This window comes from Oncorhynchus nerka, unplaced genomic scaffold, assembly GCF_034236695.1.
Source record: "Oncorhynchus nerka isolate Pitt River unplaced genomic scaffold, Oner_Uvic_2.0 unplaced_scaffold_1053, whole genome shotgun sequence".
Classification (NCBI taxonomy): Eukaryota; Metazoa; Chordata; class Actinopteri; order Salmoniformes; family Salmonidae; genus Oncorhynchus; species Oncorhynchus nerka.
In genome coordinates, this window is record NW_027040257.1 from 80,001 (window position 1) to 213,063 (window position 133,063).

At 41.2% G+C, this 133,063-nt stretch overlaps 1 protein-coding gene across 3 annotated transcripts; it reads right to left on the minus strand.

Moving 5' to 3' along the window:
• Positions 1-58,194: 58,194 nt before the first annotated feature.
• LOC135570183 (NACHT, LRR and PYD domains-containing protein 12-like) lies at positions 58,195-104,441 on the minus strand. 3 transcript variants are annotated; one of them, XM_065016283.1, is made up of 16 exons: positions 103,978-104,437; positions 100,973-101,071; positions 95,702-95,812; positions 88,262-88,378; positions 87,817-87,901; positions 87,465-87,687; positions 80,180-81,944; positions 76,837-77,010; positions 74,038-74,211; positions 70,095-70,268; positions 67,562-67,735; positions 65,132-65,305; positions 62,703-62,876; positions 59,596-59,769; positions 59,239-59,285; positions 58,195-58,795 (listed from the first exon to the last, which is right to left on the minus strand). In XM_065016283.1, exons 2-16 carry the CDS (start codon positions 101,053-101,055, stop codon positions 58,254-58,256), a joined length of 4,191 nt encoding a protein of 1,396 aa, XP_064872355.1. In that variant the 5' UTR covers positions 101,056-101,071; positions 103,978-104,437; the 3' UTR covers positions 58,195-58,253. The 3 variants fall into 3 exon arrangements, with proteins under 3 accessions (XP_064872355.1, XP_064872356.1, XP_064872357.1); XM_065016284.1 differs by lacking the exons at positions 58,195-58,795; positions 59,239-59,285; positions 59,596-59,769; positions 62,703-62,876 and having other exon boundaries at positions 65,253-65,469; positions 103,978-104,441; XM_065016285.1 differs by lacking the exons at positions 58,195-58,795; positions 59,239-59,285; positions 59,596-59,769; ... (1 more) ...; positions 65,132-65,305; positions 67,562-67,735 and adding an exon at positions 67,757-67,899 and having other exon boundaries at positions 103,978-104,440.
• Positions 104,442-133,063: the final 28,622 nt, after the last annotated feature.

Here is a 133,063-nt window from a genome sequence, read left to right on the forward strand (position 1 = left end):
CACACACACACACACACACGGAGGGAATGTTGAGTTTGTTTAATATTGTTTTAGGACTATGAAAATGGACAAAAGGATGAGCCTATGGATTATGAAAACAACAACAATAAATGGGAAAATGGGAGAGGAGAAATGACTAGAGACAGTGTTGTTTAACTCACTGACCATGACTCATGAGTTCTTCTTACCTTTGTTCAGTATACATATCTTCCTCTCTGAAGAATATAGGTACACCCATAGACTTGTCACTCTTCATGGACACACAGCTGGGAACAGGGGAGGCTGGTCTCTCCTGCTTGATTGGGCTTCAACACAACAGAGACAAACATTACATCTCTCATCTACTCTGAGCTCAGATGGGGAAACATAAGAAGAGTTTCATTCCAAAACGCGATATCTCACTTTTCGTAAATTTTCGTAAATGAGCTTTTATTGTTTAAAGAAATTAGGAAAGAGATTGGTGTGTTTTTTCACTATCTAATCACGGCATGGGGTTGTTCACTATCTAATCATGGGGTTGTTCACTATCTAATCATGGGGTTGTTCACTATCTAATCATGGGGTTGTTCACTATCTAACCATGCAATGGGGTTGTTCACTATCTAATCATGGGGTTGTTCACTATCTAATCATGGGGTTGTTCACCATAAAGATCATCAAGGACATCAACCACCCGAACCACTGCCTGTTCACCCCGCTATCATCCAGAAGGCGAGGTCAGTACAGGTGCATCAAAGCTGGGACCGAGAGACTGAAAAACAGCTTCTATCTCAAGGCCATCAGACTGTTAAACAGCAATCACTAACATTGAGTGGCTGCTGCCAACACACTGTCATTGACACTGACCCAACTCCAGCCACTTTAATAATGGGAATTGATGGGAGATGATGTAAATATATCACTAGCCACTTTAAACAATGCTACCTTATATAATGTTACTTACCCTACACTATTCATCTCATATGCATATGTATATACTGTACTCTAGATCATCGACTGCATTCTTATGTCACTAGCCACTTTAACTATGCCACTTTGTTTACTTTGTCTACATACTCATCTCATATGTATATACTGTACTCGATACCATCTACTGTATGCTGCTCTGTACCATCACTCATTCATATATCCTTATGTACATATTCCTTATCCCCTTACACTGTGTATAAGACAGTAGTTTTGGAATTGTTAGTTAGATTACTTGTTGGTTATCACTGCATTGTCGGAACTAGAAGCACAAGCATTTCGCTACACTCGCATTAACATCTGCTAACCATGTGTATGTGACAAATAAAATTTGATTTGATTTGATTATCTAATCATGGGGTTGTTCACTATCTAATCATGGGGTTGTTCACTATCTAATCATGGGGTTGTTCACTATCTAATCATGGGGTTGTTCACTATCTAATCATGGGGTTGTTCACTATCTAATCATGGCATGGGGTTGTTCACTATCTAATCATGGGGTTGTTCACTATCTAATCACGGCATGGGGTTGTTCACTATCTAATCATGGGGTTGTTCACTATCTAATCATGGGGTTGTTCACTATCTAATCATGGGGTTGTTCACTATCTAATCACGGCATGGGGTTGTTCACTATCTAATCATGGCATGGGGTTGTTCACTATCTAATCATGGTATGGGGTTGTTCACTATCTAATCATGGGCTTGTTCACTATCTAATCATGGGCTTGTTCACTATCTAATCATGGGGTTGTTCACTATCTAATCATGGGGTTGTTCACTATCTAATCATGGGGTTGTTCACTATCTAATCATTCGGTTGTTCACTATCTAATCATGGGGTTGTTCACTATCTAATCATGGGGTTGTTCACTATCTAATCATGGGGTTGTTCACTCTCTAATCATGGGGTTGTTCACTATCTAATCATGGGGTTGTTCACTATCTAATCATGGGGTTGTTCACTATCTAATCATGGCATGGGGTTTTTCACTATCTAATCATGGCATGGGGTTGTTCACTATCTAATCATGGGGTTGTTCACTATCTAATCATGGGGTTGTTCACTATCTAATCATGGGGTTGTTCACTATCTAATCATGGGGTTGTTCACTATCTAATCATGGTATGGGGTTGTTCACTATCTAATCATGGGGTTGTTCACTATCTAATCATGGGGTTGTTCACTATCTAATCATGGCATGGGGTTGTTCACTATCTAATCATGGGGTTGTTCACTATCTAATCACAGCATGGGGTTGTTCACTATCTAATCATGGGGTTGTTCACTATCTAATCATGGGGTTGTTCACTATCTAATCACGGCATGGGGTTGTTCACTATCTAATCATGGGGTTGTTCACTATCTAATCATGGGGTTGTTCACTATCTAATCATGGCATGGGGTTGTTCACTATCTAATCATGGGGTTGTTCACTATCTAATCACAGCATGGGGTTGTTCACTATCTAATCATGACATGGGGTTGTTCACTATCTAATCATGGGGTTGTTCACTATCTAATCACGGCATGGGGTTGTTCACTATCTAATCATGGCATGGGGTTGTTCATTATCTAATCATGGGGTTGTTCACTATCTAATCATGGGGTTGTTCACTATCTAATCACGGCATGGGGTTGTTCACAATCTAATCATGGGGTTGTTCACTATCTAATCATGGGGTTGTTCACTATCTAATCATGGCATGGGGTTGTTCACTATCTAATCATGGGGTTGTTCACTATCTAATCACAGCATGGGGTTGTTCACTATCTAATCATGACATGGGGTTGTTCACTATCTAATCATGGGGTTGTTCACTATCTAATCACTGCAAGGGGTTGTTCACTATCTAATCATGGCATGGGGTTGTTCATTATCTAATCATGGGGTTGTTCACTATCTAATCATGGGGTTGTTCACTATCTAATAACTGCATGGGGTTGTTCACTATCTAATCATGGGGTTGTTCACTATCTAATCATGGCATGGGGTTGTTCACTATCTAATCATGGGGTTGTTCACTCTCTAATCATGGGGTTGTTCACTATCTAATCATGGGGTTGTTCACTCTCTAATTATGGGGTTGTTCACTATCTAATCATGGGGTTGTTCACTATCTAATCATGGCATCGGGTTGTTCACTATCTAATCATGGGGTTGTTCACTATCTAATCATGGGGTTGTTCACTATCTAATCATGTGGTTGTTCACTATCTAATCATGGGGTTGTTCACTATCTAATCATGGGGTTGTTCACTATCTAATCATGGGGTTGTTCACTATCTAATCATGGGGTTGTTCACTATCTAATCACGGCATGGGGTTGTTCACTATCTAATCCTGGGGTTGTTCACTATCTAATCATGTCATGGGGTTGTTCACTATCTAATCATGGGGTTGTTCACTATCTAATCACGGGGTTGTTCACTATCTAATCATGGGGTTGTTCACTATCTAATCATGGGGTTGTTCACTATCTAATCATGGCATGGGGTTGTTCACTATCTAATCATGGCATGGGGTTGTTCATTATCTAATCATGGGGTTGTTCACTATCTAATCATGGCATGGGGTTGTTCACTATCTCATCACGGCATGGGGTTGTTCACTATCTAATCACGGGGTTGTTCACTATCTAATCATGGGGTTGTTCACTATCTAATCACGGGGTTGTTCACTATCTAATCATGGGGTTGTTCACTATCTAATCATGGGGTTGTTCACTATCTAATCATGGGGTTGTTCACTATCTAATCATGGGGTTGTTCACTATCTAATCATGGGGTTGTTCACTATCTAATCATGGGGTTGTTCACTATCTAATCACAGCATGGGGTTGTTCACTATCTAATCATGGGGTTGTTCACTATCTAATCATGGGGTTGTTCACTATCTAATCATGGCATGGGGTTGTTCACTATCTAATCATGGGATTGTTCACTATCTAATCATGGGGTTGTTCACTATCTAATCATGGGGTTGTTCACTATCTAATCATGGGGTTGTTCACTATCTAATCATGGGGTTGTTCACTATCTAATCATGGGGTTGTTCACTATCTAATCATGGGGTTGTTCACTATCTAATCATGGGATTGTTCACTATCTAATCATGGGGTTGTTCACTATCTAATCATGGGGTTGTTCACTATCTAATCATGGGGTTGTTCACTATCTAATCATGGGGTTGTTCACTATCTAATCATGGGGTTGTTCACTATCTAATCATGGGGTTGTTCACTATCTAATCATGGGGTGTTGTTCACTATCTAATCATGGGGTTGTTCAATGACAGACATGTATTTGTTTAAAATCTATCACTTGATGATATCAATTCAAAGAGAGAAATAATCATGTGGTTTTGCTGAAATATCTACCTCATTCATATTGAAATAGCTAAATATCTGTCTCATTCTCAAATGTGACCGGTCGGCTCAATTCGGTCTCATTTAGCAACATTTGAAATGTTGTTTCCAGATTGGATAAAAGTAGAGACTGAGGGCTAGATAATGGTATATCATACACTACAGTTGAGGAACAATGGGAAAGTAATTCTGCTTTGAACGTTGATAAACTTGTAACCTCACTTTTGAGAAAATGTCAGTTGAAAGTTTTGGTATCTACTGGAGAGCTCTTCTTTGTCTACAGGGCTGCTACTTTGGCAGATAATGTCACCCATCTAAATAAATAATTATATATATAATTACCTAATGTATGGTGTTTTTGGTTTGTCAGTTGCATTGTTTGTTATACTATACATTGTTATTTTATTGTTGTTAGTGGGAAAATTAACTAGAAAATGTTATATTTCGCAATTCTGAGTAATTACTACTTTAGTAAGGAATTACACATTATTCAGTACTACTTTAGTTACTACATAATTCCATTTCAGAAGATTAGTTGGTTTTCTCCCTGGATACACCACCACTCCCCCTCACAGGAAAACTCCTGTGTGCTTCTTTCTGTCCTTTTCCACACTGCTAACACAAGAGGAAGGACTGAAAAAGCATTTAACAGATTACTGTGAAGTAATATAATGATGATTCATGTTTATTATGATCTGTTTTTATGGTCATGTTTTGAATTATTGTTATACTTCATTACTATAATGATTATTAATAATCCTGAACATTAATTCAGTCACTTCTTGCTGAGAAAAACTTATTTTCCTTGTCATTGTCAAATTCATCAACCAGCATAGACCCACTCTGCCTTCTCACTAAAGTAGCCAACTCAGCCCCACTAAAAAGGTTGTGTCGTCAGCAGCGAGCATCCTTCCTTCTCTCGAAAGTGAGGGGCATGTTGAGATAAATGTTCTAACCGCGAGGGTTTCATGATGTAATTTATTGGCGGGCTGGAAAACACACTTTTGTCTTCTCTATTCCGAGGCTGTTTTGTACCAATATGAGATATTAAGTAAGAAAATAACAAATAAGTTACCTGCTAGGCTCATAATCTGAAGTAGCAACTGCGTCAGATCTACAAATCAATGAGCTATACCTGTCCATTTGTTTTCTAACTCAGTGAAACTGCGCATCTTTCACTCAATCCGATGTCTACCAACGAAGATTTCAATGCATATCATATTACCCAGCAGCCATTTAGAAACAAAATGTCAGAAAATGTATAATCTTCTTTTAAAAATGTATTCTGGCTGTTTAAATCGGACACATCTTGAAAAAGAGGACTGTAATGATAGTAATAATAATTTAATAAAGATATACCCATCTAAAATCTATTAACTGATAATAATAGTAATTTAATAAAGATATACTCATCTATAATCTATTAACTGATAATAATAGTAATTTAATAAAGATATACCCATCTATAATCTATTAACTGATAATAATAATAATTTAATAAAGATATACTCATCTATAATCTATTAACTGATAATAATAGTAATTTAATAAAGATATACCCATCTAAAATCTATTAACTGATAATAATAGTAATTTAATAAAGATATACCCATCTATAATCTATTAACTGATAATAATAATAATTTAATAAAGATATACTCATCTATAATCTATTAACTGATAATAATAATAATTTAATAAAGATATACTCATCTATAATCTATTAACTGATAATAATAGTAATAATAATTTAAGATATACCCATCTAAAATCTATTAACTGATAATAATAGTAATTTAATAAAGATATACCCATCTAAAATCTATTAACTGATAATAATAATAATAATAATTTAATAAAGATATACCCATCTAAAATCTATTAACTGGTCATCTGAGAAAAGTAATATTTAAGTTAACCATAAGCAACCATTTCTGATTAAAAAACAACTGTGAACATTTTGGAAATAAACTCATATAAATTATTTTAAAAAGTGTTATCTCACCTGTTAGCTTTGGTGTGATGTTCCCCAGAGAGACGCCTTTTAGAGGCAGGGACCCCCTCCTCTCTCTCCCCAGAGAGACTAATTTTAGAGGCAGGTCCATCTTCTCTCTCTCCCGAGAGACTAATTTTAGAGGCAGGTCCCTCTTCTCTCTCTCCAGAGAGGCTCATTTTAGAGGCAGGACCCCCCTCCTCTCTCTCCCCAGAGAGACTCATTTTAGAGCACTGACCCCTAAACAGAGATCCAGCATGTTGGTTGTGGTTAACACAGTGACAACTAAACAGAGATCCAACATGTTGGTTGTGGTTAACACAGAGACAACTAAACAGAGATCCAACATGTTGGTTGTGGTTAACACAGTGACAACTAAACAGAGATCCCACATGTTGGTTGTGGTTAACACAGTGACAACTAAACAGAGATCAACATGTTGGTTGTGGTTAACACAGTGACAACTAAACAGAGATCCAACATGTTGGTTGTGGTTAACACAGTGACAACTAAACAGAGATCCAACATGTTGGTTGTGGTTAACACAGTGACAACTAAACAGAGATCCAACATGTTGGTTGTGGTTAACACAGTGACAACTAAACAGAGATCCAACATGTTGGTTGTGGTTAACACAGTGACAACTAAACAGAGATCCAACATGTTGGTTGTGGTTAACACAGTGACAACTAAACAGAGATCCAACATGTTGGTTGTGGTTAACACAGTGACAACTAAACAGAGATCCAACATGTTGGTTGTGGTTAACACAGTGACAACTAAACAGAGATCCAACATGTTGGTTGTGGTTAACACAGTGACAACTAAACAGAGATCCAACATGTTGGTTGTGGTTAACACAGTGACAACTAAACAGAGATCCAACATGTTGGTTGTGGTTAACACAGTGACAACTAAACAGAGATCCAACATGTTGGTTGTGGTTAACACAGTGACAACTAAACAGAGATCCAACATGTTGGTTGTGGTTAACACAGTGACAACTAAACAGAGATACAACATGTTGGTTGTGGTTAATACAATAATTCTTGAATGTCAATTGTTATAATTGATTAATTATCTCTAATAAAACATTTAATAACAGACATATTAAAACAGTCAGGTTATTTAATGCATCACATGGACATGTAGTTGTGACTGATATTTGTAGTTGTGACATCTCATCTCCATGGTAACTGTCAACAATAATAATAATGTCTGTTAAGGATAATATAATAAGTCACTGTTTGTTAAGGTAGTTATAGACAGTACATCAACAATAATAATAATAATAATAATAATAATAATAATGGACAGTTGGTGAGGGCCATCTGGCCCATAGAGACTAAAGGACTATGCTGTGGCCCTCACCAACTGGCCATCTGGCCCATAGAGACTAAAGGACTGTGCTGTGGCCCTCACCAACTGGCCATCTGGCCCATAGAGACTAAAGGACTGTGCTGTGGCCCTCACCAACTGGCCACCTGGCCCATAGAGACTAAAGGACTATACTGTGGCCCTCACCAACTGGCCACCTGGCCCATAGAGACTAAAGGACTATGCTGTGGCCCTCACCAACTGGCCATCTGGCCCATAGAGACTAAAGGACTATCCTGTGGCCCTCACCAACTGTCCATCTGGCCCATAGAGACTCAAGGACTATGCTGTGGACCCTCACCAACTGGCCATCTGGCCCATAGATACTAAAGGACTATGCTGTGGCCCTCACCAACTGGCCATCTGGCCCATAGAGACTAAAGGACTATGCTGTGGCCCTCACCAACTGGCCATCTGGCCCATAGAGACTAAAGGACTATCCTGTGGCCCTCACCAACTGTCCATCTGGCCCATAGAGACTCAAGGACTATGCTGTGGACCTCACCAACTGGCCTTCTGGCCCATAGATACTAAAGGACTATGCTGTGGCCCTCACCAACTGGCCATCTGGCCCATAGAGACTAAAGGACTACGCTGTGGCCCTCACCAACTGGCCATCTGGCCCATAGAGACTAAAGGACTATGCTGTGGCTCTCACCAACTGGTCATCTGGCCCATAGAGACTAAATTACGATGATGTGGCCCTCACCAACTGACCACCTGGCCCTTAGAGACTAAAGGACTATGCTGTGGCCCTCACCAACTGACCACCTGGCCCATAGAGACTAAAGGACTATGCTGTGGCCCATAGAGACTAAAGGACTATGTTGTGGCCCTCACCAACTCGCCATCTGGTCCATAAAGACTAAAGGACTATACACTCTATGCTGCAAACCACATCAAGCCATCTCTGAACTATACACTAAATAACTGAACTTAACTGCATTAGCTCTCTGTTCATCTCTCTTAGATATATTTATACTGATATTGTAAATGTGGACATCTACTGTATATCAACTGTATAGCCACTGTACTGTTTATCGACTGTATAGCCACTGTACTGTTTATCGACTGTACTGTTTATCGACTGTACTGTTTATCGACTGTACTGTTTATCAACTGTTTATCAACTGTATATCAAATATATTTATACTGTACTGTATATCAACTGTATATCCACTGTACTGTATATCAACTCTATATCCACTGTACTGTATATCAACTGTATATCAACTGTATATCAAATATATTTACACTGTACTGTATATGTGTATATCCACTGTACTGTATATGTGTATATCCACTGTACTGTATATGTGTATATCCACTGTACTGTATATGTGTATATCCACTGTACTGTATATGTGTATATCCACTGTACTGTATATGTGTATATCCACTGTACTGTATATGTGTATATCCACTGTTCATTCTCTTATAGCTCTATGCTCACTACCTAGTTGTGTATATCCACTGTTCATTCTCTTATAGCTCTGTGCTCTCTATCTAGTTGTGTATATCCACTGTTCATTCTCTTATAGCTCTATGCTCACTATCTAGTTGTGTATATCCACTGTTCATTCTCTTATAGCTCTATGCTCACTATCTAGTTGTGTATATCCACTGTACTGTATATGTGTATATCCACTGTTCATTCTCTTAAAGCTCTATGCTCACTACCTAGTTGTGTATATCTACTGTACTGTATATCTGTATATCCACTGTTCATTCTCTTATAGCTCTATGCTCACTACCTAGTTGTGTATATCCACTGTTCATTCTCTTATAGCTCTATGCTCACTATCTAGTTGTGTATATCCACTGTTCATTCTCTTATAGCTCTATGCTCACTACCTAGTTGTGTATATCCACTGTTCATTCTCTTATATCTCTATGCTCACTACCTAGTTGTGTATATCCACTGTTCATTCTCTTATAGCTCTATGCTCACTATCTAGTTGTGTATATCCACTGTTCATTCTCTTATAGCTCTATGCTCACTACCTAGTTGTGTATATCTACTGTTCATTCTCTTATAGCTCTATGCTCACTACCTAGTTGTGTATATCTACTGTTCATTCTCTTATAGCTCTATGCTCACTCTGCCTAGTTGTGTATATCCACTGTTCATTGTCTTATAGCTCTATGGTCAGTCTACCTAGTTGTGTATATCCACTGTTCATTCTCTTATAGCTCTATGCTCACTACCTAGTTGTGTATATCCACTGTTCATTCTCTTATAGCTCTATGCTCACTATCTAGTTGTGTATATCCACTGTTCATTCTCTTATAGCTCTATGCTCACTACCTAGTTGTGTATATCCACTGTTCATTCTCTTATATCTCTATGCTCACTACCTAGTTGTGTATATCCACTGTTCATTCTCTTATAGCTCTATGCTCACTATCTAGTTGTGTATATCCACTGTTCATTCTCTTATAGCTCTATGCTCACTACCTAGTTGTGTATATCTACTGTTCATTCTCTTATAGCTCTATGCTCACTCTGCCTAGTTGTGTATATCCACTGTTCATTCTCTTATAGCTCTATGCTCACTTGTCATGTATTGTCATATTATGTCTTGTTCCTGTTCTTTCTCTTCACTTCGTCTCCCTCTGCTGGTCGTATTAGGTTACCTTCTCTTCCTTTCCTTCCCCCAGCTGTTCCTCATGTTCTTTAACTACCTCGTTCACCCTTTTCCCACCTGTTCCCTTTTTCCCTCTGATTAGGTCTCTATTTCTCTCTCTGTTCCTGCTTCTGTCTTTGTCAGATTCTCGTTTGAGTTTCTCATGCCAGAACCAAACTATCGTCTCGTTTGCTTCACCCTTGTCTCGTCCTGTCGGAATCTGCCTGTTCATCTGATGCTACGTGTGATCAGGTACCTCTGTCCTCTACAACCCGCGCCTACCCAGAGAGACCAGCAGTCTGTCGCCGCTAACCCTGCTATTCTCCTCAGCTGCTAAGAAGGGGACTCTAACCCAGCTATTCTCCTCTGCTGCTAAGAAGGGGACTCTAACCCTGCTATTCTCCTCAGCTGCTAAGAAGGGGACTCTAACCCAGCTATTCTCCTCTGCTGCTAAGAAGGGGACTCTAACCCTGCTATTCTCCTCTGCTGCTAAGAAGGGGACTCTAACCCAGCTATTCTCCTCTGCTGCTAAGAAGGGGACTCTAACCCAGCTGTTCTCCTCTGCTGCTAAGAAGGGGACTCTAACCCAGCTATTCTCCTCTGCTGCTAAGAAGGGGACTCTAACCCAGCTATTCTCCTCTGCTGCTAAGAAGGGGACTCTAACCCAGCTGTTCTCCTCTGCTGCTAAGAAGGGGACTCTAACCCAGCTATTCTCCTCTGCTGCTAAGAAGGGGACTCTAACCCAGCTATTCTCCTCTGCTGCTAAGAAGGGGACTCTAACCCAGCTATTCTCCTCTGCTGCTAAGAAGGGGACTCTAACCCTGCTGTTCTCCTCTGCTGCTAAGAAGGGGACTCTAACCCAGCTATTCTCCTCTGCTGCTAAGAAGGGGACTCTAACCCAGCTATTCTCCTCTGCTGCTAAGAAGGGGACTCTAACCCAGCTATTCTCCTCTGCTGCTAAGAAGGGGACTCTAACCCAGCTGTTCTCCTCTGCTGCTAAGAAGGGGCTCTAACCCAGCTGTTCTCCTCTGCTGCTAAGAAGGGGACTCTAACCCAGCTATTCTCCTCTGCTGCTAAGAAGGGACTCTAACCCAGCTGTTCTCCTCTGCTGCTAAGAAGGGACTCTAACCCAGCTATTCTCCTCTGCTGCTAAGAAGGGGACTCTAACCCAGCTATTCTCCTCTGCTGCTAAGAAGGGACTCTAACCCAATTCTCCTCTGCTGCTAAGAAGGGGACTCTCCCAGCTATTCTCCTCAGCTGCTAAGAAGGGGACTCTAACCCTGCTATTCTCCTCTGCTGCTAAGAAGGGACTCTAACCCTGCTATTCTCCTCTGCTGCTAAGAAGGGGACTCTAACCCAGCTATTCTCCTCTGCTGCTAAGAAGGGGACTCTAACCCAGCTGTTCTCCTCTGCTGCTAAGAAGGGGACTCTAACCCAGCTATTCTCCTCTGCTGCTAAGAAGGGGACTCTAACCCAGCTGTTCTCCTCTGCTGCTAAGAAGGGGACTCTAACCCAGCTGTTCTCCTCTGCTGCTAAGAAGGGACTCTAACCCAGCTGTTCTCCTCTGCTGCTAAGAAGGGGACTCTAACCCAGCTGTTCTCCTCTGCTGCTAAGAAGGGGACTCTAACCCAGCTATTCTCCTCTGCTGCTAAGAAGGGGACTCTTCTGTAAATATCAGAAGGACTTTATGATTCATTTGTCGCCCTCTCTGCGGGTTGTCTATTTTGCCATTATATACATCTGAAGAGGATCTATGTCTTCCCTGTGTTTTGACATTAAAGGACTCTGTTTTTGTTAAACCGCTTTTGGGTCCTCACTCACCTGCATAACACTGTCAGGGTACTGACACAGAACCCCTCCACTGGTGTCTATGGCTCAGTGCTAGTGAATGACACTCAACCTGTCTTTATCATAAGGGAGGTTTCTGAGTCAAAGGTGAACAAGGTGATTAGCTCACTAAAGAACTCTAAAGCCAAAGATGTGTTTGGGATGGACTCTACCTTTCTTAAAAACTACAAAGAGTCACTCATTGGCCCCATTACTAAGGTCACCAACACATCTATTGGTCTCGGTGTGTTTCCAAGGGTATGGAAGTCGGCCATAATAACGGCCATCTTTAAATCAGGCGACCCTCACGTGCACAACATCACTACCTAGTTGTGTATATCCACTGTTCATTCTCTTATAGCTCTATGCTCACTGCCTAGTTGTGTATATCCACTGTTCATTGTCTTATAGCTCTATGCTCACTACCTAGTTGTGTATATCCACTGTTCATTGTCTTATAGCTCTATGCTCACTACCTAGTTGTGTATATCCACTGTACTGTATATGTGTATATCCACTGTTCATTGTCTTATAGCTCTATGCTCACTGCCTAGTTGTGTATATCCACTGTTCATTGTCTTATAGCTCTATGCTCACTACCTAGTTGTGGATATCCACTGTTCATTGTCTTATAGCTCTATGCTCACTACCTAGTTGTGTATATCCACTGTTCATTGTCTTATAGCTCTATGCTCACTCTACCTAGTTGTGTATATCCACTGTTCATTCTCTTATAGCTCTATGCTCACTCTACCTAGTTGTGGATATCCACTGTACTGTATATCAACTGTATATCCACTGTACTGTATATCAACTGTATAGTCACTCTACTGTATATCAACTGTATAGCCACTGTACTGTATATGTGTATATCCACTGTTCATTCTCTTATATCTCTATGCTCACTACCTAGTTGTGTATATCCACTGTTCATTCTCTTATAGCTCTATGCTCACTACCTAGTTGTGTATATCCACTGTTCATTCTCTTATAGCTCTATGCTCACTACCTAGTTGTGTATATCCACTGTTCATTCTCTTAAAGCTCTATGCTCACTACCTAGTTGTGTATATCTACTGTACTGTATATCTGTATATCCACTGTTCATTCTCTTATAGCTCTATGCTCACTACCTAGTTGTGTATATCCACTGTTAATTCTCTTATAGCTCTATGCTCTCTATCTAGTTGTGTATATCCACTGTTCATTGTCTTATATCTCTATGCTCACTACCTAGTTGTGTATATCCACTGTTCATTGTCTTATATCTCTATGCTCACTACCTAGTTGTGTATATCCACTGTTCATTCTCTTATAGCTCTATGCTCACTATCTAGTTGTGTATAATGTTGTAGGGAAACTTAGTGTAAACTCTCCTGTCTGTATTATGTCTCTAAATGTTGTCTATCACTAACAGCACCATGTCACCATGTAAAGTTGTGTACAGATGTAAGATCTTCATTTGATCTCCCCACACTGCAGAATAACTTACTTTACAGGAAATGTAAAACTTGTAATGTATCTCTGAACTATCACTAGCAGCACCATATCAACTTGTAATGTATCTCTGAACTATCACTAGCAGCACCATATCAACTTGTAGTGTATCTCTGAACTATCACTAGCAGCACCATATCAACTTGTAGTGTATCTCTGAACTATCACTAGCAGCACCATATCAACTTGTAGTGTATCTCTGAACTATCACTAGCAGCACCATATCAACTTGTAGTGTATCTCTGAACTATCACTAGCAGCACCATATCAACTTGTAATGTATCTCTGAACTATAACTAGCAGCACCATATCAACTTGTAGTGTATCTCTGAACTATCACTAGCAGCACCATATCAACTTTCAAATCAAATCAAATTTTATTTGTCACATACACATGGTTAGCAGATGTTAATGCGAGTGTAGTGAAATGCTTGTGCTTCTAGTTCCGACAATGCAGTGATAACCAACAAGTAATCTAACTAACAATTCCAAAACTACTTTCTTATACACAGTGTAAGGGGATAAAGAATATGTACATAAGGATATATGAATGAGTGATGGTACAGAGCAGCATACAGTAGATGGTATCGGGTACAGTATATACATATGAGATGAGTATGTAGACAAGTAAACAAAGTAAACAAAGTGGCATAGTTAAAGTGGCTAGTGATACATGTATTACATAAGGATGCAGTCGATGATGTAGAGTACAGTATATACGTATGCATATGAGATGAATAATGTAGGGTAAGTAACATTATATAAGGTAGCATTGTTTAAAGTGGCTAGTGATATATTTACATCATTTCCCATCAATTCCCATTATTAAAGTGGCTGGAGTTGGGTCAGTGTCAATGACAGTGTGTTGGCAGCAGCCACTCAATGTTAGTGGTGGCTGTTTAACAGTCTGATGGCCTTGAGATAGAAGCTGTTTTCAGTCTCTCGGTCCCAGCTTTGATGCACCTGTACTGACCTCGCCTTCTGGATGATAGCGGGGTAAACAGGCAGTGGCTCGGGTGGTTGATGTCCTTGATGATCTTTATGGCCTTCCTGTAACATCGGGTGGTGTAGGTGTCCTGGAGGGCAGGTAGTTTGCCCCCGGTGATGCGTTGTGCAGACCTCACTACCCTCTGGAGAGCCTTACGGTTGAGGGCGGAGCAGTTGCCGTACCAGGCGGTGATACAGCCCGCCAGGATGCTCTCGATTGTGCATCTGTAGAAGTTTGTGAGTGCTTTTGGTGACAAGCCAAATTTCTTCAGCCTCCTGAGGTTGAAGGGCGCTGCTGCGCCTTCTTCACGACAGCTGTCAGTGTGAGTGGACCAATTCAGTTTGTCTGTGATGTGTATGCCGAGGAACTTAAAACTTGCTACCCTCTCCACTACTGTTCCATCGATGTGGATAGGGGTGTTCCCTCTGCTGTTTCCTGAAGTCCACAATCATCTCCTTAGTTTTGTTGACGTTGAGTGTGAGGTTATTCTCCTGACACCACACTCCGGGGCTCTCACCTCCTCCCTGTAGGCCGTCTCGTCGTTGTTGGTAATCAAGCCTACCACTGTTGTGTCGTCCGCAAACTTGATGATTGAGTTGGAGGCGTGCGTGGCCACGCAGTCGTGGGTGAACAGGGAGTACAGGAGAGGGCTCAGAACGCACCCTTGTGGGGCCCCGTGTTGAGGATCAGCGGGAGGAGATGTTGTTGCCTACCCTCACCACCTGGGGGCGGCCCGTCAGGAAGTCCAGTACCCAGTTGCACAGGGGGGGTCGAGACCCAGGGTCTCGAGCTTGATGACAGCTTGGAGGGTACTATGGTGTTGAATGCCGAGCTGTAGTCGATGAACAGCATTCTCACATAGGTATTCCTCTTGTCCAGGTGGGTTAGGGCAGTGTGCAGTGTGGTTGAGATTGCATCGTCTGTGGACCTATTTGGGCGGTAAGCAAATTGGGTGGGTCTAGGGTGTCAGGTACGGTGGAGGTGATATGGTCCTTGACTAGTCTCTCAAAGCACTTCATGATGACTGAAGTGAGTGATACGGGGCGGTAGTCGTTTAGCTCAGTTACCTTAGCTTTCTTGGGAACAGGAACAATGGTGGCCCTCTTGAAGCATGTGGGAACAGCAGACTGGTATAGGGATTGATTGAATATGTCCGTAAACACCCCGGCCAGCTGGTCTGCGCATGCTCTGAGGCGCGCTGGGGATGCCGTCTGGGCCTGCAGCCTTGCGAGGTTAACACGTTTAAATGTCTTACTCACCTCGGCTGCAGTGAAGGAGAGGCCGCATGTTTTCGTTGCAGGCCGTGTCAGTGGCACTGTATTGTCCTCAAAGCGGGCAAAAAAGTTATTTAGTCTGCCTGGGAGCAAGACATCCTGGTCCGTGACTGGGCTGGGTTTCTTCTTGTAGTCCGTGATTGACTGTAGACCCTGCCACATGCCTCTTGTGTCTGAGCCGTTGAATTGAGATTCTACTTTGTCTCTGTACTGACGCTTAGCTTGTTTAATAGCCTTGCGGAGGGAATAGCTGCACTGTTTGTAATCGGTCATGTTGCCAGACACCTTGCCCTGATTAAAAGCAGTGGTTAACGCTTTCAGTTCAGTATAAAAATGCTGCTATCAATCCACGGTTTCTGGTTAGGGAATGTTTTTATCGTTGCATGGGAACGACATCTTCAACGCGTTCTAATGAACTCGCCTGTGGTTTAATATTGTAGTGAATCAGCGTATTCGTCAATATTGTTATCTGACGTTAATACGAAACATGTCCCAGTCCACGTGATGGAAGCAGTCTTGGAGTGTGGAATCAGCTTGGTCGGACCAGCGTTGGACAGACCTCAGCGTGGGAGCCTCTTGTTTTAGTTTCTGCCTGTAGGCAGGGATCAACAAAATGGAGTAACGTGGTCAGCTTTTCCGAAAAGGGGGCAGGGCAGGGCCTTATATCGTCGCGGAAGTTAGTAACAGTATGATCAGGGTTTACCACCCCTGGTTAACTCAATCGATATGCTGATAAAAGTTTAAGTCTTGTTTTCAGATTAGCTTTGTTAAAATCCCCAGCTACAATGAATGCAGCCTCCCGGATAAATGGTTTCCAGTTTGCAGTTCAAATAAAGTTGTTCAGAGCCATATCGATGTGTCTGCTTGGGGGGATATATAGTGATTATAAATGAAGAGTATTCTCTTGGAAGATAATGTCGGTCTACATTTGATTGTGAGTATTCTAAATCAGGTGTTAACAGAAGGATTTAGGGTTCCCAGTATGTTTCTTTCATCACACCATGTCTCATTAGTCATGAGGCATACGCCCCCGCCTCTTCTTAACCCAGTAAGATGTTTGTTTCTGTGGGCGCGTGCGTGGATCAATAGGGTTAACTGCATCAGTATCAATAGCGTCTTCCCAGTAACAGTTTAAATAGTGTTAACCCAGTATCAGTATCAATAGTGTTAACCCAGTATCAGTATAAACAGTGTTAACCCAGTATCAGTATCAATAGGGTTAACCCAGTATCAGTATAAACAGTGTTAACCCAGTATCAGTATAAATAGTGTTAACCAGTATCAGTATCAATAGTGTTAACACGGTATCAGTATAAATAGTGTTAACCCAGTATCAGTATCAGTATAAACAGGGTAAACTCAGTATCAGTTTAAATAGTGTTAACCCAGTATCAGTATAAACAGTGTTAACCTAGTATAAATAATGTTAACCCAGTGTCAGTATAAATAGGGTTAACCCAGTATCAGTATAAATAGTGTTAACCCAGTATCAGTATAAATAGTGGTTAACCCAGTATCAGTATCAATAGTGTTAACCCAGTATCAGTATAAATAGGTTAACCCAGTTTAAACAGTGTTAACCCAGTATCAGTATAAATAGTGTTATCCCAGTATGAGTATAAATTGTTAACCCAGTTAAACAGTATTAACAGTATCAGTATAAATAGTGTTAACCCAGTATTAGTATCAATAGTGATGACCCAGTATCAGTATAAACAGGGTTAACCCAATATCAGTATCAGTATAAATAGTGTTAACCCAGAATCAGTATCAATAGTGTTAAAATCAGTATAACTAGTGTTAACCCAGTATCAGTATCAATAGTGTTAACCCAGTATCAATAAATAGTGTTAACCAAATCTTTTAAATAGTGTTAACCCAATATCAGTATCAATAGGGTAACCTCAGTATCAGTTTAAATAGTGTTAACCCAGTATCAGTATCAATAAAGGTTAACCCAGTATCAATATAAACAGTGTTAACCCAGTATCAGTATAAATCGCGTGTTAACCCAGTATCAGTATAAAGTGTTAACACCTGTATCAGTATAAATAGTGTTAACCCAGTATCAGTATAAATAGTGTTAACCCAGTATCAGTATAACCCAGTATCAGTATAAACAGTGTTAACCCAGTATCAGTATAAATAGTGTTAACCCAGTATCAGTATAAATAGTGTTAACCCAGTATCAGTATAAATAGTGTTAACCCAGTATCAGTATAAACAGTGTTAACCCAGTATCAGTATAAATCGTGTTAACCCAGTATCAGTATAAACAGTATATCAATAAATCGTTAACCGTGTTAACCCAGTATCAGTATAAATAGTGTTAACCCAGTATCAGTATAAATAGTGTAACCCAGTATCAGTATAAATAGTGTTAACGTTCAGGTTTCAACAGCTTGGGTTGTATTCATTAGTTTTACTCCACAGCCAACAGTTTTAAAATGTTGCATAAACAGTTTACTCAAATGCTGTACAACGTGACCTAAATGGATTCTGTTGCCAAACTTTTTGCTACGGTTTGCCACTAATGAATACACACAACCTGTTTTATAGGAAGTGTTATGTGTTGTTAGGCTTTCCACAATATGTATTTGTCTCTCTTTCACTGAGTGAAAAGAATAATAACAAGAAAAAACATGTGTTTGCTGCTTGTTGAGTTTTCTGAAGAAAATCCTATAGACCTATGATACAGTAGGAGATCACCCTGGTCTATAGACCTATGATACAGTAGGAGATCACCCTGGTCTATAGACCTATGATACAGTGGAGATCACCCTGGTCTATAGACCTATGATACAGTAGGAGATCACCCTGGTCTATAGACCTATGATACAGTAGGAGATCACTGGTCTATAGACCTATGATACAGTAGGAGATCACCCTGGTCTATAGACCTATGATACAGTAGGAGATCACCCTGGTCTATAGACCTATGATACAGTAGGAGATCACCCTGGTCTATAGACCTATGATACAGTAGGAGATCACCCTGGTCTATAGACCTATGATACAGTAGGAGATCACCCTGGTCTATAGACCTATGATACAGTAGGAGATCACCCTGGTCTATAGACCTATGATACAGTAGGAGATCACCCTGGTCTATAGACCTATGATACAGTAGGAGATCACCCTGGTCTATAGACCTATGATACAGTAGGAGATCACCCTGGTCTATAGACCTATGATACAGTAGGAGATCACCCTGGTCTATAGACCTATGATACAGTAGGAGATCACCCTGGTCTATAGACCTATGATACAGTAGGAGATCACCCTGGTCTATAGACCTATGATACAGTAGGAGATCACCCTGGTCTATAGACCTATGATACAGTAGGAGATCACCCTGGTCTATAGACCTATGATACAGTAGGAGATCACCCTGGTCTATAGACCTATGATACAGTAGGAGATCACCCTGGTCTATAGACCTATGATACAGTAGGAGATCACCCTGGTCTATAGACCTATGATACAGTAGGAGATCACCCTGGTCTATAGACCTATGATACAGTAGGAGATCACCCTGGTCTATAGACCTATGATACAGTAGGAGATCACCCTGGTCTATAGACCTATGATACAGTAGGAGATCACCCTGGTCTATAGACCTATGATACAGTAGGAGATCACCCTGGTCTATAGACCTATGATACAGTAGGAGATCACCCTGGTCTATAGACCTATGATACAGTAGGAGATCACCCTGGTCTATAGACCTATGATACAGTAGGAGATCACCCTGGTCTATAGACCTATGATACAGTAGGAGATCACCCTGGTCTATAGACCTATGATACAGTAGGAGATCACCCTGGTCTATAGACCTATGATACAGTAGGAGATCACCCTGGTCTATAGACCTATGATACAGTAGGAGATCACCCTGGTCTATAGACCTATGATACAGTAGGAGATCACCCTGGTCTATAGACCTATGATACAGTAGGAGATCACCCTGGTCTATAGACCTATGATACAGTAGGAGATCACCCTGGTCTATAGACCTATGATACAGTAGGAGATCACCCTGGTCTATAGACCTATGATACAGTAGGAGATCACCCTGGTCTATAGACCTATGATACAGTAGGAGATCACCCTGGTCTATAGACCTATGATACAGTAGGAGATCACCCTGGTCTATAGACCTATGATACAGTAGGAGATCACCCTGGTCTATAGACCTATGATACAGTAGGAGATCACCCTGGTCTATAGACCTATGATACAGTAGGAGATCACCCTGGTCTATAGACCTATGATACAGTAGGAGATCACCCTGGTCTATAGACCTATGATACAGTAGGAGATCACCCTGGTCTATAGACCTATGATACAGTAGGAGATCACCCTGGTCTATAGACCTATGATACAGTAGGAGATCACCCTGGTCTATAGACCTATGATACAGTAGGAGATCACCCTGGTCTATAGACCTATGATACAGTAGGAGATCACCCTGGTCTATAGACCTATGATACAGTAGGAGATCACCCTGGTCTATAGACCTATGATACAGTAGGAGATCACCCTGGTCTATAGACCTATGATACAGTAGGAGATCACCCTGGTCTATAGACCTATGATACAGTAGGAGATCACCCTGGTCTATAGACCTATGATACAGTAGGAGATCACCCTGGTCTATAGACCTATGATACAGTAGGAGATCACCCTGGTCTATAGACCTATGATACAGTAGGAGATCACCCTGGTCTATAGACCTATGATACAGTAGGAGATCACCCTGGTCTATAGACCTATGATACAGTAGGAGATCACCCTGGTCTATAGACCTATGATACAGTAGGAGATCACCCTGGTCTATAGACCTATGATACAGTAGGAGATCACCCTGGTCTATAGACCTATGATACAGTAGGAGATCACCCTGGTCTATAGACCTATGATACAGTAGGAGATCACCCTGGTCTATAGACCTATGATACAGTAGGAGATCACCCTGGTCTATAGACCTATGATACAGTAGGAGATCACCCTGGTCTATAGACCTATGATACAGTAGGAGATCACCCTGGTCTATAGACCTATGATACAGTAGGAGATCACCCTGGTCTATAGACCTATGATACAGTAGGAGATCACCCTGGTCTATAGACCTATGATACAGTAGGAGATCACCCTGGTCTATAGACCTATGATACAGTAGGAGATCACCCTGGTCTATAGACCTATGATACAGTAGGAGATCACCCTGGTCTATAGACCTATGATACAGTAGGAGATCACCCTGGTCTATAGACCTATGATACAGTAGGAGATCACCCTGGTCTATAGACCTATGATACAGTAGGAGATCACCCTGGTCTATAGACCTATGATACAGTAGGAGATCACCCTGGTCTATAGACCTATGATACAGTAGGAGATCACCCTGGTCTATAGACCTATGATACAGTAGGAGATCACCCTGGTCTATAGACCTATGATACAGTAGGAGATCACCCTGGTCTATAGACCTATGATACAGTAGGAGATCACCCTGGTCTATAGACCTATGATACAGTAGGAGATCACCCTGGTCTATAGACCTATGATACAGTAGGAGATCACCCTGGTCTATAGACCTATGATACAGTAGGAGATCACCCTGGTCTATAGACCTATGATACAGTAGGAGATCACCCTGGTCTATAGACCTATGATACAGTAGGAGATCACCCTGGTCTATAGACCTATGATACAGTAGGAGATCACCCTGGTCTATAGACCTATGATACAGTAGGAGATCACCCTGGTCTATAGACCTATGATACAGTAGGAGATCACCCTGGTCTATAGACCTATGATACAGTAGGAGATCACCCTGGTCTATAGACCTATGATACAGTAGGAGATCACCCTGGTCTATAGACCTATGATACAGTAGGAGATCACCCTGGTCTATAGACCTATGATACAGTAGGAGATCACCCTGGTCTATAGACCTATGATACAGTAGGAGATCACCCTGGTCTATAGACCTATGATACAGTAGGAGATCACCCTGGTCTATAGACCTATGATACAGTAGGAGATCACCCTGGTCTATAGACCTATGATACAGTAGGAGATCACCCTGGTCTATAGACCTATGATACAGTAGGAGATCACCCTGGTCTATAGACCTATGATACAGTAGGAGATCACCCTGGTCTATAGACCTATGATACAGTAGGAGATCACCCTGGTCTATAGACCTATGATACAGTAGGAGATCACCCTGGTCTATAGACCTATGATACAGTAGGAGATCACCCTGGTCTATAGACCTATGATACAGTAGGAGATCACCCTGGTCTATAGACCTATGATACAGTAGGAGATCACCCTGGTCTATAGACCTATGATACAGTAGGAGATCACCCTGGTCTATAGACCTATGATACAGTAGGAGATCACCCTGGTCTATAGACCTATGATACAGTAGGAGATCACCCTGGTCTATAGACCTATGATACAGTAGGAGATCACCCTGGTCTATAGACCTATGATACAGTAGGAGATCACCCTGGTCTATAGACCTATGATACAGTAGGAGATCACCCTGGTCTATAGACCTATGATACAGTAGGAGATCACCCTGGTCTATAGACCTATGATACAGTAGGAGATCACCCTGGTCTATAGACCTATGATACAGTAGGAGATCACCCTGGTCTATAGACCTATGATACAGTAGGAGATCACCCTGGTCTATAGACCTATGATACAGTAGGAGATCACCCTGGTCTATAGACCTATGATACAGTAGGAGATCACCCTGGTCTATAGACCTATGATACAGTAGGAGATCACCCTGGTCTATAGACCTATGATACAGTAGGAGATCACCCTGGTCTATAGACCTATGATACAGTAGGAGATCACCCTGGTCTATAGACCTATGATACAGTAGGAGATCACCCTGGTCTATAGACCTATGATACAGTAGGAGATCACCCTGGTCTATAGACCTATGATACAGTAGGAGATCACCCTGGTCTATAGACCTATGATACAGTAGGAGATCACCCTGGTCTATAGACCTATGATACAGTAGGAGATCACCCTGGTCTATAGACCTATGATACAGTAGGAGATCACCCTGGTCTATAGACCTATGATACAGTAGGAGATCACCCTGGTCTATAGACCTATGATACAGTAGGAGATCACCCTGGTCTATAGACCTATGATACAGTAGGAGATCACCCTGGTCTATAGACCTATGATACAGTAGGAGATCACCCTGGTCTATAGACCTATGATACAGTAGGAGATCACCCTGGTCTATAGACCTATGATACAGTAGGAGATCACCCTGGTCTATAGACCTATGATACAGTAGGAGATCACCCTGGTCTATAGACCTATGATACAGTAGGAGATCACCCTGGTCTATAGACCTATGATACAGTAGGAGATCACCCTGGTCTATAGACCTATGATACAGTAGGAGATCACCCTGGTCTATAGACCTATGATACAGTAGGAGATCACCCTGGTCTATAGACCTATGATACAGTAGGAGATCACCCTGGTCTATAGACCTATGATACAGTAGGAGATCACCCTGGTCTATAGACCTATGATACAGTAGGAGATCACCCTGGTCTATAGACCTATGATACAGTAGGAGATCACCCTGGTCTATAGACCTATGATACAGTAGGAGATCACCCTGGTCTATAGACCTATGATACAGTAGGAGATCACCCTGGTCTATAGACCTATGATACAGTAGGAGATCACCCTGGTCTATAGACCTATGATACAGTAGGAGATCACCCTGGTCTATAGACCTATGATACAGTAGGAGATCACCCTGGTCTATAGACCTATGATACAGTAGGAGATCCCCTGGTCCATAGACCTATGATACAGTAGGAGATCACCCTGGTCTATAGACCTATGATACAGTAGGAGATCACCCTGGTCTATAGACCTATGATACAGTAGGAGATCACCCTGGTCCATAGACCTATGATACAGTAGGAGATCACCCTGGTCTATAGACCTATGATACAGTAGGAGATCACCCTGGTCTATAGACCTATGATACAGTAGGAGATCACCCTGGTCCATAGACCTATGATCCAGTAGGAGATCACCCTGGTCTATAGACCTATGATACAGTAGGAGATCACCCTGGTCCATAGACCTATGATACAGTAGGAGATCACCCTGGTCCATAGACCTATGATACAGTAGGAGATCACCCTGGTCTATAGACCTATGATACAGTAGGAGATCACCCTGGTCCATAGACCTATGATCCAGTAGGAGATCACCCTGGTCTATAGACCTATGATACAGTAGGAGATGCCGAATGATAATTATTTTCCTGACACTGGTCATAGACCCATACAAGATTACTTTGAATATAGCCAAAGGGAGCGTGATAAGATCATTATTTCGGAGTCCCTTTTTGACATGCCGGGAGGTAATTCTGACCTCTCCAAAGAACTGTTACATTTATCTAAGTGCCAGACGAGAACGCATCTACATATAGTCACTCTTAGTGATTATGTGCGTCAAGGCATTATTCCACGGGGACTCAGGTGGCAAAAATAACCATCATTGGGACAGCCACAGATGATTACTGTGAGCGCTGGTGTGCCATCCTGAACAAATGGTCTATTGATTTAATGACATTAATTGTTGACCAGTTGAAGAAGGATTTTTATTGAAATGGATAACACGATTAAAGACAAACGCACAGCTCTACAAACAGCTGTTAATGATGATGGCATATTCAATGAACTGATGAAAACTAACCAATGAACTGGACTTTGGCTATATGCAATCAAATCAGTTTTCTTGATCTTCTGATCTTGTGTGAAGATAATGTTCTATACACTGATCTTTACAGGAAACCTACTGATCATAACAGTTTGTTGAGGGCTGATAGTTGTCACCCACTTCCCTTGAAAAAGAGTTTGCCCTACAGCCAATTCTGTCAAATCAAAAGAATTTGCAAAAAACAATCAGATTTCGACAGAAATATGGCTGAGACGCAAAGAAAGTTCAAGGAGAGGGGCTACAAGAATGATCAGATTAATATTGCCATTGAGAAAATTCTAAACAAAACATGACCTTTTTCAAGGTCAGTCTCGCAAAAAGACGCATTCTAACTACCCGCTATTCAAAGTGCTCTGAACAAATTAAGGGAATAGTTCACAAACATTGGCACATCCTAAAATCCGATGATAGTCTCGGTAATGTGTTTTTGGACCTTCCCTTGGTCGTATTCTCGAGGGGCAGAAATCTCAGAGACCAATTGGTAAACTCTGATTTACCACCCCAAGATATTACATTACATTTACATTTAAGTCATTTAGCAGACGCTCTTATCCAGAGCGACTTACAAATTGGTGCATTCACCTTATGACATCCAGTGGAACAGTAGTGCATCTAAATCTTTCCTGAACAACGTCTATTTGCGCCCCCTACTGGATGGAAATTACAAATGTAATGGCTGTGCTCAATGCAATGGCACTTATAAATGTAGATCCTTCAAACACCCACAAACAGGGAAATCGATCCCAATAAAAGGTGTTATTACGTGCTCCACTAAGGCAGTTATTTATCTTATAACTTGTCCTTGTGGTAAAAATGATGTAGGTAAAACAAAGCGCGAATTAAAAGTATGTATCTCAGAGCATCGTAGCACCATTAGGTGTAAAAACTTTACTTATCCAGTTGCGGCCCACTTCTTGGAGGCAGGCCACTCGATTTTGTCTCTGCGTTATATTGGCATCGAACATGTCACCCTCCCTAGGAGAGGGGGTGACCTTGATAATGTATTGTTAAAATGAGAGGCTGCCTGGATCTTTAATTTAAAGACCCTTGCGCCCTTCGGTCTCAACGTAGACTTTGACCTGAAGCCATTCTTGTGATTATTGTGACTTTGCCATTGTAATTGTTTGTAAACTTGTGTAGTCAAATTAATCTATGATCGTATGCTATCCATTTGTTCTTTGTATGCTGTTCTTTGTATGACATTTTAATATTTGATTATTAACCAATGATATTAGGCCACTCTTGGCCATGATTACAGACACCTGTGTCTTTTGACACTATATAAACGAGTCATCCCGCAGTGTTTGTGATTATACCCTGATGAAGACAGTTTGGCTGTCGAAACGTTGGTATTACATTTTTTTTTGCATCTGAGCACCTAGAGTGTGTGGCTCTCTTTCATTTTCAAGTTTCTATTCCGCTAGCCAGCACCTCGTCTGAATAGGTGTGCGTTTCTTTTTCTTCTAGACAGTAGGAGATCACCCTGGTCTATAGACCTATGATACAGTAGGAGATCACCCTGGTCCATACACCTATGATACAGTAGGAGATCACCCTGGTCTATAGACCTATGATACAGTAGGAGATCACCCTGGTCCATACACCTATGATACAGTAGGAGATCACCCTGGTCTATAGACCTATGATACAGTAGGAGATCACCCTGGTCCATACACCTATGATACAGTAGGAGATCACCCTGGTCTATAGGCCTATGATACAGTAGGAGATCACCCTGGTCTATAGGCCTATGATACAGTAGGAGATCACCCTGGTCTATAGACCTATGATACAGTAGGAGATCACCCTGGTCCATACACCTATGATACAGTAGGATATCACCCTGGTCCATACACCTATGATACAGTAGGAGATCACCCTGGTCTATAGACCTATGATACAGTAGGAGATCACCCTGGTCCATACACCTATTATACAGTAGGAGATCACCCTGGTCTATAGGCCTATGATACAGTAGGAGATCACCCTGGTCTATAGAAATATGATACAGTACACTCTTAGAATAAAGGGTTAACCTATGGGGACAGCCAAAAAAACCTTTCAGATTCTAGATAGTGTTGGAGTGATCACCCTGGGGCACAATATCATCAACTACCCCACGATCTAATTTATATCAAACATTTTACGGAGAGTAGGACTATTATAACACTGTCCACCAGAAATATCATCAACTATATGAATACACACAACAATATCATCAACTATATGAATACACATAACAATATCATCAACTATATTAATACTCATAACAATCGTCGTCTTACCTTTTATCTCTCAATAGAAACAGAGTCTGAATGATCATTCGGTCGTCGAAAGTTGCTTTTGTTTGCTCTGCTCATTTACATATCAGGTTCTGCCTGTTCTCTCTCCCTCCCTCTCTCTTAACAGCTCTTACAATGTGCTTTGGAATACATTCTACAACTGTCTGGAACTCTATTGGAGGGATGTGACATCATTATTCCACAAGAAATTCCATCATTTGGTGTTTTGTTGATGGTTGTGTTCAATTGTGTTGAGACCTGGTGACTGAGACGGCCATGGCATATTGTGTTGAGACCTGGTGACTGAGACGGCCATGGCATATTGTGTTGAGACCTGTTGACTGAGACGGCCATGGCATATTGTGTTGAGACCTGGTGACTGAGACATGGCATATTGTGTTGAGACCTGGTGACTGAGACATGGCATATTGTGTTGAGACCTGGTGACTGAGACATGGCATATTGTGAAACATCAGCAAGTTCAGCAGTCTTCATCACTGAAGCTCCTGCCAAATGTGCCCCAGCAAACACCAAACACTCTTCCCGAGCAGGGTCACAGTCTCTCCTGGTTGCTGCTCCTCACTCCCCAGGGGTAGCAGCTACAAGACCATGGTGCTTGCCTACGGAGCTGTGAGGGGAACGGCACCTCAGTACCTCCAGGCTCTGATCAGGCCTTACACCCAAACAAGGGCACTGCGTTCATCCACCTCTGGCCTGCTCGCCTCCCTACCACTGAGGAAGTACAGTTCCCGCTCAGCCCAGTCAAAACTGTTCGCTGCTCTGGCCCCCCAATGGTGGAACAAACTCCCTCACGACGCCAGGACAGCGGAGTCAATCACCACCTTCCGGAGACACCTGAAACCCCACCTCTTTAAGGAATACCTAGGATAGGATAAAGTAATCCTTCCCCCCCTTAAAAGACCTAGATGCACTATTGTAAAGTGGCTGTTCCACTGGATGTCATAAGGTGAAAGCACCAATTTGTAAGTCGCTCTGGATAAGAGCGTCTGCTAAATGACTTAAATGTAAATGTAATGTAATGTAAATGTAGGGGTAGCAGCTCCCCTCTCCCCAGGGGTAGCAGCTCCTCTCAGCTCCTCTCACCCCAGGGGTAGCAGCTCCTCTCTAACCAGGAGTAGCAGTTCCTCTCTCACCAGGGGTAGCAGCTCCTCTCTCCCAGGGGTAGCAGCTCCTCTCTCCCAGGGGTAGCAGCTCCTCTCTCCCCATGGATAGCAGCTCCTCTCTCCCCAGGGGTAGCAGCTCCTCTTTCCCCTAGGATTTGAAGACATTGGTGGCTTAGCCCATAGCCAGTAGGGGGGTCCGGGACGGAATTTCAACAGCTAAATCCATGAATACAACACCAGTGTTTTGTCAAAAACCCTCAACATCTTCAAACATGGACTCTGACCTGTCCAATGAGCCAAACTTTCTCTCTCCATCACATCCTATTCTTCTGTTGCTGTCTCTGTGTCTTGTCTGGTGTCTCTCTCCATCATATCATAGTCTGTTGCTGTCTCTGTGTCTTGTCTGGTGTATCGCTTTAGTTTTCAGATCCAAAAAGGTCAAGGGGATACTGTGGTAGCTTAATTTATTTTGGGCCTGTGTTGGGCTGTTGTGGTGTTGTGGTGACTTATTTTGGACCTGTGTTGGGCTGTTGTGGTGACTGTATTACTGCCACACCGGAGTCAAATTTCCCAAGACTTTTGAGTCATGGCTGTCCTCCCCTTCCCTCCCTTTCTGGCTGCCCTCCCCTTCCCTACCTTTCTGGCTGCCCTCCCCTTCCCTCCCTTTCTGGCTGCCCTCCCCTTCCCTCCCTTCCTGGCTGCTCTCCCCTTCCCTCCCTTTCTGGCTGCCCTCCCCCTTCCCTCCCTTTCTGGCTGCCCACCCTTCCCTCCCTTCCTGGCTGCCCTCCCCTTCCCTCCCTTCCTCGCTGCCCTCCCCCCTTCCCTCCCTTTCTGGCTGCCTTCCCCTTCCCTCCCTTTCTGGCTGCCCTCCCCTTCCCTCCCTTCCTGGCTGCCCTCCCCCTTCCCTCCCTTTCTGGCTGCCCTCCCCTTCCCTCCCTTCCTGGCTGCTCTCCCCTTCCCTCCCTTTCTGGCTGCCCTCCCCTTCCCTCCCTTTCTGGCTGCCCACCCTTACCTCCCTTCCTGGCTGCCCTCCCCTTCCCTCCCTTTCTGGCTGCCCTCCCCCTTCCCTCCCTTTCTGGCTGCCCTCCCCTTCCCTACCTTTCTGGCTGCCCTCCCCCTTCCCTCCCTTTCTGGCTGCCCTCCCCCTTCCCTCCCTTTCTGGCTGCCCTCCCCTTCCCTCCCTTCCTGGCTGCCTCCCCTTCCCTCCCTTTCTGGCTGCCCTCCCCCTTCCCTCCCTTTCTGGCTGCCCACCCTTCCCTCCCTTCCTGGCTGCCCTCCCCCTTCCCTCCCTTCCTCGCTGCCCTCCCCCTTCCCTCCCTTTCTGGCTGCCCTCCCCCTTCCCTCCCTTCCTGGCTGCCCTCCCCTTCCCTCCCTTTCTGGCTGCCCTCCCCTTCCCTCCCTTCCTGGCTGCTCTCCCCCTTCCCTCCCTTTCTGGCTGCCCTCCCCTTCCCTCCCTTTCTGGCTGCCCACCCTTACCTCCCTTCCTGGCTGCCCCCCCTTCCCTCCCTTCCTCGCTGCCCTCCCCTTCCCTCCCTTTCTGGCTGCCCTCCCCCTTCCCTCCCTTCCTGGCTGCCCTCCCCCTTCCCTCCCTTTCTGGCTGCCCTCCCCTTCCCTACCTTTCTGGCTGCCCTCCCCTTCCCTCCCTTTCTGGCTGCCCTCCCCTTCCCTCCCTTCCTGGCTGCTCTCCCCCTTCCCTCCCTTTCTGGCTGCCCTCCCCCTTCCCTCCCTTTCTGGCTGCCCACCCTTCCTCCCTTCCTGGCTGCCCTCCCCCTTCCCTCCCTTCCTCGCTGCCCTCCCCTTCCCTCCCTTTCTGACTGCCCTCCCCTTTCCCTCCCTTCCTGGCTGCCCTCCCCCTTCCCTCCCTTTCTGGCTGCCCTCCCCCTTCCCTCCCTTCCCTGCCCTCCCCCTTCCCTCCCTTTCTGGCCCTCCCCTTCCCTCCCTTTCCTGCCCTCCCCTTCCCTCCCTTTCTGGCTGCCCTCCCCCTTCCCTACCTTTCTGGCTGCCCTCCCCCTTCCCTCCCTTTCTGGCTGCCCTCCCCTTCCCTCCCTTCCTGGCTGCTCTCCCCTTCCCTCCCTTTCTGGCTGCCCTCCCCTTCCCTCCCTTTCTGGCTGCCCTCCCCTTCCCTCCCTTCCTGGCTGCTCTCCCCCTTCCCTCCCTTTCTGGCTGCCCTCCCCTTCCCTCCCTTTCTGGCTGCCCTCCTCCCTTCCTGGCTCTCCTCCCCCTTCCCTCCCTTCCTGGCTGCCCTCCCCCTTCCCTCCCTTTCTGGCTGCCCTCCCCTTCCCTCCCTTTCTGGCTGCCCTCCCCTTCCTCCCTTCCTGGCTGCCCTCCCCCCTTCCTCCCTTTCTGGCTGCCCTCCCCCTTCCCTCCCTTCCTGGCAGCCCTCCCCCTCCCCCCCCCTTCCCTTCTCATTTCAAGTTTGTTTATTATATACACATGATATACACTGTGTACAAAACATTAGGAAAACCAGTTTTTTCCATGACAGACTGACCAGGTGAATCCAGGTGAAAGCTATGATCCCTTATTGATGTCACCTAGGGCTGTGTGGGTCATGACATAGACTGACCAGGTGAATCCAGTTGAAAGCTATGATCCCTTATTGATGTTACCTACAGCAGTGTCGATCATGACATTTTGTCAGCCGGTCATTGTCATGCAGACTGACAGTCTCATGGTAATTGACCCTTAATCAACATCAACACATTAAGCATCTCCTGGATTCCACTCATATCCTACAAGCTGATACACAGACCTTTGTTTTACATTTTAAAAAGTCTAATAAATCCATGTAATAAATTCTACACCATCACAATAACTATATTATTGATTTTAGACAGGTGTAAAGAAACATGACATGAGGAAAATCTATTTCAGAAGAACACACTAAGAATCCAGGCTGTATCCCAACCGGCCGTGACTGGGAGTCCCATAGGGCAGTGCACAATTGGCCCAGCGTCGTCCAGGTTTGGCCGTGGGACGCCGTCATTGTAAATAAGAATGTGTTCTTAAAACTGACTTGCCTAGTTAAATAAAGGTTACAATTTTTTTAAGAGAAAAAAAAGAATTTGGGGATTAATTGGAAAGTTGAAATGTAAAAAAGATTCTAACAAGAACCTTTTCATCTTTAGAGTTGCTCTGGGAACCTTTAGTAATCAATGGGTTCATATTTTAACCTTCCTCATCATAAATGGTTCGTGGAGGAACTGGTGCCCTATTTGTATCAATAACTTCCGCATGACTACTACCACCCACATCCACATTCCATTCTGGAACGGTTCTGAACAGCTACTACCACCCACATCAACATTCCATTCCAGGACAGACTGGTAGCTACACAACAACACTTACTGGAAAACAACTACAGTTTCTCGAAATGTACACAACAAACTCCTGCTAAGTCGTAGTCCCTGTTCTGAATTCTTTAGGAAGAAGAATGTCAAGGAATGTTTGCTAGCTAACTGGCTAATTTCAGCTAGCTAATGTCAATTACCTCTGGTCAATGATTACATGTTGTAGCTAGCTAATGTCAATTACCTCTGGTTAATTATTACATGTTGTAGCTAGCTAACATCAATTACCTCTGGTCAATGATTACATGTTGTAGCTAGCTAATGTAAATTACCTCTGGTTAATTATTACATGTTGTAGCTAGCTAATGTCAATTGCCTCTGGTTAATTATTACATGTTGTAGCTAGCTAATGTCAATAACCTCTGGTTAATTATTACATGTTGTAGCTAGCTAACATCAATTACCTCTGGTTAATTATTACATGTTGTAGCTAGCTAATGTTTTGACCCCATTGGTTCCAAACCAGAGTTTAAACCAGCACTCAGTTTTTAGTCAGCTGTATGGGAACAGGACCCCCACCTGCTGAATGGGGACTGGACCCCCACCTGCTATATGGGGACAGGACCCCACCTGCTGTATGGGAACAGAACCCCCACCTGCTGTATGGGGACAGGACTCCACCTGCTGTATGGGGACAGGACTCCACCTGCTGTATGGGAACAGGACCCCCACCTGGTGTATGGGGACAGGACCCCCATCTGCTGTATGGGGACAGGACCCCCACATGGTGCATGGGGACAGAGACCCCCATCTGCTGTATGGGGACAGGACCCCCACCTGCTGTATGGGAACAAGACCCCCACCTGCTGTATGGGAACAGTACCCCCACATGGTGTATGGGAACAGAACCCCCACCTGCTGTAAGAGGACAGGACCCCCACATGGTGTATAGGAACAGGACCCCCACATGGTGTATGGGAACAGGACCCCCACCTGCTGTAAGAGGACAGGACCCCCACATGGTGTATGGGAACAGGACCCCCACCTGCTGTATGGGGACAGGACCTCCACATGGTGTATGGGAACAGGACACCCACCTGCTGTATGGGAACAGGACCCCCACATGGTGTATGGGAATAGGACCCCCACCTGCTGTGTGGGAACAGGACCCCCACCTGCTGTATGGGAACAGGACCCCCACCTGGTGTATGGGAACAGGACCCCCACCTGCTGTATGGGAACAGGACCCCCACATGGTGTATGGGAACAGGACCCCCACATGCTGTATGGGAACAGGACCCCCACATGGTGTATGGGAACAGGGACACTGTATACCGGTGTACGGCTAGCTAGCTACCGTTGTCACTCCAGCACCTTCTTCTGTTGGTTTATCGGTGGGGGCTGGTATCCAACGTTATTGTGAGCTGAGAAACCGGTACTGTGTTCAGTAAATTATTTGTGTCAATTTGTCAAGGTGAAGGTACTCAGTATTAAGTGAAATTACGTTCTGTGTAATATGTTCGCCCTGTGCAGTGCAGTCAAGATGAGCCTTCCAAGATGTCCACCATCAGCACAAAAGGTGTGTATACAGTCTTTCAATGATAAGACCCACTAGCTGCTGTAAGGGGACAGTCTTTCAATGATAAGACCCCCTAGCTGCTGTAAGGGGACAGTCTTTCAATGATAAGACCCCCTAGCTGCTGTAAGGGGACAGTCTTTCAATGATAAGACCCCCTAGCTGCTGTAAGGGGACAGTCTTTCACTGATAAGACCCCCTAGCTGCTGTAAGGGGACAGTCTTAAAATGATAAGACCCCTAGCTGCTGTAAGGGGACAGTCTTAAAATGATAAGACCCCCTAGCTGCTGTAAGCGGACAGTCTTTCAATGATAAGACCCCATAGCTGCTGTACGGGGACAGTCTTTCAATGATAAGACCCCCTAGCTGCTGTACGGGGACAGTCTTTCAATGATAAGACCCCCTAGCTGCTGTAAGGGGACAGTCTTTCAATGATAAGACCCCCTAGCTGCTGTAAGGGGACAGTCTTTCAATGATAAGACCCCCTAGCTGCTGTAAGGGGACAGTCTTTCAATGATAAGACCCCCTAGCTGCTGTAAGGGGACAGTCTTTCAATGATAAGACCCCCTAGCTGCTGTAAGGGGACAGTCTTTCAATGATAAGACCCCCTAGCTGCTGTAAGGGGACAGTCTTTCAATGATAAGACCCCCTAGCTGCTGTAAGGGGACAGTCTTTCACTGATAAGACCCCCTAGCTGCTGTAAGGGGACAGTCTTAAAATGATAAGACCCCCTAGCTGCTGTAAGGGGACAGTCTTAAAATGATAAGACCCCCTAGCTGCTGTAAGGGGACAGTCTTTCAATGATAAGACCCCCTAGCTGCTGTAAGGGGACAGTCTTAAAATGATAAGACCCCCACCTGCTGTATGGGAACAGGACCCCCACATGGTGTATGGGAACAGGACCCCCACATGCTGTATGGGAACAGGACCCCCACATGGTGTATGGGAACAGGGACACTGTATACCGGTGTACGGCTAGCTAGCTACCGTTGTCACTCCAGCACCTTCTTCTGTTGGTTTATCGGTGGGGGCTGGTATCCAACGTTATTGTGAGCTGAGAAACCGGTACTGTGTTCAGTATATTATTTGTGTCAATTTGTCAAGGTGAAGGTACTCAGTATTAAGTGAAATTACGTTCTGTGTAATATGTTCGCCCTGTGCAGTGCAGTCAAGATGAGCCTTCCAAGATGTCCACCATCAGCACAAAAGGTGTGTATACAGTCTTTCAATGATAAGACCCACTAGCTGCTGTAAGGGGATAGTCTTTCAATGATAAGACCCCCTAGCTGCTGTAAGGGGACAGTCTTTCAATGATAAGACCCCCTAGCTGCTGTAAGGGGACAGTCTTTCAATGATAAGACCCCCTAGCTGCTGTAAGGGGACAGTCTTTCACTGATAAGACACCCTAGCTGCTGTATGGGGACATTATTTCAATGATAAGACCCCCTAGCTGCTGTAAGGGGACAGTCTTTCAATGATAAGACCCCCTAGCTGCTGTATGGGGACAGTCTTTCAATGATAAGACCCCCTAGCTGCTGTAAGGGGACAGTCTTTCAATGATAAGACCCCCTAGCTGCTGTAAGGGGACAGTCTTTCAATGATAAGACCCCCTAGCTGCTGTATGGGGACAATCTTTCAATGATAAGACCCCCTAGCTGCTGTACGGGGACATTCTTTCAATGATAAGACCCCCTAGCTGCTGTACGGGGACAGTCTTTCAATGATAAGTCCCCCTAGCTGCTGTACGGGGACAGTCTTTCAATGATAAGACCCCCTAGCTGCTGTAAGGGGACAGTCTTTCAATGATAAGCCCATAAAGTGTTAAATACCTCTATATGCTAGTCAATGCTGAGTGGTTTTCTCTCAATCCGATCTCAGGGTTGGATCATTGCTGCTGTGTCTGAACATGTGGTTTCCCCAGTTGTCCCAGGTCACCACTTCCAGAAGGTCTGTGAAGACACTCTATTTCCAGCCTGCAGTCATGTGATCCCACATTTACTGGTTTCCTTTTCATTGTATGTATTTTCCAATGACAGCCTGTGTTGTGATGTCAGCAAGAAAACATTCTGATCAAATCAAATCAAATGTTATTTGACACATACACATGGTTAGCAGATGTTAATGTGAGTGTAGCGAAATGCTTGTGCTTCTAGTTCCGACAATGCAGTAATAACCAACAAGTAATCTAACTAACAATTCCAAAACTACTGTCTTATACACAGTGTAAGGGGATAAAGAATATGTACATAAAGATATATGAATGAGTGATGGTACAGAGCAGCATAGGCAAGATACAGTAGATGGTATCGAGTACAGTATATACATATGAGATGAGTATGTAAACAAAGTGGCATAGTTAAAGTGGCTAGTGATGCATGTATTACATAAGGATGCAGTCGATGATATAGAGTACAGTATATACGTATGCATATGAGATGAATAATGTAGGGTATGTAACATTATATTAGGTAGCATTGTTTAAAGTGGCTAGTGATATATTTTACATCATTTCCCATCAATTCCCACTATTAAAGTGGCTGGAGTTGAGTCAGTGTGTTGGCAGCAGCCACTCAATGTTAGTGGTGGCTGTTTAACAGTCTGAGGTCCTTGAGATAGAAGCTGTTTTTCAGTCTCTCGGTCCCAGCTTTGATGCACCTGTACTGACCTCACCTTCTGGATGGTAGCGGGGTGAACAGGCAGTGGCTCGGGTGGTTGTTGTCCTTTATTACTATCTTTATGGCCTTCCTGTAACATCGGGTGGTGTAGGTGTCCTGTGTAGGCTGTGACGGTGATTCACCATTTTTTGCAGTTACATTTTTGTCATTTGACTTGAAAATGTCTGATTAAAAAGTATTTTATATTTCTTTGAGTTCAGGACTAGTGATTCCCTCCATGGGACAACATGATGTGATCCCCTCCATTAGACTACATGATGTGATCCCCTCCATTAGACTACATGATGTGATTCCCTCCATGGGACTACATGATGTGATCCCCTCCATTAGACTACATGATGTGATCCCCTCCATGGGACTACATGATGTGATCCCCTCCATGGGACTACATGATGTGATCCCCTCCATTAGACTACATGATGTGATCCCCTCCATTGGACTACATGATGTGATCCCCTCCATTAGACTACATGATGTGATCCCCTCCATTAGACTACATGATGTGATCCCTCCATGGGACTACATGATGTGATCCCCTCCATTAGACTACATGATGTGATCCCCTCCATTAGACTACATGATGTGATTCCCTCCATTAGACTACATGATGTGATCCCCTCCATTAGACTACATGATGTGATCCCCTCCATGGGACTACATGATGTGATTCCCTCCATTAGACTACATGATGTGATCCCCTCCATTAGACTACATGATGTGATCCCCTCCATGGGACTACATGATGTGATCCCCTCCATGGGACTAAATGATGTGATCCCCTCCATTAGACTACATGATGTGATCCCCTCCATTAGACTACATGATGTGATCCCCTCCATTAGACTACATGATGTGATCCCCTCCATTAGACTACATGAAGTGATCCCCTCCATGGGACTACATGATGTGATTCCCTCCATGGGACTACATGATGTGATCCCCTCCATTAGACTACATGATGTGATTCCCTCCATGGGACTACATGATATGATCCCCTCCATTAGACTACATGATGTGATCCCCTCCATTAGACTATATGATGTGATCCCCTCTATTAGACTACATGATGTGATCCCCTCCATTAGACTACATGATGTGATCCCCTCCATTAGACTATATGATGTGATCCCCTCTATTAGACTACATGATGTGATCCCCTCCATTAGACTACATGATGTGATCCCCTCCATTAGACTACATGATGTGATCCCCTCCATTAGACTACATGATGTGATCCCCTCCATTAGACTACATGATGTGATCCCCTCCATTAGACTACATGATGTGATCCCCTCCATTAGACTATATGATGTGATCCCCTCCATTAGACTACATGATGTGATCCCCTCCATTAGACTACATGATGTGATCCCCTCCATGGGACTACATGATGTTATCCCCTCCATGGGACTACATGATGTGATCCCCTCCATTAGACTACATGATGTGATTCCCTCCATGGGACTACATGATATGATCCCCTCCATTAGACTACATGATGTGATCCCCTCCATTAGACTATATGATGTGATCCCCTCCATTAGACTACATGATGTGATCCCCTCCATTAGACTATATGATGTGATCCCCTCCATTAGACTACATGATGTGATCCCCTCCATTAGACTACATGATGTGATCCCCTCCATTAGACTACATGATGTGATCCCCTCCATTAGACTACATGATGTGATCCCCTCCATTAGACTACATGATGTGATCCCCTCCATTAGACTATATGATGTGATCCCCTCCATTAGACTACATGATGTGATCCCCTCCATTAGACTACATGATGTGATCCCCTCCATTAGACTACATGATGTGATTCCCTCCATTAGACTACATGATGTGATTCCCTCCATTAGACTACATGATGTGATTCCCTCCATTAGACTACATGATGTGATTCCCTCCATTAGACTACATGATGTGATTCCCTCCATGGGACTACATGATGTGATCCCCTCCATTAGACTACATGATGTGATTCCCTCCATGGGACTACATGATGTATTTATTTATGTATTATTAAATACACAATTATTTTTATATATATTTTTGACTCCTCCAAGCATGGCAGACCCAATACAACAAGAGGAAGAGGAGGAAGAGGATAAGTCAGAGGACGATGATCATATACTGATTACTGCATCTGAACAGGTTTATACATTCAATGATGATGATGTCAATGATGTTGGTGATAAAGATGATGTGTTGATGAGGATGATATGTTGAGGTATGAGGATGATGTGTTGATGAGGATGATGTGTTGATGAGGATGATATGTTGAGTTATGATGAGGATGATATGTTGAGGTATGATGAGGATGATGTGTTGATGAGGATGATGTGTTGATGAGGATGAGGATGATGTGTTGATGAGGATGATGTGTTGATGAGGATGATGTGTTGATGAGGATGAGGATGATGTGTTGATGAGGATGATGTGTTGAGATATGATGAGGATGATGTGTTTATGAGGATGATGATGTGTTTATGAGGATGATGTGTTGAGTTATGATGAGGATTATGTGTTGAAGTATGATGAGGATGATGTGTTGACGTATGAATTTCCAGTATGTGTTTGTGTGTGTGAGTCCAGTGTGTGTGAGTACAGTGTGTTTCCGTGTGAGTCCAGTGTCTGTGTCAGCATGTGTGGGTCCAGTGTGTGTGTGTTTCCAGTGTGTGTGTGAGGGTCCTGTGTGTGTGTGTGTGTGTAGTGGGTTTCTGTAGTGTCTGTCCAGTTTGTATGTATGTGTGTGTGTGTGTGTGTGTCCAGTATGTGTTGAGTATGTGCGTGTGTGTGTGTGTGTGTGTGTCCAGTGTGTGTGTGTGTGTGTGTGTGTCCAGTGTGTGTTGTCGTGGAGGATTGTTACAAAATATAACACTTACAAGAACTTGTGAATTCAATATAGGCTTTTAATACAAACATATCAGAAGCCTAGATGGTCCGCAGAACACACACTTTTCCAGAGCACTGGCTCTGATTTATACACACACAGCATATGAGTCCAACCCTACATGCAAATGAAGTTACTTCCCTCAGTCCATCTGCCACCATTATCTTTCAATATGTGCTTCCTGCTTGTTCACGCCCAATAACGCCCATATCTGCTTTCAGTCAAGTTATAATGGTGACAGGACCTCTTCCAAAAATAATACATGCCCATCTTATCCTATGGGCCCCTTATGTTCAGCTTGGTGTGGTCTTTGGTATGTCTGTCCTTATTAGGACTCGTAGACTATGTGTCTCTTCTCTTCATGTCCTAAAAATATATGCCCTATGTCTATAGTCCATCCGTTGGTCATTTGGCTGACCCCCTCCTTTGTATGTCCCTCTGACTTTGGTTTGTCCAGCTGTCCTATGCTCTCATGGCCTTACTTTGGTTTCCTGTCCTATACAATAGACAATGCATTTTACCAGAATGGCAAATGCACTCTAAGTGTATCTTTCTCGTGTGGTACAGTATTACGTTTCTCCCTATATGTACATCTTGCTCCCACAAATCCCTCCTCTGGTGCTAATGTAGCACTACACTACACTAAACTACACTAAAAGGACATATAGGGTGGAGGCCAATACCAACAGCTGACAAAAACATTATCAAAAATAAAGCTTACAAATCACCTGGGCCAAACATCTCCAGATCCTATTTGAAACATAAAACACTTACAAAACCCAATCAGACCAAACATCTCCAGATCCTATTTGAAACATAAAACACTCAAAAAATTAGACAAACATCTCAAAAACAATAACATAGATAGGAGTAAAAGATCTGGTCTGTAAAGAATAAAACACTTATAATCAATCATTATATTGTGAAGAAGCAATGAGCATGTAGTTTGCCCACACATCCAGAAACTATCAGCTATTCCTTAATCCTGATTCTTTAACATTTCAAGATATAATGTTACTTGTGTTATATTACCACATTTTACCTTTGTGTTTCACAATCATTACTTTATCAAATTTACAAACTCCTGCAGTTTCTAACACCCAAATAGTTTATTCAATTAACTATAGTGTTTCCCACATCCATCCCATTATCTCCAATTAACTATAGTGTTTCCCATTATCCAATTAACTATAGTGTTTCCATTATCTCCAATTAACTATAGTGTTTCCCACATCCCATTATCTCCAATTAACTATAGTGTTTCCCACATCCATCCCATTATCTCCAATTAACTATAGTGTTTCCCACATCCATCCCATTATCTCCAATTAACTATAGTGTTTCCCACATCCCATTATCTCCAATTAACTATAGTATTTCCCACATCCCATTATCTCCAATTAACTATAGTATTTCCCACATCCCATTATCTCCAATTAACTATAGTATTTCCCACATCCCATTATCTCCAATTAACTATAGTATTACCAACATCCATCCCATTATCTCCAATTAACTATAGTGTTTCCCACATCCCATTATCTCCAATTAACTATAGTGTTTCCCACATCCCATTATCTCCAATTAACTATAGTGTTTCCCACATCCCATTATCTCCAATTAACTATAGTATTTCCCACATCCATCCCATTATCTCCAATTAACTATAGTGTTTCCCACATCCCATTATCTCCAATTAACTAGTGTTTCCCACATCCCATTATCTCCATTTAACTATAGTATTTCCCACATCCATCCCATTATCTCCAATTAACTATAGTGTTTCCCACATCCCATTATCTCCAATTAACTAGTGTTTCCCACATCCCATTATCTCCAATTAACTAGTATTTCCCACATCCCATTATCTCCATTTAACTATAGTATTTCCCACATTCATCCCATTATCTCCAATTAACTATAGTGTTTCCCACATCCCATTATCTCCAATTAACTAGTATTTCCCACATCCCATTATCTCCATTTAACTATAGTATTTCCCACATTCATCCCATTATCTCCAATTAACTATAGTATTTCCCACATCCCATTATAGCTGTAGAAACATTCATTATTTCCCCCTTCTTTTCTTTTTCAATAGTAAACCCATCATTATGAGGATCATTCAATTATGTTCTTATGTTGCACATTCATGTTCTCCCAACATATCTTTATTTAATTCACTTCTGCCTTTAGTGGTACCTAGTGCCAAACTGCATTCTATGTTACACAAAGGAATGTAGTATTTTCTCTGAATACATTGAACATTTTACATTTAACACATTCTTCAAATGATGCAGGTTCAGGTACTATCAAAAGATCAGACAAAGGTGATCTGCTACACAAAATACAATTGTCCATCCTATGTTTGTTTGCTGTATACTTAACCAATTCATACTACTCATTCTTCACTACTTCTTCTTGTGTGGTGTCCTTGAGTTGTTCTGATTCTGAGATATATGTCACTTTTACAATGTTTTTTCTTGAGGTATATCATTAGAGTTTGTCAAAAAGTTCCAAATGTCAGTAAAGAACCCTCCTGGTTCTGATGCTTCAGGTTTCTTTGTGGGTACAGTGGACTGCTTGGTAAGGGCAGTTGATGTTATCTTAGTGGTAGCTACTGTGATCTTCACAGCAGCTTCCACTGTTGTTGTCGTTCTAGCTACCACAGGCTCTTCCTGTTTGGGTATTGGCGTAGGACCAATTCTAATGACTGAGGTGCTACTCCCTTCGGTCAATCTTCTCGTTATTTCAACTATTAATTCTTCACCTTCAACTGGTTCAATCTGATTCAAGGTGAGCACCCACTCGTCCACGTCTTTGGTTAACGTCAGGTCACATCCTTTTGAGTCCCAAATGCCCTTCGTTTGATGATGTGTCCATCCACAGAATGCAATCTCAGGTAGAGGCTTGATCCTTTTGTCTTCTGTTCTCCTGTTTCAGTTATGTGTTGAGGTGGAACAGAGATTCTAACCTTGTCAGTCTTTCTAGATTGTTTGGCTGGTTTGACTCTTCTCTTCCTGTTTCCACCCTACATCTTGATTGTGCGTGAGTCTGTTGTTGCTATACTAGCGTTCACTGTTACTTCTGTTATGTCAATGTCATTGTTCTTCTGTGGTTCTAACTTCAAGTAAATGTTAAGACCATTCAAGAGCTGAAAAGTCAATTTTGGGGAAATCCCCATTTTCTTCAGCTTGCTGGACTTTTCCTCCTCTTTGTGGGGTCTCTCCTTCTGTTCCTTGTGAGGCCTCTCCTCCTCTTTCTTCCCCTGAGGCTCCCTCCTCAGGCCGGACTGGGATTCCATCTGGAAGGGTGTCAATTTTAGGGAAGAGATGTTCCCATTCTGTAGGTGGTACTTCCGGGTCCCATGGTGGAGGGCTTCTGTCAAAAAGGTCTGCCATAACAGGTATGTCATTAGGAGTATCAGGCATGTTACTCCCTCCCATCCCTGGACTCTCTGGCCCCACAGGAGTGAATTCTGGTTGTTCGCAGGTTCTCTCTTCAGTGTTGTCTCTCCTTCATCTTCTTCTGGGTGCATTAGGCAATGCACCTGTCGTATTTTGGCTTTCACTTGGTCTGCTGTTCTCTTGGCTCCTCCCTGGCATCTCGATTGCTTTCACTGTTCCTGCTCCTTCCGGGCTCCTTCCTGGTGGATCAGCATCCTCCGTGTCCTCATCTCTATATGGTTGTGTCCTTCTTTCTGTTGGGACTCAAGTGCAGTGCTTCAGATGGTACCATGGTACCACATCTTGCTTCCTTTCACTTGGACAGCCGTGTTTGTTGCTGCGGCCTCCACGTAGAGTCCTTCTCTCCTCGGTTGATCCCACTTCCTCCGGGAACACTCGAACATAGACTAGATCTCCTGGTATCACTGGGAGAGGTCCTTCTGGTCCCATTGGATCATCAGACATGGAACCTCTCGTCCTGGTTCAGGTTTCTGCCTTCTTTCTGTGAGGCATTCAGACTTAGAGACTTATGGCCTCTGTTCTATGATTACACCATACATCCTCTTACTTCCATCACTCATCACACAACAAACTGACATGCCAGCTGAAGCTGGTGAACCCTTCTCCATCTGGTTTCCTAAACATAAGACTTGGAAAACAAAGGACAAGACATAACAGTATTGACAATGTTATGTGTTATGCATGACTGTATTCATGAATACTTACATCTGAGACCATGACAATTCCCACTCTCTCTTCACCTGACTCTATGCCTCCAGGATACTTTTCTGCTGGACTCCACAAAAATGGAGGCCCTAATTGGCTTCCTCGTGCTTTCTTCCAGTCTTCCCCTTTCGGCCCCAGGTTCTGAGAGGTGTTCCCAAATCATGTCATTTTTTACTTAGTTCCCCATCTGCTCTATTTCAACTGATAAGCATGTGCATAACCTTAATCAACATTATTTCTTCTTGAAGTAATTCAACACTGTATCTGCTTTCACATCAAGCCTTCAACATGTTGTTTAGAGTACAACTACCCTAACATCTATCCTTTTTCATATGATACATTAACAAATAAAACAAGTAACCCCCAAACTCAACCCAGTATGTCTACAGTGGAATCTCTCTCTCTCATATATATATATATATATATATATATATATATATATATATATATATATATATATATATACACTGCAGGTGCTGTAAGAAATATACCCCCAGCCTGGTGTATCTTCATGTACACTCAGTCTCCAGAATTCAGCCCATGCCCTTCCATCTGGCCTCTTATGTGCTGTTTTTTTCCTGAGGATATACACACTAACACATGGGTTATTTCCTGACAACAGACTTTCTTCTTATAGCAAGATCACTAAATCTTAATTTTTAAATAACAGCCCTATGTAAACATTCTGTCTCAAATACCTGGCCTCCTGCCACAAAAATATTCATAGTGATAGCCAAATTATGGTCCCTACAGCAACTGCTGTAAGAATAACATATAATCAGTCAATTGTCTTCCATTTGGAAGAATATCCAATCCTAACAAAACTAAGTCCTAAGCTTCTTAAACTTTTGCTCTAGTGTTCAAAATGCCTTATTCATTTTACCTTAATCTAGGTATGTGTATTGTTCTATTTACTTTAGAATTGTCCCTATTTTATATCCCTTTATTTTTACAAGACCAACTGTCCTTCACTTTTCTGTGAGTTCTCGTCTATTAATATACATCGTTTCAGTTGAAAGAATAGCCAATCCTAACAAAACTAAGTCATACGTTTCTTAAACTTTTGCTCTAGTGTTCAAAATGCCCCTACTTGTTACTTTTACCATAATCTAGGTATGTGTATTGTTCTATTTACTTTAGAATAACACCCCTCCGCTACCATAACCGTCATGTATGAGCCCCCAATGTAGTTACAGTTTTTCCTAACCCATAACACATAAGTCACTACTCCTAATTTCCTTCCATAGTTTGATACATACTTAAACATTCTCAAATCATTTTTAGTCAATTTATATCAGTCCCTCCTCAGGAACAATATAAACACTTATTTTCCTCAAAACAAAAATAAATTGACCAAACAAGAAAAAATTGAAAAGTAAATTATAATAACTGCATATTTGCAATAAATTACCACTATTTGTAATGTAATTAAACCTGGGGAAAACGTCCATCCGTTTAGTTCTATGCCCATGTTATGTTGGTCTCTTTCTTCTTCATCCTTGGGTGTTATCGCACAACAGACTATACATTTTATTCAATTACTTATAATATCATTACAATTTATCACTCCAATTACAATGACATTGTTTAACCTCTAGCGACGAGCAATCTGGGAGCGTAATCATAGCCTCAAGCGGATTACCATAATGCAACTTTTTCTATTCATGAAAATCGCAAATAAAATGAAATAAATATATTCAAACACAAGCTTAGCCTTTTGTTAACAACACTGTCATCTCAGATTTTCAAAAGATGCTTTTCAACCTTAGCTACACAAGCATTTGTGTAAGAGTATTGATAGCCTAGAATAGCATTAAGCCTAGCATTCAGCAGGCAACATTTTCACAAAAACAAGAAAAGCATTCAAATAAAATCATTTACCTTTGAAGAACTTCTGATGTTTTCAATGAGGAGACTCTCAGTTAGATAGCAAATGTTAATTTCTTCCAAAAATATTATTTGTGTAGGAGAAATCGGTCCTTTTTGTTCATCACGTTTGGCTAAGAAAAAAAACGAAAATTCAGTCACTACAACGCCGAACTTTTTTCCAAATTAACTCAATAATATCGACAGAAACATGGCAAACGTTGTTTAGAATCAATCCTCAAGGTGTTTTTCACACATCTATTCGATGATAAATCATTCGTGGCAGTTGGGTTTCTCCTCAGAAGCAAACGGAAAAATACTGCAGCTGGAGATTACGCAATAATTGCGACGGAGGACACCAAACGACCACCTGGTAAATGTAGTCTCTTATGGTCACTCTTCCATTGATATGCCTACAAATACGTCACAATGCTGTCGGCACTATGGGGAAACGACAGAAAGTCTAAGCTCATTCGTGTCCCATTCACAGCCATATAAGGAGTCATTGGAACACAGCGCCTTCAAAATCTGGGGCACTTCCTGTTTGAAATTTCATCTTGGTTTCGCCTGTAGCATCAATTCTGTGGCACTCACAGACAATATCTTTGCAGTTTTGGAAACGTTAGAGTGTTTTCTATCCAAAACTGTCACTTATATGCATAGTCGAGCATCTTGTCGTGACAAAATATTAAAACGGGAACGTTTTTTATCCAATAATGAAATACCAGAGTTCCAAGAGGATAACAAAAGAAACAAAAACGTTGAATCTAATATTCTGTAAATTCTGTCAATCACCCTGTCTCAGGATTAGTTTCCAGAGCTTCCCTAGGCCTAGTAGATTTAAACAGTCCTCTATCTAAATCATAACTAAATGTTTATATATTCAGGATAACAGGATAACAATATTCAGGATAACAGTCCTTAGTGCTTACTTTAACTCAAATTTGACCTTCTCAATTCAAATCATCCCTTTTATAATTAACATTTATACTAACATCTTTTAGTACCAGTAATATCTATTTTACAATGCGCCCTTTTGTCTCTGTTTTTCTGTCATGAGTGGCCTGGTAATAAAAGGTCATTACCCCAATCCCCTTTAGTCTTTCATCTCCCAGCACATATCATTCCCGCATGTCTATTTTAGATACAGTTCACAGGTCATCAGACACAGTTGTCCCTCACTATTCAGCCAGTAGGGTGGGTTTGAGTTTCACACACACTTGTTGTGGTGATAATCTCTCCCAAGCATTAAAGCATTCTGACATCACCTTCCATGATAACTCCCTTATTCTACTGGCGGTCTCTCAGACGAGTTACAGATTATGTAGTTATCAACATAACCCTCGCAGAGACCCCCACTCCAATACACCATTTGGAGTAACTCATCATATATTTCCCTTTTATATGCAGAATGAACCAAGCACATTTGCGTATTTACCCAAAGACCATAACCCCAGGGAACTGATAATTTCTTCTATGAACCCATGTTAAATAAAAAATAAACCTATTTGAATAACTAGTCAATTTAAGATTACAACTCTTCATCATTTTCCCAAGGAAATAATAGAATTTCAAAGTGATTGTACACTTTGAATAGAGACTGGTGTTTCTCAATCATTTTATAATTAAATCCCACCTGTTCCAACAATTTCTGGTGAAGTTGATCAGTCTTCACGGGAAATTCTTAGGGTTCAGCATTTGACACCATTAAAATGTTTCCACTCCCTTTTCATTAGAAACAACTTAAATACATTTTCAAAAACATTTCCATCCTTCTGCATACCCAATTTGAAACTGAATTGAAAAAACCCCTTCCAAAAGTAATCCACTATCGCATATTCATTCACGGTATGAGGTGTATTGGTTACTAGTGAACCATAGGCCAAGAACACACAGGAGCTGGCCTCACTTATCCGGAACTCCATTGTTAGCCTTATCCAGATACTAAGACTTTTAAAGTGGCCGAATATCTCTAACTGTTTTCCTCAGTGCCACAGTCTCCGATGACATTTTGACCAGAGAAAATGTAACCCTTTTTTTCTGGAAAAGAAATGTACATTTCGTTAATATTCACAATGTTACCTTTTAAATCAGCAAGCCAATAGTATTACATATATATTGATTTTATTCTATAAGCATCTTAGCAGTTTCAGAGACCCGGGTGGATGTAGTACTAACTACAGGTACAGCTGTAGTGATGGTGACAGACCTGGGTGGATGTAGTACTAACTACAGGTACAGCTGTAGTGTTGGTGACAGAGACCCGGGTGGATGTAGTACTAACTACAGGTACAGCTGTAGTGTTGGTGACAGAGACCCGGGTGGATGTATTACTAACTACAGGTACAGCTGTAGTGTTGGTGACAGAGACCCGGGTGGATAGAGTACTAACTACAGGTACAGCTGTAGTGTTGGTGACAGAGACCCGGGTGGATGTAGTACTAACTACAGGTACAGCTGTAGTGTTGGTGACAGAGACCCGGGTGGATGTAGTACTAACTACAGGTACAGCTGTAGTGTTGGTGACAGAGACCCGGGTGGATGTATTACTAACTACAGGTACAGCTGTAGTGTTGGTGACAGAGACCCGGGTGGATAGAGTACTAACTACAGGTACAGCTGTAGTGTTGGTGACAGAGACCCGGGTGGATGTAGTACTAACTACAGGTACAGCTGTAGTGTTGGTGACAGAGACCTGGGTGGATGTAGTACTAACTACAGGTACAGCTGTAGTGATGGTGACAGACCTGGGTGGATGTAGTACTAACTACAGGTACAGCTGTAGTGTTGGTGACAGAGACCCGGGTGGATGTAGTACTAACTACAGGTACAGCTGTAGTGTTGGTGACAGAGACCCGGGTGGATGTAGTACTAACTACAGGTACAGCTGTAGTGTTGGTGACAGAGACCTGGGTGGATGTAGTACTAACTACAGGTACAATGGTCGTTTAACACGTTATCACACCAATGTTTTATCCTTATTTATAATTTATTTTGCCCAATATTTATCGATTTCATTCCTCTTTCCAATGAGAGTTAAATGCACTCTCTTTCTCAAGTTACACTCAGTTAACTGTCAGAGAGGCTTGCGCATTCCTCTTCCTACCAGTTGGTCACAGACACACAGCCTGTTCTTCCTCTTTTTTCTAATCTGCTCATTCTTCACATAGAATTGTCATTGATTAGTTTATTTTTCATTCATTCATACACACCCTTCGTTTTATCTAGTACGACCTATAGTGTCTTACCTACTGACTTAATTAACTTCCTCTACATAAGCCGGTATTATCCAATAGGATTTTCACGCATACCCTTCGTTTTACCTAAAACGACCTATAGTTTCTTACCTACTGACTTAATTCACTTCTTCTACATAAGCCGGTATTATCCTACAGGATTTTTCACGATATGACGAGACTACTGCCTAACCGGGTCAGCCTGTCTTCATACCCATACCCTTCATAACCATACTTCACCCACCCAATACTGGCCTCTATTTCGTATTAGACCAATATCGTGGCGTGACCTACCGATTTACAGACCCCCGTTTAGCTAGATGGAGCGTTTTTATCCGCAGGATTTATTTTGCTGTTGAACCCAGCCAAATCGGGTCAGAGTTCTTCTGCTTCCTATATATTCACCTGTTCAGTCCCCCTCTTTTCAACAGGAGCGGTAGCTGTGAATTATCACAGGATTTATTTTGCAGTTGAACCCAGCCAAATCGGGTCAGAGTTCTTCCGCTTCCTATATATTCACCTGTTCAGTCCCCCTCTTTTCCCCCTCTTTTCAACAGGAGCGGTAGCCATAAATTATCACAGGATTTATTTTGCTGTTGAACCCAGCCAAATCGGGTCAGAGTTCTTCTGCTTCCTATATATTCACCTGTTCAGTCCCCCTCTTTTCAACAGGAGCGGTAGCCGTGAATTATCACAGGATTTATTTTGCAGTTGAACCCAGCCAAATCGGGTCAGAGTTCTTCCGCTTCCTATTTATTCACCCGTTCAGTCCCCCTCTTTTCAACAGGAGCGGTAGCCGTGAATAACCCACCCAACCCCTTTCTAATCTTTTTTTTAAAGGGCGGTATTCGTGGACTTTTCTACTTATTTTTTGATACGTTTATGACCCTATGAGCAGGCAGCAGCTGCCCCACACCAGGCCAGGCAGCTCAGCCAGAGAGCGCAAACAACCACACCTAGTCAAACCACACAAGGTCCACAAATGAATGGCTCGGTGAGAGGGGCAGTCTGAATCACACACACCCAACACAGGTCACCCGCTCAGGTTGATTGGGCTGCGTTGTACACACATCCCAAAACAAATCCCGAGACAGCCGAGCCCGGCCAAGCAGAATCAGACGGAACAACTCCCCTCAACCAACCCAAACACGTGGGTCCGTTCGAACCGACCGATCAGAAAGAGTGCAAGCCCCCTGCGCTAAACGCCCGACACCCGCGAGGTTCACAGCCCCTAGTCACTTAGTCTTTACACCTGCACATCTGTTTATTTATCTATTTTTAACAACCCCCAAAATCACACATGCATGCAATTCATTGAATTCAAAAGTTCTTCAACATTTACTGGGTTTTTAGGACATTTTAAAGAGAGACCTACGTGACGCCCTTCTCGCTGAGACAGGATCTCTGAAGCAATCTATACAAACATTTCAACTACGTAAGAACAAGCTTACCTTTTTATAGTTGTGTGGCCACATTTGTTTGCAAGATTGTCCAAAGAAACTATCACCAGTCCGGAACGTCACTCTTTGCGATCCCTTGGTCTCCTGGCAAAAAGCTCGCCAAATTATGTCGTGGAGAATCATTTCAAAATATAACACTTACAAGAACTTGTGAATTCAATATAGGCTTTTAATACAAACATATCAGAAGCCTAGATGGTCCGCGGAACACACCCTTTTCCAGAGCACTGGCTCTGATTTATACACATACAACATATGAGTCCATCCCACATGCAAACGAAGTTACTTCCCTCAGTCCATCTGCCACCATTATATCCCAATCTGTGCATCCTGCTTGTTCAGCTCGATAACGCCCATATCTGCTTTCAGTCAAGTTACAATGGTGACAGGACCTCTTCATGTCCCAAAAATAATACATGCCCATCTTATGCTATGGGCCCCCTTACGTTCAGCCTGGTGTGTTCTTTGGTATGTCTGTCCTTATTAGGACTCGTAGACTGTGTCTCTTCTCTTCATGTCCTAAAAATATATGCCCTATGTCTATAGTCCATCCATTGGTCATTTGGCTGACCCCCTCCTTTGTATGTCCCTCTTGACTTTGGTATGTCCAACTGTCCTATGCTCTCATGGCCTTACTCTGGCCTCCTGTCCTATACAATAGACAATGCATTTTACCAGAATGGCAAATGCACTCTAAGTGTATCTTTCTCTTGTGTTACAGTATTATGTTTCTCCCTATATGTATATCTTTCTCCCACAATGCCCACCTAGACCCTCCCCTATAGGTTTAGCTTGTACGGTCGGAGTCCGCACCTTGGGGAGGGGGGCTGTCACGTTCTGACCATAGTTCTTTTGTGCTTTCCTTGTTTTAGTATTGGTCAGGACGTGAGCTGGGTGGGCATTCTATGTTATGGTTCTCAATCAGAGGCAGGTGTTAGTCATTGTCTCTGATTGGGAACCATATTTAGGTAGCCTGTTTTGTGTTGGGTTTTGTGGGTGGTTGTTTCCTGTCTTTGTGTTTGCTGCACCAGATAGGGCTGTTTCGGTTTTGCCACGTTTATTGTTTTGCAGTTTGTTCATGTTAAGTGTCTCTTATTAAAGAACCATGAACTTCAACCACGCTGTGTTTTGGTCCGCCTCTCCTTCACAGGAAGAAAGCCGTTACACCCAAACCTTAACCATTCATAATGAGGCCCTAAACATTCTGTTTAAACTCTATCCCAAACCTTAACCATTCATAATGAGGCCCTAATCTTAATGTTTAAACTCTATCCCAAACCTTAACCATTCATAATGAGGGGCTAATCTTAATGTTTAAACTCTATCCCAAACCTTAACCATTCATAATGAGGCCCTAATCTTAATGTTTAAACTCTATCCCAAACCTTAACCATTCATAATGAGGCCCTAATCTTAATGTTTAAACTCTATCCCAAACCTTAACCATTCATAATGAGGCCCTAAACTTAATGTTTAAACTCTATCCCAAACCTTAACCATTCATAATGAGGCCCTAATCTTAATGTTTAAACTCTATCCCAAACCTTAACCATTCATAATGAGGCCCTAACCTTAATGTTTAAACTCTATCCCAAACCTTAACCATTCATAATGAGGCCCAACACATTGTGTTAACACAGGCTTGGCCAACTATCGTCACAACACATTGTGTTAACACATCCGTGACCAACTACAGTGGGGCAAAAAAGTATTTAGTCAGCCACCAATTGTGCAAGTTCTCCCTCTTAAAAAGATGAGAAAGGCCTGTAATTTTCATCATAGGTACACTTCAACTATGACAGACAAAATGAGAAGAAAAAAATCCAGAAAATCACATTTTTAATTTATTTATTTGCAAATTATGGTGGAAAATAAGTATTTGGTTAGTAACAAAAGTTTACACAGGAACTCATATCTCTCAGAGAGTCACTATTCCACTGAGACCTAATTGAAACACAAAGCAGGAAATGGAATCAGAGCTGTGTGTGTCATTCTTATCAAAAGTCCTGTTAACTCTCACAAAAACACACGCTTGCACGCACACACACACACACACACACACACACACACACACACACACACACACACACACACACACACACACACACACACACACACACACCCCCTCTAGCTCAATCTAGCCATCTCTGGTCACGGTCAGCATCTAGTTAATGAGAAGGGGACTGAAATCAATATACACACATTGGGAGGAATTCCTGAATACCTAGCCCTCGTGTCTGTCTGTCTGTCTGTCTATGTGTGTGTGTGTGTCCTTTATCTTCCTCAGTGGGGAAAGAGAGAAATGAAGAAGTACATCTAAAGACGAACGTCGTCCTGAATCATTTCTGCTGACTAATCTTTCCCTCCTTCTCTCTCTCTCTCTTGTTCTCCTCAGCAGCTCATATCTCTCAGAGAGTCAATGATGTCACCCAGCCCATCAGGGCTCAAAGGCCCCCAATTACCAAACATAAAGCAAATTCCACACATCTACCCTCCCTCTCTCTCTTTCCCTCTGTTCTGACTCTCTATCCTCCCTCTCTCTCTCTTTCCCTCTGTTCTGACTCTCTACCCTCCCTCTCTCTCTCTTTCCCTCTGTTCTGACTCTCTACCCTCCCTCTCTCTCTCTTTCCCTCTGTTCTGACTCTATACCCTCCCTCTCTCTCTCTTTCCCTCTGTTCTGACTCTCTACCCTCCCTCTCTCTCCCTTTCCCTCTGTTCTGACTCTCTCCCCTCCCTCTCTCTCTCTCTCTCTCTGTTCTGACTCTCTACCCTCCCTCTCTCTCTCTTTCCCTCTGTTCTGACTCTACCCTCCCTCTCTCTCTCTTTCCCTCTGATCTCACTCTCTCCCCTCCCTCTCTCTCCCTTTCCCTCTGTTCTGACTCTCTCCCCTCCCTCTCTCTCCCTTTCCCTCTGTTCTGACTCTCTACTCTCCCTCTCTCTCCCTTTCCCTCTGTTCTGACTCTCTCCCCTCCCTTTCTCTCTCTCTCTTCCCCTCTGTTCTGACTCTCTCCCCTCCCTCTCTCTCTCTCTCTCTCTCTCCCTTTCCCTCTGTTCTGACACTCTCTCCCCTCTCGCTCTCTCTCTCTCTCCCTTTCCCTCTGTTCTGACACTCTCTCCCCTCTCGCTCTCTCTCTCTCTCTCTCTTTCCCTCTGTTCTGACTCTCTCCCCTCCCTCCCTCTCTCTCTTTCCCTCTGTTCTGACTCTCCCCTCCCCTCTCTCTCTTTCCCTCTGTTTTGACTCTCTACCCTCCCTCTCTCTCTCTTTCCATCTGTTCATACTCTCTACCATCCCTCTGTTATGACTCATTACCCTCCCTCTCTCTCTTTCAATCTGTTCTGACTCTCTACCCTCCCTCTGTTCTGACACTCTCCCCTCCCTCTCTCTCTTTCCCTCTGTTCTGACTCTCTCCCCTCCCTCTGTTCTGACACTCTCCCCTCCCTCTCTCTCTCTCTCTTTCCCTCTGTTCTGACTCTCTCCCCTCCCTCTCTCTCTCTTTCCCTCTGTTTTGACTCTCTACCCTCCCTCTCTCTCTCTCTTTCCCTCTGTTCTGACTCTCTCCCCTCCCTCCCTCTCTCTCTCTTTCCCTCTGTTCTGACTCTCTCCCCTCCCTCTCTCTCTCTTTCCCTGTTTTGACTCTCTACCCTCCCTCTCTCTCTCTTTCCATCTGTTCATACTCTCTACCATCCCTCTGTTATGACTCATTACCCTCCCTCTCTCTTTCCCTCTGTTCTGACTCTCTACCCTCCCTCTCTCTCTCTTTCCCTCTGTTCTGACACTCTCCCCTCCCTCTCTCCCTCTCTCTCTTTCCCTCTGTTCTGACTCTCTACCCTCCCTCTCTCTCTCTTTCCATCTGTTCATACTCTCTACCATCCCTCTGTTATGACTCATTACCCTCCCTCTCTCTCTTTCAATCTGTTCTGACTCTCTACCCTCCCTCTGTTCTGACACTCTCCCCTCCCTCTCTCTCTCTCTCTTTCCCTCTGTTCTGACTCTCTCCCCTCCCTCCCTCTCTCTCTCTTTCCCTCTGTTCTGACTCTCTCCCCTCCCTCTCTCTCTCTTTCCCTCTGTTTTGACTCTCTACCCTCCCTCTCTCTCTCTCTCTTTCCCTCTGTTCTGACTCTCTCCCCTCCCTCCCTCTCTCTCTCTTTCCCTCTGTTCTGACTCTCTCCCCTCCCTCTCTCTTTCCCTCTGTTTTGACTCTCTACCCTCCCTCTCTCTCTTTCCATCTGTTCATACTCTCTACCATCCCTCTGTTATGACTCATTACCCTCCCTCTCTCTTTCCCTCTGTTCTGACTCTCTACCCTCCCTCTCTCTCTCTTTCCATCTGTTCATACTCTCTACCATCCCTCTGTTATGACTCATTACCCTCCCTCTCTCTTTCCCTCTGTTCTGACTCTCTACCCTCCCTCTCTCTCTCTTTCCATCTGTTCATACTCTCTACCATCCCTCTGTTATGACTCATTACCCTCCCTCTCTCTTTCCCTCTGTTCTGACTCTCTACTCTCTCCCTCTCTCTCTTTCCATCTGTTCTGACTTTCTACCCTCCCTCTCTCTCTTTCCCTCTGTTCTGACTCTCTACTCTCCCTCTCTCTCTCTTTCCCTCTGTTCTGACTCTCTACTCTCCCTCTCTCTCTCTTTCCCTCTGTTCTGACTTTCTACCCTCCCTCTCTCTCTTTCCCTCTGTTCTGACTCTCTCCCCTCCCTCTCTCTCTCTTTCCCTCTGTTCTGACTCTCTACTCTCCCTCTCTCTCTCTTTCCCTCTGTTCTGACTCTCTACTCTCTCCCTCTCTCTCTTTCCATCTGTTCTGACTTTCTACCCTCCCTCTCTCTCTTTCCCTCTGTTCTGACTCTCTACTCTCCCTCTCTCTCTCTTTCCCTCTGTTCTGACTCTCTACTCTCCCTCTCTCTCTCTTTCCCTCTGTTCTGACTTTCTACCCTCCCTCTCTCTCTTCCCTCTGTTCTGACTCTCTACTCTCCCTCTCCCTCTGTGATATCTAAGTTTTTTTTAAATAAAAATGTTCACACATAAAGTGAACCGTTTTTGCTTTGTAATTCTGGGTTATTGTGTGTAGATTGATGAGGGGAAAAACACATTTAATCCATTTTAGAATAAGGCTGTAACGTGACAAAATGTGTAAAAAGTCAAGGGGTCTGAATACTTTCTGAATGTTACTGTATATCAGTATATTAGACTCTCTCTCTCTCTGCAGTGATGTTGTTTTCATCACTTCTGGTTTAACACTGCCATCAAGTGGTGATTGTCCAAACTGCACCACTGTTACGATAGAGAAAGTGAGAGATAGAGAGAGAAGAAAGTGTGAGAGAGAGAGAGAAGAAAGTGTGGGAGAGAGAGAGAGCAGAGTGTGGGAGAGAGAGAGAGCAGAGAGAGAGAGATTAGAGTGTGTGGGAGAGAGAGAGAGAGAGAGCAGAGAGAGAGCAGCGTGTGTGGGAGAGAGAGAGCAGAGAGAGAGCAGAGTGTGTGGGAGAGAGAGAGAGAGCAGAGTGTGTGGGAGAGGGAGCAGAGAGAGAGCAGGCTGAGAAAGCAAAGAAAGAGTGAGAGAGCAAAGAGTGAGATAGCAGAGAGAGAGAGAGAGCAGAGAGCAAAGAGAGAGCAGAGAGCAGAGAAAAGAGAGAGCAGCAGAAAGAGAGCAGAGAAGAGAGAGCAGAAAGAGAGCAGAGAAGAGAGAGCAGAGAACAGAGAGAGCAGAGGGAGAGAGAGCAGAGAACAGAGAGAGAGTAGAACGAGAGAGCAGAGAGAGAGAGGGCAGAGAGAGCAAGCAGAAAGAGAGCAGAGAAGAGAGCAGTGAGAACTCTGTTGCAGTGAGAACTCTGTTGCTATAGTGACCCTGCATTACAACACTCTGTAACCCTGCTTATAGTAACCCTGCATCACAACACTCTGTTGCTATAGTAACCCTGCATTACAACACTATGTTGCTATAGTAACCCTGCATTACAACACTCTGTTGCTATAGTAACCCTGCATCACAACACTCTGTTGTACTAATTGTACAATTTGTTTAATTCTATTCCACATATTTAATTGTTTTGTATTTCATTTCATATTTGTTTCATGTTTCAACCAGTCGCAGGTTAACATCAACCTGACAGAGGAAACGTAAAATCAATAAACAAACTGTTTTCACAATTAACAAGCCTTTTCTTGTTTCAAGTATGTTTTATTATGAAAAGTACAATATATCCTTGTACACTTGTACAACTATGGAGCGTATGTCCATATATAATTATACAATTTGTTTTTCAACATAAAAGACAACAAATGATCACATTGGTATTTTAACAGTGTTGTTGTAAGAGGTCCTCACAACTATAGAAAGACGCGCATGTGTGTGTGTGTGTGTCCAGAATGTGTGTGTGTGTCTAGAGTGTGTGTGTGTCCAGAGTGTGTGTGTGTCCAGAGTGTGTGTGTGTGTCCAGAGTGTGTGTGTGTGTCCAGAGTGTGTGTGTGTGTCCAGAGTGTGTGTGTGTGTCCAGTGTGTGTGTGTGTCCAGTGTGTGTGTGTGTCTAGAGTGTGTGTGTGTGTCCAGAGTGTGTGTGTGTGTGTGTGTCCAGAGTGTGTGTGTGTGTGTGTGTCCAGAGTGTGTGTGTGTGTCCAGAGTGTGTGTGTGTGTGTGTGTCCAGAGTGTGTGTGTGTGTCCAGAGTGTGTGTGTGTCCAGTGTGTGTGTGTGTCCAGAGTGTGTGTGTGTGTGTGTGTGTCCAGTGTGTCGAGTGTGTGTGTGTCCAGAATGTGTGTGTCCAGTGTGTGTGTGTGTCCATAGTGTGTGTGTCCAGTGTGTTGAGTGTGTGTGTGTCCAGAATGTGTGTGTGTCCAGTGTGTGTGTGTGTCCAGTGTGTGTGTGTGTGTGTGTGTCCAGTGTGTGTGTGTGTGTGTGTCCAGTGTGTGTGTGTGTGTGTGTCCAGAGTGTGTGTGTTTCCAGTGTGTGTGTGTGTCCAGAGTGTGTGTGTCCAGTGTGTCGAGTGTGTGTGTGTCCAGAATGTGTGTGTGTCCAGTGTGTGTGTGTGTCCAGTGTGAGTGTGTGTCCAGTGTGTGTGTGTGTGTGTGTCCAGTGTGTGTGTGTGTGTGTCCAGTGTGTGTGTGTCCAGAGTGTGTGTGTGTGTCCAGAGTGTGTGTGTGTGTCCAGTGTGTGTGTGTCCAGTGTGTGTGTGTGTGTCCAGTGTGTGTGTGTCCAGTGTGTGTGTGTGTCCAGTGTGTGTGTGTGTCCAGAGTGTGTGTGTGTGTCCAGTGTGTGTGTGTGTCCTGTGTATGTGTGTGTCCTGTGTGTGTGTGTGTCCTGTGTGTGTGTGTGTCCTGTGTGTGTGTGTGTGTCCAGAGTGTGTGTGTGTCCAGAGTGTGTGTGTGTCCAGAGTGTGTGTGTGTGTCCTGTGTATGTGTGTGTCCAGTGTGTGTGTGTGTCCTGTGTGTGTGTGTGTCCTGTGTGTGTGTGTGTCCAGAGTGTGTGTGTGTCCAGTGTGTATGTGTGTGTCCTGTGTGTGTGTTTGTCCAGTGTGTGTGTCCAGAGTGTGTGTGTGTCCAGAATGTGTGTGTGTGTGTGTCCAGAGTGTGTGTGTGTCCAGAGTGTGTGTGTGTGTCCAGAGTGTGTGTGTGTCCAGAATGTGTGTGTGTGTGTGTCCAGAGTGTGTGTGTGTCCAGAATGTGTGTGTGTCCAGAGTGTGTTTGTGTCCAGAGTGTGTGTGTGTGTGTGTCCAGAGTGTGTGTGTGTCCAGAATGTGTGTGTGTGTGTCCAGAGTGTGTGTGTGTCCAGAATGTGTGTGTGTGTGTGTCCAGAGTGTGTGTGTGTCCAGAATGTGTGTGTGTGTGTGTGTCCAGAGTGTGTGTGTGTCCAGAATGTGTGTGTGTGTGTGTCCAGTGTGTGTGTGTGTCCAGAGTGTGTGTGTGTGTGTAGAATGTGTGTGTCCTGAGTGTGTGTGTCCAGTGTGTGTGTGTGTGTCCAGAGTGTGTGTGTCCAGTGTGTGTGTTTGTGTGTGTGTATTTGTCCAGTGTGTGTGAGTGTGTGTGTTTGTCCAGTGTGTGTGTGTCCAGTGTGTGTGTGTGTCCAGAGTGTGTGTGTCCCCAGTGTGTGTGTGTGTCCAGTGTGTGTGTGTGTGTCCAGAGTGTGTGTGTGTCCTGTGCTTGTGTGTCCTGTGTGTGTGTGTATTTGTCCAGTGTGTGTGTGTGTGTCCAGAGTATGTGTGTGTCCAGTGTGTGTGTGTGTGTCCAGTGTGTGTGTGTGTGTCCTGTCTGTGTGTGTGTGTCCTGTCTGTGTGTGTGTGTCCTGTCTGTGTGTGTGTGTCCAGAGTGTGTGTGTGTGTCCAGAGTGTGTGTGTGTGTCCAGAGTGTGTGTGTGTGTCCAGAGTGTGTGTGTGTCCAGAGTGTGTGTGTGTCCAGAGTGTGTGTGTCCAGTGTGTGTGTGCGTCCAGAGTGTGTGTGTGCGTGTGTATTTGTCCAGTGTGTGTGTGTCCAGTGTGTGTGTGTGTGTCCAGTGTGTGTGTGTGTGTGTCCAGAGTGTGTGTGTGCGTCCAGTGTGTGTGTGTGTGTGTCCCCACTGTGTGTGTGTGTCCAGTGTGTGTGTGTGTCCAGTGTGTGTGTGTGTCCAGTGTGTGTGTGTGTGTCCAGTGTGTGTTTGTGTGTCCAGTGTGTGTGTGTGTGTCCAGTGTGTGTGTGTGTCCAGTGTGTGTGTGTGTCCAGTGTGTGTGTGTGACCATTGTGTGTGTGTCCAGAGTGTGTGTGTGTCCAGTGTGTGTGTGTGTCCAGTGTGTGTGTGTGTCCAGTGTGTGTGTGTGTCCAGTGTGTGTGTGTGTCCAGTGTGTGTGTGTGTCCTGTGTGTGTGTGTGTGTCCTGTGTGTCCAGTGTGTGTGTGTGTCCTGTGTGTGTGTGTGTCCTGTGTGTGTGTGTGTCCTGTGTGTGTGTGTCCTGTGTGTGTGTGTGTGTGTCCTGTGTGTGTGTGTGTGTCAGGTTATTATTGACACTGATTCACCATCACCCCAAAGCCTAAACCCTGGATAGAGGGGCTCAGTGAATGTGGAGGTGAATGTGATCAGGTGGGTCAGTGTGTCAGAGGAGGCTCTATAGAAGGACAGAGTGCCGGCTGGCCAGTCCAGATACACTCCTACTCTGTGGGGGCTGGAGGGGTGGACGACTATGGGAGTCCGATTATTATTGTGCCTGGCAGAGTAACTGTTGTCAGAGCAGTTTGAGCAGAACAGACTCCAGGACTTGTCATTGTATCCAAGACCACAGTCATTACCCCTTCCTCTCCTGCTGATTCCTTTATATGTCACTCCTATAACAGCCCCTCTCCCACGCCTCTCTACCTCCCAGTAACAGCGCCCAGTCAGACCCTCTCTACACAGCACCTGTCCACAGCCCTCAAATCTCTCTGGGTGATCAGGATACGGCTGCTTCTCTGTCCTACATGTCACCTTTCTGTTCTCCTCAGACAGAGAGAGGCGTCTGTTTACTGTGTTTAGGTCCAGTGTGAGATCACAGACATCTGATGGATGAAAACCAGACACAATATTAGAAATCATCATCATTCACATTAGAATGTTAACTCACTTTTCACTAATTCATTTAATGTAGATGTTTCTAGGTATCAAAAGGAGAAGTTAAGGTAACTTGAGACTTGTTGAATGATCATATGTTATACTGTCTGGTAATATAAAACACACTTATTCCCATTAATTACACACACACACACACACCCTGAACACACCCACACACACACACACACACACACACACACACACACACAGACACACACACACATTATCAAATCAACTCTTTGTAAACTTTGGTGTCCCTGATTTCTGCTTCTGTAGAACTACAGCTGATATTTAATATGACCAAGTCAGTAATGATGGTGGTCTTTGACTTTGACTTAACTTGAATTAAGACTTATTCTTAGTCATATTCTTCACAGCAATCAACACTCACATTTTCTAAGCCCAGGTTTCATTCTGTTCTCTCCACCATGTTCCACACTGTAGTGGTAAGCAGAAGAACAGACAGTCATTGAGGGATACACCTGAACATATACACACCCACACACACACACTGGACACACACACACGCACACTGGACACACACACAGGGTCAATCATTGGTAAGAATGTCCTGTGTGTATGTGTGTGTTCATTGTGTGTGTGTTTGTGTCTAGTTTGTGTTTCCTTTGTGTGTGAGTCCAGTGTGTCAGTATCTAACTTTGTCAAGTGTTGGTAAGAATGTCTGTCTTAACTAGCCTGATAAGTCAAACATGTCTGATATGAACATTGACATAAACCCTCTACATACTTGAGTTTCTCCAGTCTGCAGTGTGGATCCTCCAGTCCAGCAGAGAGCAGTCTGACTCCTGAGTCTCCTGGGTGATTGTAGCTCAGGTCCAGCTCTCTCAGGTGTGAGGGGTTTGACCTCAGAGCTGAGACCAGAGAAGCACAGCCTTCCTCTGTGACTAGACAGCCTGACAGCCTGCAAAGAGTCAAATCATATTATGATGGAGGTGAAATGGAGGTGAAAAGAAATGTTTCAAATAAAAGGTGACATTCTGTCATCATGAATGAATCATGAATAACAATTCATTTTAGAATATTTTAATACATATCTGTTTCAACCTTTAGAAATGAAACTTTATGAATCTAGTCCCACCATTTGAAGTATTTAAAGAAGTCATAACAATTCACTTTTATAATTAGTCAAAAGTATATTTGCTCCCAAATTCCTTGAAAAAAATGACTACATCAAGCCTGAAACTGAGAAAGAAAAAACATGAAAGATCATGAATAATAATGAGTGAGAAAGTTACAGAGGCTACAACAAAACATACTAACCTCTCACCATTACCAATAACAGAGGCTACAACAAAACATGCTAACCTCTCACCATTACCAATAACAGAGAATACAACAAAACATACTAACCTCTCACCATTACCAATAACAGAGGCTACAACAAAACATACTAACCTCTCACTATTACCAATAACAGAGACTACAACAAAACATACTAACCTCTCACCATTACCAATAACAGACTACAACAAAACATGCTAACCTCTCACCATTACCAATAACAGAGACTACAACAAAACATGCTAACCTCTCACCATTACCAATAACAGAGGCTACAACAAAACATGCTAACCTCTCACCATTACCAATAACAGAGGCTACAACAAAACATGCTAACCTCTCACCATTACCAATAACAGAGGCTACAACAAAACATGCTAAACTCTCACCATTACCAATAACAGACTACAACAAAACATGCTAAACTCTCACCATTACCAATAAAAGGGGAGATCAGCATTTATACTATATTATACTGATTTGTGCCTCTATAACTTTGGACCCTCTATTTCTGAAACTATCCGCCGCCATTGTCGCAACCCCTATTACCAGCCTGTTCAACCTCTCTTTCATATCGTCTGAGATCCCCAAGGATTGGAAAGCTGCCGCGGTCATCCCCCTCTTCAAAGGGGGAGACACCCTGGACCCAAACTGTTACAGACCTATATCCATCCTGCCCTGCCTATCTAAGGTCTTCGAAGTCAATCTGGTTTCCGAGCCGGTCACGGGTGCACCTCAGACATGCTCAAGGTCACAAATGATATCATAACTGCCATCTATAAAAGACAGTACTGTGCAGCTGTCTTCATCGACCTGGCCAAGGCTTTCGACTCTGTCAATCACCATATTCTTATCGGCAGACTCAGTAGCCTCGGTTTTTCTGATGACTGCCTTGCCTGGTTCACCAACTACTTTTGCAGACAGAGTTCAGTGTGCTGTCCGGTCCTGCTGTCCGGTCCTCTGGCAGTCCTCTGGCAGTCTCTATGGGGGTGCCACAGGGTTCAATTCTCGGGCCGACTCTTTTCTCTGTATATATCAATGATGTTGCTCTTGCTGCGGGCGATTCCCTGATCCACCTCTACGCAGACGACACCATTCTGTATACTTCTGGCCCGTCCTTGGACACTGTGCTATCTAACCTCCAAACGAGCTTCAATGCCATACAACACTCCTTCCGTGGCCTCCAACTGCTCTTAAACGCTAGTAAAACCAAATGCATGCTTTTCAACCGTTCGCTGCCTGCACCCGCACGCCCGACTAGCATCACCACCCTGGATGTTTCCGACCTAGAATATGTAGACATCTATAAGTACCTAGGTGTCTGGCTAGACTGTAAACTCTCCTTCCAGACTCATATCAAACATCTCCAATCTAAAATCAAATCTAGAATTGACTTTCTATTCCGCAACAAAGCCTCCTTCAGTAAAACTGACTATCCTACCGATCCTCGACTTCGACGATGTCATCTACAAAATAGCTTCCAATACTCTACTCAGCAAACTGGATGCAGTTTATCACAGTGCCATCCGTTTTACTAAAGCACCTTATACCACCCACCACTGCGACCTGTATGCTCTAGTCGGCTGGCCCTCGCTACATATTCGTCGCCAGACCCATTGGCTCCAGTTCATCTACAAGTCCATGCTAAGTAAAGCTCCGCCTTATCTCAGTTCACTGGTCTTGATGGCAACACCCACCCGTAGCACACGCTCCAGCAGGTGTATCTCACTGATCATCCCTAAAGCCAACACCTCATTTGGCCGCCTTTCGTTCCAGTTCTCTGCTGCCTGTGACTGGAACGAATTGCAAAAAATCGCTGAAGTTGGAGACTTTTATCTCCCTCACCAACTTCAAACATCAGCTATCCGAGCAGCTAACCGATCGCTGCAGCTGTACATAGTCTATCAGTAAATAGCCCACCCATTTTCACCTACCTCATCCCCACAGTTTTTATTTATTTACTTTTCTGCTCTTTTTGCACACCAATATCTCTACCTGTACATGACCATCTGATCATTTATCACTCCAGTGTTAATCTGCAATATTGTAATTATTCGCCTACCTCCTCATGCCTTTTGCACACAATGTATATAGACTCCTCTACTGTGTTATTGACTTGTTAATTGTTTACTCCATGTGTAACTCTGTGTTGTTTGTTCACACTGCTATGCTTTATCTTGGCCAGATCGCAGTTGTAAATGAGAACTTGTTCTCAACTAGCCTACCTGGTTAAATAAAGGTGTTCTCAACTAGTCTACCTGGTTAAATAAAGGTGAAATAAAAAAATAAAAATAAAAAAATCATCATTTTTCACTATTCATACCTAAACGGTAAAATATATGTATGAATTCCCTCAAATAAAAGGTGACATTCTGTACTGTCTCCTAATATGAAACATTATATCTCAAATTCAAAATGCTGGAGCAAAGCACCACATTTAAAACTGTAAGCTTCACTGTCCAAACACATATGGTGTGGACTATGTGTGTCTGGTAAACACATGTGGATCTGGTGAACAGTTATCACTTGTTGACCAACTACAGGAATATTGACCTCAGAGTCTCCAGTTTACAGTGGGGATTCCCCAGTCCAGCAGAGAGCAGCTTCACTCCTGAATCCTTCAGGTCATTGTTACTCAGGTCCAGCTCTCTCAGGTGTGAGGGGTTTGAACTGAGAACTGAGGCCAACACTTTACAGGATGTGTTCCTGAGTTTACAGCCAGCGAGTCTGAAACACAGAGAAATACAATGACAGACAGGTTGTATTAAAATGTTACACTTAGCTTTCCCTGGTTACACTGTAACATGTGCACAAATAATGTGTTGGGTTTGACTCCAGAGCTGAGACCAGAGAAGTACAGCCTTCCTCTGTGACTAGACAGCCTGACAGCCTGCAAAGAGTCAAATCATATTAAAACCACACTGCTATTCTTTGAAGGTGAAAATAGGGATAGTATATATTTTTTTTAATGTTCAGATATATTAGTGTCCTGAAACTTGCCATATCTATTCATTTATGAATGTATCATTATTATAAATGACACATTTTCCAAGTATTGCTTGTAGATAGAAAGATGCATATTAACAAATATTATAGTAGACTGACCAGACCAGTTTAAAAATCAGTATCAGTCAGAAGACAGACAGTGAGGTATCAGATTTAGATTGTATTGAGTATACAGTCCACACCATATCTATTTAGACAGTGAGGAATCAGATTTAGATTGTATTGAGTATACAGTCCACACCATATCTATTTAGACAGTGAGGATATCAGATTTAGATTGTATTGAGTATACAGTCCACACCATATCTATTTAGACAGTGAAACTAACATTTTAAATGTGGCTCTATTCTCCAACATTTTGGATTTGAGGTCAAATGTTTCATGAGGTGACAGTTTATAATGTCATCTTTTATTTGAGGATATTTTAATACATATCTGTTTCACCATTTAGAAAAATAAAGCACTTTATGGATCTAGGTCCCCCATTTGAAGAAGTCATAAGTATTCTGACCAATTAACTTTCAGTGTATTAAAATAGTCAAAAGTTGAGTATTTGGTCCGATATTCCTTGAACGCAATGACTTCATCGAGCTTGTGACTGAAACTCTGTAATGGTCTGTGTGAGGCTGGTGCAGAGGAGTCAGGCGCAGGACAGCAGAGATGTGTCCCTGTAATGGTCTGGGTGAGGCTGGTGCAGAGGAGTCAGGTGCAGGACAGCAGAGATGTGTCTCTGTAATGGTCTGGGTGTAGCTGGTGCAGAGGAGTCAGGCGCAGTACAGCAGAGATGAGTAACACAAGTAACTTTACTCAAATATTCCAATAACATGTCGTAATACCGAGCCCACAATAACAGACCGAACAGAAAACTATCACAAAGGGGAAAAGACGGTTAAATAATGAACATGTAATTGGAGAAATGAAACCAGCTGTGTAAAACAAAGACAAAACAAATGGAAAATGAAAGTGGGATCTGCGATGGCTAGAAGGCCGGTGACGTCGACCACCGAACGCCGCCCGAACAAGGAGAGGGACCGACCTCGGCGGAAGTCCTGACAAACTCGTTTGTTACATCTACAGTTTGTTTTGGTTGTTTTGGGTTATTTTTGTTCATTAAAACAATTGTGATTGATGACTGGAGTAATTTTCTGTCTGAGTAGATAACATCTTTCTAAGCACTACTAAACTAATCCTGATGATGCCATGATTAATACAAATCATGACTGAATCATGAATAATAATGAGTGTGAAAGTTACAGAGGCTAAAACAAAACAGCTAACCTCTCACCATTACCAATAACAGAGGCTACAACAAAACATGCTAACCTCTCACCATTACCAATAACAGAGGCTACAACAAAACATGCTAACCTCTCACCATTACCAATAACAGAGGCTACAACAAAACATGCTAACATCTCACCATTACCAATAACAGAGGCTACAACAAAACATGCTAACCTCTCACCATTACCAATAACAGAGGCTACAACAAAACATGCTAACCTCTCACCATTACCAATAACAGAGACTACAACAAAACATACTAACCTCTCACCATTACCAATAACAGAGGCTACAACAAAACATGCTAACCTCTCACCATTACCAATAACAGAGACTACAACAAAACATACTAACCTCTCACCATTACCAATAACAGAAACTACAACAAAACATTATAACCTCTCAACATTACCAGTAACAGAGGCTACAACAAAACATGCTAACCTCTCACCATTACCAATAACAGAGGCTACAACAAAACATGCTAACCTCTCACTATTACCAATAACAGAGGAGTTTAGCATTTATTCTGATCTTTGTGTCTCTATAACTTTTTTATTCGTCATTATTCACTATTCATATTTAAACAGTAACACAGGTATGCACATATGGTGTGGACTATGTGTGTCTGGTAAACACATGTGGATCTGGTGAACAGTTATCACTTGTTGACCAACTACAGGAATACTGACCTCAGAGTCTCCAGTTTACAGTGGGGATTCCCCAGTCCAGCAGAGAGCAGCTTCACTCCTGAATCATTCAGGTCATTGTTACTCAGATCCAGCTCTCTCAGGTGTGAGGGGTTTGAACTGAGAACTGAGGCCAACACTTTACAGGATGTGTTTCTGATTTTACAGCCAGTGAGTCTGAAACACAGAAGAAATACAATGACAGACAGGTTGTATTAAAATGTTACACTCAGCTTTCCCTGCTTACACTGTAACCAGTCCACAAATAATGTGTTGGGTTTGACCTCAGAGCTGAGACCAGAGAAGTACAGCCTTCCTCTGTGACTAGACAGCCTGACAGCCTGCAAAGAGTCAAATCATATTAAAACCACACTGCTATTCTTTGAAGGTGAAAATAGGGATAGTATATATTTTTTTTAATGTTCAGATATATTAGTGTCCTGAAACTTGCCATATCTATTCATTTATGAATGTATCATTATTATAAATGACACATTTTCCAAGTATTGCTTGTAGATAGAAAGATGCATATTAACAAATATTATAGTAGACTGACCAGACCAGTTTAAAAATCAGTATCAGTCAGAAGACAGACAGTGAGGTATCAGATTTAGATTGTATTGAGTATACAGTCCACACCATATCTATTTAGACAGTGAGGAATCAGATTTAGATTGTATTGAGTATACAGTCCACACCATATCTATTTAGACAGTGAGGATATCAGATTTAGATTGTATTGAGTATACAGTCCACACCATATCTATTTAGACAGTGAAACTAACATTTTAAATGTGGCTCTATTCTCCAACATTTTGGATTTGAGGTCAAATGTTTCATGAGGTGACAGTTTATAATGTCATCTTTTATTTGAGGATATTTTAATACATATCTGTTTCACCATTTAGAAAAATAAAGCACTTTATGGATCTAGGTCCCCCATTTGAAGAAGTCATAAGTATTCTGACCAATTAACTTTCAGTGTATTAAAATAGTCAAAAGTTGAGTATTTGGTCCGATATTCCTTGAACGCAATGACTTCATCGAGCTTGTGACTGAAACTCTGTAATGGTCTGTGTGAGGCTGGTGCAGAGGAGTCAGGCGCAGGACAGCAGAGATGTGTCCCTGTAATGGTCTGGGTGAGGCTGGTGCAGAGGAGTCAGGTGCAGGACAGCAGAGATGTGTCTCTGTAATGGTCTGGGTGTAGCTGGTGCAGAGGAGTCAGGCGCAGTACAGCAGAGATGAGTAACACAAGTAACTTTACTCAAATATTCCAATAACATGTCGTAATACCGAGCCCACAATAACAGACCGAACAGAAAACTATCACAAAGGGGAAAAGACGGTTAAATAATGAACATGTAATTGGAGAAATGAAACCAGCTGTGTAAAACAAAGACAAAACAAATGGAAAATGAAAGTGGGATCTGCGATGGCTAGAAGGCCGGTGACGTCGACCACCGAACGCCGCCCGAACAAGGAGAGGGACCGACCTCGGCGGAAGTCCTGACAAACTCGTTTGTTACATCTACAGTTTGTTTTGGTTGTTTTGGGTTATTTTTGTTCATTAAAACAATTGTGATTGATGACTGGAGTAATTTTCTGTCTGAGTAGATAACATCTTTCTAAGCACTACTAAACTAATCCTGATGATGCCATGATTAATACAAATCATGACTGAATCATGAATAATAATGAGTGTGAAAGTTACAGAGGCTAAAACAAAACAGCTAACCTCTCACCATTACCAATAACAGAGGCTACAACAAAACATGCTAACCTCTCACCATTACCAATAACAGAGGCTACAACAAAACATGCTAACCTCTCACCATTACCAATAACAGAGGCTACAACAAAACATGCTAACATCTCACCATTACCAATAACAGAGGCTACAACAAAACATGCTAACCTCTCACCATTACCAATAACAGAGGCTACAACAAAACATGCTAACCTCTCACCATTACCAATAACAGAGACTACAACAAAACATACTAACCTCTCACCATTACCAATAACAGAGGCTACAACAAAACATGCTAACCTCTCACCATTACCAATAACAGAGACTACAACAAAACATACTAACCTCTCACCATTACCAATAACAGAAACTACAACAAAACATTATAACCTCTCAACATTACCAGTAACAGAGGCTACAACAAAACATGCTAACCTCTCACCATTACCAATAACAGAGGCTACAACAAAACATGCTAACCTCTCACTATTACCAATAACAGAGGAGTTTAGCATTTATTCTGATCTTTGTGTCTCTATAACTTTTTTATTCGTCATTATTCACTATTCATATTTAAACAGTAACACAGGTATGCACATATGGTGTGGACTATGTGTGTCTGGTAAACACATGTGGATCTGGTGAACAGTTATCACTTGTTGACCAACTACAGGAATACTGACCTCAGAGTCTCCAGTTTACAGTGGGGATTCCCCAGTCCAGCAGAGAGCAGCTTCACTCCTGAATCATTCAGGTCATTGTTACTCAGATCCAGCTCTCTCAGGTGTGAGGGGTTTGAACTGAGAACTGAGGCCAACACTTTACAGGATGTGTTTCTGATTTTACAGCCAGTGAGTCTGAAACACAGAAGAAATACAATGACAGACAGGTTGTATTAAAATGTTACACTCAGCTTTCCCTGCTTACACTGTAACCAGTCCACAAATAATGTGTTGGGTTTGACCTCAGAGCTGAGACCAGAGAAGCACAGCCTTCCTCTGTGACTAGACAGCCTGACAGCCTGCAGAGTCAAATCATATTAAAATCACACTGCTATTCTTTGGAGGTGAAGAATGGAACAGTATATATTTTTTTAATGTTCAGATATATCAGTGTCCTGAAACCTGCCATATCTATTCATTTATGAATGTATCATTATTATAAGTGACACATTTTCCAAGTATTGCTTGTAGATAGAAAGATGCATATTAACAAATATTTGAGTAGACTGACCAGACCAGTTTAAAAAGCAGTATCAGTCAAAAGACAGACAGTGAGGTATCAGATTTAGATTGTATTGAGTATACAGTCCACACCATATCTATTTAGACAGTGAGGTATCAGATTTAGATTGTATTGAGTATACAGTCCATAACCATATCTATTTAGACAGTGAGGTATCAGATTTAGATTGTATTGAGTATACAGTCCACACCATATCTATTTAGACAGTGAGGTATCAGATTTAGATTGTATTGAGTATACAGTCCACACCATATCTATTTAGACAGTGAAGCTAACATTTCAAATGTGTCTCTATTCTCCAACATTTTGGATTTCAGGTCAAATGTTTCATATGAGGTGACAGTTTATAATGTCATCTTTTATTTGAGGATATTTTAATACATATCTGTTTCACCATTTAGAAATGAAAACACTTTATGGATCTAGGTCCCCCATTTGAAGAAGTCATAAGTATTCTGACCAATTAACTTTCAGTGTATTAAAATAGTCAAAAGTTGAGTATTTGGTCTGATATTCCTTGAACGCAATGACTTCATCGAGCTTGTGACTCAAACTCTGTAATGGTCTGGGTGAAGCTGGTGCAGAGGAGTCAGGCGCAGGACAGCAGAGATGAGTAACACAAGTAACTTTACTCAAATATTCCAATAACATGTCGTAATACCGAGCCCACAATAACAGACCGAACAGACAGAAAACAATCACGCACAAAAACAAAGGGGGAAAAGAGGGTTAAATAATGAACATGTAATTGCGGAAATGAAACCAGCTGTGTAAAACAAAGACAAAACAAATGGAAAATGAAAAGTGGATCGGCGATGGCTAGAAGGCCGGTGACGTCGACCACCGAACAAGGAGAGGGACCGACCTCGTCGGAAGTCGTGACAAACTCGTTTGTTACATCTACAGTTTGTTTTGGTTGTTTTGGGTTATTTTTGTTCATTAAAACAATTGTGATTGATGACTGGAGTAATTTTCTGTCTGAGTAGATAACATCTTTCTAAGCACTACTAAACTAATCCTGATGATGCCATGACTAATACAAATCATGACTGAATCATGAATAATAAGGAGTGTGACAGTTACAGATGCTACAACAAAACATACTAACCTCTCACCATTACCAATAACAGAGACTACAACAAAACATGCTAACCTCTCACCATTACCAATAACAGAGGCTACAACAAAACATGCTAACCTCTCACCATTACCAATAACAGAGACTACAACAAAACATGCTAACCTCTCACCATTACCAATAACAGAGGATACAACAAAACATGCTAACCTCTCACCATTACCAATAACAGAGGCTACAACAAAACATGCTAACCTCTCACCATTACCAATAACAGAGTGGGTCTGATCTTTGTTCTTCTGTTGCTTTCTCATTCATCATCATTCAAGACTCATTCATTATTATTCATAATCATAGTAGCATCCACATGAATGTAGAAGTGTCCAGAAACATCTTCTATTCTTACTGACAATACAAGTGAATTGACTCCAAAATGACAGGACATTATTCACCATTCAGTTTCTATTAGGAAATACATCATCCAAAACACAACCAAGACAAACTGCAAATTCATTCAAGTTAGTAGAATAACAAGCTTGATGTAATCACTGCAGACATGGAATATGGGACCAAATACTAAACTTTTGACAAAAATAATTTATCCAAAATATTATTACTTTTTCAAATGGGAGAACTAGATAGATAAAGTGTTTTAATTTACAAACTGTAAAATATATTTGTATGAAAATACCTTTAAATAAAAGGTGACATTCTGTACTGTCTCCTAATATGAAACATTCTACCTCAAATCCAAAATGCTGGATCAAAGCACCACATTTAAAACTGTAAGCTTCACTGTCCAAACACATATGGTGTGGACTATGTGTGTCTGGTAAACACATGTGGATCTGGTGAACAGTTATCACTTGTTGACCAACTACAGGAATACTGACCTCAGAGTCTCCAGTTTACAGTGGGGATTCCCCAGTCCAGCAGAGAGCAGCTTCACTCCTGACTCCTTCAGGTCATTGTTACTCAGGTCCAGCTCTCTCAGGTGTGAGGGGTTTGACTCCAGAGCTGAGACCAGAGAAGCACAGCCTTTCTCTGTGACTAGACAGCCTGACAGCCTGCAAAGAGTCAAATAATTTTCAAATCACACTGCTATTCTTTGGTGGTGAAAATAGTGGCAGTATATTTTTTCAACATATGGAACCTTCCATATCTATTCGTAAATTAATGTATCATCATTAAAAATGACAAATTATCAAATCATTACCTGAGGATAGAAACATGTAAAGTACAAATATTATAGTAGACTGACCAGACCAGTTTAAAAAGCAGTATCAGTCAAAAGACAGACAGTGAGGTATCAGATTTAGATTGTATTGAGTAAACAGTCCACATCATATCTATTTACTGACAATACAAGTGAAGTGACTCCAAAATGACAGGACATTATTCACCATTCAGTTTCTATTAGGAAAACACCCAACACACAACCAAGACAAACTGCAAATGCTTTCAACAAGTTTGTAGAATCACAAGCTTGATGTAATCACTGCAGGCATGGAATATGTGACCCAACACTAAACTCAGCAAAAAATGAAACGTCCTCTCACTGTCATTTGCGTTTATTTTCTGCAAACTTAATAAAACTTCATGTGTAAATATTTGTATGAACATAACATTCAACAACTGACACATAAACTGAACAAGTTCCGCAGACATGTGACTAGCAGAAATGGAATAATGTGTCCCTGAAAAAAGGGGGGGTCAAAATCAAAAGTAATTCAGTATGTGGTGTGGCCACCAGCTGCATTATGTACTGCCATGCATCTCCTCCTCATGGACTGGTCCAGATTTGCCAGTTCTTGCTGTGAGATGTTACCCCACTCTTCCACCAAGGCACCTGCAAGTTCCCGGACATGTTTTGGGGGGAATGGCCCTCACCCTCCGATCCAACAGGTCCCAGATCTGCTCAATGGGATTGATAACCTGGCTCTTCGCTGGCCATGGCAGAACACTGCCATTCCTGTCTTGCAGGAAATCACGCACAGGACAAGCAGTATGGCTGGTGGCATTGTCATGAAGGAGGGTCATGTCAGGATGAGCCTGCAGGAAGGGTACCACATGAGGGAGGAAGATGTCTTCCCTGTAACGCACAGCGTTGAGATCGCCTGCAATGACAACAAGCTCAGTCCGATGATACTGACACACCGCCCCCAGACCATGACGGACCCTCCACCTCCAAATCGATCCCGCTCCAGAGTACAGGCCTCTGTGTAACGCTCATTCCTTCGACGATAAACGCAAATACGACCATCACCCCTGGTGAGACAAAACCACGACTCGTCAGTGAAGAGCACTTTTGCCAGTCCTGTCTGGTCCAGTGACAGTGGGTTTGTGCCCATAGGCGACGTTGTTGCCAGTGATGTCTGGGGAGGACCTGCTTCACAACAGGTGTACTAGCCCTCAGTCCAGCCTTTCTCAGCCTATTACGGACAATCTGAGCACTGATGGAGGGATTGTGTGTTCCGGTGTAACTTGGGCAGTTGTTGTTGCCATCCTGCACCTGTCCCGCAGGTGTCATGTTCGGATGTACCGATCCTGCGCAGGTGTTGTTACACGTGTTCTGCCACTGCGAGGACGATCAGCTGTCCATCCTGTCTCCCTTTAGCGCTGTCTTAGGTGTCTCACAGTACAGACATCACAATTTATTTCCATGGCCACATCTGCAATCCTCATGCCTCCTTGCTGCATGCCTAAGGCACGTTCATGCAACTGAGCAGGGACCCTGGGCATCTTTCTTTTGGTGTTTTTCAGAGTCAGTAGAAAGACCTCTTTAGTGTCCTAAGTGTTTATAACTGTGACCTTAATTGCCTACTGTCTGTAAGCTGTTAGTGTCTAAACGACCGCCCCACAGGTGCATGTTCATTAATTGTTTATGGTTCATTGAACAAGCACGGAAACAGTGCTTAAACCCTTTACAATAAAGATCTGTGAAGTTATTTGCATTTTTACAAATTATCTTTTAAAGACAGGGTCCTGAAAAAAGGGATGTTTCTTTTTTGATGACTTTAGATACATAAAGTGCTTTCATATCTAAACTGTAAAATATACAGTCGTGGCAAAACGTTTTGAGAATGACACAAATATTAATATCCACAAAGTCTGATGCTTCAGTTTGTATGATGGCAATTTGCGTATACTCTAGAATGTTATGAAGAGTGATCAGATGAACTGCAATTAATTACAAAGTCCCTCTTTGCCATGCTAATGAATTGAATCCCCCCAAAAACATTTCCACTGCATTTCAGCCCTGCCACAAAAGGACCAGCTGACATCATGTCAGTGATTCTCTTGCTAACACAGGTGTGAGTGTTGACAAGGACAAGGCTGGAGATCACTCTGTCATGCTGATTAGGTTCGAATTATAGACTGGAAGCTTCAAAAGGAGGGTGGTGCTTGGAATCATTGTTCTTCCTCTGTCAAACATGGTTACCTGCAAGGAAACTTGTGTCGTCATCATTGCTTTGCACAAAAAGGCCTTCACAGGCAAGGATATTGCTGCCAGTAAGATTGCACCTAAATCAACCATTTACCGGATCATCAAGAACTTCAAGGAGAGCGGTTCAATTGTTGTGAAGAAGGCTTCAGGGTGCCCAAGAAAGTCCAGCAAACACCAGGACCGTCTCCTAAAGTTGATTCAGCTGCGGGATCGGGCACCACCAGTACAGAGCTTGCTCAGGAATGGCAGCAGGCGAGTGTGAGTGCATCTGCATGCACAGTGAGGTGAAGACTTTTGGAGGATGGCCTGGTGTCAAGAAGGGCAGCAAAGAGGACACTTCTCTCCAGGAACAACATCAGGGACAGACTGATATTCTCCAAAAGGTACAGGGATTGGACTGCTGAGGACTGGGGTAAAGTCATTTTCTCTGATGAATCCCCTTTCCGATTGTTTGGGGCATCCGGAAAAAGGCTTGTCCGGAGAAGACAAGTTGAGCGCTACCATCAGTCTGTGTCATGCCATCAGTAAAGCATCCTGAGACCATTCATGTGTGGGGTTACTTCTCAGCCAAGGGAGTGGGATCACTCACAATTTTGAACACAGCCATGAATAAAGAATGGTACCAACACATCCTCCAAGAGCAACTTCTTCCAACCATCCAGGAACAGTTTGGTGACGAACAATACCATTTCCAGCATGATGGAGCAAGTTGTCATAAGGCAAAAGTGAAAACTAAGTGGCTCAGGGAACAAAACATCAATATTTTGGGTCCATGGCCAGGAAACTCCCCAGACCTTAATCCCATTGAGAACTTGTGGTCAATCCTCAAGAGGCGGGTGGACAAACAAAAACCCACAAATTCTGACAAACTCCATGCATTGATTATGCAAGAATGGGCTGTCATCAGTCAGGATGTGGCCCAGAAGGTAATTGACAGCATGCCAGGGCAGAGTGCAGAGGTCTTGAAAAAGAAGGGTCAACACTGCAAATATTGACTCTTTGCGTCAACTTCATGTAATTGTCAATAAAAGCCTTTGACACTTATGAATTGCTTGTAATTATACTTCAGTATTCCATAGTAACATCTGACAAAAATATGTAAAGACACAGAAGCAGCAAACTTTTTTGAAATTACTATTTGTGTCATTCTCAAAACTTTTGGCCACAACTGTATATGTATGAATTCCCTCAAATAAAAGGTGACATTCTGTACTGTCTCCTAATATGAAACATTGTATCTCAAATCCAAAATGCTGAAGCAAAGCACCACATTTAAAACTGTAGGCTTCACTGTCCAAACACATATGGTGTGGACTATGTGTGTCTGGTAAACACATGTGGATCTGGTGAACAGTTATCACTTGTTGACCAACTACAGGAATACTGACCTCAGAGTCTCCAGTTTACAGTGGGGATTCCCCAGTCCAGCAGAGAGCAGCTTCACTCCTGAATCCTTCAGGTTATTGTTACTCAGGTCCAGCTCTCTCAGGTGTGAGGGGTTTGACCTCAGAGCTGAGACCAGAGAAGCACAGCCTTCCTCTGTGACTAGACAGCCTGATAGCCTGCAAAGAGTCAAATCATTTTAAAAACACTGATATTCTTTGGTGGGGAACAGAGTGGCAGTAAATGTTTTAACATATTCAGATATATCAGTGTCCTGAAACCTGCCATACATATTCATATATTAATGTATCATTATTAGAAATGACAAATTATCCAAGTATTGGTTGTAGATAGAAACATGTATAGTACAAATATTTCGGTAGACTGACCAGACCAGTTTGAAAAGCAGTATCTTTCAAAAGACAGACAGTGAGGTATCAGATTTAGATTGTATTGAGTATACAGTCCACACCATATCTATTTAGACAGTGAGGTATCAGATTTACATTGTATTGAGTATACAGTCCACACCATATCTATTTAGACAGTGAGGTATCAGATTTAGATTGTATTGAGTATACAGTCCACACCATATCTATTTTGACAGTGAAGTTAACATTTTAAATGTGGCTCTATTCTCCAACATTTTGGATTTCAGATTAAATGTTTCATGTGAGGTGACAGTATATGTCACGTTCTGACCTTTATATCCTTTGCTTTGTATTTATTTAGTATGGTCAGGGCGTGAGGTGGGTGGGCAGTCTATGTTTGTTTTTCTATGTTTAGGGTATTTCTATGTTTCGGCCTAGTATGGTTCTCAATCAGAGGCAGGTGTCATTAGTTGTCTCTGATTGAGAATCATACTTAGGTAGCCTGGATTTCACTGTGTGTTTGTGGGTGATTGTTCCTGTGTCTGTGTTTTGCACCAGATAGGGCTGTTTTTGGTTTTCCACGTTTACTGTTTTGTAGTGTTCATGTTTATCTGTTTTTATTAAACATGAGTCAATATAACCACGCTGCGTATTGGTCCTCCTCTACTTCACCAGAGGAAAACCCTGATATAATGTCACCTTTTATTTGAGGATAATTGAATACATATCTGATTCAACCTTTAGAAATGAAAGCACTTTATGTATCTAGTCCCCCTATTTGAAGAAGTCATAAGTATTCTGACCAATTCACTCAAAGTATTAAAGTAGTCAACAGCCTACATGAACAATAACAGAGGCTACAACAAAACATGCTAACCTCTCACCATTACCAATAACAGAGGCTACAACAAAACATGCTAACCTCTCACCATTACCAATAACAGAGGCTACAACAAAACATGTTAACCTCTCACCATAACCAATAACAGAGGCTACAACAAAACATACTAACCTCTCACCATTACCAATAACAGAGGCTACAACAAAACATGCTAACCTCTCATCATTACCAATAACAGAGACTACAACAAAACATGCTAACCTCTCACCATTACCAATAACAGAGGCTACAACAAAACATGCTAACCTCTCACCATTACCAATAACAGAGACTACAACAAAACATGCTAACCTCTCACCATTACCAATAACAGAGGCTACAACAAAACATGCTAACCTCTCACCATTACCAATAACAGAGGCTACAACAAAACATGCTAACCTCTCACCATTACCAATAACAGAGGCTACAACAAAACATGCTAACCTCTCACCATTACCAATAACAGAGGCTACAACAAAACATGCTAACCTCTCACCATTACCAATAACAGAGGCTACAACAAAACATGCTAACCTCTCACCATTACCAATAACAGAGACTACAACAAAACATACTAACCTCTCACCATTACCAATAACAGAGGCTACAACAAAACATGCTAACCTCTCACCATTACCAATAACAGAGGCTACAACAAAACATACTAACCTCTCACCATTACCAATAACAGAGGCTACAACAAAACATACTAACCTCTCACCATTACCAATAACAGAGGCTACAACAAAACATACTAACCTCTCACCATTACCAATAACAGAGGCTACAACAAAACATACTAACCTCTCACCATTACCAATAACAGAGGCTACAACAAAACATACTAACCTCTCACCATTGCCAATAACAGAGGGGGTCTGATCTTTGTGCCTCTGTAACTTTCTCATTCATCATTATTATTCACGATTCATTCATGATTATTCATAATCATAGTAGCATCCACATGAATGTAGAAGTGTTCAGAAACATCTTCTATTCTTACTGACAATACAAGTGAAGTGACTCCAAAATGACAGGACATTATTCACCATTCAGTTTCTATTAGGAAAACATCTAAAACACAACCAAGACAAACTGCTAATTAATTCAACAAGTTAGTAGAATCACAAGCTTGATGTAATCACTGCAGGCATGGAATATGGGACCAAATACTAAACTTATGACTAAAATAATTTATCCAAAATAACTAAGACTTTTTCAAATGGGAGAACTAGATACATAAAGTGTTTCATTTCTAAATAGTAAAATATATATATGTATGAGTACCTTTAAATAGAAGGTGACATTCTGTACTGTCTCCTAATATGAAACATTCTCAAATCCAACATGCTGGAGCATAGTGACAAATGGGCGGCAGGGTGGTTAGAGCGTTGGACTAGTAACCGGAAGGTTGCAAACACAACAAACACAAATGTTAAACTGTAAGCTTCACTGTCCAAACACATATGGTGTGGACTATGTGTGTCTGGTAAACACATGTGGATCTGGTGAACAGTTATCACTTGTTGACCAACTACAGGAATACTGACCTCAGAGTCTCCAGTTTACAGTGGGGATTCCCCAGTCCATCAGAGAGCAGCTCAACTCCTGAATCCTTCAGGTCATTGTTACTCAGATCCAGCTCTCTCAGGTGTGAGGGGTTTGACTCCAGAGCTGAGACCAGAGAAGCACAGCCTTCCTCTGTGACTCCACAGCCTGACAGCCTGCAAAGAGTCAAATCATATTAAAACCACACTGATATTCTCTGGTGGTGAAAATAGTGGCAGTATATTTTTCAACATATGGAACCTTCCATATCTATTCGTAAATTAATGTATCATCATTAAAAATGACAAATGATCAAATCATCACCTGCAGATAGAAACATGTAAAGTACAAATATTATAGTAGACTGACCAGACCAGTTTAAAAAGCAGTATCAGTCAGAAGACAGACAGTGAGGTATCAGATTTAGATTGTATTGAGTAAACAGTCCACACCATATCTATTTAGACAGTGAGGTATCAGATTTAGATTGTATTGAGTATACAGTCCACATCATATCTATTTAGACAGTGAAGTATCAGATTTAGATTGTATTGAGTATACAGTCCACACCATATCTATTTAGACAGTGAGGTATCAGATTTAGATTGTATTGAGTATACAGTCCACACCATATCTATTTAGACAGTGAAGCTGACATTTTAAATGTGGCTCTATTCTCCAACATTTTGGATTTGAGGTCAAATGTTTCATATGAGGTGACAGTATATAATGTCACCTTTAATTTGAGGGTATTTTAATACATATCTGTTTCACTATTAAAAATGAAAACAATTTATGTTTCCAGTCTCCCCATTAGAAGAAGTCTTAAGTATTCTGAACAATTCACTTATAGTATATTAAAGTAGTCAAAAGTTTAGTATTTGGTCGTAAACTCGTTGGTTGCATTTGCAGTTTGTGTTGGTTGTGTTTTTGGTTGTGTTTTGCCCAATAATAAAATGGTGGATGATGAGTGGAGTAACTTTTCTGTCTAAGAGAGTAGATAACATGTTTCTATACAATAATACATTAATCCTGATGATGTCATGATTAAGAAAAATCATGAAAGAATCATGAATAATAATGAGTGAGAAAGTTACAGAGGCTACAACAAAACATACTAACCTCTCACCATTACCAATAACAGAGGCTACAACAAAACATGCTAACCTCTCACCATTACCAATAACAGAGACTACAACAAAACATGCTAACCACTCACCATTACCAATAACAGAGGCTACAACAAAACATACTAACCTCTCACCATTACCAATAACAGAGACTACAACAAAACATGCTAACCTCTCACCATTACCAATAACAGAGGCTACAACAAAACATACTAACCACTCACCATTACCAGTAACAGAGGCTACAACAAAACATGCTAACCTCTCACCATTACCAATAACAGAGACTACAACAAAACATGCTAACCTCTCACCATTACCAATAACAGAGCTACAACAAAACATGCTAACCTCTAACCATTACCAATAACAGAGGCTACAACAAAACATGCTAAACTCTCACCATTACCAATAACAGAGCTACAACAAAACATGCTAACCTCTCACCATTACCAATAACAGAGGCTACAACAAAACATGATAATCTCTCACCATTACCAATAACAAAGGATACAACAAAACATGCTAACCTCTCACCATTACCAATAACAGAGGCTACAAAAAAACATGCTAACCTCTCACCATTACCAATAACAGAGGCTACAACAAAACATGCTAACCTCTCACCCTTACCAATAACAGAGACTACAACAAAACATGCTAACCTCTCACCATTACCAATAACAGAGACTACAACAAAACATACTAACCTCTCACCATTACCAATAACAGAGGCTACAACAAAACATGCTAACCTCTCACCATTACCAATAACAGAGGCTACAACAAAACATACTAACCTCTAACCATTACCAATAACAGAGGCTACAACAAAACATGCTAACCTCTCACCATTACCAATAACAGAGGCTACAACAAAACATGCTAACCTCTCACCATTACCAATAACAGAGGCTACAACAAAACATGCTAACCTCTCACCATTACCAATAACAGAGGCTACAACAAAACATACTAACCTCTCACCATTACCAATAACAGAGACTACAACAAAACATGCTAACCTCTCACCATTACCAATAACAGAGGCTACAACAAAACATACTAACCTCTCGTCATTACCAATAACAGAGGCTACAACAAAACATACTAACCTCTCACCATTACCAATAACAGAGGCTACAACAAAACATGCTAACCTCTCACCATTACCAATAACAGAGGCTACAAAAAAACATGCTAACCTCTCACCATTACCAATAACAGAGGCTACAACAAAACATGCTAACCTCTCACCATTACCAATAACAGAGGCTACAACAAAACATACTAACCTCTAACCATTACCAATAACAGAGACTACAACAAAACATGCTAACCTCTCACCATTACCAATAACAGAGACTACAACAAAACATGCTAACCTCTAACCATTACCAATAACAGAGGGGGTTAGCATTTATTCTGATCTTTGTGCCTCTGTAACTTTCTCATTCATCATCATTCTCTATCCATTCATGATTATTCGTAATCATAGTAGCATCCACATGAATGTAGAAGTGTTCAGAAACATCTTCTATTCTTACTGACAATACAAGTGAAGTGACTCCAAAATGACAGGACATTATTCACCATTCAGTTTCAATTAGGAAAAATATAATCTAAAACACAACCAAATTTAAAACTGTAAACCTCACTGTCCAAACACATATGGTGTGGACTATGTGTGTCTGGTAAACACATGTGGATCTGGTGAACAGTTATCACTTGTTGACCAACTACAGGAATACTGACCTCAGAGTCTCCAGTTTACAGTGGAGATTCTCCAGTCCATCAGAGAGCAGCTCCACTCCTGAATCCTTCAGGTCATTGTTACTCAGATCCAGCTCTCTCAGGTGTGAGGGTTTTGACTTCAGAGCTGAGACCAGAGAAGCACAGCCTTCCTCTGTGACTCCACATCCTGACAGCCTGACAAAGAGATCATCATGACTTCACAAACACACTGTTAATTTAACACCAGTAGTGTAGAAGGACAATGGCAGATGCATTTGGTTTATTCTCTCAAACAACATATAGATTCATCTTCCGTCTCCTAGAATTGTATGGTCATATTGTTATACTAATGTGAAAATCAATGCATTTATTCAATATGTTTTTCAAAATAATATATTATACATATTATAATACATATTTTTCTCTAAACTGAATATTTCTTCCTGATGATTAGTTCTTATGTGTCATTTTATTTACTCACAGAACAGCTCTGGAGGCTTTGACCACTGGCAGCAGCCTCAGAAGACCTTCCTCTGATCTGGAGTATTTCTTCAGGTCAAACACATCCAGCTCCTTTTCTGAAGTCAGCAACACAAAGACCAGAGCTGACCACTGTGCAGGTAACAGGTTGGGTTTTGAGAGACTTCCTGATCTCAGGAAGCTTTGGATCTCCTCCACTAGAGAATGGTCATTCAGTTCATTCAGACAGTGGAACAGATTGATGCTCCTCTCTGGAGAGGGATTCTCCCTGATCTTCTCCTTGATGTACTTGACTGTTTCTTCATGGCTCTGTGAGCTGCTTCTGGTCTTTGTCAGTAGACCTCGTAAGTGCTTCTGATTGGACTCCAGTGAGAGGCCCAGAAGGAAGCGGAGGAAAAGGTCCAGGTTTCCTGTCTCACTTTGTAAGGCTTTATCCACAGCACTCTTGTAGACAGTAACTTCAGACTCGTCTTTTGTTTGCAGTTTGTCCATTAGATTCTCATTGTTGTTGATGAATGAGACGAACACATATACAGCAGCCAGAAACTCCTGAATGCTCAGATGAACAAAGCAGTACACCTTGTCCTGGTACAGCCCACATTCCTCTTTAAAGAGCTGTGTGCACAATCCTGAGTACACTGAGGCTTCATTGACATCAATGCCAGCCTCTTTCAGGTCTTCTTCATAGAAAATCAGATTGCCTTTCACAAGCTTTTGAAAAGCCAGTTTTCCCAGTGACAGAATGCTCTCTTTATTCCAGTGTGGACCTGTCTCTTCTTTCCCAAGATACTTTTCATTCTTCTGTTTGGTATGAAACTCCACAAGGTGTGTGTACATCTCAGTCAGAGTCTTGGGCATCTCTTCTCTCTTATGTTTCAGCATGTGTTCAAGGACTGTTGCAGAAATCCAACAGAAGACTGGAATGTGGCACATGATGTGGAGGCTCCTTGATGTCTTTATGTGTGAGATGATTCTGCTGGCCAGGTCCTCATCACTGAATCTCTTCCTGAAGTACTCCTCCTTCTGTGGGTCATTGAACCCTCGTACCTCTGTTACCTGGTCAACACACGCTGAAGGGATCTTATTGGCTGCTGCAGGTCGGGTAGTTATCCAGAGGAGAGCAGAGGGGAGCAGATTTCCCTTGATGAGATTTGTCAGCAGAACATCCACTGAGGTTGACTCTGTGACGTCCCAACAGATCTTGTTCTTCTGGAAGTCTAGGGGCAGTCGGCACTCATCCAGACCATCAAAGATGAACAGAACTTTGTACTTGTTGTAGTTGGAGATTCTTGATTCTTTGGTTTCCATTGAGAAGTGATTGAGAAGTTTAATGAAAGTGTGTTTGTCCCCTTTCATCAAATTCAGCTCCCGGAAAGGGAATGAAAACACAAATTGGACATCCTGATTTGCATTTCCTTCAGCCCAGTCCAGAATGAACTTCTGCACAGAGACTGTTTTTCCAATGCCAGCGACTCCCTTTGTCAGCACAGTTCTGATAGGTTTATCTTGTCCAGTTAAGGGTTTGAAGATGTCGTTACATTTGATTGGAGTCTCTGGTCTTGCTTGTTTCCTGGTTGTTGTCTCAATCTGTCTCAGCTCATGTTCATTATTGACCTCTCCTGTTCCACCCTCTGTGATGTAGAGCTCTGTGTAGATCTTATTGAGAAGTGTTGGGTTTCCTTGTTGAGCGATCCCCTCAAATACACATTGAAACTTCTTCTTTAGATTAGATTTGAGTTTACGTTGGCAAATCACAGCAAGCTCATCTGAATGAAGAAATAACAGAGGATATTAATATTACGTCTGTTTTAATGTCTACAGTATTGTAGGACTGTTATAAAGGTTTTAAGGGATTTTTTTTTTATCAATAATGACTAATTATGTATACATTTCAATCAGGACTGACTAATCAGAAAACTATTATGTTACTGTATAGATGTATGACTTTTCTTTTAACCTTAGTACTGAATATAATGTGTGTAAATATAATCAAGAATTAGAACAATGACTGTCTGTTCCTTGGTAAAAACGAATGAACTTATAGCCAGACTGGGTAGAATGTTGATCTACACAGGAAGACCTTGGCTCGGTCATAAATTATCTAAAGTGGTGGGAGAACTATACTGTACTATAACTATACTGCCATTGTACTATACTGTACTATAACTATACTGTACTATAACTATACAGCCATTGTACTATAACTATACTATACTATAACTATACTGCCATTGTACTATACTGTACTATAACTATACTGTACTATAACCATACTGCCATTGTACTATACTGTACTATAACTATACTGCCATTGTACTATACTGTACTATAACTATACAGCCATTGTACTATACTGTACTATAACTATACAGCCATTGTACTATACTGTACTATAACTATACTGTACTATAACCATACTGCCATTGTACTATACTGTACTATAACTATACTGTACTATAACTATACTGCCATTGTACTATACTGTACTATAACTATACTGTACTATAACCATACTGCCATTGTACTATACTGTACTATAACTATACTGTACTATAACTATACTGCCATTGTACTATACTGTACTATAACTATACAGCCATTGTACTATACTGTACTATAACTATACTGTACTATAACCATACTGCCATTGTACTATACTGTACTATAACTATACTGTACTATAACTATACTGCAATTGTACTATACTGTACTATAACTATACTGTACTATAACCATACTGCCATTGTACTATACTGTACTATAACTATACTGTACTATAACTATACTGCCATTGTACTATACTGTACTATAACTATACTGTACTATAACTATACTGCCATTGTACTATACTATACTATAACTATACTGCCATTGTACTATACTATACTATAACTATACTGCCATTGTACTATACTGTACTATAACTATACTGCCATTGTACTATACTGTACTATAACTATACTGTACTATAACTATACTGTACTATAACCATACTGCCATTGTACTATACTGTACTATAACTATACTGCCATTGTACTATACTATACTATAACCATACTGCCATTGTACTATACTGTACTATAACTATACTGTACTATAACTATACTGCCATTGTACTATACTGTACTATAACTATACTGTACTATAACTATACTGCCATTGTACTATACTGTACTATAACTATACTGTACTATAACCATACTGCCATTGTACTATACTGTACTATAACCATACTGCCATTGTACTATACTGTACTATAACTATACTGCCATTGTACTATACTATACTATAACTATACTGCCATTGTACTATACTGTACTATAACTATACTGTACTATAACTATACTGCCATTGTACTATACTGTACTATAACTATACTGTACTATAACTATACTGCCATTGTACTATGCTGTACTATAACCATACTGCCATTGTACTATACTGTACTATAACTATACTGTACTATAACTATACTGCCATTGTAAAATACTGTACTATAACCATACTGTACTATAACCATACTGCCATTGTACTATACTGTACTATAACCATACTGCCATTGTACTATACTGTACTATAACTATACTGCCATTGTACTATACTATACTATAACTATACAGCCATTGTACTATACTATACTATAACTATACTGCCATTGTACTATACTGTACTATAACTATACTGTACTATAACCATACTGCCATTGTACTATACTGTACTATAACTATACTGTACTATAACTATACTGCCATTGTACTATACTATACTATAACTATACTGCCATTGTACTATACTGTACTATAACTATACTGCCATTGTACTATACTGTACTATAACTATACTGTACTATAACTATACAGCCATTGTACTATACTGTACTATAACCATACTGCCATTGTACTATACTGTACTATAACCATACTGCCATTGTACTATACTATACTATAACTATACAGCCATTGTACTATACTGTACTATAACTATACTGTACTATAACCATACTGCCATTGTACTATACTGTACTATAACTATACTGTACTATAACTATACTGCCATTGTACTATACTGTACTATAACTATACTGTACTATAACTATACTGTACTATAACTATACTGTACTATAACCATACTGCCATTGTACTATACTATACTATAACCATACTGCCATTGTACTATACTGTACTATAACTATACTGTACTATAACTATACTGTACTATAACTATACTGCCATTGTACTATACTGTACTATAACTATACTGTACTATAACTATACTGTACTATAACTATACTGTACTATAACTATACTGCCATTGTACTATACTGTACTATAACCATACTGCCATTGTACTATACTGTACTATAACTATACTGTACTATAACTATACTGTACTATAACCATACTGCCATTGTACTATACTGTACTATAACTATACTGCCATTGTACTATACTATACTATAACCATACTGCCATTGTACTATACTGTACTATAACTATACTGTACTATAACTATACTGCCATTGTACTATACTGTACTATAACTATACTGTACTATAACTATACTGCCATTGTACTATACTGTACTATAACTATACTGTACTATAACCATACTGCCATTGTACTATACTGTACTATAGCTATACTGTACTATAACCATACTGCCATTGTACTATACTGTACTATAACTATACTGCCATTGTACTATACTATACTATAACTATACTGCCATTGTACTATACTGTACTATAACTATACTGCCATTGTACTATACTGTACTATAACTATACTGTACTATAACTATACAGCCATTGTACTATAACTATACTATACTATAACTATACTGCCATTGTACTATACTGTACTATAACTATACTGTACTATAACCATACTGCCATTGTACTATACTGTACTATAACTATACTGCCATTGTACTATACTGTACTATAAATATACAGCCATTGTACTATACTGTACTATAACTATACAGCCATTGTACTATACTGTACTATAACTATACTGTACTATAACTATACTGCCATTGTACTATACTGTACTATAACTATACTGTACTATAACTATACTGCCATTGTACTATGCTGTACTATAACCATACTGCCATTGTACTATACTGTACTATAACTATACTGTACTATAACTATACTGCCATTGTACTATACTGTACTATAACCATACTGTACTATAACCATACTGCCATTGTACTATACTGTACTATAACTATACTGCCATTGTACTATACTATACTATAACTATACAGCCATTGTACTATACTATACTATAACTATACTGCCATTGTACTATACTGTACTATAACTATACTGTACTATAACCATACTGCCATTGTACTATACTGTACTATAACTATACTGCCATTGTACTATACTGTACTATAACTATACTGCCATTGTACCGGGTGGAGAAGAGACGGGACAGTTCGAAAACTAATGACGTCATTTTCAGTTTATAATCTGTGGTAAACTGTATCATGTTCAGTACTCTCGAGAATAAACGCTGCTGATTGGTTTTGAGTCTGGTCTCTGTCCATTTTATGCAAATAAGAGTCTTACAAATTCTTAGGAGTGGACAGAGTGTTTAATTTAATTGGGTATTAAAACATATTAATTCCTGTAACAGATTTTAATTATGATAATTTATTCTCTTAACTGACTGTATAAATGTGTAATGCATTACAAACATCATATTATTGATGGTATTATTAATGTTCTCTCTCTCTCTCTAAATTAATCACCACAACACATCCCTGCTGCTACTTGATGAGGTCACTAGGTGTTGTGTTAAGGCTAGAGGTCGACCGATTAATTAGGGACGATTTCAAGTTTTCATAACAATCGGAAATCGGAATTTTTGGACACCGATTTTGCCGTTTTTTTTACACCTTTATTTAACCTTTATTTAACCAGGCAAGTCAGTTAAGAACATTCTTATTTACAATGACGGCCTAGGAACAGTGGGTTAACTGGTCTAGGAACAGTGGGTTAACTGGTCTAGGAACAGTGGGTTAACTGGTCTAGGAACAGTGGGTTAACTGGCCTAGGAACAGTGGGTTAACTGCCTCGTTCAGGGGCAGAAAGACAGATTTTCCTTGTCAGCTCGGGGGATCCAATCTTGCAACCTCCAGGTTAACTAGTCCAAAGCAATAACGACCTGCCTGCCTCTCGTTGCACCTCCACAAGGTGACTCCCTCATACGTGAACGCAGTACGCAGTAAGCCAAGATAAGTTGCTAGCTAGCATTAAACTTATCTTAAAAAACAATCAATCATAATCACTAGTTAACTACACATGGTTGATGATATTACTAGATATTATCTAGCGTGTCCTGCTAGATAATATATATAATCTGACTGAGCATACAAGCATCAAGCATTGCGCTGTTTATGACTTCAAGCCAATCAACTCCCGAGATGAGGCTGGTGTCACCGAAGTGAAATGGCTAGCTAGTTAGCGCAAGCTAATAGCGTTTCAAACGTAACTCGCTTTGAGCCTTGGAGTGGTTGTTTCCCTTGCTCTGCATGGGAAACGCTGCTTCAGGGGTGGCTGTTGTCGTTGTGTTCCTGGTTCGAGCCCAGGGAGGAGCGAGGAGAGGGACGGAAGCTATGCTGTTACACTGGCAATACTAAAGTGACTATAAGAACATCCAATAGTCAAAGGTTAATGAAATACAAATGGTATAGAGAGAAATAGTCCTATAATTCCTATAATAACTACAACCTAAAACTTCTTACCTGGGAATATTGAAGGCTCATGTTAAAAGGAACCACCAGCTTTCATATGTTCTCATGTTCTGAGCAAGGAACTTAAACGTTAGCTTTCTTACATAGCACATATTGCACTTTTACTTTCTTCTCCAACACTTTGTTTTTGCATTATTTAAACCAAATTGAACATGTTTCATTATTTATTTCAGGCTAAATTGATTTTATTGATGTATTATATATTAAGTTAAAATAAGTGTTCATTCAGTATTGTTGTAATTGTCATTATTACAAATAAATATAATGTGTTCATTCATTATTACAAACACATTTCTATTTTATTTTTTATTTTTTAAATTGGCCGATTAATCGGTATCGGCTTTTTTGGTCGTCCAATAATCGGTATCGGTATCTGCGTTGAAAAATCATAATCGGTCGACCTCTAGTTAAGGCTGCTACAATATCATTGAGTTACACAGCTACTTTAGCTGTACTTTAGCTACAGCTTTTAAATGTTATAAAACAGCATTCAACATGAGTCAGACAGATCTTACATTTCTCCAGTGTGTCAGCAAGCTCCTTCTGGTTCATTTTCCTCAGGATGTGCAGTGTGATCTTCAGAGCCCCCTCTCTGGCACTGCTCTCCTGCTGCTCATCTTCAGGGTCCACCACTTCCTGCTTCAGACTCTCAAAGCCTTCTGGGAGTTCTGGACTAAGAATCCTCTTGAACATCTTCAGCTCGTTCTTCACAAATGTCATAATTTTCTCTTCAAGCATCTGGAATAAATTAAGTAAATGAGTTTAAGTAAGAGACAAATGCTTTCTCATTAACACATTAATGAATGATTGACAGATCAACTTTTCTTGAGGTAAACAAAAACAAATGTACACAACAGGACCACATACACTGAATATGGAGTCCAGGTCTGTTTGATGAATCTGGGAAGACTGACAACTGAGATACTCTGACTCTGATCTCTCCTGTTGGTTTCTGTGGACAAAACATGAGATTACATCTCCTCATCCAGGGAGGACACACACACACACATTACATTTACATTACATTTAAGTCATTTAGCAGACGCTCTTATCCAGAGCGACTTACAAATTGAAATTGAAAAAAAAAATTACAAAAAAATAAAAATTGAAATTGAAATTGAAACACACACACACGCACACGCACACGGAGGGAAGTTGTGTTTGTTTAATATTGTTTTAGGACTATGAGAATGGACAAAAGGATGAGCCTATGGATTATGAAAACAACAACAATAAATGGGAAAATGGGAGGAGAAATGACTAGAGACAGTGTTGTTTAACTCACTGACCAGGACCCATGAGTTCTTCTTACCTTTGTTCAGTAGAAAAGTCTCCCTCTCTAAACTCTATAGGTAGATTCATAGACAGGTCACTCTTCATGGACACACAGCTGGGAACAGGGGAGGCTGGTCTCTCCTGCTTGATTGGTCTTCAACACAACAGAGACAAACATTACATCTCTCAACTACTCTGAGCTCAGATGGGGAAACATAAGAAGAGTTTCACAAATAGAACTGACTTCTAGACGCTCGTTGCAGCGCGCGAGCAGTGTGTCATTTTTAAAAACTAATTTAATTTAGCGACGCGAGCGTTGTAGTCAGTCTGTCAGCCCCGCTAAAAGGCTGGTGTAGTTACTCTGCCTTCTCCGGGGGGATGTTGAGGTAAATTTACTAACCGGGAGGGTTGAATGATGTAATTTATTGGAGGGCTGGAAGACGCACTCTCGAGGTTGTTTACTCACAATATCAGATATTAAGATGATTTTTATAATGAATGTATACTGAGGTTGAGGTTCTGACTAGTGATTATTTACCCTGGGTTCAATACCTGCTATTGAGGCGCCCTGAAAATAATATTCAAAAGTTCGGTCCTTGGACACAGACGGGTTAAACACTAAAGTTACCATCCATCTAGTGAAGAGAGGAGAACCAGACAGAGGTAGCCAGCATCCGTCAACGAGAGAGGGAGAAGCCTCACCGGGATTTAACAGGTGGAAGAAACAACCGGGGAGCTCCATCGGTCCACAAGAAATGCAGACAGCCGGTGATGATGTAGTGGTAGCTATGGTAACTAGGATGCTGCTGGTAGAGTAGCTAGCTAGCTTACCGAGCTGTACCGACTAGCTAGGATAACTAGGATGCTGCTGGTAAGAGTAGCTAGCTAGCTTACCAAGCTGTACCGACTAGCTAGGATAACTAGGATGCTGCTGGTAGAGTAGCTAGCTAGCTTACCGAGCTGTACCGACTAGCTAGCTAGCAGGTCGTTCATCTGTCTCTCGTCTCGATGATGAATCCGGTGAACCACAAAATGAAACAAGGATAGAGAGTGAAAAGGATCTGGCTACACTCACACTGTCCCTGACCGTAAAGAAAAATGCAAATTGAACAATAAACTTCGGTGTTTCAACACTGTAACAAACTCCGTCGTTATTCCCCAAGATCACCTCAGTCCACTCTGCGCGTAACCGGACAATATCCTTGGCCTCACACCGAACGTGGACGCGGACAGTTCTGTACGGGGACGCGGACAGTTCTGTACGGGGACGCGGACAGTTCTGTACGGGGACGAGGACAGTTCTGTATGGGGACGCGGACAGTTCTGTACGGGGCGGGGACGCGGACAGTTCTGTACGGGGACGAGGACAGTTCTGTATGGGGACGCGGACAGTTCTGTACGGGACACGGACAGTTCCAGGACGCGGACATGAGCAGTGCAACACAATCAACTAAACCCAGTCTTTACAGTGGGTTACATTAGTAATATTCATTTTTATTATTATGTTAAACAAACATTCTAAGTTTTTTTATAACAATATCTTGAGCTCAGGGACCATATCCACAAAGCGTCCTTTTGGCAGACTAACTCAGGTTTTTTCCATATACACAAAGCGTCTCAGAGTACAACATTGGTCGTATAAGTGCTGAGAATAAAGACATTTTACACTTATGGGTATAAATTAAAGCTATGCATGAAGTCTCTAGTCCCACCTAGTCCGCAGATATTTAGGACACCTCGTGAGCTGTCCTGAGTAGTTAAGAGTTAACAGCAGGTGTCCTGAGTAGTTAAGAGTTAACAGCAGGTGTCCCAAGTAGTTAAGAGTTAACAGCAGGTGTCCTAAGTAGTTAAGAGTTAACAGCAGGTGTCCTAAGTAGTTAAGAGTTAACAGCAGCTGTCCTAAGTAGTTAATAGTTAACAGCAGCTGTCCTAAGTAGTTAAGAGTTAACAGCAGGTGTCTTGATAATACTATAGAATAATGCAGTGAGTCAGTGGTTCCTGAGCCACATGTAATTGCTTTGTAGTAGTTAAAAATCATGTTTTATATTTCTATATGATCAATCCATTAATAATATAGACCAACATGCAACAGTATGTCTTGTGCTTTTGGCAATGATTTATGTATAATAATTATGTATAACAAGTGATACCATGTATGTCTGTGGCGGCAGGTAGCCTTGTGGTTAGAGTGTAGAGGTGGCAGGTCGCCTTGTGGTTAGAGTGTAGAGGTGGCAGGTAGCCTCGTGGTTAGAGTGTAGAGGTGGCAGGTAGCCTCGTGGTTAGAGTGTAGAGGTGGCAGGTCGCCTTGTGGTTAGAGTGTAGAGGTGGCAGGTAGCCTCGTGGTTAGAGTGTAGAGGTGGCAGGTAGCCTCGTGGTTAGAGTGTAGAGGTGGCAGGTAGCCTCGTGGTTAGAGTGTAGAGGTGGCAGGTAGCCTCGTGGTTAGAGTGTAGAGGTGGCAGGTAGCCTCTTGGTTAGCGTGTAGAGGTGGCAGGTAGCCTCGTGGTTAGAGTGTAGAGGTGGCAGGTAGCCTCGTGGTTAGAGTGTAGAGGTGGCAGGTAGCCTCGTGGTTAGAGTGTTGGGCCAGTAACCGAAAGGTTGCTAGATCAAATCCCTGAGCTGACAAGGTAAAAATCTGCCCCTGAACAAGGCAGTTAACCACTGTTCCTAGGCAGCCATTGTAAATAACATCTGCTAACCATGTGTATGTAACCAATAACATCTGCTAACCATGTGTATGTGACCAATAACATCTGCTAACCATGTGTATGTAACCAATAACATCTGCTAACCATGTGTATGTAACCAATAACATCTGCTAACCCTGTGTATGTAACCAATAACATCTGCTAACCATGTGTATGTGACCAATAACATCTGCTAACCCTGTGTATGTGACCAATTTGATTTATATCTGGGACTAAGTTTGTTTATGTGTTGGCTTTATGTTCTGTGTGGGTGACCAGTGAGCTAAGATAAGGCATGGCTTTACCTAGCATAGACTTACACATGACCTGGAGCCAGTGGGTTTGGCAGTGAATATGTAGCGAGGGCCAGCCAACAACAGCATACAGGTCACAGTGGTGGGTAGTGTATGGGGCTTTGGTGACAAAACGGATGGCACTGTGATAGACTGCATCCGATTTGCTGAGTAGAGTGTTGGAGGCTATTTTGTAAATGACAGTCGGTAGGCTAGTCAGATTTACGAGGGTATGTTTGGCAGCATGAGTGAAGGAGGCTTTGTTGCGAAATAGGAAGCTGATTCTAGATTTAATTTTGGATTGGAGATGCTTAATGTGAGTCTGGAAGGAGAGTTTACAGTCTAACCAGACACCCAGGTATTTGTAGTAGTCCACGTATTCTAAGTCAGAACCGTCCAGAGTAGTGATGCTAGTCGGGTGGGCGGGTGCAGGAAGCAATCAGTTGAAGAGCTTTCAGTTTTACTTGGGTTTGAGTTAACAGAATCAAATCAAATCAAATTTTATTTGTCACATACACATGGTTAGCAGATGTTAATGCGAGTGTAGCGAAATGCTTGTGCTTCTAGTTCCGACAATGCAGTGATAACCAACAAGTAATCTAACTAACAATTCTAAAACTACTGTCTTATACACAGTGTAAGGGGATAAAGAATATGTACATAAGGATATATGAGTGAGTGATGGTACAGAGCAGCATACAGTAGATGGTATCGAGTACAGTATATACATATGAGATGAGTATGTAGACAAAGTAAACAAAGTGGCATAGTTAAAGTGGCTAGTGATACATGTATTACATAAGGATGCAGTCGATGATGTAGAGTACAGTCTATACGTATGCATATGAGATGAATAATGTAGGGTAAGTAACATTATATAAGGTAGCATTGTTTAAAGTGGCTAGTGATATATTTACATCATTTCCCATCAATTCCCATTATTAAAGTGGCTGGAGTTGGGTCAGTGTCAATGACAGTGTGTTGGCAGCAGCCACTCAATGGTGGCTGTTTAACAGTCTGATAGCCTTGAGATAGAAGCTGTTTTTCAGTCTCTCAGTCCCAGCTTTGATGCACCTGTACTGACCTCGCCTTCTGGATGATAGCGGGGTGAACAGGCAGTGGTTCGGTGGTTGATGTCCTTGATGATCTTTATGGCCTTCCTGTAACATCGGGTGGTGTAGGTGTCCTGGAGGGCAGGTAGTTTGCCCCGGTGATGCGTTGTGCAGACCTCACTACCCTCTGGAGAGCCTTACGGTTGAGGGCGGAGCAGTTGCCGTACCAGGCGGTGATACAGCCCGCCAGGATGCTCTCGATTGTGCATCTGTAGAAGTTTGTGAGTGCTTTTGGTGACAAGCCGAATTTCTTCAGCCTCCTGAGGTTGAAGAGGCGCTGCTGCGCCTTCTTCACGACGCTGTCAGTGTGAGTGGACCAATTCAGTTTGTCTGTGATGTGTATGCCGAGGAACTTAAAACATGCTACCCTCTCCACTACTGTTCCATCGATGTGGATAGGGGGGTGTTCCCTCTGCTGTTTCCTGAAGTCCACAATCATCTCCTTAGTTTTGTTGACGTTGAGTGTGAGGTTATTTTCCTGACACCACACTCCGAGGGCCCTCACCTCCTCCCTGTAGGCCGTCTCGTCGTTGTTGGTAATCAAGCCTACCACTGTTGTGTCGTCCGCAAACTTGATGATTGAGTTGGAGCGTGCGTGGCCACGCAGTCGTGGGTGAACAGGGAGTACAGGAGAGGGCTCAGAACGCACCCTTGTGGGGCCCCCCGTGTTGAGGATCAGCGGGGAGGAGATGTTGTTGCCTACCCTCACCACCTGGGGGCGGCCCGTCAGGAAGTCCAGTACCCAGTTGCACAGGGCGGGGTCGAGACCCAGGGTCTCGAGCTTGATGACGAGCTTGGAGGGTACTATGGTGTTGAATGCCGAGCTGTAGTCGATGAACAGCATTCTCACATAGGTATTCCTCTTGTCCAGGTGGGTTAGGGCAGTGTGCAGTGTGGTTGAGATTGCATCGTCTGTGGACCTATTTGGGCGGTAAGCAAATTGGAGTGGGTCTAGGGTGTCAGGTAGGGTGGAGGTGATATGGTCCTTGACTAGTCTCTCAAAGCACTTCATGATGACGGAAGTGAGTGCTACGGGGCGGTAGTCGTTTAGCTCAGTTACCTTAGCTTTCTTGGGAACAGGAACAATGGTGGCCCTCTTGAAGCATGTGGGAACAGCAGACTGGTATAGGGATTGATTGAATATGTCCGTAAACACACCGGCCAGCTGGTCTGCGCATGCTCTGAGGGCGCGGCTGGGGATGCCGTCTGGGCCTGCAGCCTTGCGAGGGTTAACACGTTTAAATGTCTTACTCACCTCGGCTGCAGTGAAGGAGAGACCGCATGTTTTCGTTGCAGGCCGTGTCAGTGGCACTGTATTGTCCTCAAAGCGGGCAAAAAGTTATTTAGTCTGCCTGGGAGCAAGACATCCTGGTCCGTGACTGGGCTGGGTTTCTTCTTGTAGTCCGTGATTGACTGTAGACCCTGCCACATGCCTCTTGTGTCTGAGCCATTGAATTGAGATTCCACTTTGTCTCTGTACTGACGCTTAGCTTGTTTAATAGCCTTGCGGAGGGAATAGCTGCATTGTTTATATTCGGACATGTTACCAGACACCTTGCCCTGATTAAAAGCAGTGGTTCGCGCTTTCAGTTTCACGCGAATGCTGCCATCAATCCACGGTTTCTGGTTTGGGAATGTTTTTATCGTTGCTATGGGAACGACATCTTCGACGCACGTTCTAATGAACTCGCACACCGAATCAGCGTATTCGTCAATATTTTCATCTGACGCAATACGAAACATGTCCCAGTCACGTGATGGAAGCAGTCTTGGAGTGTGGAGTCAGCTTGGTCTGACCAGCGTTGGACAGACCTCAGCGTGGGAGCCTCTTGTTTAAGTTTCTGCCTGTAGGCAGGGATCAACAAAATGGAGTCGTGGTCAGCTTTTCCGAAGGGGCGGGGCAGGGCCTTATATGCGTCGCGGAAGTTAGAGTAACAATGATCCAAGGTTTTACCACCCCTGGTTGCGCAATCGATATGCTGATAAAATTTAGGGAGTCTTGTTTTCAGATTAGCTTTGTTAAAATCCCCAGCTACAATGAATGCAGCCTCCGGATAAATGGTTTCCAGTTTGCAAAGAGTTAAATAAAGTTCGTTCAGAGCCATCGATGTGTCTGCTTGGGGGATATATACGGCTGTGATTATAATCGAAGAGAATTCTCTTGGAAGATAATGCGGTCTACATTTGATTGTGAGGAATTCTAAATCAGGTGAACAGAAGGATTTGAGTTCCTGTATGTTTCCTTCATCACACCATGTCTCGTTAGTCATGAGGCATACGCCCCCGCCGCTCTTCTTACCAGAAAGATGTTTGTTTCTGTCGGCGCGATGCGTGGAGAAACCCGTTGGCTGCACCGCATCGGATAGCGTCTTCCCAGTAAGCCATGTTTCCGTGAAGCAGAGAACATTGCAGTCTCTGATGTCCCTCTGGAATGCTACCCTTGCTCGGATTTCATCAACCTTGTTGTCAAGAGACTGGACATTGGCAAGAAGAATGCTGGGGAGTGGTGCGCGATGTGCCCTTGTCCGGAGTCTGACCAGAAGACCGCTACGTTTCCCTCTTTTTCGGAGTCGTTTTCTTGGGTCGCTGCATGCGATCCATTCCGTTGTCCTGTTTGTAAGGCAGAACACAGGATCCGCATCGCGGAAAACATATTCTTGGTCGTACTGATGGTGAGTTGACGCTGATCTTATATTCAGTAGTTCTTCTCGACTGTATGTAATGAAACCTAAGATGACCTGGGGTACTAATGTAAGAAATAACACGTAAAAAAACAAAAAACTGCATAGTTTCCTAGGAACGCGAAGCGGGCGGCCATCTCTGTCGGCGCCGGAAGTTACAGAATACAACCTTTTAAAAGTTAGATTTTAAAACCTTGTCTGTTTTGTGCTCTGGGATTTGTAGAACCTGTGTTTAACATTTTGAACACAAACACGCTATCCATACCATGAGTATTTACTCTGTGATTAGATACCTGGTATATACCAGGAGTATTTACTCTGTGGTTAGATACCTGGTATATACTATAGATACCTGGTATATACCAGGAGTATTTACTCTGTGTTTAGATACCTGGTATATACCAGGAGTATTTACTCTGTGTTTAGATACCTGGTATATACCAGGAGTATTTACTCTGTGGTTAGATACCTGGTATATACCAGGAGTATTTACTCTGTGTTTAGATACCTGGTATATACCAGGAGTATTTACTCTGTGATTAGATACCTGGTATATACCAGGAGTATTTACTCTGTGATTAGATATTTACTCTGTGATGTTGGCAGTATCATAGAGTGGAGTCTTCATGGACAGACTGCTGTCTCTCTGTGAATACATACCTGGTATATACTATAGATACCTGGTATGTACCATGAGTACTACTTACCCTGTAAATGCAGAAAAGTCTCCATCTTCGCAATCATAGAAATGGTCCATAGACCCGTCACTCTTCATGGACAGAGAGCTGGGTGAGTCTGGTCTCTCCTGATGGATTGGGCTTCAACACAACAGAAACAGACCTTCAGTCTCTAGTCTAATGTAGACTAAAGATGATGATGTCATGTCACTGATACCAGGTCAGAGACAACATATATAGTTAATAAAACATGCCAAGAGATTTATGTCTGTCCCCACAGTGTCCCCACATTGTCCCCACAGTGTCCCCACAGTGTCCCCACAGTGTCCCCACATTCTCCCCACAGTGTCCCCACAGTGTCCCCACAGTGTCCCCACAGTGTCCCCACAATGTCCCCACAGTGACCTCACAGTGTCCCCACAGTGTCCCCACAGTGTCCCCACAGTGTCCCCACATTCTCCCCACAGTGTCCCCACAGTGACCCCACATTCTCCCCACAGTGTCCCCACATTCTCCCCACAGTGTCCCCAAGTGTCCCCCAAGTTTCCCCACAGTGTCCCCACAGTGACCCCACAGTGTCCCCACAGTGTCCCCACATTGTCCCCAGTGTCCCCACAGTGTCCCCAAGTGTCCACACAGTGTCCCCACAGTGTCCCCAAGTGTCCACACAGTGTCCCCACATTGCCCCCACAGTGCCCTCACATTGCCCCCACAATGACCCCACAGCGCCCTCAAGTGTCCCCACAGTGACCCCACAGCACCCCCACAGTGACCCCACAGCGTCCCCACATTGTCCCCACAGTGCCCCCACAGTGACCCCACATTGTCCCCACAATGACCCCACAGCGCCCCCAAGTGTCCCCACAATGACCCCACAGTGCATTGTTGAACATCCTAAAGGTTTCAGATCAGTGGTTTCCAGCCAACACTATATATCCATTTTCAGAAAAGTTGGTAAATGAGCTTTTATTGTTTAAAGAAATGATGAATAAAATTGGTGTTTTTTTTCCACTATCTAATCACGGCATGGGGTTGTTCACTATGTAATCATGGGGTTGTTCAATGACAGACATGCATTTGTTTAAAATCTATCACTTGATGGTTTCCTTTCAAAGAGACAAATAATCATGTTTTATTTCCTGAATGCTATATCTGCCTCATTCTCAGAGAAATCAGTAGTACTGCTAGGTTTTACACAGTAATAATATATATCTGTCTCATTCTCAGAGAAATCAGTAGTACTGCTAGGTTTAATACAGTAATAATATATATCTGCCTCACTCTCAGAGTAATCAGTAGTTCTGCCAGGTTTTACACAGTAATAATATATATCTGTCTCACTCTCAGAGAAATCAGTAGTACTGCTAGGTTTTATACAGTAATAATATATATCTGCCTCACTCTCAGTGAAATCAGTAGTTCTGCCAGGTTTTACACAGTAATAATATATATCTGTCTCACTCTCAGAGAAATCAGTAGTACTGCTAGGTTTTATACAGTAATAATATATATCTGCCTCACTCTCAGTGAAATCAGTAGTTCTGCTAGGTTTTACACAGTAATAATATATATCTGCCTCACTCTCAGAGAAATCAGTAGTACTGCTAGGTTTTATACAGTAATAATATATATCTGCCTCACTCTCAGTGAAATCAGTAGTTCTGCTAGGTTTTACACAGTAATAATATATATCTGCCTCACTCTCAGAGAAATCAGTAGTACTGCTAGGTTTTATACAGTAATAATATATATCTGCCTCACTCTCAGTAAATCAAGTATGCTAGGTTTTACACAGTAATAATATATATCTGCCTCACTCTCAGAGAAATCAGTAGTACTGCTAGGTTTTACACAGTAATAATATATATCTGCCTCACTCTCAGAGAAATCAGTAGTAATTTTACACAGTAATAATATATATCTGCCTCAGTAAATCAGTAGTACTGCTAGGTTTTATACAGTAATAATATATATCTGCCTCACTCTCAGTGAAATCAGTAGTACTGCTAGGTTTTACACAGTAATAATATATATCTGCCTCAATCTCAGAGAAATCAGTAGTACTGCTAGGTTTTACACAGTAATAATATATATCTGCCCCACTCTCAGAGAAATCAGTAGTACTGCTAGGTTTTACACAGTAATAATATATATCTGCCCCACTCTCAGAGAAATCAGTAGTACTGCCAGGTTTTACAGAGTTTCATAAAGAACTGTACAAATGATACATTTGACATCAATATACAACATTTTTTTAAAACCATTATTAAATACAGTAATATAAGATCTGTATTTAAACATTTAGTTTTGAAATCAGCATATGTTTTTATCCAGGGCCTGGGGTAGGGGTACCAGGAAAATAATGAGAATATAAGGAGTACCAGTACTGAGTCAATGTGCAGGGTACCAGGTAGTTGAGGTAATAATGAGGCTATAAGGAGAACCAGTACTGAGTCAATGTGCAGGGTACCAGGTAGTTGAGGTAATAATGAGGCTATAAGGAGAACCAGTACTGAGTCAATGTGCAGGGTACCAGGTAGTTGAGGTAATAATGAGGCTATAAGGAGTACCAGTACTGAGTCAATGTGCAGGGTACCAGGTAGTTGAGGTAATAATGAGGCTATAAGGAGAACCAGTACTGAGTCAATGTGCAGGGTACCAGGTAGTTGAGGTAATAATGAGACTATAAGGAGAACCAGTACTGAGTCAATGTGCAGGGTACCAGGTAGTTGAGGTAATAATGAGACTATAAGGAGTACCAGTACTGAGTCAATGTGCAGGGTACCAGGTAGTTGAGGTAATAATGAGGCTATAAGGAGTACCAGTACTGAGTCAATGTGCAGGGTACCAGGTAGTTGAGGTAATAATGAGACTATAAGGAGTACCAGTACTGAGTCAATGTGCAGGGTACCAGGTAGTTGAGGTAATAATGAGACTATAAGGAGTACCAGTACTGAGTCAATGTGCAGGGTACCAGGTAGTTGAGGTAATAATGAGACTATAAGGAGTACCAGTACTGAGTCAATGAGCAGGGTACCAGGTAGTTGAGGTAGTTGAGGTAATATGTACATGTAGGTCGGGGTAAAAGTGAGTAGGCAATCAGGATAGAGATTACATCTCCTCATCCAGGGAGTACACACACACAAACACACACACACACACACAGGGGTTGAATGTTGTGTTTGTTTAATATTGTTTTAGGACTATGAAAATTGACAATATGATTAGCCTATGGATTATGAAAACAACAACAATAAATGGGAAAATGGGAGGAGAAATGACTAGAGACAGTGTTGTTTAACTCACTGACCAGGACCCATGAGTTCTTCTTACCTTTGTTCAGTAGAAAAGTCTCCCTCTCTAAAGTTTATAAGTCTAAACTAAATGAAAAATTCTGCTTTGAACGTTGATTAACTTGTAACCAGAGTATTTCTGTATTTTCAATTTGGCGCTCTGCAATTTGGCACTAGCCTCCCACCTCCCATAAGAAGTTAAAGAGCTTGGTGGGTTTTTTCATTCTCTAATCAAGGCATGGGATTGTTCAATGACAAACATGCATTTGTTTAAAATCACTTGATGGTTTCATTTCAGAGGGACAAATAATAATGTTTTTTCCCACAAAATGCTATTCATCTGCCTCACTCTCAAATGTGACCAACCGGCTGAATGTTGTCTTATGTGGCAAAACTTGAAATTGTGTTTTTAATTGGATAAAAGTACAGACTCAGTGTTAGAAAACTAAATATCATACACTACAGTTGAGGAACAATGGGAAAGTAATTATGTTTTGAAAGATGATAAACTTTGAGAAAATGTCCTTTGAATGTTTTGGTACCTACTGGAGAGCTCTTCTCTGTCTACAGGGCTGCTACTTTGGCAGATAATGTCACCCATCTAAATAAATAATTTTTAATACATTTAACTCTTTAACTCTATTTAACTGTATGGTGTTTATGGTTTATGTCAGTTTCAATGTTTGTTACACTATAAATGGTTATTTAATGGTTGTAAGTGGTCAAATGAACCAGAACATTTTGTATTTTACAATTCTACTAATTATTCTAATTCTTCTACTAATTCTACTACTTTAGTAAGGAATTACACATTTTTCAGTAGTATTGCAGTTTCTAAAAAGTTCAGCATAATTCCACAAATGACATTAGTTGTCTAATTCCAGTAGATGGCAGCATAAGAACACAAATCACCACGATAGTTTTCTCCCTGGATACACCACCATTTGGCTCTATATTTTCAATAAATATTTAGCAATTAAAAGTTATTAATTCACATACAGATATTGGTGAGGCAGCTGAGAAATAAAGTGTATTTTTCGAATTCCTTAGATCAGTCTCAAACCTGCCCTACCTATCCCATTCCAATTGCTAGACTTTCACATAGAGGTTTCCAGGTCACCCAGTTCAAACTACATTTGAAAAATAAAACACATGTGACTTGTTGATCAAGTGTTCTGCCTTGCAATAATAAATATAATAAAATAACTAATAACAAAATAAAAACAGCAAAATGCTGAGACAGGTTTTGATTAACAAAATAATCAGTGCTATTTGGTACTATAATGGTATTTACTAACATAATATTATTACTAAAACAGTTTCTAAAATAATTAGGGTTAAGGTTAATGCTAAAATAGGTAATACGTAGGGATAGATGCTGATGTAAAAAGGGGTTTAAAAATGCATTTGATTGATTGTTAGGTTCAGGGATTTTAAGGTAAAAAACAGTATGGGTTTATAGCTCTCTTGCTCCTCCCTGTGGCCTTCTGTGGGTACTACATAACTCATTCACGACACCTGATAGGCTCATAATCTGAAGTAGCAACTGCTTCAGATCTACAAATCTGTCCTGTCCATTTGTCTTCTAACTCAGTGAAACTGCGCAGCATTCACTCAATCCGATGCCTACGAACGAACATTTTGATGCGTTTCAATTTACCCAGCAGCCATTTAGAAACAACAAGTCATCAAAACAAAGTGTTGTTTCTGAATTTAAAACACAAAAATGTCTTCTGGCTGTTTAAATCGGCCACGTCTTGAAAAAGAGAACAGGGACATGCGTTTTAGTTAGGTGTTTTAGTTTTCTTTTTCTGAAAACAAATATGGTTAACCATGACCAGAAAATGTTTTCCCTGCAGTACCTCCACAGACCCCGGATTGAGAACCCTATATTAGTTAAAAATCTGAGAACAGTAATATTGAAGGTACCCATAACAACCATTTCTGACTAAAAAACAAATGTGAACATTTTGGAAACATTTTATGTTATCAAAAATTGTCATCTCACCTCTTAGCTTTGGTGTCATGTTCCCCAGAGAGACTCATTTTAGAGGCAGGGCCCCCCTCCTTTCTCTCCCCAGAGAGACTCATTTTAGAGCACTGACCCCTAAACAGAGACCCAAAATGTTGTTTGTGGTTAACACAGTAATTATTTAATGTCAATTGTTATCATTTATTAATTATCTCTTATAAAACATTTACTAACAGACACAGAAACAATCAGATGATTTAATGCAATCACATGAAAACGTAGTTGTGACATTTCATCTCCATGGTAACTGTCTGTAATAATAATAAGTCACTGTTTGTTAAGGTAGTTATAGACAGTACAGCAACAATAATAATAATAATTATAAGTCACTGTTTGTTAAGGTAGTTATAGACAGTACAGCAACAATAATAATAATAATAATAAGTCACTGTTTGTTAAGGTAGTTATAGACAGTACAGCAACAATAATAATAATAATTATAAGTCACTGTTTGTTAAGGTAGTTATAGACAGTACAGCAACAATAATAATAATAATAATAAGTCACTGTTTGTTAAGGTAGTTATAGACAGTACAGCAACAATAATAATAATAATAATAATAATAATAATAATAATAATAATAATAAGTCACTGTTTGTTAAGGTAGTTATAGACAGTACAGCAACAATAATAATAATAATAATAAGTCACTGTTTGTTAAGGTAGTTATAGACAGTACAGCAACAATAATAATAATAATAATAATAAGTCACTGTTTGTTAAGGTAGTTATAGACAGTACAGCAACAATAATAATAATAATAATAATAATAATAAGTCACTGTTTGTTAAGGTAGTTATAGACAGTACAACAACAATAATAATAATAATAATAATAATAATAATAAGTCACTGTTTGTTAAGGTAGTTATAGACAGTACAGCAACAATAATAATAATAATAATAATAATAATAAGTCACTGTTTGTTAAGGTAGTTATAGACAGTACAGCAACAATAATAATAATAATAATAAGTCACTGTTTGTTAAGGTAGTTATAGACAGTACAGCAACAATAACAATAATAATAATAATAATAATAATAATAATAATAAGTCACTGTTTGTTAAGGTAGTTATAGACAGTACAGCAACAATAACAATAATAATAATAATAATAATAATAATAATAATAAGTCACTGTTTGTTAAGGTAGTTATAGACAGTACAGCAACAATAACAATAATAATAATAATAATAATAATAATAATAATAATAATAATAAGTCACTGTTTGTTAAGGTAGTTATAGACAGTACAGCAACAATAATAATAATAAGTCACTGTTTGTTAAGGTAGTTATAGACAGTACAGCAACAATAACAATAATAATAATAATAAGTCTCTGTTTGTTAAGGTAGTTATAGACAGTACAGTAACAATAATAATAATATTAATAAGTCACTGTTTGTTAAGGTAGTTCTAGACAGTACAGCAACAATAATAATAATAATAATAATAATAATAATAATAATAATAATAAGTCACTGTTTGTTAAGGTAGTTATAGACAGTACAGCAACAATAATAATAATAATAAGTCACTGTTTGTTAAGGTAGTTATAGACAGTACAGCAACAATAATAATAATAATAAGTCACTGTTTGTTAAGGTAGTTATAGACAGTACAGCAACAATAATAATAATAATAATAATAATAATAATAATAATAATAATAATAATAAGTCACTGTTTGTTAAGGTAGTTATAGACAGTACAGCAACAATAATAATAATAATAATAATAATAATAATAATAATAATAATAAGTCACTGTTTGTTAAGGTAGTTATAGACAGTACAACAACAATAATAATAATAATAATAAGTCACTGTTTGTTAAGGTAGTTATAGACAGTACAGCAACTATAATAATAATAATAATAATAATAATAAGTCACTGTTTGTTAAGGTAGTTCTAGACAGTACAGCAACAATAATAATAATAATAATAATAATAAGTCACTGTTTGTTAAGGTAGTTATAGACAGTACAGCAACTATAATAATAATAATAATAAGTCACTGTCTGTTAAGGTAGTTATAGACAGTACAGCAACACAAGGCCATGTCTAAAACTTATTTTTATTCATTAAAAGTGGCTATTTATTGTCTTTCAATCTGTTATTTTATAAATGTATCTGAGAATGTAGACAGAAGGGCTAAAACAGACATGATTGATCTGAGGGGGAAATCATTGATCCTTTCAGAAAGGTTTTATGCATCAAGTAAGATATTTTATATTATGTAGAGTAGACTAGGTTATAATGTATAGTAGTGGGTTGTTAGTGATATGTAGATGTTATATTATGTAAAGTAGACTAGGTTATAATGTATAGTAGTGGGTTATTAGTGATGTGTAGATGTTATATTATGTAAAGTAGACTAGGTTATAATGTATAGTAGTGGTTTGTTAGTGATATGTAGATGTTATATTATGTAAAGTAGACTAGGTTATAATGTATTGTAGTGGTTTGTTAGTGATATGTAGATGTTATATTATGTAAAATAGACTAGGTTATAATGTATAATAGCAGTTTGTTAGTGATATGCAGATCAAGGTCTATAACACGGCTATAGCCTACATATCATAGATGACCAGCCTAAACCTGTTCAGGTCAGTTCACATAATGTTATAGTCCAACCAGTAGCAGGACAGAGAATGTACTGTATATAACCTACATATCATAGATGACCAACCTAAACCTGTTCAGATCAGTTCACAGAGACCATCAGGTTTGTCAGCATGATAAGTGATCATAACTCCAACCTACTCTGACTATTGAATGTCTGACATCGACTAACCTTATAATAGTGTGTAGAAAGCCAAGACCAATGAGAGTTTGCCCATCTTTCCTACGTCTCAACACATTTATCTGACTTCTAATGTACTGAGAAATATGTGCCACAGTTTCAACAGCCATTTTATAACTGCGTAGGCTACAAACATACTTTTAATTTCACATGAGGAAATCACATAACTTACAGTCACTGGTGCAGCCGTCTGTTTTCTTACAGATGAAGTAGCTTTCATAGACAACTCATTCAACCAGCCTAAACAATAGTAAATAAAAGATGTCAAATCGTCAAAGGAGAACACATGAAAGACAGGTGTTTTGCTACAGATGTAGGATCTTAATTTGAGACAGTTTACTACAGCAGAACAATTATGTGGATTATAATTAACATTTTAAAGTGGAAAGTGGAAATGACAAACTTCAGAAGCCTTTTAAAACATCAAATACACTACAAGTTTTAGTTTTCCTGCAACAGGGTGATCAAATTCAGATCCTACATCTGTACAGAGATGATGTCTTTATCTGAAAAAGGAAGTTTGAGTTATTAGCAATGAAGTTGCAACTGTCAGCTGCTGTAAACCTCTGTGATTGGATGTTATAGACCCCAATCTGAACAGTTTCTTCCCCGTGGTTATAGCCTTTACCTCTATGCTCAGACTACCTAATTCAGCACCATCACTACACTATAGAGGAACTATGGTACAATTACATTATCATATGAAATGTAGAGGGTCACTACACTATAGAGGAACTATGATACAATTACATTATCATATGAAATGTAGAGGGTCACTACACTATAGAGGAACTATGATACAATTACATTATCATATGAAATGTAGAGGGTCACTACACTATAGAGGACCTATGATACAATTGCATTATCACATGAAATGTTAAATGTAGAACTATAAAATATTGAATGTTGATATATTGAATTTGACTTGACCACGTCCAGTCAGCTCCATGTTGTATGATTAAACTGACACCAACCTGTCTCAGTAGAAGTAGACTGTTAGGAGTGTTTTACTTCACTATACTAACATTACACCAGACATTTAATGTATCTACTGTTAGGAGTGTTTTACTTCACTATACTAACATTACACCAGACATTTAATGTCTCTACACACTTTACAATAATCCCTGGCAGGATTCTCACCTTGTAGTCTGAATTCACAACCAGAACATGTCAAGTCATTGAGATATTTTCTGTTGTGTATATTCTTATGGGTGAGGCCTGAGCTGGAATGTGAAGTTAACTGAAGCTGGCTAACTTTAGAAAACCAGTATATCTAGCTAGTATCATAGTTTACCCCTCAGGCTACGTTCAGGTTTCAGCATCAGGCAGGTATCAACATGCCGAGTCGTAGGCTACAACCTGGGTTGTATTCATTAGTTTACTCCACAGCCAACAGTTTTAAAATGTTGCTGTCACGCCCTGACCACAGAGAGCCCTTGGTTCTCTATGATGTTGTAGATCAAGGCATGACTAGGGGGGTGTTCTAGTTGTCCTATTTCTATGTTGGTGTGCTTGGTATGCCAACAGTTTTAAATGGCACTAATGAACACACACAACCTGTTTTGAGGAAGTGTAAGTTGTTGTTAGTCTTTCCACAATATTTATTTGTCTCTTTCACACAAAATACCTCCCTGAGTAAAAAGTGTTAACAGTAGATTAGAAAGAGAAAATGTTTGTTTGTTGCTTGTTGTTTTTTAAGCCTGTTTTGAGAAGACAAGTCTATAGACCTATGATACAGTAGGAGATCACCCTGGTCTATAGACCTATGATACAGTAGGAGATCACCCTGGTCTATAGACCTATGATACAGTAGGAGATCACCCTGGTCTATAGACCTATGATACAGTAGGAGATCACCCTGGTCTATAGACCTATGATACAGTAGGAGATCACCCTGGTCTATAGACCTATGATACAGTAGGAGATCACCCTGGTCTATAGACCTATGATACAGTAGGAGATCACCCTGGTCTATAGACCTATGATCCAGTAGGAGATCACCCTGGTCTATAGACCTATGATACAGTAGGAGATCACCCTGGTCTATAGACCTATGATACAGTAGGAGATCACCCTGGTCTATAGACCTATGATACAGTAGGAGATCACCCTGGTCTATAGACCTATGATACAGTAGGATATCACCCTGGTCTACAGACCTATGATACAGTAGGAGATCACCCTGGTCTATAGGCCTATGATACAGTAGGAGATCACCCTGGTCTATAGACCTATGATACAGTACACTCTTAGACTAAAGGGTTCCAAACAGGTCCTCCGTCTGTCCCCATAGGAGACGCTTTTGGGTTCCAGGTAGAATTCTCCTGGCTTCTATGTAGAACCCTCTGTGGAAAGGGTTCTTCATGGAACCCAAAATGGTTCTACAAAGTGTTCTCCTATGGGGACAGCCAAAGAACCCTTTTAGATTCTAGATAGTGTAGGAGTGATCACCCTGGGGCACACAGATGGGCACAGAACAAATTCACCCCACGCATCTAATTTATATCAAAAACATTTTAAGGAGAGTAGGACTATTATAACACTGTCCACCAGAAATATCATCAACTATATGAAAACACATAACAATATCATCAACTATATGAATACACATAACAATATCATCAACTATATGAATATAACAATATCATCAACTATATGAATACACACAACAATATCATCAACTATATGAATATAACAATATCATCAACTATATGAATATAACAATATCATCAACTATATGAACACACATAACAATATCATCAACTATATGAATATACACAACAATATCATCAACTATATGAATACACATAACAATATCATCAACTATATGAATATAACAATATCATCAACTATATGAATACACATAACAATATCATCAACTATATGAATATAACAATATCATCAACTATATGAATATAACAATATCATCAACTATATGAATATAACAATATCATCAACTATATGAATACACACAACAATATCATCAACTATATGAATATAACAATATCATCAACTATATGAATACACACAACAATCGTCGTCTTACCTTTTATCTCTCAATAGAAACAGAGTCTGGATGATCATCAGGTCGTCAAAAGTTAGTTTCATTTGCTCTGCTCATTTACATATCAGGTTCTGCCTGTTCTCTCTCCCTCCCTCTCTCTTTACAGCTCTTACAATGTGTCTTGGCATACATTCTACAACTGTCTGGAACTCTATTCTTCTGTCTCTCTCCATCACTTTCTCTGTGTCGTCTGTTGCTGTCTCTGTGTCTTGTCTGGTGTCTCTCTCCATCATATCCTATTCCTCTCTTGCTGTCTCTGTGTCTTGTCTGGTGTCTCTCTCCATCATATCATAGTCTGTTGCTGTCTCTGTGTCTTGTCTGGTGTCTCTCTCCATCATATCATAGTCTGTTGCTGTCTCTGTGTCTTGTCTGGTGTCTCTCTCCATCATATCCTATTCCTCTGTTGCTGTCTCCGTGTCTTGTCTGTGTCTCACTCAGAAAATGTGTGTCTCTCTCCATCACCAGAAAATGTTGAGGGTTAGGCCTGCTACAATACAACATTCACAACATGACAACACATCTACATAACACCATTAAATACAGTTGAGGGTTACTACAATACAACATGACAACACAACTACATAACACCATTAAATACAGTTGAGGGTTACTACAATACAACATGACAACACAACTACATAACACCATTAAATACAGTTGAGGGTTACTACAACACAACATGACAACACAACTACAACACAACTACATAACACCATTAAATACAGTTGAGGGTTACTACAATACAACATGACAACACAACTACAACACAACTACATAACACCATTAAATACAGTTGAGGGTTACTACAATACAACATGACAACACAACTACATAACACCATTAAATACAGTTGAGGGTTACTACAATACAACATGACAACACAACTACAACACAACTACATAACACCATTAAATACAGTTGAGGGTTACTACAATACAACATGACAACACAACTACAACACAACTACATAACACCATTAAATACAGTTGAGGGTTACTACAATACAACATGACAACACAACTACATAACACCATTAAATACAGTTGAGGGTTACTACAATACAACATGACAACACAACTACATAACACCATTAAATACAGTTGAGGGTTACTACAATACAACATGACAACACAACTACATAACACCATTAAATACAGTTGAGGGTTACTACAATACAACATGACAACACAACTACATAACACCATTAAATACAGTTGAGGGTTACTACAATACAACATGACAACACAACTACATAACACCATTAAATACAGTTGAGGGTTACTACAATACAACATGACAACACAACTACATAACACCATTAAATACAGTTGAGGGTTACTACAATACAACATGACAACACAACTACATAGCACCATTAAATACAGTTGAGGGTTACTACAATACAACATGACAACACAACTACATAACACCATTAAATACAGTTGGAATGTAGTTAGAACTCAAAGTGTTTCTATCAAACAGAAAAACAACAATAAATCTGGATCAACACATTTAGATTTCTAGATGCTGCACTTTGCTGTTTCATTACCCAGACAGCTGTTTAAGGTCAGACCAAGGCAGAGTGTAGTATCAGTACTTAGGGGTCATAGGTCAGACCAAGGCAGAGTGTAGGGTCAGTACTTAGGGGTCATAGGTCAGACCAAGGCATAGTGTAGTATCAGTACTTAGGGGTCATAGGTCAGACCAAGGCAGAGTGTAGTATCAGTACTTAGGGGTCAAAGGTCAGATCAGTGGTCACGGTTAATATGCATGGAAAAACAAACAAACTTTAAAGCCATTTTTCTCAGATTCACTGTTTGTGTAGATGCTCTTAGTCTCTGTAGGACAGTAGTTTAGGTGGCTGTTTGTCTCTGTAGGACAGTAGTTCAGGTGGCTGTTTGTCTTTGTAGGACAGTAGTTCAGGTGGCTGTTTGTCTTTGTAGGACAGTAGTTCAGGTGGCTGTTTGTGTAGATGCTGTTTGTCTTTGTAGGACAGTAGTTCAGGTGGCTGTTTGTGTAGATGCTGTTTGTCTCTGTAGGACAGTAGTTCAGGTGGCTGTTTGTATTTGTAGGACAGTAGTTCAGGTGGCTCTTTGTCTCTGTAGGACATTAGTTCAGGTGGCTGTTTGTATTTGTAGGACAGTAGTTCAGGTGGCTGTTTGTATTTGTAGGACAGTAGTTCAGGTGGCTGTTTGTCTTTGTAGGACAGTAGTTCAGGTGGCTGTTTGTCTTTGTAGGACAGTAGTTCAGGTGGCTGTTTGTCTTTGTAGGACAGTAGTTCAGGTGGCTGTTTGTGTAGATGCTGGTTGTCTTTGTAGGACAGTAGTTCAGGTGGTTGTTTGTCTTTGTAGGACAGTAGTTCAGGTGGCTGTTTGTCTTTGTAGGACAGTAATTCAGGTGGCTGTTTGTCTTTGTAGGACAGTAGTTCAGGTGTCTGTTTGTCTTTGTAGGACAGTAGTTCAGGTGGCTGTTTGTGTAGATGCTGTTTGTCTTTGTAGGACAGTAGTTCAGGTGGCTGTTTGTGTAGATGCTGTTTGTCTTTGTAGGACAGTAGTTCAGGTGGCTGTTTGTGTAGATGCTGTTTGTCTTTCTAGGACAGTAGTTCAGGTGGTTGTTTGTCTTTGTAGGACAGTAGTTCAGGTGGCTGTTTGTCTTTGTAGGACAGTAATTCAGGTGGCTGTTTGTCTTTGTAGGACAGTAGTTCAGGTGTCTGTTTGTCTTTGTAGGACAGTAGTTCAGGTGGCTGTTTGTGTAGATGCTGTTTGTCTTTGTAGGACAGTAGTTCAGGTGGCTGTTTGTGTAGATGCTGTTTGTCTTTGTAGGACAGTAGTTCAGGTGGCTGTTTGTGTAGATGCTGTTTGTCTTTCTAGGACAGTAGTTCAGGTGGCTGTTTGTGTAGATGCTGTTTGTCTTTGTAGGACAGTAGTTCAGGTGGCTGTTTGTGTAGATGCTGTTTGTCTCTGTAGGACAGTAGTTCAGGTGGCTGTTTGTGTAGATGCTGTTTGTCTCTGTAGGACAGTAGTTCAGGTGGCTGTTTGTCTTTGTAGGACAGTAGTTCAGGTGGCTGTTTGTCTTTGTAGGACAGTAATTCAGGTGGCTGTTTGTCTTTGTAGGACAGTAGTTCAGGTGTCTGTTTGTCTTTGTAGGACAGTAGTTCAGGTGGCTGTTTGTGTAGATGCTGTTTGTCTTTGTAGGACAGTAGTTCAGGTGGCTGTTTGTGTAGATGCTGTTTGTCTTTGTAGGACAGTAGTTCAGGTGGCTGTTTGTGTAGATGCTGTTTGTCTTTCTAGGACAGTAGTTCAGGTGGCTGTTTGTGTAGATGCTGTTTGTCTTTGTAGGACAGTAGTTCAGGTGGCTGTTTGTGTAGATGCTGTTTGTCTTTGTAGGACAGTAGTTCAGGTGGCTGTTTGTGTAGATGCTGTTTGTCTTTGTAGGACAGTAGTTCAGGTGGCTGTTTGTGTAGATGCTGTTTGTCTCTGTAGGACAGTAGTTCAGGTGGCTGTTTGTCTTTGTACGACAGTAGTTCAGGTGGCTGCCCTTGCACTTAGTCTGCCTCCTGTCCCTCCCATCGGCATGGTTACACCTTCCTGCATACTATGACTCCATTCTTTGCTGAAACCTGTTCTGCCAGTTCATGTCCTTCAAGACTAGAATGTTCCAATGTGGTTAGCCAAAGAGATGACAAGATAGTTCACCCATGCATCTTTCAGGGTAACTGTCAAACAGACATGTCACATTTCTGGTTGGTCCATAACTTCTTTCCTGCTTGTAGCAGGCCGTGTTAACAGGAATCCTCTTCTCTAACTAGAAGTCATGTGATTTCATGAGGATGTTGTTCTGCAGTGAGAGTGTAATGCAGGTCAAGGTGTCCTGGGATGAATGTCAACTAGATTTATAAACAGCATTGTTAAATTAATTGTTGTAATAAAAAAACATCTATGCTGTCAGTTTCTTTATGTTGGTTCGCTTTTAAAATGTTTGATTGTCACAGACATCAGATTGGTTCAGTGAAATGTGTTGTTGTACAGGGTCAGTCATAGTAGTATGATAGGTGTTGTTTTACAGGGTCAGTCATAGTAGTATGATAGGTGTTGTTGTACAGGGTCAGTCATAGTAGTATGATAGGTGTTGTTTTACAGGGTCAATCATAGTAGTATGATAGGTGTTGTTTTACAGGGTCAATCATAGTAGTATGATAGGTGTTGTTGTACAGGGTCAGTCATAGTAGTATGATAGGTGTTGTTGTACAGGGTCAGTCATAGTAGTATGATAGGTGTTGTTTTACAGGGTCAGACATAGTAGTATGATAGGTGTTGTTTTACAGGGTCAGTCATAGTAGTATGATAGCTGTTGTTTTACAGGGTCAGTCATAGTAGTATGATAGCTGTTGTTTTACAGGGTCAGTCATAGTAGTATGATAGGTGTTGCTTTACAGGGTCATAGTAGTATGATAGGTGTTGCTTTACAGGGTCGGTCATAGTAGTATGATAGCTGTTGTTTTACAGGGTCGGTCATAGTAGTATGATAGGTGTTGTTTTACAGGGTCAGTCATAGTAGTATGATAGGTGTTGTTTTCCGTTGTCAGTCATAGTAGTATGATAGATGTTGTTTTACAGGGTCAGTCATAGTAGTATGATAGGTGTTGCTTTACAGGGTCGTAGTAGTATGATAGGTGTTGTTGTACAGGGTCAGTCATAGTAGTATGATAGGTGTTGTTGTACAGGGTCAGTCATAGTAGTATGATAGGTGTTGTTTCACAGGGTCAGTCATAGTAGTATGATAGGTGTTGCTTTACAGGGTCATAGTAGTATGATAGGTGTTGCTTTACAGGGTCGTAGTAGTATGATAGGTGTTGTTGTACAGGGTCGGTCATAGTAGTATGATAGCTGTTGTTTTACAGGGTCGGTCATAGTAGTATGATAGGTGTTGTTTTACAGGGTCGGTCATAGTAGTATGATAGGTGTTGTTTTACAGGGTCAGTCATAGTAGTATGATAGGTGTTGCTTTACAGGGTCGTAGTAGTATGATAGGTGTTGTTTTACAGGGTCAGTCATAGTAGTATGATAGGTGTTGTTTTACAGGGTCGTAGTAGTATGATAGGTGTTGTTTTACAGGGTCAGTCATAGTAGTATGATAGGTGTTGTTTCACAGGGTCAGTCATAGTAGTATGATAGGCGTTGCTGTACAGGGTCGTAGTAGTATGATAGGTGTTGTTTTACAGGGTCAGTCATAGTAGTATGATAGGTGTTGTTTTACAGGGTCATAGTAGTATGATAGGTGTTGTTTTACAGGGTCAGTCATAGTAGTATGATAGGTGTTGTTTTACAGGGTCAGTCATAGTAGTATGATAGCTGTTGTTTTACAGGGTCAGTCATAGTAGTATGATAGGTGTTGTTTTACAGGGTCGGTCATAGTAGTATGATAGGTGTTGTTTTACAGGGTCAGTCATAGTAGTATGATAGGTGTTGTTTCACAGGGTCAGTCATAGTAGTATGATAGGTGTTGCTTTACAGGGTCGTAGTAGTATGATAGGTGTTGTTGTACAGGGTCAGTCATAGTAGTATGATAGCTGTTGTTTTACAGGGTCGTAGTAGTATGATAGGTGTTGTTGTACAGGGTCAGTCATAGTAGTATGATAGCTGTTGTTTTACAGGGTCAGTCATAGTAGTATGATAGGTGTTGTTTTACAGGGTCAGTCATAGTAGTATGATAGGTGTTGTTTTACAGGGTCATAGTAGTATGATAGGTGTTGTTTTACAGGGTCAGTCATAGTAGTATGATAGGTGTTGTTTTACAGGGTCAGTCATAGTAGTATGATAGGTGTTGTTTTACAGGGTCAGTCATAGTAGTATGATAGGTGTTGTTGTACAGGGTCAGTCATAGTAGTATGATAGGTGTTGTTTTACAGGGTCAGTCATAGTAGTATGATAGGTGTTGTTTTACAGGGTCGGTCATAGTAGTATGATAGCTGTTGTTTTACAGGGTCAGTCATAGTAGTATGATAGCTGTTGTTTTACAGGGTCAGTCATAGTAGTATGATAGGTGTTGCTTTACAGGGTCGTAGTAGTATGATAGGTGTTGTTGTACAGGGTCAGTCATAGTAGTATGATAGGTGTTGTTTTACAGGGTCAGTCATAGTAGTATGATAGGTGTTGTTTTACAGGGTCGGTCATAGTAGTATGATAGGTGTTGTTTTACAGGGTCAGTCATAGTAGTATGATAGGTGTTGTTTTACAGGGTCGGTCATAGTAGTATGATAGGTGTTGTTTTACAGGGTCAGTCATAGTAGTATGATAGCTGTTGTTTTACAGGGTCAGTCATAGTAGTATGATAGGTGTTGCTTTACAGGGTCATAGTAGTATGATAGGTGTTGCTTTACAGGGTCGTAGTAGTATGATAGGTGTTGTTGTACAGGGTCGGTCATAGTAGTATGATAGCTGTTGTTTTACAGGGTCGGTCATAGTAGTATGATAGCTGTTGTTTTACAGGGTCAGTCATAGTAGTATGATAGGTGTTGTTTTACAGGGTCAGTCATAGTAGTATGATAGATGTTGTTTTACAGGGTCAGTCATAGTAGTATGATAGGTGTTGCTTTACAGGGTCATAGTAGTATGATAGGTGTTGTTTTACAGGGTCAGTCATAGTAGTATGATAGGTGTTGTTTTACAGGGTCGTAGTAGTATGATAGGTGTTGTTTTACAGGGTCAGTCATAGTAGTATGATAGGTGTTGTTTTACAGGGTCAGTCATAGTAGTATGATAGGTGTTGTTTTACAGGGTCAGTCATAGTAGTATGATAGGTGTTGTTTTACAGGGTCAGTCATAGTAGTATGATAGCTGTTGTTTTACAGGGTCAGTCATAGTAGTATGATAGGTGTTGTTTTACAGGGTCGGTCATAGTAGTATGATAGGTGTTGTTGTACAGGGTCAGTCATAGTAGTATGATAGCTGTTGTTTTACAGGGTCAGTCATAGTAGTATGATGGCTGTTGTTTTACAGGGTCAGTCATAGTAGTATGATAGGTGTTGCTTTACAGGGTCATAGTAGTATGATAGGTGTTGCTTTACAGGGTCGGTCATAGTAGTATGATAGCTGTTGTTTTACAGGGTCGGTCATAGTAGTATGATAGCTGTTGTTTTACAGGGTCGGTCATAGTAGTATGATAGGTGTTGTTTTACAGGGTCGGTCATAGTAGTATGATAGGTGTTGTTTTACAGGGTCAGTCATAGTAGTATGATAGGTGTTGCTGTACAGGGTCAGTCATAGTAGTATGATAGGTGTTGTTGTACAGGGTCAGTCATAGTAGTATGATAGGTGTTGCTTTACAGGGTCGTAGTAGTATGATAGGTGTTGTTGTACAGGGTCAGTCATAGTAGTATGATAGGTGTTGTTGTACAGGGTCAGTCATAGTAGTATGATAGGTGTTGTTTCACAGGGTCAGTCATAGTAGTATGATAGGTGTTGCTTTACAGGGTCATAGTAGTATGATAGGTGTTGCTTTACAGGGTCGTAGTAGTATGATAGGTGTTGTTGTACAGGGTCGGTCATAGTAGTATGATAGCTGTTGTTTTACAGGGTCGGTCATAGTAGTATGATAGGTGTTGTTTTACAGGGTCGGTCATAGTAGTATGATAGGTGTTGTTTTACAGGGTCAGTCATAGTAGTATGATAGGTGTTGCTTTTACAGGGTCGTAGTAGTATGATAGGTGTTGTTTTACAGGGTCAGTCATAGTAGTATGATAGGTGTTGTTTTACAGGGTCGTAGTAGTATGATAGGTGTTGTTTTACAGGGTCAGTCATAGTAGTATGATAGGTGTTGTTTCACAGGGTCAGTCATAGTAGTATGATAGGCGTTGCTGTACAGGGTCGTAGTAGTATGATAGGTGTTGTTTTACAGGGTCAGTCATAGTAGTATGATAGGTGTTGTTTTACAGGGTCATAGTAGTATGATAGGTGTTGTTTTACAGGGTCAGTCATAGTAGTATGATAGGTGTTGTTTTACAGGGTCAGTCATAGTAGTATGATAGCTGTTGTTTTACAGGGTCAGTCATAGTAGTATGATAGGTGTTGTTTTACAGGGTCGGTCATAGTAGTATGATAGGTGTTGTTTTACAGGGTCAGTCATAGTAGTATGATAGGTGTTGTTTCACAGGGTCAGTCATAGTAGTATGATAGGTGTTGCTTTACAGGGTCGTAGTAGTATGATAGGTGTTGTTGTACAGGGTCAGTCATAGTAGTATGATAGCTGTTGTTTTACAGGGTCGTAGTAGTATGATAGGTGTTGTTGTACAGGGTCAGTCATAGTAGTATGATAGCTGTTGTTTTACAGGGTCAGTCATAGTAGTATGATAGGTGTTGTTTTACAGGGTCAGTCATAGTAGTATGATAGGTGTTGTTTTACAGGGTCATAGTAGTATGATAGGTGTTGTTTTACAGGGTCAGTCATAGTAGTATGATAGGTGTTGTTTTACAGGGTCAGTCATAGTAGTATGATAGGTGTTGTTTTACAGGGTCAGTCATAGTAGTATGATAGGTGTTGTTGTACAGGGTCAGTCATAGTAGTATGATAGGTGTTGTTTTACAGGGTCAGTCATAGTAGTATGATAGGTGTTGTTTTACAGGGTCGGTCATAGTAGTATGATAGCTGTTGTTTTACAGGGTCAGTCATAGTAGTATGATAGCTGTTGTTTTACAGGGTCAGTCATAGTAGTATGATAGGTGTTGCTTTACAGGGTCGTAGTAGTATGATAGGTGTTGTTGTACAGGGTCAGTCATAGTAGTATGATAGGTGTTGTTTTACAGGGTCAGTCATAGTAGTATGATAGGTGTTGTTTTACAGGGTCGGTCATAGTAGTATGATAGGTGTTGTTTTACAGGGTCAGTCATAGTAGTATGATAGGTGTTGTTTTACAGGGTCGGTCATAGTAGTATGATAGGTGTTGTTTTACAGGGTCAGTCATAGTAGTATGATAGCTGTTGTTTTACAGGGTCAGTCATAGTAGTATGATAGGTGTTGCTTTACAGGGTCATAGTAGTATGATAGGTGTTGCTTTACAGGGTCGTAGTAGTATGATAGGTGTTGTTGTACAGGGTCGGTCATAGTAGTATGATAGCTGTTGTTTTACAGGGTCGGTCATAGTAGTATGATAGCTGTTGTTTTACAGGGTCAGTCATAGTAGTATGATAGGTGTTGTTTTACAGGGTCAGTCATAGTAGTATGATAGATGTTGTTTTACAGGGTCAGTCATAGTAGTATGATAGGTGTTGCTTTACAGGGTCATAGTAGTATGATAGGTGTTGTTTTACAGGGTCAGTCATAGTAGTATGATAGGTGTTGTTTTACAGGGTCGTAGTAGTATGATAGGTGTTGTTTTACAGGGTCAGTCATAGTAGTATGATAGGTGTTGTTTTACAGGGTCAGTCATAGTAGTATGATAGGTGTTGTTTTACAGGGTCAGTCATAGTAGTATGATAGGTGTTGTTTTACAGGGTCAGTCATAGTAGTATGATAGCTGTTGTTTTACAGGGTCAGTCATAGTAGTATGATAGGTGTTGTTTTACAGGGTCGGTCATAGTAGTATGATAGGTGTTGTTGTACAGGGTCAGTCATAGTAGTATGATAGCTGTTGTTTTACAGGGTCAGTCATAGTAGTATGATGGCTGTTGTTTTACAGGGTCAGTCATAGTAGTATGATAGGTGTTGCTTTACAGGGTCATAGTAGTATGATAGGTGTTGCTTTACAGGGTCGGTCATAGTAGTATGATAGCTGTTGTTTTACAGGGTCGGTCATAGTAGTATGATAGCTGTTGTTTTACAGGGTCGGTCATAGTAGTATGATAGGTGTTGTTTTACAGGGTCGGTCATAGTAGTATGATAGGTGTTGTTTTACAGGGTCAGTCATAGTAGTATGATAGGTGTTGTTTTACAGGGTCAGTCATAGTAGTATGATAGGTGTTGTTTTCCGTTGTCAGTCATAGTAGTATGATAGATGTTGTTTTACAGGGTCAGTCATAGTAGTATGATAGGTGTTGCTTTACAGGGTCGTAGTAGTATGATAGGTGTTGTTGTACAGGGTCAGTCATAGTAGTATGATAGGTGTTGTTGTACAGGGTCAGTCATAGTAGTATGATAGGTGTTGTTTCACAGGGTCAGTCATAGTAGTATGATAGGTGTTGCTTTACAGGGTCATAGTAGTATGATAGGTGTTGCTTTACAGGGTCGTAGTAGTATGATAGGTGTTGTTGTACAGGGTCGGTCATAGTAGTATGATAGCTGTTGTTTTACAGGGTCGGTCATAGTAGTATGATAGGTGTTGTTTTACAGGGTCGGTCATAGTAGTATGATAGGTGTTGTTTTACAGGGTCAGTCATAGTAGTATGATAGGTGTTGCTTTACAGGGTCGTAGTAGTATGATAGGTGTTGTTTTACAGGGTCAGTCATAGTAGTATGATAGGTGTTGTTTTACAGGGTCGTAGTAGTATGATAGGTGTTGTTTTACAGGGTCAGTCATAGTAGTATGATAGGTGTTGTTTCACAGGGTCAGTCATAGTAGTATGATAGGCGTTGCTGTACAGGGTCGTAGTAGTATGATAGGTGTTGTTTTACAGGGTCAGTCATAGTAGTATGATAGGTGTTGTTTTACAGGGTCATAGTAGTATGATAGGTGTTGTTTTACAGGGTCAGTCATAGTAGTATGATAGGTGTTGTTTTACAGGGTCAGTCATAGTAGTATGATAGCTGTTGTTTTACAGGGTCAGTCATAGTAGTATGATAGGTGTTGTTTTACAGGGTCGGTCATAGTAGTATGATAGGTGTTGTTTTACAGGGTCAGTCATAGTAGTATGATAGGTGTTGTTTCACAGGGTCAGTCATAGTAGTATGATAGGTGTTGCTTTACAGGGTCGTAGTAGTATGATAGGTGTTGTTGTACAGGGTCAGTCATAGTAGTATGATAGCTGTTGTTTTACAGGGTCGTAGTAGTATGATAGGTGTTGTTGTACAGGGTCAGTCATAGTAGTATGATAGCTGTTGTTTTACAGGGTCAGTCATAGTAGTATGATAGGTGTTGTTTTACAGGGTCAGTCATAGTAGTATGATAGGTGTTGTTTTACAGGGTCATAGTAGTATGATAGGTGTTGTTTTACAGGGTCAGTCATAGTAGTATGATAGGTGTTGTTTTACAGGGTCAGTCATAGTAGTATGATAGGTGTTGTTTTACAGGGTCAGTCATAGTAGTATGATAGGTGTTGTTGTACAGGGTCAGTCATAGTAGTATGATAGGTGTTGTTTTACAGGGTCAGTCATAGTAGTATGATAGGTGTTGTTTTACAGGGTCGGTCATAGTAGTATGATAGCTGTTGTTTTACAGGGTCAGTCATAGTAGTATGATAGCTGTTGTTTTACAGGGTCAGTCATAGTAGTATGATAGGTGTTGTTTTACAGGGTCATAGTAGTATGATAGGTGTTGTTGTACAGGGTCAGTCATAGTAGTATGATAGGTGTTGTTTTACAGGGTCAGTCATAGTAGTATGATAGGTGTTGTTTTACAGGGTCGGTCATAGTAGTATGATAGGTGTTGTTTTACAGGGTCAGTCATAGTAGTATGATAGGTGTTGTTTTACAGGGTCGGTCATAGTAGTATGATAGGTGTTGTTTTACAGGGTCAGTCATAGTAGTATGATAGCTGTTGTTTTACAGGGTCAGTCATAGTAGTATGATAGGTGTTGCTTTACAGGGTCATAGTAGTATGATAGGTGTTGCTTTACAGGGTCGTAGTAGTATGATAGGTGTTGTTGTACAGGGTCGGTCATAGTAGTATGATAGCTGTTGTTTTACAGGGTCGGTCATAGTAGTATGATAGCTGTTGTTTTACATGGTCAGTCATAGTAGTATGATAGGTGTTGTTTTACAGGGTCAGTCATAGTAGTATGATAGATGTTGTTTTACAGGGTCAGTCATAGTAGTATGATAGGTGTTGCTTTACAGGGTCATAGTAGTATGATAGGTGTTGTTTTACAGGGTCAGTCATAGTAGTATGATAGGTGTTGTTTTACAGGGTCGTAGTAGTATGATAGGTGTTGTTTTACAGGGTCAGTCATAGTAGTATGATAGGTGTTGTTTTACAGGGTCAGTCATAGTAGTATGATAGGTGTTGTTTTACAGGGTCAGTCATAGTAGTATGATAGGTGTTGTTTTACAGGGTCAGTCATAGTAGTATGACAGCTGTTGTTTTACAGGGTCAGTCATAGTAGTATGATAGGTGTTGTTTTACAGGGTCGGTCATAGTAGTATGATAGGTGTTGTTGTACAGGGTCAGTCATAGTAGTATGATAGCTGTTGTTTTACAGGGTCAGTCATAGTAGTATGATGGCTGTTGTTTTACAGGGTCAGTCATAGTAGTATGATAGGTGTTGCTTTACAGGGTCATAGTAGTATGATAGGTGTTGCTTTACAGGGTCGGTCATAGTAGTATGATAGCTGTTGTTTTACAGGGTCAGTCATAGTAGTATGATAGGTGTTGTTTTACAGGGTCAGTCATAGTAGTATGATAGCTGTTGTTTTACAGGGTCAGTCATAGTAGTATGATAGGTGTTGTTTTACAGGGTCGGTCATAGTAGTATGATAGGTGTTGTTTTACAGGGTCAGTCATAGTAGTATGATAGGTGTTGTTTCACAGGGTCAGTCATAGTAGTATGATAGGTGTTGCTTTACAGGGTCGTAGTAGTATGATAGGTGTTGTTGTACAGGGTCAGTCATAGTAGTATGATAGCTGTTGTTTTACAGGGTCGTAGTAGTATGATAGGTGTTGTTGTACAGGGTCAGTCATAGTAGTATGATAGCTGTTGTTTTACAGGGTCAGTCATAGTAGTATGATAGGTGTTGTTTTACAGGGTCAGTCATAGTAGTATGATAGGTGTTGTTTTACAGGGTCATAGTAGTATGATAGGTGTTGTTTTACAGGGTCAGTCATAGTAGTATGATAGGTGTTGTTTTACAGGGTCAGTCATAGTAGTATGATAGGTGTTGTTTTACAGGGTCAGTCATAGTAGTATGATAGGTGTTGTTGTACAGGGTCAGTCATAGTAGTATGATAGGTGTTGTTTTACAGGGTCAGTCATAGTAGTATGATAGGTGTTGTTTTACAGGGTCGGTCATAGTAGTATGATAGCTGTTGTTTTACAGGGTCAGTCATAGTAGTATGATAGCTGTTGTTTTACAGGGTCAGTCATAGTAGTATGATAGGTGTTGTTTTACAGGGTCATAGTAGTATGATAGGTGTTGTTGTACAGGGTCAGTCATAGTAGTATGATAGGTGTTGTTTTACAGGGTCAGTCATAGTAGTATGATAGGTGTTGTTTTACAGGGTCGGTCATAGTAGTATGATAGGTGTTGTTTTACAGGGTCAGTCATAGTAGTATGATAGGTGTTGTTTTACAGGGTCGGTCATAGTAGTATGATAGGTGTTGTTTTACAGGGTCAGTCATAGTAGTATGATAGCTGTTGTTTTACAGGGTCAGTCATAGTAGTATGATAGGTGTTGCTTTTACAGGGTCATAGTAGTATGATAGGTGTTGCTTTACAGGGTCGTAGTAGTATGATAGGTGTTGTTGTACAGGGTCGGTCATAGTAGTATGATAGCTGTTGTTTTACAGGGTCGGTCATAGTAGTATGATAGCTGTTGTTTTACATGGTCAGTCATAGTAGTATGATAGGTGTTGTTTTACAGGGTCAGTCATAGTAGTATGATAGATGTTGTTTTACAGGGTCAGTCATAGTAGTATGATAGGTGTTGCTTTACAGGGTCATAGTAGTATGATAGGTGTTGTTTTACAGGGTCAGTCATAGTAGTATGATAGGTGTTGTTTTTACAGGGTCGTAGTAGTATGATAGGTGTTGTTTTACAGGGTCAGTCATAGTAGTATGATAGGTGTTGTTTACAGGGTCAGTCATAGTAGTATGATAGGTGTTGTTTTACAGGGTCAGTCATAGTAGTATGATAGGTGTTGTTTTACAGGGTCAGTCATAGTAGTATGACAGCTGTTGTTTTACAGGGTCAGTCATAGTAGTATGATAGGTGTTGTTTTACAGGGTCGGTCATAGTAGTATGATAGGTGTTGTTGTACAGGGTCAGTCATAGTAGTATGATAGCTGTTGTTTTACAGGGTCAGTCATAGTAGTATGATGGCTGTTGTTTTACAGGGTCAGTCATAGTAGTATGATAGGTGTTGCTTACAGGGTCATAGTAGTATGATAGGTGTTGCTTTACAGGGTCGGTCATAGTAGTATGATAGCTGTTGTTTTACAGGGTCGGTCATAGTAGTATGATAGCTGTTGTTTTACAGGGTCGGTCATAGTAGTATGATAGGTGTTGTTTTACAGGGTCGGTCATAGTAGTATGATAGGTGTTGTTTTACAGGGTCAGTCATAGTAGTATGATAGGTGTTGTTTTACAGGGTCAGTCATAGTAGTATGATAGGTGTTGTTTTCCGTTGTCAGTCATAGTAGTATGATAGATGTTGTTTTACAGGGTCAGTCATAGTAGTATGATAGGTGTTGCTTTACAGGGTCGTAGTAGTATGATAGGTGTTGTTGTACAGGGTCAGTCATAGTAGTATGATAGGTGTTGTTGTACAGGGTCAGTCATAGTAGTATGATAGGTGTTGTTTTACAGGGTCAGTCATAGTAGTATGATAGGTGTTGTTTAGAGGGTCAGACATAGTAGTATGATAGGTGTTGTTTAGAGGGTCAGACATAGTAGTATGATAGCTGTTGTTTTACAGGGTCAGTCATAGTAGTATGATAGGTGTTGTTTTACAGGGTTAGTTGTAGTAGTATGATAGGTGTTGTTTTACAGGGTCATAGTAGTATGATAGGTGTTGTTGTACAGGGTCAGTCATAGTAGTATGATAGGTGTTGTTTTACAGGGTCAGTCATAGTAGTATGATAGGTGTTGTTGTACAGGGTCAGTCATAGTAGTATGATAGCTGTTGTTTTACAGGGTCAGTCATAGTAGTATGATAGGTGTTGTTTTACAGGGTCAGTCATAGTAGTATGATAGGTGTTGTTGTACAGGGTCAGTCATAGTAGTATGATAGGTGTTGTTTTACAGGGTCAGTCATAGTAGTATGATAGGTGTTGTTTTACAGGGTCATAGTAGTATGATAGGTGTTGTTGTACAGGGTCAGACATAGTAGTATGATAGGTGTTGTTTAGAGGGTCAGACATAGTAGTATGATAGCTGTTGTTTTACAGGGTCAGTCATAGTAGTATGATAGGTGTTGTTTTACAGGGTTAGTTGTAGTAGTATGATAGGTGTTGTTTTACAGGGTCATAGTAGTATGATAGGTGTTGTTGTACAGGGTCAGTCATAGTAGTATGATAGGTGTTGTTTTACAGGGTCAGTCATAGTAGTATGATAGGTGTTGTTGTACAGGGTCAGTCATAGTAGTATGATAGCTGTTGTTTTACAGGGTCAGTCATAGTAGTATGATAGGTGTTGTTTTACAGGGTCAGTCATAGTAGTATGATAGGTGTTGTTGTACAGGGTCAGTCATAGTAGTATGATAGGTGTTGTTTTACAGGGTCAGTCATAGTAGTATGATAGGTGTTGTTTTACAGGGTCATAGTAGTATGATAGGTGTTGTTGTACAGGGTCAGTCATAGTAGTATGATAGCTGTTGTTTTACAGGGTCAGTCATAGTAGTATGATAGGTGTTGTTTTACAGGGTCAGTCATAGTAGTATGATAGGTGTTGTTTTACAGGGTCATAGTAGTATGATAGGTGTTGTTGTACAGGGTCAGTCATAGTAGTATGATAGCTGTTGTTTTACAGGGTCAGTCATAGTAGAATGATAGGTGTTGTTTTACAGGGTCAGTCATAGTAGTATGATAGGTGTTGTTTTACAGGGTCAGTCATAGTAGTATGATAGGTGTTGTTTTACAGGGTCGGTCATAGTAGTATGATAGGTGTTGTTGTACAGGGTCAGTCATAGTAGTATGATAGGTGTTGTTTTACAGGGTCGGTCATAGTAGTATGATAGGTGTTGTTTTACAGGGTCGGTCATAGTAGTATGATAGGTGTTGTTTTACAGGGTCAGTCATAGTAGTATGATAGGTGTTGTTTTACAGGGTCAGTCATAGTAGTATGATAGGTGTTGCTGTACAGGGTCAGTCATAGTAGTATGATAGGTGTTGTTGTACAGGGTCAGTCATAGTAGTATGATAGGTGTTGCTTTACAGGGTCGTAGTAGTATGATAGGTGTTGTTGTACAGGGTCAGTCATAGTAGTATGATAGCTGTTGTTTTACAGGGTCAGTCATAGTAGTATGATAGGTGTTGTTTTACAGGGTCGGTCATAGTAGTATGATAGGTGTTGTTTTACAGGGTCAGTCATAGTAGTATGATAGGTGTTGTTTTACAGGGTCAGTCATAGTAGTATGATAGGTGTTGTTGTACAGGGTCAGTTGTAGTAGTATGATAGGTGTTGTTGTACAGGGTCAGTCATAGTAGTATGATAGGTGTTGCTTTACAGGGTCGTAGTAGTATGATAGGTGTTGTTGTACAGGGTCAGTCATAGTAGTATGATAGCTGTTGTTTTACAGGCTCGTAGTAGTATGATAGGTGTTGTTGTACAGGGTCAGTCATAGTAGTATGATAGCTGTTGTTGTACAGGGTCAGTCATAGTAGTATGATAGCTGTTGTTTTACAGGGTCAGTCATAGTAGTATGATAGGTGTTGTTTTACAGGGTCAGTCATAGTAGTATGATAGGTGTTGTTTTACAGGGTCAGTCATAGTAGTATGATAGGTGTTGTTTTACAGGGTCAGTCATAGTAGTATGATAGGTGTTGTTGTACAGGGTCAGTCATAGTAGTATGATAGCTGTTGTTTTACAGGGTCAGTCATAGTAGTATGATAGGTGTTGTTTTACAGGGTCAGTCATAGTAGTATGATAGGTGTTGTTTTACATGGTCAGTCATAGTAGTATGATAGGTGTTGTTGTACAGGGTCAGTCATAGTAGTATGATACCAGTTACTGACCCACCACTCTAACCACTAGTCTATCTGACCATACCAGTTACTGACCCAACACTCTAACCACTAGTCTATCTGACCATACCAGTTACTGACCCACCACTCTAACCACTAGTCTATCTGACCCAACACTCTAACCACTAGTCAATCTGACCATACCAGTTACTGACCCACCACTCTAACCACGAGGTTACCTGACCATACCAGTTACTGACCCACCCCTCTAACCACTAGTCTATCTGACCATACCAGTTACTGACCCACCACTCTAACCACTAGTCTATCTGACCATACCAGTTACTGACCCACCACTCTAACCACTAGTCTATCTGATCATACCAGTTACTGACCCACCACTCTAACCACTAGTCTATCTGACCATACCAGTTACTGATCCATCACTCTAACCACTAGTCTATCTGACCACCACCACTCTAACCACTAGTCTATCTGATCATATCAGTTACTGACCCACCACTCTAACCACTAGTCTATCTGACCATACCAGTTACTGACCCACCACTCTAACCACTAGTCTGTCTGACCATACCAGTTACTGACCCAACACTCTAACCACTAGTCTATCTGACCATACCAGTTACTGACCCACCACTCTAACCACTAGTCTATCTGACCATACCAGTTACTGACCCAACACTCTAACCACTAGTCAATCTGACCATACCAGTTACTGACCCACCACTCTAACCACGAGGTTACCTGACCATACCAGTTACTGACCCACCCCTCTAACCACTAGTCTATCTGACCATACCAGTTACTGACCCACCACTCTAACCACTAGTCTATCTGACCATACCAGTTACTGACCCACCACTCTAACCACTAGTCTATCTGACCATACCAGTTACTGACCCACCACTCTAACCACTAGTCTATCTGACCATACCAGTTACTGACCCATCACTCTAACCACTAGTCTATCTGACCATACCAGTTACTGACCCACCACTCTAACTTCTAGTCTGACCATACCAGTTACTGACCCAACACTCTAACCACTAGTCTACCTGACCATACCAGTTACTGACCCACCACTCTAACCACTAGTCTATCTGACCATACCAGTTACTGACCCACCACTCTAACCACTAGTCTATCTGACCATACCAGTTACTGACCCATCACTCTAACCACTAGTCTATCTGACCATACCAGTTACTGACCCACCACTCTAACTTCTAGTCTGACCATACCAGTTACTGACCCAACACTCTAACCACTAGTCTACCTGACCATACCAGTTACTGACCCACCACTCTAACCACTAGTCTATCTGACCATACCAGTTACTGACCCACCACTCTAACCACTAGTCTATCTGACCATACCAGTTACTGACCCATCACTCTAACCACTAGTCTATCTGACCATACCAGTTACTGACCCACCACTCTAACTTCTAGTCTGACCATACCACAGACCATTTGGACACCTCCTAGTGGTCTGGTTGTTAGGAGTGTTTATCAGACCATGTGGACACCTCCTAGTGGTGGGGTTGTTAGGAGTGTTTATCAGACCATGTGGACACCTCCTAGTGGTGGGGTTGTTAGGAGTGTTTATCAGACCATGTGGACACCTCCTAGTGGTGGGGTTGTTAGGAGTGTTTATCAGACCATGTGGACACCTCCTAGTGGTGGGGTTGTTAGGAGTGTTTATCAGACCATGTGGACACCTCCTAGTGGTCTGGTTGTTAGGAGTGTTTATCAGACCATGTGGCCACCTCCTAGTGGTCTGGTTGTTAGGAGTGTTTATCAGACCATGTGGACACCTCCTAGTGGTGGGGTTGTTAGGAGTGTTTATCAGACCATGTGGACACCTCCTAGTGGTGGGGTTGTTAGGAGTGTTTATCAGACCATGTCCACACCTCCTAGTGGTGGGGTTGTTAGGAGTGTTTATCAGACCATGTGGCCACCTCCTAGTGGTCTGGTTGTTAGGAGTGTTTATCAGACCATGTGGACACCTCCTAGTGGTGGGGTTGTTAGGAGTGTTTATGAGACCATGTGGACACCTCCTAGTGGTGGGGTTGTTAGGAGTGTTTATCAGACCATGTGGACACCTCCTAGTGGTCTGGTTGTTGTTAGGAGTGTTTATCAGACCATGTGGACACCTCCTAGTGGTGAGGTTGTTAGGAGTGTTTATCAGACCATGTGGACACACATCTTAGTAGAAAATATTCATATTCATGAAATCACAAGTGAAATATATTGAAACACAGCTTAGCCTTTTGTTAATCACCCTGTCATCTCAGATTTTGAAATGATGCTTTACAGCCAAAGCAAGACAAGCATTTGTGTAAGTTTATCGATAGCCTAGCATAGCATTATGCAAAGCTCATGTTGGTCACGAAAATCAGAAATGCAATCAAATTAACCAGAAGGTATTTAAATGGTAATAACCAGACTTTTTTCCAACAGATATTATTGGCAAATGTATTCCAGTAAATTGTGACATAAGGAATGGATACAATCTCCCTTTGAAATAAAGCAGGTATAGATCTGTTGTTCTGAGGGAGCAAGGAGAGAAACAGTTTCCCCATTGGAGAGTCAACTGGATTAAGCAAAGGTAGGTCAAGAAGGTGAGGTCTGGTTACACCTCTAAATAACATGAGAGTTCCAGATGGAACAGCATCAGAGACTATGGAGAACTCTCTAGGAGGGCAGGTCAACAAGGTGAGGTCTGGCTACACCTCTAAATAACATGAGTTCCAGATGGAATAGCATCAGAGACTATGGCAAACTCTCTAGGTGTTACAGGGATATTGTAACAAGATAAAAATGCCTCATAATTGAGTAACAATTCTTCTGCATTAAAAAGTTGACTTACCAGCAGGATATGATTATTAAACCAGTTCCTCAAAAATGAAGACTTGTTTCTATACAAAATATCCTTATTGTTCCAAATGAAATACCTATGCGAGATTTAAAAAATATATATATTAACGAGCACGCTAAGAATACTGTTGTAGGAATCTTATCGGTGTTATAGTTACAAAGTAACACAAAATTGAAGTCACCAAAACGGGAGAAGATATAATGAGGGATGAAATTCCAAATTGAAGTTGGATTCTTTAAGAAATGTTTTTCCCAATGTATCTTTAAAGTATTATTAGTATTATTTATAGTAAAATCAACTAAATGTTCATAACGACAGATGTCCTTATATAATGTGTGTGATTTTCCCAGATGAAGTTGAAAAGCATCTGGTCAACCTCTTTCCCTATTTTGTGGTCAAGATGTAGGGACTGGGCTGCAAACAGCTTCTGTATGACTGACGCCTTTAGTGATTTAGTCTGATGCTTTAATATATAACATTCTGCCCTCCGAATTCATATCTAAGGGGCATTTTTCATTAGTGCAAATCTGTTCTGTGAGAATATCTAATAATAATAATAACTGTGTAAATCAGGATGCATTATGAAAGGACAATAAGAGACGGTGGTAATATGTTTCCTTTTAGAGACTATAATACATGACAACCAGGTCATTTTAGTTTCTCTTAGAATCACAACCTCAGTGTAACAACAGTTTGTCATTTCCCACAGGTACAGTTCTCCTGAACAAACAAGTGCAGGACAGAGGAATAGCAATTCTTACCTTGTTCTAAATTCAATCACCTTCTTCATCCTCATCATTCAGTTCATTGAAATACAGTTTTGAAGTTGTGCACAATTATCAGTTTCTGTTTGGTTTATGCAGCCCATTCATTCACTGTCAGCTACATCAGCCCATTCATTCACTGTCAGCTACATCAGTCCATTCATTCACTGTCAGCTACATCAGCCCATTCATTCACTGTCAGCTACATCAGCCCATTCATTCACTGTCAGCTACATCAGCCCATTCATTCACTGTCAGCTACATCAGTCCATTCATTCACTGTCAGCTACATCAGCCCATTCATTCACTGTCAGCTACATCAGCCCATTCATTCACTGTCAGCTACATCAGTCCATTCATTCACTGTCAGCTACATCAGCCCATTCATTCACTGTCAGCTACATCAGCCCATTCATTCACTGTCAGCTACATCAGCCCATTCATTCACTGTCAGCTACATCAGCCCATTCATTCACTGTCAGCCAAGCATCAGCCCATTCATGCCACTCGTCAGCTACATCAGTCATTCATTCACTGTCAGCTGCATCAGCCCATTCATTCACTGTCAGCTACATCAGCCCATTCATTCACCGTCAGCTACATAAGCCCATTCATTCACTGTCAGCTACATCAGTCCATTCATTCACTGTCAGCTACATCAGCCCATTCATTTACTGTCAGCTACATCAAGCCCATTCATTCACTGTCAGCTACATCAGCCCATTCATTCACTGTCAGCTACATCAGCCCATTCATTCACTGTCAGTTACATCAGCCCATTCATTCACTGTCAGCTACATCAGCCCATTCATTCACATTAGACAAATTAGCGCTTTTTGGAATCAAGAACATAGTCAGTGCTCTAACTCCCCTGTGGTGGTGTGGAACAATGCAATAAGCAGTCAAGCAGGGTAATGTACTAAACCACAAATTACCTCTAAATCCTGCAGCATAATCTCAAAACTTAATTCAGGAACTAAGTAGATCTGTAAGTAGATCTGTAAGTAGATCTGTAAGTAGATCTGGAAGTAGATCTGTAAGTAGATCTGGAAGTAGATCTGGAAGTAGATCTGTAAGTAGATCTGGAAGTAGATCTATAAGTAGATCTGGAAGTAGATCTGTAAGTAGATTGGAAGTAGATCTGGAAGTAGATCTGGAAGTAGATCTGGAAGTAGATCTGGAAGTAGATCTGGAAGTAGATCTGGAAGTAGATCTGTAAGTAGATCTGTAAGTAGATCTGGAAGTAGATCTGGAAGTAGATCTGGAAGTAGATCTGTAAGTAGATCTGGAAGTAGATCTGGAAGTAGATCTGTAGGTAGATCTGGAAGTAGATCTGGAAGTAGATCTGTAAGTAGATCTGGAAGTAGATCTGTAAGTAGATCTGGAAGTAGATCTGTAAGTAGATCTGGAAGTAGATCTGGAAGTAGATCTGGAAGTAGATCTGGAAGTAGATCTGGAAGTAGATCTGGAAGTAGATCTGGAAGTAGATCTGGAAGTAGATCTGGAAGTAGATCTGGAAGTAGATCTGGAAGTAGATCTGTAAGTAGATCTGTAAGTAGATCTGTAAGTAGATCTGGAAGTAGATCTGGAAGTAGATCTGGAAGTAGATCTGGAAGTAGATCTAAATAACTTCATCTTTAGAAAGCAACACTCAACCTTTCAAGGATAAATCCCTCTGCAACCATTGGTTCAACTTCTTTTCGTTTATTTTCTTCAATAATAAGTACACACATTGAATGAGCATATTTTCTGTTGATCCTTAGATATGGTAATCCCAAGGTATGTTACATTTTCCTTAAGTGGAATATTTTGCAGATAGAGGGATTCACACAGTCTGTAACATATGTCTATCACACAGTCTGTAACATATGTCTATCACACAGTCTGTAACATATGTCTATCACACAGTCTGTAACATATGTCTATCACACAGTCTGTAACATATGTCTATCACACAGTCTGTAACATATGTCTATCACACAGTCTGTAACATATGTCTATCACACAGTCTGTAACATATGTCTATCACACAGTCTGTAACATATGTCTATCACACAGTCTGTAACATATGTCTATCACACAGTCTGTAACATATGTCTATCACACAGTCTGTAACATATGTCTATCACACAGTCTGTAACATATGTCTATCACACAGTCTGTAACATATGTCTGTTCCTCATGAAGACAGATTGGGTCTCCTCTATAATTGAGTCCAATATTGCTTTCATTCTTTTTGCAAATATAGAGGCTGATATTTGTAGTCGTTGAGCAGACAGACTTGACGCCAGTTATCGAGGAGAAGCAAGTCTTTCTTAGGCTTATGGATGAATGTAATCAGAGCTTTAGTCAAACTGGGAGGGAGAGCATTATTTACAATGTAATCAGACCTGGAGTCAGACTGGGAGGGAGAGCATTATTTACAATGTAATCAGACCTGGAGTCAAACTGGGAGGGAGAGTTACAATGTAATCAGACCTGGAGGTCAGACTAGGAGAGAGCATTAACACAATGTAGTCAGACCTGGAGTCAGGCTGGGAGGAGAGCATTATTTACAGTAATCCAGACCTGAGTCAGACTGGGAGGAGAACATTATTTACAATGTAAAAACAGACCTGGAGTCAGACTGGGAGGGAGAGCATTTTTACAATGTAATCAGACCTGGAGTCAGACTGGGAGGGAGAGCATTATTTACAATATTAATCAGACTGGTCAAACTGGGAGGAGAGCATTATTTACAATGTAATCAGACCTGACCTGGGAGGAGAGCATTATTTACAGACTGGGACTGGAGGAAACATTATTTACAATGCTTTCCAGAAAAGACCAGAAAAGGGACTAACTGTTCTGTAAACGGTTGTGTAAAACTCAGCAGATACACCATCAGTCCCAGGAGACCTCCAACAGAAAAGGGACTAACTGTTCTGTAAATCAGTTGTAAAACTCAGCAGATGTACCATCAGTCCCAGGAGACATAACTTTCTTTTTTTAAGTTCAGTTCAGTCCCAGAATAAATGATGTATTTCTGAACTATAAAACTCAGAGATACACCATCAGCATCAACAGAAAAGAGGACTTGTTCTGTAATCAGTTGCATGTAAACTCCAGCCTCAGTCCAAGACGTATTAGTAACCCTGATTTCCAACACATCCCCAGACAATTTCCCACATCCACACAAAGGAGTTGAGGACACACTCACAATACTGTAGAAGATGAGGACACCTCACGATACACCTCACGAATACTGTAGAAGATGAGGACACCCCTCACAATACTGTAAGATGAGGACACCTCACAATACTGTGAGGAAGCTGTAGAAGGGACACCTCACGATACTGTAGAGAGATGAGGACCTCACAATACCTTCAGAAGATGCTCCACAATACTGTAGAAGATGAGGACACCTCACAATACCGTAGAAGATGAGGACACCTCACAATACTGTAGAAGATGAGGACCCCTCACAAATACTGTAGAAGATGAGGACACCTCACAATACTGTAGAGATGAGGACACCTCACAATGTGAAGATGAGGACACCTCACAATTCTGTAGAGATGAGGACACCTCACAATACTGTAGAAGATGAGGACACCCTCATAATACTGTAGAAGATGAGGACACCTCACAATACTGTAGAAGATGAGGACACCTCACAATACTGTAGAAGATGAGGACACCTCACAATACTGTAGAAGATGGGGAACCCTCACAATACTGTAGAAGATGAGGACACCTCTGTGCACGAAGATGAGGACACCTCACAATGTAGAAGATGAGGACACCTCACAATACTGTAGAAGATGAGGACACCTCACAATACTGTAAGAAGTTGAGGACACCTCACGATACTGTAATGAGTTCACGATGCTGTAGACATGAGGACACCTCACAATACTGTAGAAGATGAGGACACCTCACAATACTGTAGAAAGATGAGGACACCTCACAATATAGCAGAGATGAGGACACCTCCTGTAATGCTGTAGAGATGAGGACACCTCACAATACTGTAGAAGATTCTGTAATGCTGTGAAGATGAGGACACCTCACAATACTGTAGAAGATGAGGACACCTCACAATACTGTAGAAGATGAGGACACCTCACAATACTGTAGAAGATGAGGACACCTCACAATACTGTAGAAAGATGAGGACACCTCACAATACTGTAGAAGATGAGGACACCTCACAATACTGTAGAAGATGAGGACACCTCACAATACTGTAGATGCAACTGAAGATGGGGTAATGTGGGATCATTGTGATGAGACCAGTCAGATTTAATTGCTGAATTGATTAATTTTAGAGAGTGTTTTCTTAACTGAAAAAAAAACTAGATTAATTTTGTCCCTCCTCCATTTCTACCTACATCTGACTAAGGTTCTGTCTGCTTTCAGTTTATACATATCATCAACTGGTGTTGTAGATCAAACAGAACAGCAGATGTATCCTTAACCTTTCCCTTTTGAACAAGACAGGTCTTTGCCAATGACACTTTCTTCTTCAGTTCTCCTGGTCTTGACAACAAAACTCTCATGTTTTCTTGCTTTTTCCAACCTTAAAAAGCTCCCATTATCTGTATGAATTGATAAACAGTGTAATGTTTATCTCCATCTGGACCAACTCATAATAGAGCTATTATGATCAGTAATGCTCTGCCAGGCCATTATCAGAGATACACAGTGTAATGTCAATATAAACAGCTCTATGGTCAGTAAGGGCCATTATCAGAGATAAACAGTGTAATGTCAATATAAACAGCTCTATGATCAGTAAGGGCCATTATCAGAGATAAACAGTGTAATGTCAATATAAACAGCTCTATGATCAGTAAGGGCCATTATCAAGAGATAAACAGTGTAATGTCAGTATAAACAGCTCTATGGTCAGTCAGAGATAAACAGGGCCATTATCAAAGTAGAGATAAACAGTGTAATGTCAATATAAACAGCTCTATGATCAGTAAGGCCATTATCAGAGATAAACAGTGTAATGTCAATATAAACAGCTCTATGATCAGTAGGGCCATTATCCAGAGATAAACAGTGTAATGTCAATATAAACAGCTCTATGATCAGTAAGGGCCATTATCAGAGATAAACAGTGTAATGTCAATATAAACAGCTCTATGATCAGTAAGGGCCATTATCAGAGATAAACAGTGTAATGTCAATATAAACAGCTCTATGATCAGTAAGGGCCATTATCAGAGATAAACAGTGTAATGTCAATATAAACAGCTCTATGATCAGTAAGGGCCATTATCAGAGATAAACAGTGTAATGTCAATATAAACAGCTCTATGATCAGTAAGGGCCATTATCAGAGATAAACAGTGTAATGTCAATATAAACAGCTCTATGATCAGTAAGGGCCATTATCAGAGATAAACAGTGTGATAAGCCGGTATGAACAGCTCTATATGGTCAGTAAGAGGGCCATTATCAGAGATACAGCAGTGTAATGTCGGTATATTGACAGCTCTATGGTCAGTTGGGGCCATTATCAAAGAATCCCAACAGTGTAATGTCA

Bases quoted from the DNA above. Each gene is read 5' to 3' on its own strand.
- LOC135570183 (XM_065016283.1), bottom strand. From the start codon at position 101,055: ATGAGTCTCTCTGGGGAGAGAAAGGAGGGGGGCCCTGCCTCTAAAATG. The intron at 95,813-100,972 runs GTGAGATGACAA...GTTGTGTTGAAG, and splicing joins CATGACACCAAAGCTAAGAG to CCCAATCCATCAGGAGAGAC. The intron at 70,269-74,037 runs GTCAGTATTCCT...GACTCTTTGCAG, and splicing joins TGTAAACTGGAGACTCTGAG to GCTGTCAGGCTGTCTAGTCA.